Genomic DNA, 121,896 nt, shown 5'->3' with positions numbered 1-121,896 from the left:
CGGGAGGCAGAGACAGGCGGATCTTTGTGAGTTCGAAGCCAGCCTGGTCTACAAGAGCTAGTTCCAGGCCAGGCTCTGTAGCTACAGAGAAACCCTGTCTCAAAAAACCAAAAAAAAAAAAAAAACCAAAAACCAAAAACCAAAAACAAATTCAAACAGCTGGGCGGTGGTGGCGCACACCTTTAATCCCAGCACTCGGGAGGCAGAGGCAGGAGGATCTCTGTGAGTTCGAGGCCAGCCTGGTCTACAAGAGCTAGTTCCAGGACAGGCACCAAAAACTACAGAGAAATCCTGTCTTGAAAATCAAAAACAAAAAACAAACAAACAAACAAAACTTCAAACATCAAACATGGAGCTATAATATTCGGAGTTTGCCTTGCTGGTTTTCAGTCTTGCTTTGGTCCAGTATTTCCTTATTATGCTCCCTTTCCTCTATGAAATGCTAACCTATGCCATTGTATGTCGAAAGTATGTGGTTTACTTTTTTTTTTTTTTTTTTTTTTTGGTTTTTCGAGACAGGGTTTCTCTGTGGTTTTGGAGCCTGTCCTGGAACTAGCTCTTGTAGACCAGGCTGGTCTCGAATTCACAGAGATCCGCCTGCCTCTGCCACCCAAGTGCTGGGATTAAAGGCGTGCGCCACCACCGCCTGGCTTTTTATTTGACAAGGGGTTTCAATTAAGGGATTGTCTTGTATCTAAAAAATACTTTGGTCATTTTTGGTTTTGGTTTTTCCAGACAGGGTTTCTCTGTGTAACAGACCTAGTTCACCTGGAATTCACTCTGTAGACTCAGCTGGCCTTGAATTCACAGACCCGACTGTTTCTGCCTTTCAAGTGCGGGAATTAAAGGCCACCACCACCTGGCCTTTTTTTTTTTTTTAAATCTATTATGTTTATGTTTCTCCTGTATGTACACCTCCATGCCATAAGAGGGCACTAGATCTCATTACAGATGGCTGTGAGTCACCAAGTCGTTGCTGGGAATTGAACTCAGGACCTCTGGAAGAGTAACCAGTGCTCTTAACCTGAACCATCTCTCCAGCCCCGAGACTTTCGTCTTGTAACTGTGAAAGGCTATGAGTACTATTGAAGTTGGACTAAATGCAGTTTGCATTCTGAGATGGCCAGGAGCCTATGGGGGCCAGAGACTGGAAAGCTGTGTTTCAATGAGAAATTCCTCCATTGTCTTGGACATTTGGATACTTGGTCCTTTGCTAGTGGTGCTGTTTGGGGAGGTTTAGGAGGTGTGACCTGGCTGCAAGAAGGGTGACACTTGGAGTGTTACAAGATGCCTCGTGTTGGCTGGGCGGTGGTGGCGCACGCCTTTAATTCCAGCACTCGGGAGGCAGAGGCAGGCGGATCTCTGTGAGTTCGAGACCAGCCTGGTCTACAAGAGCTAGTTCTAGGACAGGCTCCAAAAAACCACAGAGAAACCCTGTCTTGAAAAAAAAAAATAAATAAAAATAAAAAAATAAAAAAAAAAACAACAAGATGCTTCGTGTTGTTTCTAGCTCACTCTCTCTGTTTTGTGAGCTTGCAGTGAAAGACAATAAGCTTTCAACACCCGTTCCTGCCACTATGCCTGCTTCATGCTGCCACCCCTCCCTGACATGACAGACCTATCCCTCTAGAAATGGAAGCCCAAGTGAGCTCTTTCTTCTATAAGTTGCCTTGCTCCTCTTTTTTGTGTGTGTTACTTATAGCAACAAAAAAGTAACAAAGGGGGGCTGGAGAGATGGCTCAGAGGTAAGAGCACTGTCTGCTCTTCCAGAGGTCCTAAGTTCAATTCCCAGCAACCACATGGTGGTGGTTCACAACCATCTACAATGGGATCTGGTGCCCTCTTCTGGCAGAACACTGTATACTTAATAAATAAATAATAAAATCTTAAAAAAAGTAACAAAGGCAGTGAGATCCTGTCTCAGACAAATAAACCAGGCACCACTGGCCATGTCTGTAATTGCAGTACTTGAGAATGGGGACAGGAGAATCAGGAGTTCGAGGACCATTGCGATGGTTTACTGGGAAGAGGTGCCTGCCACAGAGCCTGAGATCCATGCTGTGACTCCCTGCTACCAACACACACCCACAAAGAAATAAACATAAACAGGTTTTCTCATTTAAAATAGTAGGTGGAGGCTGGAGAGGTGTAACGCTGGTTAAAAGCGCTGGCTGTTCCTCCATAAAACCTGGGTTCAATTCCCAGCCCCCACATGCTGGCTCACAACCATCTGTAACTCTAAATCCAGGGGATCTGTCACCTTCTTCTGGCCTCTTTGTGTACTCCATGAACATAGTGCACATATATACATGCAGGCAAAACACCCATACCCTTAAAATAATCAACTTTTAAAAAGAGAGACATGAGCCTCAAATATAAAACAGCCAGTGACAGACAACTGTAATACAATGTAAATACTGTAATGCAGGAATTAATCTTAGTTTCAGTTGTTCACAGCGTATTATTATGAAAGTGTTCGTCCCAGCACTTGGGAAGCTGAGTCAAGAGATCATGAGTTCGAGGCCAGCTTGGGCTATGTAGTAAGAATGATTCTGTGAAAAAGTAAATAAATAAATGTAAAAATTCCATAAAAAAAATCACACATGGCAGGGGAGACAGCTCTGAGGCTAGGAACACACATTGCTTTGGAGAGGACCTGAAACATGTTAATATAACATATTAATTATAAACATGTTATTTATATAATGGTCAAAAAGTTAGCCAGGCAGTGGTGGCACTTGGGGGTCAGAAGCAGGCTGATCTCTGAGTTTGAGGACAGCTTGGTCTACAAAGCGAGTTCTAGGACAGTCAGGGCTGTTACACAGAGAAACCCTGTCTCAAAAAAGAGAAAACAATCAAACAAACAGTTCCTAGTTTTACTTGCAGGTGTTTGTGGACTGCATGTCTACATGTGTGCAGTTCATGCAGAGACCAGAAGAGGGCGTTGGGTGCCCTGGGACTGGAGTTACAGACTGCTGTGAGCTACCATGTGTGTTCTGGGAATTGAATCCCACTCTTCTGAATGAGCAGCCAGTGCCCTTACCTGCTGAGTCATCTCTCCAACCCTACCTCACACATTTTTTAAAACTTATTTTATGTGCATTGATGTAAAGATGTCAGATCCCCTGGACTTGGAGTGACAGACAGTTGTGAGCCGCAATGTGGATGCTCGGACTTGAACCTGGGCCCTCTAGAAGAGCAGTCAGTGCTCTTAACCCCAGAGCCATCTCTCTAGCCCCTCCTTACACACACCTTTTAAATACTCTTTAAGAGGAAGTTATTGACATCACGCTCCTTTGTCTCTCATCATTTCAGCAGTTTTCTCCAGGAAGGCAGTCTTGCTCTGAAAACATAAGAGGAAAATACCTGTCACCCCAATCTCTCATTCAGCCATCAGCCCAGACTACTAGTGTGATTCCATACAGTTTCCCCTCACACCCAGCAACAGTTATTTCTGCAGCAGATAATGGCTGGGTGTCCTCCTAGCACTTTAGGAATATCTGCTAGCAAGAGGGTACAAAGACTGTTATTTTATTTCACAATATCACACATAACCCACAGTACAATAAAATAAATTTAGTATCAATACTAGGATTTAGTATATAGACAAATTTTGCTAATTCTCTCAATATTGTATTTTCTCTTCTTTTTCTTTCTTTCTTTTCTTTTCTTTTTTTTTTCCTTTGGAGCCTGTCCTGGAACTAGCCCTTGTAGACCAGGCTGGTCTCGAACTCACAAAAATCCGCTTGCCTCTGCCTCCCGAGTGCTGGGATTAAAGGCATGCGCCACCGCCGCCCTGCCTATTTATTTATTTTTCAGTGCTGGGGATGAACACAAGGCCTTGTAAACACAAGGCTGAGCTGGACCCCCAGAACAGTCATCTTCCATCTCTTACTTAGTAACATTCTTCAATTTGCACAGCACACAGAATTTAGGGACAGTACAGACCAGTTATTCTGGAAGGTGATCTTGGTTTTGTTTCTCTGTTTTGGTATTTTTCCCCCATGATCTGATTAATATTATGAATTGAAGGAATGGACAGTGATGCTGCATCCTCAGTGTGCCGTACTGTGAGGCTATGACGGTGTGTTTGTTTTGTTATTGATGTTAATATGGACCAATTGTTTCTACTATAAAATAGCTATTTTTTTCCAATTTTCTTGGAATCCTTGGAGTTTCCTTTCAATTTTGTGGGAACCAAAAGAAAATAAAAGTCTTTTCTTACGTCAAGTGGATCCCTACTACAGCTGAAGACATCTCTCGCTGTGCCTTTGACATCATCGCCTTTGTCAATAAAGTTGCACGAATGAGAGCGCAAACCTCTACGGAAGGGTGCGGCGCTTTGCCGCATGGTCTGCCGGAATTTGTAGTCTTCGGGTGCTCCCGTCAAGCACCGTCCTACGTAGTTCAGCCAAGAAAGAGCCAGAAGCCGAGAGGGCGGGCGGAAAGAGGGTTGCTAACTCGGAGCGCGGTGCTTCATAGGAATTGTAGTTCCTCTCGCAAGTCCAGTCATTCCCGTGCCTGCGGACAGGACTTCCCTTCCCGGGAGGCTCCGCACGCGGGCCCGGCAAAACCCCGCCTCGGCTTGAACAAATCAAATCGAAGGAAAGAAACTGCCGGCTTTCAAAAATCCTCCTCCGCCGCCATCATCACTGGAGATCCTGGAGCAGGTGGTGTGCACAAGCGGGACGAGCAGCCACTGCAGCGAGGACAGTCGGGCGGGACTGCGCACTGGGACCGTCGTACGGGGGCGCGGTGACCGGCCCGGCCCTCACGTGGGCTCTCGAGCCGTCTCCGACGCTCCGCACCGACGCGCGTTCCGTCGCCCCACGCGGCGGCGCCGCCTGTTTGCGGTGAGTCGGGGCCCTCGTGTTGTTCTGTCACCTGCCTGGGCCACCAGGGCCTGGGTGGGGCGAAGCGATCGCCTCGTGCCTACCCTTGACTTCGCGGCGCCCACCCCGGCCCCGCGTGGTGGGGAGGGGCGCTGGGCAGCGCTGACCCTTTCACGTTTGGGGAAACTGAGGCCTCGAGAGGACCCATTCCTCAACTGCCTTCAGTAGCGCTGCCTCCCGGGGTGGCGTCTCATGTTGGCGTCCATCTCACCTGGAGGCGGTGCGAGCCGCCTGGTGTTCCGGGTGGGGCCCCGCCGCCCATCGCCGCCTACCCAAGTCAGCCCACGTCCGCGCGGGAAGCCTGGCATGAGTCACTGCTGACGCTTTGCCGGGTCGATGGATGGATGTGCACCTGAGGACGCCTCCCACGCGGCCGCCCAGGAGGAGAGGGCGTTTGTGTATTGACCGTTTGTGTGTGCTCCCTCGCAGGCTGGCTGCTGACCTTGGACAGATCAATTCCAGCCCCTCTGTGCTTTGGTTAGTCAGCCTTTGAAGCGAACGGGGGAGGGCCTGTGTGCCCCTGTGTGTCCCAGTCCCATGGACTGAGAATGCCTCCTTTCCACCTGTAGCCTTACCACCACCGCCACATTTTTAACCCTATTGCCCCATCTAAGAACTGTAACAGGTGACAGTTTCTCATCTTCGTGTTGTCATTCTTTGAGGAGCGCCTAAACAATGTCAGGCTTTCTACCGGGACGCTGTTCCTGTCAAAGCAGCTTGATGCAGTTTTATCTGGCAGAAATCCCCCAGGGACCCTCATACTGCTACACAACCTTTAAAGTAGCCTTAGCGGTTTGAGGCCCTTAATTAATTTCTCTTCTAACATTTCCATATTCGTCTCTCTGCTCTAGCCATGGCCCCACTGGCCTTGCAGGTCCCTCCTCTTTTCCCACAAGCCTGTGCATTTTCTGTTCCCTTTATAGGGATGCTCTTCCCTTGGTTTTCGCGTGGCTCGATCTGTGGTATCTTTAGTTTCTTTACAGAAAACACCTTTAATTATTCTACTATAAATTGCAACCTCCCACTTCTCCAAAAAAGAAAAAAAAATTTCAACAAACCCCAAGAGTACCTTCTTGGCTTTCCTTTCCTAGTTGGTTCTGTGGGTTTTTTCTTTGTATTTTTAGACAGGGTCTCCCCGTAATCCAGACTGGCCTCAACTCCCTCAGTAGCTGAGAATGGCCTCTAACCCCTGCCTTGTCTCCCAAGTACTAGATCATAGGTGGGCACCCACCACCTGGTGGTTCTTTATTTTTTTGGTGGTGACAGAAATTGAAACCAAGGCATAAATTCCAGGCGAGACTTCTACCCTGAACTGCCCCTCCCTCACTTCCAGGTTCCTTTTCATTAACATGCGAAAGGATTTTGTTAAGAGTGTGAGCTTCAAAGAGTGTGATGTACTGCAAATCTCCTGGTATTTGGAACAGTGTCAGTATGTAATGCTGAATACAGTGTTTTGTTGAATGTTCTGATGTTTTATCCTGAGTAGTAATTTATGCTTATTCTTTTTAATATTTATTTTTTGTTATGTGTATAGCGGTCTGCCTCCATGTTAGTCAGAAGAGGACATCAGATCCCACCATAGATGGCTGTGAGCCACCATGTGGGTGCTGGGAATTGAACTCAAGACCTCTGGAAGAGAAGTCGGTGCTCTTAACCTCTGAGCCATCTCTCCAGCCCTAGTCTATGATTATTGATAAACTAGATAAATCAGGGTGCTCAGGAGTAAGAAGGCAGACTGAGCCCAGAGGTAGCCTGGTATGCGGCAGGATATCTGAGGAGCAGGAGGTTGGTGAGGCCTAGTTCGTTGCTGAGACTCCTGCCCTGAGCTATGGGTAGCAGGATCATTGTGTGCGTGTGGCCTAGCATTCAGAAGGTACTCAGAGAATGACTTGACTATTCCCTGTGTCTTAATCAGCTTTCTATTGCTGTAAAGTGACACCATGACCCAAGACTACTCTTACAATAAATAATAATAATAATAGCATTTAATGGGGTGCTCACTTACAGTTTCATAGCTTTGATCCATTATTATCATGTTGTGGAGCGTAGTGGCACCAATGGGCTGAAGCAATAGCTGAGAAACAACCTGATCTGAAGGCAGAGAGAGGATTGTAATTTATAAGCTTATGGGGCCATTCTTATTCGGACCACCTCACCCTGGTACCTGCCACATCCTCTTGGTACCTCACTCTCCGAGGTGGTGCTGGAGCTTAAACCTACAGACTTCTGCATGGTAAACAGGTCCCCTTCTCTTAGCTATACCCCAGCCTTACCTTGCCATTCTGCCAATCTGTTAAACTCCCAGCTGTGGGCAGCTTTGTCGCTGGTGGTGAGATTATGAAATATGTATTTGGTTATAGTTCTGCTTCCTGCCATAGAAAACTCCTGAAATTCTAAAGTGACGTGCCTTTGTACTCTCATGCTGACTCCTGGCTCTCAGTGCCTTTGGAAGTGCTTGGATGGGTGGAGGTAGTAATTAGGAAAACCCAAACAGAATTACAGAGTTGGGACTCTTGCCCTGTATCCCAAGTTCAGATTTATCGACACCTAAGATTTAACCATCATGTTTATGTAACGAAGTCTATTAACCTCCAAAAAAACAGTGCTCAGAAAGCTTCCAGACACCTGAACTTGAGATTCTCAGAGGATGGCAGGCCTTACGAGTACATGAAGCTCTGGCTCCTTTTCTTTTACCTTCCCTGTGCATTCTTTGTATTTATCTGACTGCTCATTTGTACTCTTTAAAATATCCTTTGTGCCGGGCGGTGGTGGCGCACGCCTTTAATCCCAGCACTCGGGAGGCAGAGGCAGGCGGATCTCTGTGAGTTCGAGGCCAGCCTGGTCTACAAGAGCTAGTTCCAGGACAGGCTCCAAAACCACAGAGAAACCCTGTCTCGAAAAACCAAAAAAAAAAAAAAAATATATCCTTTGTTTGCTGGCATGATGGTGCACACCTTTAATCCCAGCACTGGGGAGGCAAAATCAGGTAGATCTTTGTGACTTTGAGACTATCTTGGCCTATAGATTGAGTTTGAGCCAGCCAGAGATACACATTGAGACCCTATCTCTAAGTAAATAAATAACTGAATGAATAATTAAGTCATTTGTTGGGGTTTGAAGGTATGATGGTAGAGGTCTTGGGTACCACCCTAACACACACATACACACCCTCAAACACAGACACATACACATCCTTTATAATAAATCAGTAGATATAGTATGTTTTCCCTGAGTTCTGTGAGCTGTTCTAGCAAATTAATTGACCCCAAGGGGAGGGTCATGGCAACCATAGTTCATTGCCAGTGGATCAGAAGCATGGGTAAACACCCTGGGGTTCATGTCAACCTCACATGGGGACAGCCTTGTAGACTGAGCCCTCAGCCCCTGGGATCTGCGTGTCGGGACTGGATTAGAGGATAGCACAGGGCTAGTGCCCTGCAGTGGTTGCTTGTTGGATGGGTGCAGTGTGTGCCTCTGAAACAGTGGAGAAGCTGAGTCTGTTCCCCACACACACTCTATTGTGATGGCAGCCCTTGTGATGTAGGTCCCTCTGGTCTCCTAGGCATCTCTGAGAGGCTGCTGTGGCGTGTGCAGTCTCCTGGCCAGGTTTGAAACCAGACATGCCTTAGCCTGTGTGCCACCTCGAGTCATGCCAGCATGGGCAGTGGGCCATTCCTTGGGATGGATGACCTGGATTCCATAGCCATCTATGTCCTGTTTGAGGAACGGGACCCTCAGACAGAGTGCTGCCAAGATGACCAGGCAGGTGTGTGACTCCTGGAGCCCCCATTGCTTTGGGACTGCACTGGGTGTGTCTCCTCCTGGGGCAGTTTGGAGAGGACTTTAAGAAGTTACGACTCTGCCACTTTCCATACTGTTCTTCTAATCCCATATTCATTTCTCTGGGGCTTTTGGGTCCTCCATGACAGGAAGAGGGCTAATGCACCCCTCCCACCCCACCCCCGCTCACACACACCAGAGATCTTAAGGAGACACCCCCCCACACACACACATACACTTTGGGGTTATGCTAGGGATCAAAACCAGGGCCTTAAGCTTCCCAGAATACTTACTTATTTTTTTACTTATTTTTTTTAACTTTCTTTCTTTCTTTCTTTCTTTCTTTCTTTCTTTCTTTCTTTATTTGTTTATTTTGAGACATGATTTCTCTGCAGCCCTGGCCATCCTGGAACTCACTCTGTAGACTAGGCTGACCTTGAACTCAGAGATTCACCTGCTCTGCCTCCCAAGTACTGGGATTAAAGGCATGTGCCTAGCATATGCCTTGCTTGATATGTTGTTGTTGTTGTTGTTTTTTTAAATATATATATATTTATTTATTTATTATGTATACAATATTCTGTCTGTGTGTATGACTAAAGGCCAGAAGACCCCATTACAGATGGTTGTGAGCCACCATGTGGTTGCTGGGAATTGAACTCAAGACCTCTGGAAGAGCAGGCAATGCTCTTAACCTCTGAGCCATCTCTCCAGCCCCCTGTTGTTGTTGTTTTTAAGATTTATTGATTTATTATGTATAGTGTTTTGTCTACATGTATGTCTGCAGGCCAGACCAGAAGAGGGCACCAGATCTCATTACAGATAGTTATGGGCCACAATATGGCTGCTGGGAATTGAACTCAGGATCTCTGGAAGAGCAGCCAGAGCTCTTGACCGCTAAGCCATCTCTCCAGTATGATATATATTTATTAATGGGTTGGGTATATTGCTTGCATATATGTGTGCACCATTTACCTACAGTGCCTACAGAGGCCATAGCGACTGTATGGATGCCAGGAGTCGAACTCAACTTCTCTGGGCAAGCAGCCTCTTCAGCACTGAGCCATTTCCCTAGCCCCATGGTTCTCACCTTCCTAGTGTTGCAACCCTTTAATACAGCTCTTCATGTTGTGGTGACCCCCAGCCATAAAATTATTTTCATTGCTACTTCATAACTGTAGTTTTGCTACTCTTATGAATCGTAATGTAAATATCTGTTTTCTGATGGTCTAGGTGATCCTGGCTTGATAGCTGCTGCCCTTGCCCCTTTAAAAAAATTCTTTAAAGATTTTAATTCACTGTAACTGTGTGTGTGTGTGTGTGTGTGTGTGTGTGTGTGTAGATCAAAGGACAAGTTTGTAATGTGTCTGTGTGAGCATGAGTAGATGCATGTGAATGTGGTCTCTGATCTGGAGTTGAACTAACACGTGGTTGTGAGCTGTCCAGTGTGGGTAATGAGAATCAAATGTAGGTTCTCTATAAGAGCAGCAAGTACTCTTAACTGAGGAGTCGTCTCTCAACTTCCCCTTCACTAGATTTTGTGTGTGCGCGCGCGCGCGCGCGTGTGCACGCATGCCATGAACTTTATTGGTAGAATTAAAGAGAATAGGGATCGCTAAGCCCCTCCCCATCTTCTGGGGGTCTGGGATGGAAACTGAGGGGCATGCTCAATGTTAGGGGCTAAGATGGGGCAGCCCTCCTCAGCAGCTGAGGGCCTCTCCCTTGCTCTCCTGTCTTTGCTGGGGTGGGTGGTCTGGTCTTGGAGGCCATGTAGGCTGTGAGGTCAACCACCCTGCTGCTGTAGCCATATTACGATGTTGTCATTGAGAGCAGTGCCAGCTCCAGCATCAAAGGTGGAAGAGTGGGCGTCACCCCTGGCCCTTAGTGTAGCACAGGATGCCCTTTAGTGAGCCCCTAGATACCTGCTTCACCACTTTCTTGGTGATAACTTGGCATCAAGTCATCATTCTATTTGGCAGCTTTCTCCTGGTTGCAACATGTCAGATCCACAATGGGCATATTGCAGGTAGGAACATGGAAGGCCATGCCAATGAACTTCCTATTCAGTTGATGCAGGGATGATATTCTGGGCAGCCCCATAGCCATCGCAACATAGCGTCTCAGAGGCCATCTACAGTCTTCTGGGTGGCAATGATGGTGTTGACTGTGGCCATGAGTCCTCCCACAATGCCAAAGTGGTCATGAATGACCTTGGCTGGGGGACTAAACAATTGGTGGTACAGGAAGCATTGCTGACAATCTTGAGTGAGCCATCACAAACATGGTGGCATCAGCAGAAGGGGCAGAGATGGTGACCCTTTTGGCCCCACCCTCCTAGTGGGCCCTGGCCCTCTCCATGGTGGTGGAGTCCCCAGTAGACTCCACAGCATACTGGGCACCAGCATCCACCCCATTTGATGTTGGAATTTCGTTTGTGGAAAAAGATGATGGCCTTTCTTGTTCTCAGCTGTGCCCTTGAACTTGCCATGGGTAGAGTCACACTGGAACATGTAGACCAGGTAGTTGAGGTCAGTGAAGGCAACAACATCCACTTTGTCAGACATGAAGGAAGCTCTGGTATCCAGGACCTTCACTATCATGTCTTAGGGACAAGGCTGGCGCTGCACAAGTAGATGCGGCTCTGGAACGGGTGGGAGCAGAGACCCGAGATTCTTTTTTCTTTCTGTTTTTAAATTTTTTTAAGATTCTTTTTTAAAATGCAGTTTCTGTCTTCAGTTTGCAGATCTCTAGAGCAGCCCACCTTTGTCGCCAGCATGGCCTCTGAAGATATTGCCCAACTGGCAGAGACCCTGGCCAAAACCCAGGTGGCCGGGGGACAGCTGAGTTTCAAGGGCAAGAGTCTCAAACTGAATACTGCTGAAGATGGTAAGTTCCTGGGCTAGCTCCGTGTGTGTGTGTGTGTGTGTGTCTCGGTGGGGGGGTGCCGGTCTCAGGCTTTCTGAGCCACCCTATCTTTATCATATCGTTTGTCCTGGCAGTCTTGGGAGGTGATGTCAATGTCATTATTGGTCCATTCTAACAAGTTTTCTGTTGGTCTGTGTGTGTGTGTGTGTGTCTGTGTATTCTTCTTTTTGACAAGGTCTTATCAATGTATAGACCAGACTAGTCTCAAACTTGTCCATTTAGTCTAGCCCCTGCCTTCAGGTCCAGTCCCCTGTCCCCCTTTACCCTCACCATCCCAGGTCAGCTGTCTTCCTTATGGCCGAGGCCCTGGGGGAGTTTCTTAATGCAAGAGTAGGGTTGGGCCCTCATGGGAAATTCCAGTCCTTGTAACCAGGCATTACTGGCAGAGGGAAAAGGTTGCTTTCCTATCTTCTTGTTCACGACCAAGGCTTAGGCAGCAGACAACCCTGAATCCCTTGCTGCCTAGAAATGAAGGTCTCTGCCTTTAGACCTTATGAGGCCTCTTGGAGTTCTGGCCCAACCAGGGAAACTGGTTTGGACTTGTCAGACTGTCTAAACTTAACTCCTCTGCTCCTGGGGCTTTTGTGACCTTTGGGAGGGTGAGGATCTCTAACAAAGTCATAGTAGCTTGAAATTAACAGTTTCCTCCATGGATACCCAACCCCTCAACTTCACCTGCTTTGTATGTTTTGATTCCTTATTAGTTTGTTGTGGGTATTTTGTTTGTTAAGGCAGGGTCTCACTAAGTAGCCGAGGCTAGCCTTGAACTCATAAAGATCCTGCTGCCTCTTGAGTGCTGAGATTAAAGGCACTCACCACTAGATCTGTCTGAGACTTGGTTTCTCCATGTCCGCCTTGACTGTGTTGGAACTCTGTACCCAGGCTGGCCTCCAGCTGGCAGTGTAGCAGAGAATGGCCTTGAACTCCTTGGCCCTCCTCTCCGGGGAGGGGTGGGGTGTGGAAATGCTGCTGCTGCTCCAGTGCTTCCGAACAGACACTGAGCTTCATTCATAAACCCAGACTTGAAAATGCTGTTTGCTGGGCCAGAGAGATGGCTCAGTGGTTAAAGGCACTTTTATACACTGATGGCTTGAGTTCAGTTGCTAGAACCCATGTGGTAGGAGAGACCTGACCCCTGCAGGTTGTTCTCTGACCTCTACGTTTGTATGCACTCACACAAACACAGTTAATAATGTGTGACTCTTTTTCCCCTTTAGAAGGCTTTATCCCCTCTTGCAGACTTGAAAACTGACTAAGGACATACTGTAACTCCCCCAGGGCCGTAGTCCCCAGCAGTGGAAGTAGAGTGAAAATGCAGTTGTGGGCTGAGGATGCGGTCCGGTGTACAAGGCCCTGGATTTGATGCCTAGCCATGCAGGAAGCAGACAAAGGCCCTGAGTTTGGCTTTGAAATTCAGGTGGCCAATTTTCCTACCTTATCAGTATTATATTAGGTCTCTGCAGAATGTGTGCATCTTTAGAGATTTGAACAAAAGGAGATCCTCTTGCCACTGCCTCCTGAGTGCTGGGATTAAAGGTGTGTGTCACCAGGCCTGGCCCTGCCCTTTCTGCTTTTTTTTTTAAATTTATTTATTTTATACACCTTGGTGTTTTTGCCTTCATATATGTCTGTGTGATGGTGTTGGATCCCATGGAACTGGAGTCACAGACAGTTGTGAGCTACCATGTGGGTGCTGAGAATTGAACCCTGGTCTTCTGGAAGAGCAGTCAGTGCTCTTAACCACCGAGCCATCTTTCTAGCCCCACCCTTTCTGCTTTTATGGCTTGCGTAAGTGTTTTCTTGAACAGCATCTGAGAAGGCCAATCTCCTGATATTAGAAGGGGCCACCTTTTGGAGCAAGTCTTGTAAAGCTGTTGTCCTCAGGACAGCTGTAGAGGAGGCTCTAGCCACAGGCGTGGCAGCAAGAGAAGAATTTCAAGGTCATTCTTGGCTATATAGTAAACTTCAAAACCTAACTGTGCTACATGGGACCCTATCTTTAAAAATCACAAAACCAAAAGAGAAACTATTCATAATGTCACTCGTGCCCACCTGATTGAACCACAGTGAATAGCTGTGCTCGCTGGAACGTGAAGAATAGTCTGTACAGCCCTGCTCCTACCTAGGCAGGGAGCCTGTCCCTTCTCCTGTCTCTGGGAATATGTGGTTCAAAGCGTTGAAGGAAATGAGTTCTGGTGCTTCCTGAGTTGCTCCTGTCCCAGTGGTTCTCAACTGCCGAAGCCTAAGGTGCTCTGTTCCCACAGCTAAAGATGTGATTAAGGAGATTGAAGACTTCGATGGCCTGGAGGCTCTACGACTGGAAGGTAACACAGTGGGTGTGGAAGCGGCCAAAGTCATTGCCAAGGCCTTAGAGAAGAAGTCGGAGCTGAAGGTGAGAGTACAGGCAGAAGAATCTGCTCACATTGTGGCAGCTGCTGCCTAGGTCCAGAGCCTGGTGACCCCTTGTCCTGGTGACTGGTTCCCACATCATTCTTCTCTCTTTGGTCATGCCAGAGTACAGGGTTTTGGTCTTTTTTCTGAAATGAGACAATCTTCAGGTAGCATTATGAGTTTTAGAGGTAGCACCCTTGAAAGACAAACTGGAAGAGTCTTCTAATCCCAGTTAATGTCCCGTCCCCCACAGGAAGCCAGCATGTGCTTCTGCCAGACTCAACCTGTAGCAGCCAGAGCTAGGGGTATGACTCTGGCAACAGGTTGTAAATGGCTGCTACCTTTGTGTCATTTATCTGATCGTTTTCACTATGTATTTTAGAAAAAAAACAAAACTTTTAATTTGTATGGTTATTTTGCCTGCATGTGTGTGTGTGCACCATGTATGTTCCTGGGGCCTAGCAGAAGAGGACATAGGATCTCTTGGGACTGATCCTATGGATCTGTGGTTGTGAGCCTCCACGTAGGTGCTGAGAACTGAACCAGGGTCTTTTGGAAGAGCAGCCAGTACTCTTAAATGCTAAACCATCTCTCCAGCCCCTAAACTAGCTTTTAAAGTATTTGAACGCAAGTACCGTTTCTCTAAATAGAAAGTCATCAGATGTAATACAAAAGAAAAGAAAATAGAAGAGTGTGAGTTTTAGCTTGATACTATTGCCACCTAAGGGCTTTAAGTCTGAGTCTCGTTCTCCCTTAAAAAGTAAGGTGGGTGGATGTTGTGGTGTAAGCCTGAAGTCCTGGTACTTGGGAGGTTGGGGAAGGAGGATTAGGAATTCAAGGCCAACTTCAGTTACATAATCTGAGGCTAGGTTGGGCCTCGTGAGACTCTTGTCTGGAAAACAACTAAAAAGGCAAAAAATGGGGACCACAAGCCGTGGATGGAAGTGGTCAGCCAGCAATGGGGATAGGTAGGACCCACAAGCTGCGAATGGAGGTGGTTACAAGACCTGAAAAGAGGTGCTACTTTTCCATAAGACCTGTTTACTTTCGTGTTCTTCTGTCACTCAGAATTGTCATGTGTCCCACCAAAGGGTGGGACAGACCAGAGAGACTACCCTTTGCCTCCAAGTACCTCGGGCTGCAGACAGAATTGGCCCAATTCACTGCTGAGAAAAGCAAAGCTAGGACGTCTTGTAGTCCTCTCGGGAGCCCAGGCTCTCAGGGAGGCGGTGTGAGACTTGAGGCTGCTCCTGGGTTCTCCAGCTAACACTTCCCTTTTTCCTGCACAGCGATGCCACTGGAGTGACATGTTCACCGGAAGGCTTCGGTCCGAGATCCCACCAGCTCTGGTAAGGACCAGGTGGTACTTCCCTGCAGGCACAGAAACCCTGTCAGATGCCCCTCATACCTCCGTTCTCTGGAGAGTCTGCTTAACCCCATAGGTGAAAACCAGGCACGCTCAGCACCTGCCCTGTGTCCCGACAGGTGATAGGAGGAGGTGCTGCTTCAAGTAGGCGTTCCCAATCTCCTCCTGCTGTGACCACCCTCTCCTGTGCCCCAGGAACCTGCTTCCTCTTGACCTCAGTCTGCATATAGAGTACCTGTTCCTCAGGACCCGGACTGTTGTGTGGCGCGGCGGGCTGTGTCCCGCCACCCAGCTAGCTTTACACCCAAAATAATTACACGGAAACTGTATTCTTTTAAACACTGCCTGGCCCATTAGTTCCAGCCTCTTATTGGCTAGCTCTTACATATTGATCTAACCCATTTCTAATATTCTGTGTAGCTCCATGAGCTGGCTTACCAGGAAAGATCTTAACCTGCGTCTGTCTGGAGTGGGAGAATCATGGCGACTCACTGACTCGGCTTCTTTCTCCCAGCATTCTGTTCTGTCTACTCCGCCTACCTAATTTTCTGTCCTATCAGGGCCAAGCAGTTTTCTTTATTAATTAACCAATGAAAGCAACAGATAAATACAAGACCCACTTCCATCACCAGACTGCAGCATGCAGTCTCTTAGGGCTGCTCCACCTTTCCCTGTCACTCTTGAGTGTTGTGATCCTTCATAGTGGCTCCAATTTCTAGGGCCAAGTTCTCAGCCTGAGAGAGAGAGGGGAGAGAGATTAGCAGGGGTACAGGTGGCAGTGAGCTAGGTCTAGGTCTGTGTGCCTAGCACAAGACCTCAGGATGAATGTGTTGGGGATAGAGGGTGCTAGACCGGCTGCCCTGGTCCTGCCTGCTTCTCTTCAGTACAGCACAGCAGTGGAGTTTTAGAAAAGCCTATACCCCATCCTCCCTCCTAAAGAGCCACAGTAGAGATACTGGGTCTCTCAAAGGGTTTAGAGGAGTCTACTGTGGGGGACCAGCTCCTGAGAGATGGTGGGGATTGAATGATAAGCAGGCTGGGATTCAGAGTGCAGGCTGAGTGAACTCTTCAGGTGGAACAGAGAATAGAGCAGCTTCACGTGGCCTTTAGTTTGCTTGACATTGAAGGCATGGCTTATCTCCACATTCCAAGTAAGTAAGAGAACACGGGACACGAGATGGTTCTGGTCCAGGGAGAAGTAGATGCAGTGCACAGTGTGGCCACCAGAGGGCTAGAGGTCGGCTGGGACTAGATCTTCAGCTAGCAGGGCAGCCATCATTTTGTTTGTTGAGTGAGAGGATAATAGGAAACTTTGTGCATGGTATGGGGAAAGGCACGGTGTTTCCTCTTGAATTCTGCTATTCTGGGCCACTTGCCCACCCTCTTCTCCCATCCCACCTCTGGCAGAGCCTCCTCTGGTCCCTTCTCCTGGCAGGACTGGGGGTGTCTTCTGCTCCACCCCCAGGTTTCCAGCAGCATCCTGCTGAGACAGTCCTGAAACTAGAGGTGTTTATGAGGCCTTCTTGCATGTCCAGGAGACCCCCAGCTTAGGCTGGCACCCGTCTTTATTCCTGCTGTGGTTTCTGCTGCTATCTGGAATCCTTCTGTGTTGACTGACTGGCTGTCATCTTCAGTGAACTCAGTGCCTTCTCGTACAGAGAGCCATCCTAGGTTTTCCTATCCCCAGGTACCACTCCCTCCCTCCCATTCTAGTGTAGGAACATAGTGATGGAAACGACTGTAAAAGCCAGTGTCTGGGCCAGCCTGATGGCTCCGTGGATAAAGGTACTTGCTTTGTGCACCGAGTTCAAGCTGTATTCAGGTAATAAATACCATAGTAGACGGAGAGAACCAACTCACAGAAGTTGTTCTCTTTCCAGTACACATGTGCCTAGACTCAAACACACAACAATAACAACAATAATCTATGATTTTTAAGCCACTGTCTGTGCCATATTCTCACTTTCTTGGGCCTGGCCCAGAAGTGGCATTAGGTAGGGGTCTAAGAAGCTGACTGAGTTCTCTCTCCATCCAGATCTCACTAGGGGAGGGGCTCATCACTGCAGGAGCGCAGCTGGTGGAACTTGACCTCAGTGACAACGCATTTGGGCCTGATGGAGTGCGAGGCTTCGAGGCCCTCCTCAAGAGCCCAGCCTGCTTCACCCTGCATGAGCTCAAGCTTAACAACTGTGGCATGGGCATTGGAGGTGGCAAGGTGGGTTGACAGCCCTGGATGATCTTCCTGCATCACACTGGACTGTGTGCCAGCCCTTTGCCCCACCACGGGGGACTGTTGTCCCTTACTTCAGAGGAGAAAGCAGTGCCTCAAAGACAGCAGCCTGCAGCCAGTGAGGAAAGGAGCCCAGAGGGTTGGGTTGCTAAGCAACCATTCCAAGTTCTTGGGTTGCCTTGGCAACACAGGCAGTGCTGCTGCATAACCTGCTCTGACCTGCTTGCTGTGCAGAATTCGGGCTGGGGACTATCCCTGTACCAAACCTCTTGTTACTCAGAACAGCTGGCACAGCCCTGGAGAGGAAAGAGCCCATAGGGAAAACTGTTCCTGCAGAGTCACTTTTCTTTTATTCCTGGACAGAGCTGCTCCAGGTTCACCCTGTGGCTACTATCAGCCATACAGTGAGGGAGACTGGCCCTCTTGTTTCCCTCTCTTTTTGAGGCTCTATCAGACACATCTGGGTCACAGAACACTGACGGGTGTGGGTTTATTTGTGAAGATGCTCTGTGGGCATTGCTGGTGCTACCTGCATTTTTCTATTTGAGTTCACAAACGTTTGGATGGATGGAATATGTTATTCACATGGTAGTGGTAGTTTGGGGAGGTATAGAGTTTGAGCCATTCTTTTTTATTTCCTTCCTTTATTGTGGCAGGGAGGATTAAACCTAGAGCTTAACACATGTTTAGCACACACTGTAGAGGTATGTCTCTACCCCACAGGCCCCACCCAGAAAGGAAGAAACTAGAATGAGCACTGAATTGTCCAGGTCAAGGAGACAGTGACTGCCTCTGTAGAGGCTGCCCTGTTCTATAAAGGGAGAATAGGGGGCAGGTTCCAGTCCTTTCCTAGGTGCCTTCTTCCCTGTTCTAATAACTTAGAAAGAGCTTAAAGGGAACTGTTTTTTATTTGTATTTTGTTTTTGAGACAAGGTATCTTGTAGCACAGTCTTGCTTCAGACTCAGTATCTAGTTGAGCGTGACCTTGAATTTAAGTCCTTTAGTTTCTACCTCCTAAGTGCTAGGATTGCAGGCATGCTGCATGTTGTCCTAAATGCTAGGATTACAGGCATGCTGCATGTTGTCCTAAATGCTAGGATTGCAGGCATGCTGCATGTTGCCCATTTTTTTGTGTGTTGAGGATTAAACCCATGACTTTGTACATTCTAGATAAATACTGTACCAACTCAGCTAATCCCCAACCAGAAAGTAGTTATATCTTCTGTTTAGCATATTTAAATGACTTACATCATCCATTTTATCACTTTGGGGTTCTTTTCCTGCCCCACTTGCCCTTTTTTTACCCCTCATTTTGTTTTGTTGTGTTTCTCTGTGTAGCCCTGGCTGTCCTGGAACTCACTCTGTAGACCAGGCTGACCTCGAACTCACAGAGATCTGCCTGCCTCTGCCTTCTGAGTGCTGGGATTAAAAGGTGTGCGCCACCATGGGTGGCTGTGGCTATTCTTTTTTTTTTTTTTTTTTTTTTTTGGTTTTTCGAGACAGGGTTTCTCTGTGGTTTTGGAGCCTGTCCTGGAACTAGCTCTTGTAGACCAGGCTGGTCTCGAACTCACAGAGATCCGCCTGCCTCTGCCTCCCAAGTGCTGGGATTAAAGGCGTGCTCCACCACCGCCCGGCGCTGTGGCTATTCTTAAGTAAAATAAAAGTTGCTTAAGCACAATAAGTTCTGTTGGATGGTATTGAGGACCATGGTCCGACAGGAAGCTCCCATAATGTGGGAGAGATCTTGAGGTTCCGGGTGGTGGTCAGAGTCTTCTGGTTTAGTGACCATGAGAAGCGCCTACGTAGGCTGATTGTTGCAGCACATGCTGGTAGTCTAATTACTGTGGAGGTCAAGGCAGGAGGATCACCAGCCTGGACAACATGTAAGACTGTTGATGGATCTTGGAAGGCTGAATTAGAGCAATGTGAATTCAAGAGCAGCCTCCGCTACATAATGAGACCCTGTCTCATTAAAAGATCCTGGCTTCTCATTCTGGAAGGTTGAACTCATGACAGTTTTAACCCAGGAGAACCCTGAAATATCTGGGAATCCACACTGCCCTTGGCTTAAAATCCAGCTGCTCCCTTTGTGTCTACCTGCCGGGACCCCTGCACCAAGTATACAAACACCAGAAAGTATAGAAGATCTACGTAAACTGTGAAGTGCTGGGTCCACTGTGCTTTCGCAGTGTCTGTCCTGGGATCCACCCCTGGATCCACCACGGAGGAGGTGTGTTTCACTGGAGTGAGGGCCTGGCCAAGATCGGCACACAACTCCCATGCCTTTCCCTGTAGATCCTGGCAGCAGCTCTGACTGAGTGTCACCGCAAGTCCAGTGCCCAAGGCAAGCCCCTGGCCCTGAAAGTCTTTGTGGCTGGCAGAAACCGCCTGGAGAATGATGGAGCCACTGCATTGGCAGAAGCTTTTGGGGTGAGTCATTCATACCCTGCTGTGCCAGACACAGAGGGGTCATAACAGGTTGACAAGCTTCTGTTTTGTTATGTTCAGTTGAGATGGGGTATCTCTCTGTACTCTGTAGCCCAGGCTTGTCTCCTGAGTGCTGGGGTTAATGCACCACTACCCCTGGCTTATTTTTCAAAAATGTGTTTATTGTGGGTGTGTGTGGGTGCCCGTGCCATGGTGCAGATGTCGAGGTCAGAGGGTGACTTGGCGGAATTGATTCTCTCCTTCCACTTACGTGAGTTTCAGAGGTTGAACTCGGGTCTTTCCCCACTGCACCATCTCACTGGTCCCTGCAGCACTCTTTACCAACTCTGTCTCCTGTTCCCATGTTCTGGGACACTGTGAGGACTGAATCTGCCCCAACCAGGCCTGGAAACTTGGGTCTCCATTCCCTTCTTTCCCAACGGACAGAATTTCACCAGCACTAACCAAACTGCCAAAACAGCAGCCCTGATGACCCTGCCTGGGAGCTGCCAGTAAGGCCTCCTCATCCACCCCAGTGGGAATGGCCCTGACAGGGAGTTCTGGGCTGGAAGGGGGCTACTTGCTATCCGCAGACCCTTCCAGTGGCCTGCAACCTTCAGTCTCAAATCTGCTTAGAATGGGGTTCTTGCTCCATCCATGGAATCCCACCCCAGTCTGTGTTGTCTTTCAATAGAGATGGGAAACTGGGAAGTAGGAGCACCTTGCCATGGTGATTCAAATCCACACGCACCTTTTGGTTGTTTTGGTTTCCTTTCTTTGGTGTGTGTGTGTGTGTGTGTGTGTCAGAGAACAGACTCGGGTGTCATCCTCAAGTATGCGGTTCAGCTCCCGGGGCAGGGTCTCATTTACTCACGCTCAGGAATTTGGCTAGAGGGACTGATCGCGAGCCCTGGGAATCTCCTGTCTCTGCCCTTCCACCACCAGGCTGACATCTTCATGTGGATCCTAGGGACTGAACTCGGTTCTTCACAAAATAGCAAGGCAAATACTTGACTGAGCTCACATTTGGATATTGTGGGCGCTGGGTTTTAAACCCAGACTTCATGCTCTTGAGACAGTGCTAGACCGTCTCTTTGAAGTGCTTAGTCTGCCTGAAGACAGGGCCTCTCCTTGTAAGTTTGGGACTAACGAGGTACTGTCTCAGTGACAGGACCGACTGGGGCTCTGAGGACACAGACTTCTTGTCCTGGCTGGAAGGATCCAGTCTTCCCAAGTGTGCAAGTTTTTATTATCAGCTTGATGTAACCTTAGAAGAATTACATGAGAAGAGAGTTTTATTATGTGTAAATCTATATGTGGGTTTGTGCATGAGAGTGCAGGCACCCACAGAGGCCAGAGGCATTGGCTCGCCCCGACTTTGGAGTTACAGACAGTTGTGAGCTACCCAACATGGATGCTAGAAACTGAACTCAGGTCCTCTCCAAGAGCTTTCTGTGTATAACCACTGAGCTATTTCTCCAGGGTCTTTATTTTTATTTTGTGTGAGTGTTTCAGCTGCATGTGTGTGTTTGTGCCACTAGTACCCAGTGAGGCCTAACTGTGGATGCTGAGAACCAGACCTGGTCCATTTCTCCAGCCCCAGGCAAGAGAGTCTTAGTGGATTTAGTCTAGATCAGGTTGGCCTGCGGATGTGTCTGTGTGGGTCTGAATGTGGGCAGCACCGTTTACAGGCTGTGTCCTGGACTGTGAGTGAAGAGAAACGGCTGACCAAGAACAAGCAGCGAGGGTGTTTGCTCTCTCCTAACTGTGGAGGCGATGCAGCAGGCCTGCTCGCTCTTCAACAATGACTCAGAACCGTAAACCAAAATAGAGTAAAAACCTCCCTTTCCTACACCTGAATCTTTCCCGTTCGGGCTGGTGGTGCTGGGCTGGGGACAGACAGTGCTACCCCATGGGCAAAGGCTGTCCTATCCAGACAAGGTGTCTTCCATTTGCCTTGGCGCTTCTTCCTACGACTCTGCCTTCTTTCCTAATTGAGAAAGGAGGGTGTTTGAAGATGATGGAGCTAGTACTGGGAACTAAGAACAGTAGGGATATTGAGTATTTGTTTGGACTTAACAGACCTCAGTACTTTCATTTAAAAACATGCCTTAAAAAGCCCTTTCAGCCCTGCAGTGATGACTTCTCTGTGGCTCTAATGTGATCTGATGTGACTATGTCCAAAACTTTGCTTTAAGATCTGTGCCCTGGGAACCCAGACAGCCCTTGCCTGATGCTGGTGGCATCTCCCTTATTACTCTGCTGTGTGTCACTATGGCATCGGGCCACACTGCCAACTCTCTTCTACCCTGCAGATCATCGGGACTCTGGAAGAAGTTCACATGCCACAGAATGGAATTAACCACCCTGGGGTCACAGCCCTGGCCCAGGCCTTCTCCATCAACCCCCTGCTGCGAGTCATCAACCTGAATGACAACACCTTCACTGAAAAGGGTGCAGTGGCCATGGCTGAGGTGAGGCGAGTGTGGCAGGGGCCACGTGGGCCTCAGGAGGCTCATTGGCAAGCATGGCTCTGCCCCTACCCTTCCGCCCTCCCATGTTCAAATACCTCACGGCCCCTCCCATTTGCATAGAGCAAGATTGTGTATTACAAATCCCTGCTGAGTGATCTCTGGGTCCTTGGGAGCCAGTGCTGGTTCTGTTCAAGCTGCAAAGGAAGAAGTTGTTTGGCCCTATCTGTTTCATTGTTGGTGCATTCAGTGCTTGTATGTTGAGCCCTTTGTCTGTGCCCAGTTTGCGCCAGGTGGAGCTTTGGCAAGCAGGGTCCCTACTTCAGGGAGATTCTTCTATAAGGAAAGGAGCTGCTGAGCAGTTTTGTGTAGGCTCTGAGCACAGTGGTAGCTACCTCAGAGCTATGGCCTCTGGGTTGGTGGGGCCCATGGAGTTGCATCACGAATGCAGGTGTTGGCATCAGTAAAAGGTCAAATTGGACTTTAGGCTGGCTCCTGTGGTAGCTTGCTTTTTCTGGCTAAGGATAAAGCCTGGTAAGCTGACAAGCAGTGGGGGTGAGTGGTTCCGGCACAGTGATTAACAGAATGAGCGGTCTACAGACTAACGGGAGCCTTCCTCAGCTGGTCCTAATGTGAAATAAAGGAGGCCCAAGGGATGTTGGGAATAATGAAGGGGGGAAGGGATTTGAGACCTTGTAGTGTTGCCAGCTCTGTAAGTAGGAACCATGGAGGATTTTACCTGATGGGATGCAATTCGATTTCATTCATGCTCCGGTAAGAAATCTGTCCATAACACGGGAGTAGTGTGGTGTATGGTTAGATGGTCAGACCCACGTATGACTGATAGCCCCACCTCAGTTAGACCCTTGCTTCGTCCTGTCAGACCCTGAAGACCTTGCGGCAAGTGGAGGTGATCAATTTCGGGGACTGTCTCGTGCGCTCTAAGGGGGCCGTTGCCATTGCAGATGCTGTCCGTGGGGGCCTGCCCAAGCTGAAGGTACTAACTTCTCCCCTGCCCTCTTCCTTTCAGGGTCTAGGCTGCCCCGTGCCAAGGGTTTCCCTAGGGTGGTAGGATATGAGGCATAAAGGGTCTGGTGTGAAGGACTGTGGGCCTGGGTCAGGTCCCAGTCATTTCCCTTTTGTGTAAACACCTCAGGTACTTTGCCCTGGGTTCATAATATTGTTTTTATTTTTCTTCATACCCCTATGCCCAAGCTGGGAGGCCAAGCCTGCTTCTACTGCTCGTGGGGCAGCTGGAGAGAGTAAGGCTTGTTTCCTGGACCAGGCATGGTATACCTCTCTACCCCTCTCTCTAGGAACTGAACCTGTCGTTTTGTGAAATCAAGAGAGATGCTGCCCTGGTTGTTGCTGAGGCTGTGGCTGATAAGGCTGAGCTAGAAAAGCTGGACCTCAATGGTAAGTAGGCTGCGGTGGTGGGCGGTTGGCCTCGGCTCAGCTGGCTCCAGCACTGTCCTCCCTGACTTTGCTCTCCTTCCTGGATCAGGCAATGCGCTGGGAGAGGAGGGCTGTGAGCAACTTCAGGAAGTGCTGGACAGCTTCAATATGGCCAAGGTGCTGGCATCCCTCAGGTAGGGAGCTCTGGGAAAGTGGCTCCTGGGACCAGGGGTCAGGCTTGCTCTTCACTTACTTCCGCTTAGTTTCTCTGTCTGCTAGTCTGGTAGCTGGCACCTTGGACTAGGTGTTGGAGAGGAAACGATGAAGAACTTTTGTGTCTTCAGCAAAGGACCACAGGGATTAAGGAGGACCCCCTTATAGACCTGCATCATCTCTCCCAGGAGAGGAATTACAGGCAACTGTGAGCCACTGTGTGGGTGCTGGGAATTGAACTTCAGTATTCTGCAAGAGCAACCATTGCTCTTAACCACTCGGGCATCTCTCTAGCCCCACTCGCAGTTTTTTTTTTATTTTTTTGAGACAGGGTTTCGCTCCATGACCCTACCTCTGCCTTCCAGTCGCTGGGATTAAAGATGTGTGCTATCACTCCCAGCAGATGTGTTAGCAGAAGCAGCACATGGAGATGTGGGAGGCTCAGGCACTGAAGGGGATGGGTTCAGTTCTCAGTGGCTGATAGGAGTAGAAGTGGTTGAGCCAAGAGGGAGATGCTGAGGTGGGCAGCAGTGGGGTCATTTTCGCAGCAGCATCTCCTGTGCCTCTGTCACAGGCTTCATTCACGTGTCAGACACTTAGGTGTTTTCAGGACTGGGGACTCAAGTGTAGAACAAATCTCCAGAGAGCTAGAATGTCATATCATCCTGTGGTCACATGAGATGCAGACGGCACGACCCCAGAACCTGAGGCTGCTCTGGGACAGAGACCATTTCTGATTGTTCTGTGTCTGTTACATGGGAAGCATCCCTTGGCAATGAAAAACAAATGACACTCTGGTCCTTGAGTGCCATCCAATGAACAGTGCTCCTGGGCCTGGCCAGAGTCCATAGGCTCCGAGTCCACATGGGCTGCTGGGTTCTAGCTGGCTTCTTTCTGCAGTGATGATGAGGGAGAGGATGAGGAGGAGGAAGATGAGGAGGGAGAAGAGGATGATGACGAGGAGGAGGAAGATGAGGACGAAGAGGAGGAGGAAGACGAAGAGGAAGAGCCGCAGCAGCGAGGGCAAGGAGAGGAGTCAGCTACACCCTCACGGAAGATTACGGACCCTAACAGCGGGGTGAGTTTGTTGCTGGGATCAGAGTCCTGGGCCCCTGAAAGCCTGTTGGGATATAGCTATTTAAAAGTCTAATAGCTACAAGCACCAAATGGATAGCAAGCACGGTTCTCAGAAAATCATTCCAGGGGTGAGATCTTTTTGTATATGTCTGAGTGTTTTACCAGAATGCAAGTGTACATGTGTGCTGTGTTTACAACACATAGTACTTTGCATAGATTTATTTATTGAATACAAAAAAAGCATAGCTGAACATGACTCATGCCTGTAATCCCAGCACTTTGAAGAATGATATAGGAGGATTGCTGAAAAGTTTTGGGCTACGTGGTACAAAGTCTTTCTCCTCTCCACCACTAGGTTATCTTGGTGGCTTCTGTACCAAGTCTTCTCTTTCCCTACAGCCAGTTCTCAAATAATGACATGGGGACTTAATTATAAGAGCATGCTCTTAGCTTAGGCTTGTTTTTTTTTTTTTTTTTAAAGATTTATTTATTATGTATACAACATTCTGCCTCCCTGTATGCCCACACGCCAGAGGAGGGCGCCAGATCTCATTACAGATGGTTGTGAGCCACCATGTGGTTGCTGGGAATTGAACTCAGGACCTCTGGAAGAGCAGGTGGTGCTCTTAACCTCTGAGCCATCTCTCCAGCCCCTAGGCTTGTTTTTAACTAGCTTTTATAACTTGAATTAACCCACTTCTATTAATCTGTGCTTTGTCATGTATGGCCACCCTGCTTCTCTGTGTCTACTGGCGTCTCACATGCCTAGATTCATCTCTCCCCAGAAATCCCGCCTATACCTCCTCCCTAGCTATTGGTTGTTCAGGTTTTTATTACACTAATCTCAGCAAATATACCTTCCCTTCCCACGGTGTAGAAATATCCCGCAACAGCCTCCTAGGAACAGTCTAGAGATTGTCACTGAGGCTGAGAAAGACTTGAGTTTCTTGCCTGAGCCCACTGGTGATTTGTTTATATCTCATAGGTTCCAAAATAAAACTCCCAGAGAGTCTGGGTGGAGCCATCTGACTGCCCGTACCCCTGCAGATCAGGGCTGCTTTTCTGGGCTCTGGGCGCAGTTAACTGACAAAGTGCCTCTCAGGGTTGGGTTTCCCTGGGCACCTGGTACTTGTTGGCAGCACTGACCCAGGCACTGGCCTTATTCACATAGCAAAGCTCCAGCTGGAGTGCTACGGCGACAGTATCTTGTCCCCAGGAACATCTGGATCAGCACCTGTAGAACCCATATGCCTAGGGTCCTGTGAGGGAGAGCTAATTCTAGAACTGGCTAGAGAAATGGTGTTACTGGAGTGGGAATGGGCACAACCGGGTGGAGGAGTCTACAGAGCCCGTGTCACCTGTTTCTCAGGAGCCAGCTCCCGTGCTGTCCTCCCCGCCTCCCACAGACCTCTCCACCTTCCTGTCATTCCCCTCCCCAGAGAAGCTGCTGCGCCTTGGTCCCAAGGTCTCCGTGCTGATAGTCCAGCAGGTAAGAGCTCTCCAGGCTCCAGGACCTCCGCATCCCTCTCTTAGATTTGTCAGTGAACTACATACAGTGTGTCTGTCATAAGGATCCCTGCCTGCCATGTCCCAGCAGAAACTAGAGTTAAGGAATCTGACTTTTTCCCCAGTCTCACACTTGTGTATGCCCTCATCATGTTCCATGGGCTTCTGCTTGTCTAGCTCTTTCTAGAGCACATCCCCTTTCCCAGGGCATCTGTGTAGCTCATGAGATGGTCATTCAGGGAAGAGTAGCCCCTGACATTGTATGTCCTCCTAGTTGTTAAAAGCATTACATTTTGTCAGACATAGTCGCACACACCTGTAAATTCAGCCTTGGGAGGCAGGTGGTCTTCTGTGAGTTCAAGACCAGCTGGAGATACATAGTGGGACCCTGTCAATAAATTTTTAAAAATCCATTTTATTTTGTATGTGTGTGGAGGTCAGAGGACAGCTTACAGAAGTTGGTTCTCTCCTACCAAAGAATCAGACTCAGGTGTTCAGGCATGGTGGCAAGTTCCCTTATCTGTGGAACTGTCTTGCCAGCTCCACTCTTATAGTATACTGAAGAAAACTGAGCCGGGTGGTGATGGTGCACACCTTTAATCCCACACTCGGGAGGCAGAGACAGGTGTATCTCTGTGAGTTCAAGACCAGCCTGGTCTACAGAGTGAGTTCCAGGACAGGCTCCAAAGCTACAGAGAAACCCTGTCCTGAAGAACAAAACAAAAACAAACAATAAAAAGATTGGAGCTCAATTGACAGCAGCCAGAAAACTTCTGTGATATTACCTTCATGACAAATGAGATTATTTGGTATGAACATTTTCATTCCATGCTGTTCAGCATTTTCTTGGCTCAGAGTTCTCAAGAGCTTCTAGTGAGTGGATCCCACACTTGAAACTGGGGCTACTAGTTTTGAAAATTGGCTTTTTCTACATTTCTTCATTGTTGACAGAAGAGAACCAAGCCTTCCTGTGTGAATACTGGCTTCCTCTGGCTGATTTTTGGTGTTCGATTATGATAGTGGCCTTTCCTTTCTAGTGTTAGAGTAAGATGATGGTGGCCTTTCCCTGAAGACAATGGATGGAACTCATTTACTTAATTTGCTGCTCATACCTGTTGTGCACCAGGTTTTCACCAGACTCTAGGGAATAATTTGGGACAAATCAAGTCCTTGCTCCCCAGGGTCTCAAATATTGCCAGGGCCTTTTGCAGTTACTTTCCACCAAGTTGGAGCCAAGGGGCTGTGGCCCCTAACCAGCCATTACCTCTGTCTTCAGACTGATACCTCCGACCCTGAGAAGGTTGTCTCAGCCTTCCTGAAGGTAGCATCTGTGTACAGGGACGAAGCCTCAGTGAAGACAGCAGTGCTGGATGCCGTCGGTAACGTGAGCTGGGTGGGGAGGGTAGACCCAGATGCTGTCCTGTGTTCTGTGTGTCTGTTGTATAGAACTTGGTCTAAGAGTGGCCAGGGCAGATAGTCAAAAAGCCTGATAGTCCAGTCTGCAGCCTTTGTGCCCCGTGGGAGACTTTGCACATGTGGTCACCTTCACAAGCTTTCCTGGACTCTGCTAATCTTCAGCCCTCGTCACCTTACACTTTGTCACAGCCATTAGAGCCTCCAGGTGTGTCAGGTTTGACCAGAAGTCCCAGGGAAGGGCTAGCTCCTGGCAAGAAAAAGGGAGCAGAAACACATGCCTCTTAGGCTGTGGTATTCTGGGTAGGGGGCTGTTCACTGGTGGGGAGGCTAGCGAGGAAGCAGCTCTATGCTGCTCTCCAGGAATCATGAACTTCTAAAGATGCAAGAGACCTAAATTCTTTTGCACAGTCCCATCAGTCTCCTTTTCTTGCCTGATACCCAAAACCTTCCCTGGTGGTTTCCATGGCCCCTGGCCCCACGTGCAAGGTCAACAGAATGGGTACTGTCGCCACACCCATTTTATAAGGGGCCAAGTGGAGAAGGCATTGCAGCTGGTAAACTGAGTCTCCCATTGGTGCTGGCACCCCCACCCATCTACTATACCTGTCGTCCCTCCCATGTCTACCCCTTGACAGGGCAGAACTTAGGGGCTCGGATACCCTTGACTTATATCTAACCCTCTCCTGCGTGCATCCTGCCACGCTCCATTTCTGCCCCTGTAGATGCCCTCATGAAGAAGGCCTTCAGCTCCTCGTCTTTCAATTCCAACACCTTCCTCACCAGACTGCTCATCCACATGGGTCTGCTCAAGGTGAGGCTTCGAGGAGTGACAGGCCCGGAGAAAGCAGCTTCCCCTACGACACTCTCAGTAGGGTCTCACAGGTGACTGGAGCTCACACACTTTTATTTGCAGAGTGAAGACAAAATCAAGGCCATCCCGAGTCTGTATGGCCCCCTGATGGTGCTGAACCACATGGTGCAACAGGATTACTTCCCCAAAACCCTTGTACCCCTGCTGTTGGCATTTGTGACAAAGTAAGTGTGGCCTCATTGTTCTGCCCATTCTTGCCTGAGAAAGACTCCTTGACTGGTCAGGGCACATGCGTCCTCAAGAGTCCCGTCCCAGCCGGGCGGTGGTGGCGCACGCCTTTAATCCCAGCACTTGGGAGGCAGAGGTAGGTGGATCTCTGTGAGTTCGAGACCAGCCTGGTCTACAAGAGCTAGTTCCAGGACAGGCTCCAAAGCCACAGAGAAACCCTGTCTCGAAAAACCAAAAAAAAAAAAAAAAAAAAAAAGAGTCCCGTCCCAGCCCCCGTGTACCCCTGTGTAAAGGCCAGAGTTACTCACATTGTTCTTGCAGAGTCTGACACATCGCCTCCCCCAACACCCCCTGAGCTATCCTTGCACTCACTGCGCTGTCTTCTCACAGGCCCAATGGCGCACTGGAAATCTGCTCCTTTGCTCGCCACAATCTGCTGCAGACACTGTACAAGATCTAAGCTTAAAACCAGCTTCTTCTCGGCCCTTACCCTGAACCAGTGAATAAGGGGACTTGGATGGATTGAGCTCAGCCAACGTCTCCATTGGATAGGACTTTGACCAGAGGCAGGGGAGGGTCTTTGTCTCCTGTCATGTTGGTCCCTTGAGTACGTGTGTCAGTGTGGTGTGTGGAGGTATGTACTTCCTGTCTGGACTAACGCAGGTCCACTGTGGGGCTGACACCCAGGGGAAAGGGCCGGAAGCTGCTCTTATTAAACTTCCACCCACTTAGCCATAGGCCCTGTTGGCTGTCCTGCCTACTCTGCCTTTCTGTCCCACCAAAGCCTGGGAAGTTACTGTGTCCTGCTGTCTCCACCGTATCTAAGGAACTGTCAGAGGTGGGGCTGTCATCAGAACGTAAAACTCTGGTCTCAGCCATATGGTCGAAAGGACCCAGGGGCCAACCCCAAATAGCCCAGGAGTACGAATTGCCTGGGGTGCCCTGGCTCTTATACCCAGAGGAAGCACCTTGGCTGGCCCAGATCTGTTCTTCATCCTGGGAAGGGAAGGGCAGGTCCCCTAATGCCTGAGCTACACATCAGGCTGCTCTTTGAGGGTTTTCTGAGGCAGGAGAGAACCTGTGTAGTGGGGACTGAGCTGGGTAGGAGCTGCCCTGTGACTTCCCTTGGTGGCTCTGTGGCCACCTCCTGCTTTCCTTTGTATTGTGTGTCTAGGCTGTGCCTGGGAGCTTCACAAATAAAAGTCACTGTGGTAGCTGCAGAGACTCAGAAGCGTTTTTATCAAAAGTGGGGACATCTCAGGACTGGGATGATGGTTTGGTGGTTCAGTGGTTAAGACAACTTTCTATGCAAACATGATCAGATCTCCAAGACCCTGTAAAAAGCTGGGTAGGGCTATGTAACGCACATGCAGAGGGGTGGCCTAAGTCTCTTTCTACCTGCTTGCACTTTCTACCAGCTTCCAGTCTGGCATGGAGATTTCACAGTAGTGACCAAGGGTGTGGACAGGGAGGAGGGAAACATTCAAGTACTAAGGAATCTCGAAAACAGTTTTGAGGTTCAGATGGGAAGCCAGGAGGGTGGCGCGTGATAGAGAAGACGGGCTGGGGGCCTACCTCCCTTCCAGTAGTGACGTGAGGCTGACCTTCCTAGGTAGAGTGTAAATAAACCTTTTGCTTTTCTTTTTTTTTTTTTTTTTAATATTTATTTATTATGTATACAATATTCTGTCTGTGTGTATGCCTGCTGGCCAGAAGAGGGCACCAGACCCCTTTACAGATGGTTATGAGCCACCATGTGGTTGCTGGGAATTGAACTCAGGACCTTTGGAAGAGCAGGCAATGCTCTTAACCTCTGAGCCATCTCTCCAGCCCCTGCTTTTCTTTTTTTGAGACAGGGTTTCTCTCTGTAGCCCTGGCTTTCCTAGAACTCACTTTGTAAACTAGGCTGGCCTCAAACTCAGATCTGCCTGCCTCTGCCTCCTGAGTGCTGGGATTAAAGGTGTGCGCCACCACCGCCCGGCCCCAGCTGATATTGTGGTGTTAAAGAGCAGCCTTTAAGTATATTTTTACTTTATGTGCATTGGTAGTTTGCCTGCGTGTCTGTGAGGGTGTCTGGTCCCCTAGACAGTTGTGAGCCACCATGTGGGTGCTGGGAATTGAACCTGTCTTCTGGAAGAGCAGTCAATGCTTTTAACATCTGAACCATCTCTCCAGCCCCCTAAAAATAAAAGATTGGCCAGAAAGGTGGCCACTGCCAAACCTGACATCCGAAGTTTAAAAAAAAAAGTAGAGAGCTGACCTCCCTCCACCCCCCTTATCTTCTGACCTCGACAACTGCTGTGTTACCTTTGCATCCACCCCAAAGTGTGAAAATTATACATTAGCATTTTAATACACATACATTAAAATTAAGAGGCTGGTGAGGTGGCTCAACAGATAAAGACATTTACCTCCAAACCTGACTCCTGAATTTAGGCCCATGTAGTGGGAGGAGAAAACCTATTCCTGCAATTTGTCTTCCAGTTCCCACATACATGTTCCTATGCTCATATACACAATACATTAAAAGTTTTAAAACGTGAAAGCCGGGCATTGGTGGTGCACACCTTTAATCCCAGAATTTAGGAGGCAGAGGACTCTCGGAGTTCGAGGTCAGCCTGGTCTAAAGAGCTAGTTCCAGGACAAGTTCCAAAGTTGCAGAGAAACCCTGTCTCCGGGGGTCGGCAGGGAATGCTTTTAATCCCAGAGATCAGGACACAGAAGCAGGTAGATTTCCGAGTTCAGGGTCAGCAGGTTCCCCGACAGCCAGAGCTACACAGAGAAACCCTGTTCAAACAAGAAAAAAAAAGATGATGGCACAAACTATTACATTGCCACATGCTTGTAATCCCAGCATTTTAACACCCGGGAGGAGGCAGGAGGATTAAAATAAAGGCTCCTCTGAGTTGCATATTGTTCAAGGCAAGCCTGGGCTACATAAAACCCTATCTCAAAGCTGGGAAGGTCATACAACCATAACCAATGTAAGGTTTGTCAAGTATTCTGACATTTAGGAAGCTGAGGCAGGAGGATTGAAAATATGAAGCCAAGGCTAGAGAGTTGGCTCAGTGGTTGAGAGCACTTGCCATTCTTGCAAAGGACTTGATTCACTTCTTTGCACCCACATGACCATTCACAACCATCTATAACTCCTGCTCTAGGATATCTGATGCCCTCTTCTGACCTCTCAGAGACCATGGTGCAGATAGACATGCTGGCAAAACAATCATACATATAAAGTAAATAAATCTGAAAATTTGGCGCCAAACTGCATAGTGAGATTTTTATCTCAAAAAACATGTAGAAGGCAGAGAAAAATCACTTGAATTCAAGGCCAGCCTGGCTTACATAGTGACTCCCAGGCCAGCCAGGACTACATTTGAAACTTGTCTCAAAACAAAATGAGCTGAAAGATGGTTCAGTGGCTAAGTGTGTATACTGTATACTGCTCTTACAAGAGGCCCTGAGTTCAGTTCTCTGCGCCCACACTGGGTGGCACACAACTGCCTGTAACTCCAGCTCAGAGGATCATTAGATCCTCTGGCCTCTGTGGGAATCAGCATTCATGTATGGGGTGTGTGTGTGTGTGTGTGTGTGTGTGTGTGTATATATATACCCCATACACAGATAATTTAAGATAGATGTACATTAAAAACAAAGGGGGGGACTGGGCAGCCAGCACTTAGGAAACAGAGGTGGGCGGGTCTCTTTGAGTTCAAGGCCAGCCAGGTCTACAAAACGAGTGCCAGGATAGGCTCCAAAGCTACACAGAGAAACCTTGTCTCAAAAAACAAAACAACAAAACACAAGAACTTCTGTGCCTCCTACAGCTCCCAACACTAAAAACCAATCATAAAATTGTGTTTGGGCCAGAGATGTGGCTCGTGACTGAGAATATATGCTGCTCTTGCAGAGGGTCCAAGTTCAGCACCCACTTGGCGCTCACAAGAACCTGTAACTCGAGTTCCAGGAGATTCCACACATTCTTCTGACCTCCATGGGCTCCTGAACAGCACAGGCTACATGAAGGGTTGAATGAAAAATCTGTTGGGGGGGGCAAATTATTACAAAATAAAAACGACTATTTACATTCAACTTGGTAATGCTACAAGTCCCAGCCAGAACAGTTAAATAAGAAATAAACGCAACTGAATAGAATGTCTAAAACTCTTGTTCGCATATGTGCAAGTTTAAGGCCAGCCTGGTCTGCACAGTGAGTTCAAGAAAGATTGGGTTGCACAGAGAAACCCTGTCTTGAGCCTGGTAGTGGTGGTGCACGCCTTTAATCACAGCACTCGGGAGGTAGAGGCAGGCGGATCTCTGAGTTCGAAGCCAGCCTGGTCTACAAGAGCTAGTTCCAGGACAGGCTCCAAAGCTACAGAGGAAAACCATATCTCAAAAAAACCAATAAAAGAAACCCTGTCTTGGGCACAGACAAAAACAAAAAGCCAACAGCTATGTGTAAATTAGCCAAAAACCAAAACAAACAAAAAACCAAAACAGCTATATGTAAGTTAGCTAAACTCAATGGTGGCATACACCCGCAAGGGTAGTCCTAGGTGCACAGCAAGTGTGGACCCAGCCAGGGAGGGTTACATAATACCGTCTCAAAAAGCCAAGCACACTGTAAAACGAAAGCTAAAAAGCCAACAGAAATGTGGGTCTTAAAGATATGAGTGATATGATCCAGATGCACTGTTGATGCAGATATTTTTGTTTTGTTTTTTGGCTTTTCGAGACAGGGTTTCTCTGTGTAGCCCTAGCTGTCCTGAAACTTGGCCAGGCTGACCTCAAACTCAGAGATCCGCCTGCCTCTGCCTCCCCACTGCTGGGATTAAAGGCGTGTGCCACCACTACCCAGCTTTCCTTTTATTTTCAAGGGTTTCAGTTATTTCAGGTTGGCCTCTAATTTGCTGTGTAGCTGAGGCTGGGCTTAAATTCCTACATCTATTGCTAACCACATTTTACAGAAAGGCAGGGGATGATAAAAGTAAGACAGGGCTGGACAGGTGGCTCATGGGCTGAGAGCACAGGCTGCTCTTGTAGAGGACCTGGGTTCAGTTCCTAGCACATGGAGGTTCAGGGGGTCTGGTGCCTTTTCTGCCCTCAGTGGGTGCCAGGCATGCGTACTGTGCAATGCACACACACAGGTTAAGCACAAATGTAAAAAGTAAAGAAAACCGAAAACCTTAAACTATCTCAGATGAACCAGTAAGTCTGGTCCTTTGGGGGTGGGGCAGTCTTGCTATGTAGTTTATGCTGGCCTGAAGTTATGATCCTTCTGGCTCAGCCTCCTGAGTGCTGGGATATAGGCAGACACCACTGACCGGATAGGTCTTAGGTTTGTTTATAGAATACAATACCCTATAACGGTTTAAAACTACGGTTTAAAACTATGAACAGACTCTAGACATCCATTTGGATAATCCTCAGTAACCTGCTGGGGAAGCAGAAAGGAAAGTGTGCAGCTTCAGTGTGTGTGAGTGCAGGCACGGACAGGAAGGAGTTAAGGGTTCCTGAGCACCTGCCTGGGGTCCAGGTTCCCTATCTTAACCCCTGCTGCAACCTGGTGAGCTAGTTCTTACTTCCAGCTGTTGAGCTCTTCCTGGCTCCCACAGACTCTGCAGGAGCCCAGGGATACTGAGCCACCCGCAGGCTCCTCCAGACCTCCCACCCACCCCCACCAGTCCAAGGACTCAGGCCCTGACCATGTTGTTAGGTCTGTGATGGACAGGCAGCCTGTAACTCCAGCCCAGCTCCCACCCCCTGCCCACAGCCTGGGGAAGCCCCAGCTCGGCCAGGCTGCCAACAATGCTTCCCATTCAGCTCTGTCCCTGCTGCCAAGCCTATGGGCAAGGGAGGGGGGAGTGCTGGCATCCAGTCGGGGACTGTCCTGGTCTTTCCCTTGTGCAGGGCCTCCAGACAGGGCTGGCAGTTCCAGTCGGCATGGAGGGGTGAGTTTTGGGGCCCTGAGGGTGCAAGGGAGTCATAGATGACCTAGGTGGCCATAGATGATCTCGTATTCTTTTGTGCCTCTGAGGAGCTGGGGGTAGGCCACAGGATCTTCCTTATACCTGAGGTTCTCCACAAGTGGCCCCTAAAGAAGAAAGGGGGATATAGCTGTTCTGGTGCAGTCCTGTGGGTTAGTCTTTTGGGGCCAGGTGAAGAGAGATCCATGGCAGCCGTCTATGTCCTGGACCTTTGTCTCTTCAGGAAATCAGCCTAACGGGCCCCCTTCCTACCTTATCTCAAGCCAGAATCTAGAGAAAGCCACCAGCGCCGAGAAGGGGGGTGAATTCTGGGACTAAGGAGACAACGGCAGACAGTAACAATCCTGGGAGTAGTTATGGGGAGTCCCATGGGATGAGGTTTCAGCCCAGCATCAGGGAAGGGGCTCGGCATTCACACATGGCCCAAGTATATTGAAAGGAGGAGCTGAGAGAATTAGGTGGTGCTGGACCTGTGCAGTGGTGCCAAGACCACCCGAGGCATGTGATGGAGAACGTTTACACCCTTCCTGAGGCACTGCTGAAAGTGACAGATGCTGGGAGATTTCTGTTGGGGTATCAGGAGCCTGTCTGTAGTCTGGAAAATTCCCTTTTGGCTGCTAGGTAGAGCCCAGGGCAGGACAGGAAAGCCACGGTGGCAACAACCATCCGTGAGACGGGATGGGCAGTGACTGTAGTTGTGAGGTGGAGGGGTGGAAAGGTGGGCGGACAAGGCAGATACATCTTGCCTGGTGCAGTCCAAACCCCAGGTCCTCCATTCCCCTGTATCAGGCCAGTGAACTGTGTGGTCCTCAGGTAACAAGAGGACAAAAGAGGCCTGAGCTGCCTGCTTACCATGATAGCGTGTCTCTGGGCAGAAGACAGACTCACTCAGGGACTTCAGGTCCTTTAACATCTGCACCTCCCCAGTGAAATGCAGAGTCAGGTTGATTTTCTGCATCTGAGTTCCTCCTCAGTAAAGCAAAGCTGATTTCAAGCTGCTCCTGTGGGAGGTGAGGGAAGGTGCCCAAGTCATGGCACTTTTCTGGGCCCAGAGAATGAAGGCCTGCAGGGGTCTTAGTTGTCCTGGATCGGGTTTGGTGCCCACCAGGGTCGAGGCCCCATGAACATTAGCTCTCCCTCTCCTCCCAGGCCCCAGAGCTCCACCCCTGTCTTCATGCTGCTGCTTTTGGTGTTGCTACTGGGCCCAGCTTGGCACGTAGCTGCCCAGCGATGCCCACAGACCTGTGTCTGTGACAACTCCAGGCGGCACGTGACCTGCCGCCACCAGAACCTCACCGAGGTGCCGAACACCATCCCCGAGGTCAGGCGGGTCACACTGGCATGGGTTAGCAGTGTGCTAAGACGGGTCACACTGGCATGGGTTAGCAGTGTGCTAAGACGGGTCACACTGGCATGGGTTAGCAGTGTGCTAAGAGGGGAAGAGTGGCAGGAGCCGTGGCTCACACCGGTGGTTCTGCCACTGTCTGGTTTCTCAAGTCCCGCTCCTTGAGCCTGGGAAGAAAATGGGAAGAAAAACAACCTGTAACAGCCAAGTCCAATGGCTCACACCTCTAATCCCAGCACTCAGGAAGGATGGATCTCATTGAGTTCAAGACCAGCCTGGTCAACATACCAAGTTCCAGGCCAGCCAGAATCATGTCTCAAAAAACAAAACCAAACAAACCAATAATAACGATATAATTTATTTACAATCTATGTGACTATAAATATTGCGTTCGCGACAGGTTCTGGGGTGAACTGGGGGTGTGCCGGGAGAAAATACCTTTTCTGCCCTATGGAGTTATGAGTTCACGGGCGAGAAAGCCAAGAGCAGTGACAGGAATGAAGAGAGCACAGTGAGGGCGGCTCGGTGGCAAGAGAATCAGAGAGGTGACGGGGAGAGGCCAAGGCTCAGGTTCCCGTGCAGCTCAGTGTCCTTTCCCGCTCCTGTCCCCAGCTGACCCAGAGGCTGGACCTCCAGGGCAATCTGCTGAAGGTCATCCCTCCAGCCGCCTTCCAGGACCTGCCTTACCTCACACATCTGGACCTGCGGCACTGCCAGGTGGAGCTGGTGGCCGAGGGTGCTTTCCGAGGCCTGGGCCGCCTGCTCCTCCTCAACCTGGCTTCCAACCGCTTGAGCATGCTGCCCCAGGAGGCTCTGGACGGGCTAGGCTCACTGAGGCGGCTGGAGCTGGAGGAGAACATGCTGGAGGAGCTGCGGCCGGGGACCTTCGGTGCCCTTGGCTCGCTGGTCACACTTAACTTGGCCAACAACGCCTTGGTCTACCTGCCCGCCATGGCCTTCCAGGGGCTGCTGCGCACTCGCTGGCTGCAGCTGTCCCACAATGCGCTCAGCGTGCTGGCCCCCGAGGCCCTGGCGGGTCTGCCCGCTCTGCGTCGCCTCAGCCTGCACCACAACGAGCTGCAGGCCCTGCCCGGGGCCGCCCTGTCCATGGCCCGCAGCCTGGCGCGTCTGGAGCTGGGCCACAACCCGCTCACCTACACGGGTGAGGAGGACGGCCTGGCGCTGCCCGGCCTGCGCGAGCTGGCTCTGGACCACGGGGCCCTGCAGGCTCTGGGGCCCCGGGCCTTCGCCCACTGCCCGCGCCTGCACACCCTCGACCTCCGCGGGAACCAGCTGAGCAGCCTGCCCCCGCTGCAGGGCCCGGGCCAGCTACGCCGGCTGCGGCTGCACGGCAACCCGCTGTGGTGCGCCTGCCACGCGCGACCCCTGCTCGAGTGGCTGGTGCGCGCCCGCGTGCGCTCGGACGGCGCGTGCCGGGGGCCGCGGAGGTTGCGAGGCGAGGCCCTGGATTCGTTGCGGCCTGCAGACCTGCGCTGCCCCGGGGATGCGGCGGAGGACGAGGATGAGGTCGAGGTCGACGCCGGTCCCCGAGCCCCTCCGCGCTCCCCGCACCAGGAGGCCGCGACGGCCACGCCCTGCCCTCCGGCCTGCGTGTGCGTCGGGGAGACGCGGCACAGCGCTTGCGACGGCCGCGGCCTGCGGGCTGTGCCCCGCGGCTTCCCCAACGACACCCAGCTCCTGGACCTTAGGCGCAACCACTTCCCCTCGGTGCCCCGCGCCGCCTTCCCGGGCCTGCGCCACCTGGTGTCGCTGCACTTGCAGCACTGCGGCATCGCGGAGCTGGAGCCCGGCGCCTTGGCGGGCCTGGAGCGCCTGGTCTACCTCTACCTCTCAGACAACCAGCTCTCGGGCCTGAGCGCCGCAGCCCTCGAAGGGGCCCCCCACCTCGCCTACCTGTACCTGGAGCACAACCGCTTCCTGAGGGTCCCGGGGGCTGCTCTGCGCGCCCTACCCAGCCTTTTCTCGCTACACCTCCAGGACAACGCGGTGGACCGCCTGGCGCCTGGGGACCTGGCAGGAGCGCGGGCTTTGCGTTGCCTTTACCTGAGTGGAAACCACATCACCCAGGTTTCACCTGGGGCGCTGGGGCCAGCTCGGGAGCTGGAGAAGCTGCATCTTGACAGGAATCAGCTGCGAGAGGTGCCCACAGGCGCCCTGGAGGGGCTGCCAGCACTCACAGAGCTGCAGCTCTCGGGGAACCCATTCAGGGCTCTGCAAGATGGGGCCTTTCAGCCTGTGGGGCGGTCGCTGCGGCAGCTCTTCCTGAACAGCAGTGGCCTGGAGCAGGTGGGTGCTGGGCGAAGGGCAGGCGGAAGCACAGGCCATAGGAGTACATTCCTTCGGCAAGCATTTTAGGCAAGGCATGAAAACCCTAAGATAAATCAAACATTCCCCTAAACCCTTAGGGAGTTCAGGTGTGGGTGTCAGGCCAGGGGCAGCTAGAGGCCTGTAGAAGGACATGGAAGAACTTGAGTCTGCGCAGTTACTGCTGTGGAGAGTCCCTAAGTGGCATGGAGATAAGGGTGGGGTTCAGGCCTGACAGAAGCTAGGCATTGTGTGACTTGGAATGAGATCACGCTGGGTATTAACAGCCCTTCCCACGTGGACCACTTTGGGCCTTCCATCTCTCTGCTGGAGAGGATGGACCTCCCCTGCAGACCTGGGGCAGCCCGCCTGGCAGGGGCACACAACGGGAATTGGCATTTCTTTGCAGATTTCTCCCAGGGCCTTCTCGGGCCTGGGAACAGGGCTCCGGAATCTGTACCTGCAGAAGAACCAACTTCAGTCCTTGCCTGCGCTGCCGTGGCTCAGCGGGCTGGAGCTCATCGACCTCAGTGGCAATCCCTTCCACTGTGACTGCCAACTGCTCCCGCTCCACAGGTAGTCACCCCCCACCAGAGCCCCCCACAGAGGTATAGCAACTGCTGGCATCAAGTCCAGCTAGCTCCCTGGAGGTGCCGTGGCTGTGCGCCACCAGCCAGCTTAAGGTGGCTGTGAGGTTTCTCAGAGCCAAGCATGAAGGCACTCTTGCCAAGTCATTGCTATTCCTAAGTACCTAGGATGGTGTTAGCTCTCTGGTGCTCTGATAAACGCTGTGACCAAAAAAACAACCGGTGTGGCCTGGCATGGTGGCAACAACCTTTAGTCCCAGCGGTCAAGATGTAGAAGCAGGCAGACCTTTGTGAGATGGAGGCCAGCCTGATTGATACAGACCAGGCCAGCTAGGGCTATATAGTGAGATCCTATCGCAAAACAGTCAGGTGGCGGTGGTGCAGGCCTTAAAATCTCAGCACTTGGGAGGCAGAGGCAGGTGGATCTGAGTTGGAAGCCAGCTCAGTCTACAGAGCAAGAGGACAGCCAGGGCTAAATAGAGAAACCCTGTCTTAAAAAACCAAAAACAAGCCAGATGGTGGTGGCGCACGCCTTTAATTCCAGCACTCAGGAGGCAGAGGCAGGCTGATCTCTGTGAGTCTGAGGCCTGCCGGGGCTGCAGAGCGAATTCCAGGATAGGCTCCAAAGCAACACAGAGAAACCCTGTCTCAAAAAAGGAGAAAAAGTAAAACCAAAAACAAGCAAAAAACAGAAAAAAAAAATCAAAAAAGCAACTTGGTTTGGGCTTAGCTTACAGATTATATAGTTTATCAAGGGCAGCCAGGGCAGGAGCTCAGGGCAGGAGCTGCACTGAGGGGGAGCCAGGCGGGGAGACTGCTGGCTGGCTTGCTTACTTTGCTTTCCCATACAAGCCAGGACCACCTTCCTAGGTGGGCACTGTCTACAGTGAACTGGGCCCTCCTACCTCAATTATTAATCAGGATAATGCCTCATAGACATGTCTACAGGCCAGTCTGGAGGAGGCAATTCCCAAACCGAGGCCCCTTCTTCCTCGGTGGGTCATTTGAGTCAAGCTGAAGAGAATTCAGTGATACAGGTGGACTGAGCTTTTTTTTTTTTTAAAAGATTTATTTATTTATTATGTATACAACATTCCTTCCATGTATGCCTGCAGGTCAGAATAGGGCACCAGATCTCATTATAGATGGCTCTGAGCCACCATGTGGTTGCTGGGAATTGAACTCAGGACCTCTGGAAGAGCAGTCAGTGCTCTTAACCTCTGAGCCATCTCTCCAGCCCCCTGGACTGAGCTTTTTTGACTCCTCCATAAAGTTGGGATGTCATCCTCTCTTGGTGAGCTGGGACCAAAAAAAATACATATGTGTATTTGGCACGATGACATAAAAAAAGCAACCAAAAGCTGGGCTGGTGACCATGGCTGTAATCCCAGCACTTGGGAAGTGGAGGCAGGAGGATCAGGAGTTTGAGATCAGCCTGGATTAAATAAAAACAAAGGCTGGGGACAGAGCCCAGTTGGTAGATTGCTTACCTAGCACGAAGTCCAGGGTTCAGTCTTTATAAGTACCAGGTGTGTGCCCACATCTGTGACCCCAGCACTCAGGAGGTGGAGACCAGATCAGAAGTTGACGTCTGTCTGGGCTATATGAGACCCGGTGTCCCTGTTTTATAAGTACCAGGTGTGTGCCCACATCTGTGACCCCAGCACTCAGGAGGTGGAGACCAGATCAGAAGTTGACGTCTGTCTGGGCTATATGAGACCCGGTGTCCCTGTTTTATAAGTACCAGGTGTGTGCCCACATCTGTGACCCCAGCACTCAGGAGGTGGAGACCAGATCAGAAGTTGACGTCCGTCTGGGCTATATGAGACCCGGTGTCGCTGTTTTTGTTGTTTTAGTAGAATAACAAGTCTGGGGTCAAGCAAGCCTAAGGGCCGGTCAGCCCAGGCTCTGATGTAATACGTTCCATAACCTCCCTTTGCTCATCTCTGAAAAGGACGAGCAGTCTAATCCACAGGACCATGGCTGCTGGAGAATTCAGTACCGTTAGCAGGTGTCAGTCTAATGTCTGGCTCAAGGTAAGCACTGCTACTGTTTCTCTTTTTATGCAGAAGGGATCAGAGGCTTAAAGTGACTTGGAGGCGAGCCACCCAGCCAGAACTCTCCGTGGAGACTGTCTTTTGTGCCCTGCCTCAGAGCTCCTGGCCCCTCCTCATACTCCTCGGGAAATCTCTCACCTGTGCATGCCGCCCACAGTGAGCTCCCCATCTCTCTTTCTTCCTCAGGTGGCTCATTGGGCTGAACCTGCGGGTAGGGGCCACCTGTGCCACCCCTCCCAGTGTCCGTGGCCAGAAGGTGAAAGCTGCAGCTACTGTCTTTGAAGTTTGCCCAGGCTGGACTGCCAGGAAGGCCAAGAGGACGCCAACCTCCAGGTTCAGTGCCAGGAGAAGCCCTAGCAACAGAAGACATCAATGAACAGACAAGGTGGGCCCTTAGGTGGGAGGGAGGTCTGGGCCCCAAGCTGCTGGGAAGCCAGAGCCCTGATTTTTCTTGGTCCCGAATTGTAATTCCTGAACTGGGCAGTGACCCATGGTCCTGCTGCATGATGCAGTAATGCCGTTTTCCTCACTGGACACCTATTTATCCCAGTCCTGTTCACTGACCTCTGCTGACTCCACCCTTTGCTATCCTGACCTCAGACCTGGCTCTGCCTCCCACCACCTGTCAGTCACAGGTTGAGATGTCCTTGAATGTTGGGGACCATGTGAGGGGAGCAACAGGCAATGTTGGAACTCATGGAACACAGCTAGGCATTTGGCAAAGCCACACCTGAGTGAGCCGTGGAAAGGCAAAGCCCTGAGTGAGGACCTACCTCATGCTGTTACAGAGCACAGCTGAGTGTCACCTTCTGTCCACCACATCCCTGTCTATGGGCTGTAGAAAAACTCTCGGGGGTCTCTAGCCCCCCACTAGGCAGTGGTACTGGTACTTACAATAATAGTGACTGACTTTCCCTAAGCATTGCTGGTGGGCCAGATTAGTGATTCAACCACCTTTAGAAAGAATTTAGACATATAGAATTGTTAATAAGATTTGGTTAAGATGTTTTTGTTTATGTTACATGTGTAATTTTCCATATATTTGTTATGCCTCAATAAAGCATTAAATGTTAAAAGAAAGATGTTTTTGCTAATAGCTTTGAGGTGAAAAACTTGAGTTAACTGAAGTTTAGAAAGGCAGAGTTGAGTGAGGGACTCGTCACTGTCAGGGAAGAACAAAGCAGTCCAGCTATTGGCTGGCGCGCCTTTCTTGTTAGGATGGGTTGGTGATCGAAGGTGACCATTCCTTGTGCCCCTTTGTCCTCAGCTTCCTGATACAAAAAACTGTTGATGAGGGGGTACTGTTTTTCATATATAAAACTTTAGATTTGTGATTCAAGACTTATATAGTCTTAAATAGACAATGATTGGTTCTTTCTTTGTAACCATGAAATACAGCCTGCCAGTCAAAGAACTGGCTGAGAAAAATACCTTGCTTGCTCACACTCTGTTAATCTATAACAAGCTGCTGGACATGAATGTATGCGGGTTCTTGGGGCAACTAATTTTTCACTTCTAATATGTAAAATGTTTAATCATGTAGGGATATGGAAAACATGGTTTTTACTTGTAGTCATTGTAATCACTTAAAAAAATCCTTATACTTCTTGATTTTGCTGGGGTATATAAACTGTAAGGAGAAAAAATAAGAAGGGAGAAGCAAACACCAGGAAAGATGTAGAAGGAAGTCCTCAGGAAAGAGGAAGGAAAGCATCAGAGTAGTCGAACAGAACACAGAAGACTGGAGCAGAACAAGGACAAGAAGAACAAAGCTGCTCTCAGCCCTCAGAAGTCTGTTTTCCTTGCCAACTCTGCATCTGGTTTCCGGTCTCTCTGACCTGCACAAGGCTTGCCCTCTGCACTTACTGCTCTTGTAGAAAGAGTTTGATTCCATTACCCATGTGGAATGGCTCACAGATGTTTGTAATCCCAGCTCCAGGGGACCTAACACCTCTGGCTTCCACCAGCATTCAAATGAGATGGGGGTGCGTGAGACAGAGGTGAGGTGGTGGTGGATGCAAGTGTACGCACACACAAAGGAAAGCAAGACCTCAAGCTGCAGGATACAAGTCCTCCTTAGGAAACAGACTTGGAGCTAGTTCTAGGGGCAGCAGCAAAAGTACACAGTTGCCACTCACTGGCATTGCCTTCTCCAGCCTTCTGTTGGTCATCAGTACATCGGAGTTGCCTAGAACCCAGATGCCAACACTAGAAATGGACGGTGACAAGTGATTGTATGTAATCCTGGTCCTTGGAGAGGGCAGGGGAAAATGGTGGAAGGTCACATTGGGCTATATGAGATATCTCCGTAAAATCAAAATGGATCAAATAGCCCAAGAGGCCCCATACTCCCCTCAAAGCCACCATACCCTTTATTTACACGAACTTCTTACACTTATTTGTACGTGTATCTTGGTGTGCACAAGGTCTGAGGACAACTCGAGGGAGTCATTTTCACCTATGTGGGTTCCAGGGATCAGACTCAGGTTCTTGGCTTTGTGGCAAGTGCACTTACTCACTCCACTGCCCTGGTCTACACTGCATACCCACTCCACTGTCCTGCTGGTCTACACCGCACGCCCACTCCACTGCCCTGCTGGACAGATCTAACCCGTTGGCAACCGCAACGTAAGTTATGTGCATTGCACCTCACTAACACTAATGCTCCAACTTTGTGCCGGGTTTGGAACTAGGGACAGGTGAGCTCCCAGAACCACCAATGACAACACAGCTGAGGTTGCTGTGGAGACAGAGGGCAGTCTCTTGTGTGTCAACTGTCTCAATACTCGATGCTAGAGTGGCATTAAGACGAGGCCATGTAGGTTGAACTTCAGCAAGGGACCTGTCTCATACAGGTGTGGTGCACACATCTGCAGGCCCAGCACTCAGGTGAAAGGTTAGAAGTTAAGGTCAGCCTGGGCTACATAAGACCCTGTTTTTGTTGTTTTAATAGAATAACAAGAGATGGCTCAGCAGTTAACAACACTAGCTGCTCTTCCAGAGGACCCAGGTTCAATTCCCAGCACCCACATGGCGGCTCACAACTGTCCAGTTTCAATTGATCTGGCATAGTCAGACTAATGCACATAAAATAAAGCTAAATAAATAAAGGAAAAAAAAAAGGCCTGGAGTCAAGCAAGCCTAAGGTCTAGTCAGCCCAGGCTCTCAAGTTCCAGCAATGATCACCACAGCTCCCTCTGCTCATCCGTGAAAAGGCCAGGCCAGAGCTGGAATGAAGGCCAAGCATCCACCCTTTTGTCGGGGTCTCATGCTGACACATACAGGCACTCAAGTCATCTTCCTCCCAGCATCCTCTCCTGCACCTGATGCCCACTCATATTTCTTTTTGAAAGATTTTATTTTTAATTACACGTTTATATGTACATCTACATAAATTATACATTGTACCCATGGAAACGACAGGTGCAGGTCCCCCTGGAGCTCAAGTTACAGGTGCTTATGAGTGGGTACTGGGAACTGAACCTGCCTTTTGCTGTGGTCTTCCATCTACTTCCAGACCTATTTACCCTTTGAGGAAATCAGGCTGTGGCAAACGCCTCTCTCACCTAGGTTCTGCACAGGGTAGGCTCTGTCAGGACTGAGTTCTCTCCTGACCTTCCCAGTCTGTACAGACTGGTCACTCACATGCCACCTCAGGGATGAACCCAGCCTAGGTCTTGAGCAAAGCCCGGGAGCACATGTCAGGATGACGGTGCAGACTGACCAGCACAAAAGGCGGCTGTGCAACACAGCACAGCCACGACAGGACACGGAGCCATGGCCACACTGCTTCTCCAAAACACAGAGAAACAGAAACGGCCGACTGCAGGAGCCCCACTGGTTTCCCGGATGTTACCGGAGGGCTAGATGACCAGTTTCAAGAGTGCTTAACTGGGGCAGGGTGCACTCCTTTAACCCTAGCACTCAGGAGACAGAGGCAGGGAGATCTCTGAGTCAGAGGCCAACCTGGTCTACATAGAAAGATTCTGTCTCCAAAAACAACAAAGCCAAAACAAGAAAACCCACAACAAAAAGTGTGACTGGGAAAAACAAAAGCTCAAACTTGAGGTAAAGATGCGAGCTGAGCAGTGACGTGGCTGACCAAGGCAGGGAAATGGAAATGCTAGGTCCAACCCCAGCCAGGCTCTCGAGAAGCAGGATCCCTAGGGGCAAGTCACTGTAGGATCCTGTACTTAGCAGCAAGTAGCCTGGCCCAAGGTCCCTAAGTAATTGCTTAAGAAAGGAAGTCAGTGTTCCTGTCAACCCTGAGGTCAAGGCCATTCACACGTTCACTCCTCCATTTCCTGCCACAGCAGGGCCTCAGGGTGCTAGGCAGGGCAGGGCACCCCAGGAAGCAGGAGGTCCTCAAGCTGTCTTAGGCAGAGGTGGCCTCATTCCCACCCAGAGCCCACCAGGGCTGCCGGCTCACGGCTGCTCTGTAACATTACTTCCTCCACTTCCCTGGGTGAACACGTGGGGGCAGTCCAGTTTTCCAGTGTGCTGAGGATGCAGTGAACAGACCAGCTTAGACCTCGAGCTGCCCAGCCCACAAGCCTGGCCAGTGGGCAGAGGTGGGCCTAGAAGACCAGGCTGTCCATTCAGTGTGCAGCAGTGAAGCCAGGCCTCCAGACTGGCACTAGGGATGGCTCAGTTGTCCCTCTCCTGCTTGATGCTCTCAATGGGGAGAGGCAGCTGTGGACTGGGTGACCGGTCAGGCGAGGAGATGTCCTGGTGCTCCTCCTTCACACACACAGCAATGACTGGGGACAGGGAGGGTAGTGGGGAGCAGACAATGAGTGTGTGAAGGTCTGACAGCCTGGGGTGGGATGACAGGCTAGTAAGGGAGCTGTTTTCCTGGGGTGTGGGGGGAGGTGGTGCTTTGGGGCTAGCAGGGAGCCTAAGTGACCACCCCACTCTCCTCCTCACCCTCCCAGAAGCAGCAACAAGAGAAGGCCCACGACTGCAGGCATAGCCAGTGAGGTAACTCAACAGATAACAGAACTTGCAGCCAAGCCGACAACCTGAGGTTGATCCCTGAGACCCATACGATGTGGCAGAACCGACTCCTGCACACCGCCCTCTGATGGCCACATGTGTGCTGTAGTCTACTTGAGCAATCCCAATGTACACGAATAAGAGTTCAGGAGAGAAAAAAAAAAAGGCCCCAGGCATAACCTAGCCAGGGAGACTGCCAGAAATCTGCTCCTGCCAACCTGCCACCCGAGTGAGCATGTGGGCAGTTAGAGGTGGGGAGGAGGCAGGAGCCAGAACACTGGTTGGAGAGGTTCTGTCCAGTTACATTGGTTGGGTGTTTAGGAGGCCTTCTAGTTCCAGAAGTTTGGTGCCTGGAAAATCCCCTTCAAACTCAACTCTATTCTTTTGTGCCCAGGTGGAAGAACAAAGAGGCCACATCTCAGAATGGAACAGCCTGGCCCTGCCTCAGCTCAGCCCAGCCGCTCTTACTGTCATCAGAAACAGGCTCCGATGAGACCCCCAAGGACTGCAGGTCATCCTCCAGTAAGGGCTTCTTGGAGCCCTGTCTGACGGGTCGAGTCTTGGCTGATGGGACCCTTTTCCCTGTGAATGAAAACAAAACAAACCCAGCATTGGTGCTAGCAGGCAGTGGGGCACAAGGTAAATATCCCTTTTATTGGTCAGGTGCCTGAGGTCAAAGATGTTGTGGCTGCTAGTTTTCTTTCTTTTTTGAGAACGGGTTTCTCTGTGTAGCCCTGACTGTCTTAAACTCACTCTGTAGACCAGGTTGGCCTTGAACTAAGGAGATACACCTGCCTCAGCCTCTGAGTGCTGGGAATAAAAGTGTGCACCACCACTGCCTGGCTAGGTTTCTGACGTTTGATTTGATTGTAACAACGGCACAATCAGGTCCCACTTTGAACAGCACAGTCTCTATCCAGAGGTCACTCCTGCCCAGTGACCTAGGCCCTGCTTTGGCTTTGTCTTCCTCTGCCTGGTGGCCATGTGTGGAACCAGCTTTTACAGTCCACAGTAGAGGATGGCTTTGTCACCTGCCCTTCTGTCCCCTCCTCTTGCAGCCCCATGATCTACTGAGGGTGGCTCCCTCTGGACAGCTAGATGGAGTCTGCCCCACTTAGCTGCTCCAGGAGGGCGTGAGGGAAGAGAGCCTTGGACACAGGGCTCCTTTTTCTAGCTGTCTTTCTTCACAACCCAGTGACAGGTACTTGGGACAAGCAGCAGCAGGGATAGGAACTGCCCCCTCCTCCCAGCTTTACCCCCTCCAATCTCCTTTTTCCTCAGTACACACCCCATTCCTGAATGTGTTCTAATCCCCTAAGGCACAAGGTACCCTGGGGCAAGTTCCAGAAAGAGGAACGGTGGAACCACCATATAGACCTATGCACGGCAGCACCCAGAAGCCAGCACTGGCCTTTTGGGGCTTCACTTACTTTTCTTCCCAAATTGCTTCTTTTTCTTCTTTGTGGTCTCTTTGCCCTTCAGAGGTGTGTTTGGTTCTAATGTTTGAAAGAACAAAAGAGATAAGTTCTGGAAGGGTACAGGAAACCTCCTAAAAGACCCTTGGTCCTCATGTATGGGGAACTCCAAATAGAGAAGCCAGAGTTGGCCACTAAGAGTGGGAGGGGTTGGAGAACAATTACCCCATCCCCCTCTTGTCACCAGAGCTGCTCAAGGACCCAGACCTAGGGCAGAGTAAGCTGAAGAAAGGTGTTCTACAGGACAGAGGAGAGGGAGACGAAGGTGGGGGGGCACGAAAGGGGAGCACACACTTTGCTTAGAGCAGTGGTTCTGAGCCTGAGGCTGTGGCCCTATGGTGTTGAATGGCTCTTTCATAAGGGCCACCTAAGATCATGGAAAATAATGTTTACATTACAGTTTATAATGGTAGCAAAATCAGAGTTATGATGTAACAAAAATAATTTTATGCTTGGGGATCATCACTACATGAGGAACTGAATTAAAGGGTTGCAGCATTAGGAAGGTTGAGAAGCAGTGGCCTAAAGAAACCTGGGGACTTCTCAGTCTCATGCCAGAGAACTATGCTGGGCATGGGGAGGAGCAGCTGGCAGCAAAGAAAAGACAGGTGAAGAAAATCCAGGAGTTCTCACGCTGCCCCCCCCGCACCTGACCTGCAGACACCGGAGGCTGGAGCTGGTAGCCGGTGAGCTCACACCAGCCCACAGGGTAGATGTCCGGGGATTCGCAGTCTACCCACTGGTCGTACTCGTTGTCCCAGCCATCAAAGTGAATGCTAAGGAGCCGATGCACCACCCGCTTCACAGTGGCCACACAGATGAGCCGGGGCTCCATCAAGTCCACAGCCTCTAGCTTCATGCCCACCTTGAAGCCATGGTTGGGGCAGTCCTGGTTAGGGGAAGAAGGCAGTTGCCCAGCTGGCCAGTGCTAGGCCTGAGTGGGGTCACCCAGGTAGGCAAGGAGCTGCTGACAGAACTAGGAGTGGGGAGAGGGGCCACTGCAGCAGGTTCCTTCAGACAGCAACCTCACTGAACTCTTTCTCAAGTGCCAGCCCCTCTGACGAGAAGGGCCTGGTCCACACTGGCCAGAGCGTTCATGTCACAGACTTTTCTAGAAGTGGCTGATCCCAGCAGTAAAGACTTGAAAAGATGGGGTTGAAATTGATGTCAGTGAGCAGAGCCAGTCCCCAGGTTGTCACAGACTCCCAACCCAGCGCTGTGTCTCCTCACCATGTTGAAGAGTCTTGCAGGGGCTGCCTTCGACTTGGTCTTCTCCAAGTAGGTGTCCCAGTCAAAAGGCCGGGTCTCATACCCTGGAGGGCAGGACATTTAGAGGAAGAGAGGAAAGCAGAAAGTAGGAAGTGGGTCAAGGGGCAGAGCAGTACACAGTGCGAGTCACTGCAGCTGCCCTCCTCCCCAGGACGACACCTGCTCCGTGAAGTCATATGCTGCACAGGTCATGGGCTGCCTTAGGACACGCATGAGCTCTGTTCACCAGCCACACATCAGCTATGGGGCTGTCAGCCAGGCAGAGGAAAGGAAGGCAGCAGTGCCTGGAGATGCCCACATCTCTCTCACACCACGGAGCCACACATCAGCTATGGGGCTGGACTTGTGGCTTCACCCTGCAAGGCCTTACCTTTTGGGGGTGTGAGCTCAATGTCATTCTTTTGGCAGAAGGTGGCTGGGAAGATGGCATGGGAGGAGGCATGGTAGCAGAACCAGTCTGAGCCATCTGTGGAGGGCCCCCCATCCACACAGATCATCAGGTAACCATCCAAGAGGACCTAGAGGAGGAGCCAGCAAGATGACTCAAAAGGTCAAAAACACTTGCTATCTGGCATGACTCAAGAAGCCACACAGTGGAAGGACAAACCAACAAATTGTCTTTTGACTTCCATGCATGTGTACATAAAATAAATGTAATTAAAAACAAGCCCTTGGGGCGGGTGTAGAGAAATAAACAGCAGACCGCAGGACACTCCTCACCCCAGTAAGGTAGCTATGACTCAACATGGAGGTGGATCCAACTGGATGGATGGAATTTGTCCCCTACTAAAATGCCCCAAGGTGTGTGGTGGAGCACCCAGCACTCAGGAATGTGCGATAAGGCATCCTCTCCACTGGATGGCCAACCCATGCAGCCACGACTGCACCTGCCTTGCTGCCACTGGGCTCACAGCACGTTTAGGGAGCACAGGGCTAGGCACAGAACAGGCTGGTGTCCTCAGGCTGCAGCAATGAGGCAGGCAGGAGCAAGGAGTTGGGCCGAGGCTTTGGGTATGCAGAGGAGATCCAAGTGGCAGGGGACAGCCTGTACCCGACACTGGACAAGGCTCAGATGTTGAGTGTCTCAAGCCCTAACATGCAGGTAGGTTCTGAGTAAAGAGCAGGAATGGTCTCCCTCTACACACTCAAGTTCAACATGAGCAGTCAGTGTCAGAGTCCCCAGAGCCTAACTGCAGGGTACAGACAGCCATGCTGGAGGTCAAAGAGTGGCCTCGGCTCACCTTGCAGATGGTTGCTACACAGATGTTGCCCAGATTCAGAGGGTCAATGGCTTCTAGTTTCATTCCTTCCTCAAACCAGACACCTTCTGTGTAGACAGCTCGGACCTTAAGGGAATAGGACAATTGAGGATTCAGGGGAAGAAAGAGGAAACAGGCTTTAGATGCTGCAGGCCTGGGATGAAACAGAGGGCAAGGGACAGTGTGGTGGTGCCCACCTATAATCCCAGAATTTAGGAGACTGTGACAAACCAGCTTGGGTTACAGCGAGACCCTGCCTTAGTCTACTCCCTAACAAGTTTGTTAAGGACCATGGAACATCTTTTACAAAAAAGGCAAGGGATAGTCAAGCGCTTGCAGCCCGGAAAGGAAGTGCCCACAGGCTGCACCTTACCTTCTTGAAGAGGTAAGGAACAGCGTCACAGTAGATTTTCCGGAAGGTGGGGTGATGGGACATGTCACATCGTTTCTCTTGGGGAGATGACAGAGAAGAGAGGAAAAGGGAGTTGAAGGCAGCCAATGGTTGTCACATACTTCCCCAGAATTATGGGGCCAGGCAGACTAATTTGTTCTCAGCTGTGCCCCAGCTCCCCACCCTACATAGAGAAGGAGACAAGTCTAGCCGAGAGGAGCCCGGAGCAGTCTTGTGGCCTATTCAGCACAAGGGAGCTAGGCTTTTCTATGCTGGCACTGTGACACTATTCAGATTGGGCTGAGTGACCTGAGTCAAGTCACTGGGTCTTTCTGACCCTCAGCACTGTCCCTCAAGGGCAGTGATGGCAGTCCACCTCACTACACTACTGTGAGGTACAGCAAAGGCCCTACTGATCTTTAGAGGCTGTGCCCAGAGTCACACCAGCCAGGGGCTCTACTAACCTGACATCTTGATGCCATGGCCAACACGCCGGGACCAACCCACTGGGTGAATCAGGGGACTCCACATATGGCACCAGAAGTCGTCATCACTGTCACCATCCTCATAGAGAAGCCTAAGGCGGCCCCCAATTACTGTGTCTACCACAGCCATGCGGGTCCGTGACACCTGGGTCTTGTCCACCACCTCTAGGCGCATGCCCTGCCGAAAGGGGTACTTCATGCTCTCCACCATCTGCAAGGACAGGAAGGCCACCCGCTTCAGCCACCCAGCCCTACACTCCCGCTCTGCTAGCAAAAGGTAAGCGTGGCGGCACACATCCTCAATCCCAGAACTCAAGAGGCAGAGGCAGGTAGATCTCTGAGTTCAAGACCAGCCTGGTCTACAGAGTAAGTTTCAGGACAATGAGGGCTACACAGAGAAACCTTGTCTCAAAAAACTAAAGTGAACCAAACAAAAGGCTATCAAAGAAGGGACTGGAGAGATGACTCAGACATTAAGAACACTTGCCCTTTCTGAGGACCCACATTTGGTTCCCAGAACTGATATGACAGCTCACAACCTATTATAACTCTCGTTCCTAGAGATCCATTGCCCTCTTCTGGCCTTCAAGGGTTCTGCACGCACCCAACACACATATACATGCAGGTATAACATCCATACACATAAAAATAATTGAATCTGTTTTTTAGAGGACAGGGAAGGGCAGTGGGATCTAAGACACTGCGCCCTCTGTCTTGCCTGGGTCCCAGTCCCTCAGAACAGCAGAGGGCAGACCTTCAGTTCTCAGTGGGTGCCCATTTCTCACCAGATTTCAGTTAGTCAGGATGGTGGGAATCCCAGAGTCTACTTCAGACCAAGGAAACTCAAATGACCTAGAAAAGTATAGGCAGACTCAGATCTGGTGTCCACTGGGCCTTTCACGGTTCTGCACTGATCCCTGGGCACCTCACACTCCCTGCTGCCTCCTGGTCCTCTGTGAATGGCACATGCAAGATTTATGTCTGACAGGTATAATAGCTGTAATTCTAGCACACACGAGGATCATAGTGAGATCATACTCCACATAGTTTAGGTTGGTCTAAAAAAATGCTGGGCTGTAATGTACACCTTTAATTCCAACACTCAGGAGGCTGAGACAGGAGGGTTTCTGAGTTCAAAGCCAGCCTGGTTTACAGAGTGAGTTCCAGGACAATCAGGGCTACTCAGAGAAACCCTGTCATGGAAACAAACAAACAAAAGACCAGTTGCCTTTTATGTCTGTAGAAAACAGCAGAAACAAACATTTAGAAGGACCCAGGCACAGCTTTCTACCTACACTCAGAGCCTCGTCTGTGATGGCCCCAATTTCCACTCTACCTTTATGTTTCGGAGTTGGCTTCCACATCATCTCTGCCCATGCAGGTACAATTCAAAAGCCATAGCCTCTAGGAAGCCTGTTTGATACCTGCTCCTCTGAGAACACAAGGCCAGGTCAAGTGAGAGTCCTGGCAGCAAATGTTGCACATTTCCTGTATCCTGCTGGGATGCCTTCCCAACCTCATGAGGACGCCCTGAAAGCCTGGCTTCGCTCAGGAGCCTGTGGGAGGCCCCAGTGAGAGGTCTACTGAGGTGGGAGAGACAGTGTTCTGTAGAGTCTGGGATCCTTCTGAACGATTACTATGTACACAGACCTTTGTAAGGTAAAGGCTTAAGTAGTTTTCTAAGGTTTTGTTTTGTTTTTGTTTTTCGAGACAGGGTTTCTCTGTAGCTTTTGGTTCCTGTCCTGGAACTAGCTCTTGTAGACCAGGCTGGTCTCGAACTTACAGAGATCGCCTAACCCTGCCTCTGCCTCCCGAGTGCTGGGATTAAAGGTGTGCGCCACCACCGCCCGGCCGGTTTTGTTGTTTTTTTGAAACAGGATTTCACTGTATAGTCCTGGCTTGCTTAGAACCTACTATGTAGATCATGCTGGCCTCAAATTGACAGAGATTCATCTGCCTCTACCTTTCAAGTGCTGGGGTTAAAGGTATGTTCCACCATGTTCAGCCAAAGTAGCCTTCTAAACTGAAATGATACTCCACGCGGACGGGCGCACAGCCCCAGCTCAGATGGTGCCTATTGCATCGTTATCAGTGTGCATGACTCTTCTCCCCTAGGTGGAGAGTTTAGACACTACACACACTCTGTATTCCCACAGTGCTTTGCTTCTTATAGTTTATTTTTATTTTATGGACATTGGTGTATTGCCTGCATGTATGACTGTATGAGGGTGCCAGATCCCTTGGAACTAGAGTTGGTCAGCCACCAGAGACAGTTCTGGGGTGAAGACTGCCAAACCTATAGTCACAGAAGAGTACCGCAACACATAATGCTTGTACATGGAAAGCCCTAGGTCCCGCCCCCAGAACCGCAAAATTAAAACAAAACCTCTGAAATGAATCATATGAAGGATGGAGAAAAGTGGGAGAGGGAGGGAGGAGGGGGATAGCTGGGAACACAGCCAGACCTTGATGTGAAAATCTGCAGGAAGCGTCCTGGAGCCCACCAACCGCTTCATGAGGTAGCTCTTCCAGTCAGTGAACTTGACATGGATGGCTGTGGAGACACCAGCACAGGCCGGTAACATAGACCGACAGCACCTTCATAACCCAGAGAGCAGTTGGAGGGAGGGACTACTTAGTTCTGCCGCTTCATCTCATAAAACCAGCCTCAAGGGGCTGGAGAGATGGTTCACGGTTAACACCACCGCCTGCTCTTTCAGAGGACACATGGTAATTCACAACCATTTCTAACCCCTAGTTCCAAAAGATCCAGCACTCCTTCCAACTTTCTCAGGCTCTTATACACACCTGGTGAACAACAGACATTCACTCCGGCATAAACACAAGTTAATGTGTGTGTGTGCATATTTTAAAAATGTATACACATACATGCATATATATATATATGTTCTATAAATCCAAACGGCCCAGGCTGTAGGGAGGGAACACGGGGGACGTTTTGTTCTTGAGTTTCCCTTCCACCCGGAGCCCTACGGAACTGGCATGGGGAAGAACTGGCATGGGGAGCTTCCTCATTCACTCACTCCGTGGAGGCACCAGGATCTTGCTGTTGATGGCACACCACCCGATGGGGTGGACATCCACAGTCCCCAGGTTGCACCAGAAGTCATGACTGGCATCATTTTCAAAGCCTTCATACCGAAGCAGCACTCGGTACCCTAAAAGGAAGGACAAGGGGACCTGTGAGGAGGAAGGAGATGGGGAAAGCATGTTCTCAGGCTTTCGTCCTTCTGTAGCCCCAGTCAGATTTCCTACTTCTTATGCTGGGAAATGTTCCAGATATGTGGGGTCTCTGATCTACAGAACAAAACAAAATCCATGCCATATATTAAGGAAGCATTCTGGTCTGGTCCCCAGAATAAACCTTTAAAAAAATCAAATAAGGGGCTGGAGAGATGGCTCAGTGGTTAAGAGCACTGCTGCTCTTCCAGAGGCCCTGGGTTCAAGTCCCAGCACCCACATGGCAGCTCACAACTGTCTGTAACTCCAATTCCAGGGGATCTGTTGCCCTCAAACATACCTACAGGTAAAACACCAACGTGCAAAAAATAATTAAAAAAATCAAAATGAAACGAAATTCTAGTTTTTGAGTTTGCCCAGTTCTGTGCTTTCACCTAAGGGCGAATCTCTAAGAAGGAGAAAGCAGCCAGTGGGTAAGGTTTTGATTTATGAAACCCATTTCACCCCATGACACCACCCACCCACGAGATATGTCGCTCTGAAGACAAACTCCAGACCCTGCTCTGACCAGAGGAATACCCACCCGCTGCCTGGATGACAGAGGCGATCCAGTACACCCGGCTGGGGAGCACAGCATCACTGTTGAGGACTTCCACCTTCATCCCCTTCATGACATCTTCCCACTGGTCATAGAGGGGCACCTGTGTGGTGGCGAGAGCATTGGAGGCTGAGAGGAGCGGCCTCAGGCCCGAGCCGTCCTGTCCTCTGCACCTACCTTCACACATCATGCACGCTGCAGAAAACCAGGAATCAAGAGCGAAACAAGGCCTGCCCACTGGCCAGGAGCGTGGGATGGCAGTGTGCCGTCAGGTGTACACAGCCATGGGTGGAGGATCAGAGGCACAGACCTGAATTCTCAGCATTCCAGGGTCAGCTCCAACTCTCAGTGTGGACCCCTGTCAGCTGTACGGCAGTGTCATAGCACAGAGACTACCTCAGTTTGCACAGAGTGGGCAGAGCACATGCACTCACCCCAGCCCTTCCCCACTGGGCACGGTCTGGTACCTCCCCCACAGCCTAACCTCGATCTGCTGCCAACTGCAAGTTGGTCCTCCTTTGGATCGTCTTTCACTATCAGACCCGGCCTAAGCTGCTCAGGTAACAATCCCTCTCCCAAGGCAGACAGGCTCACAGAGGCCTGGGCAGCACACAGTGACCAGGCATACAGCAAAGCTCCTTATAGAGCATCCTTTATCTTATGTTAAATATGACCTAATTGCCAGGCAGTGGTGGCGCAGAGGTCAAGGCCAGCCTGGTCTACAAAGTGAGTTCTAGGACAGGCTCCAAAAGCTAAAAACCAAATCAAAACAAAACTCCTAATTTCCCTACAATACAAATGGGGAGGAGGCCTGTTGGAGAGATGGCTCAGATGGCACTGGCGGCTCTTCAAGAGGTCCTGAATTCAATTCCCAGCAACTACATGGTGGCTCACAACTATCTGTATAGAGATCTGGCGCCCTCTTCTGGCATGCTGGCATACATGCAGCCAGAACACTAACAATAAATTGGAAAAAAAAAAATGTGGGGACTAGGAGAATTCGGGGCCAAAGAGATTGTTTTCTTACCCTGCAGGAAAGATACATACTCACTAGCAACTCAGAGAAAGACATAGCAGGACGTAAGACTGCTCTCAGGCCAGCCTTGAGACCATTTGAGACACTGTCTTAAAACAAGACAAGCCAGGTGCACGCCTTTAATTCCAGCACTTGGTAGGCAGAGGCAGGTAGACCTCTGTGAGTCCAAGGCCAGCCTGGTCTACAAAGTGAGTTCTGGGACAGCCAGAGCTGTTAAACAGAGAAACCCCATCTTGAAAAGCCACCTCCCCTCAAAAGACAAAAGACCTGGTGTAGGCGTTACTCCAGGCCAGCACAAGAACAGCTGCTGAGTGCTATTAAGTTCTTGGCCTCAAGTTCATTCAAATCACTCAAATCCTTTGTTCTCCAGGAAGAACTGGAAGGGAGTCCCCCACTGGAGTATGTTTGGTATTAGAAAGGTCCTTAGACAAGCCTGAGGTGTAGCTTGGTGACATAAAGAGCATGCAATTCCTAATGGCAGGGGAAAGAAAGAAAGAAAGGAAGGAGGGAGGGAGGGAGGGAGGGAGGGAGGGAGGAAGGAAGGAAGGAAGGAAGGAAGGAAGGAAGGAAGGAAGGAAGGCAGGCCCAGAGTCAACTGGCAGAAGGCTGGGCACGGTGGCACACGCTTGTGATTCTAGCACTTGGGAGGTTGAGGTAGGAGGATCCAAGTTCAAGACTATACTCAGCTACATAGGAAGTTAGAGACCAGCTTGGGATATATAAAACCCTGCCAGGAAAAAAAAAAAAAAAACTAAAACAAACAAACAAACAAATGAGGGCTGGAGAATGACTTAGTGATTAACAGCACTTGTTGCTCTTGCAGAGGACCAGGGTTTGTTTCCCAGTACTCACATGGCAGCTCACGGTCATCCAGACAACTCCACTTCTGGAAGATCTGATACCACCCCCCCTTTTTGTTTTTGTTGTTTTTTGTTTGTTTCTCAAGATAGGGTTTCTCTATGTAACCCTGGCTGTCTTGGGACTCACTCTGTAGTCCATACTGGCCTCGAACTCATAGAGATCCACCTGCTTCTGCCTCCCGAGTGCTGGGATTAAAGACGTGCGCCACCACACCCAGTATATATTATATAATCATACTGCTGCTTTATTTGCACCCCAGAAGAGGGCACAGGATCCCATGGGAATACAATTACAGATGGTTGTGACTGGCCATGTGGGTGCTAGGGATTGAACTCAGGACTCTTGGAAGAACAGCTACTGTTCTTAACCACTGAGCTAACTCTCCAGCCCTGCAAGACAAAGGAGGATTTCTGGGGTATGGCCACTGTTCTCAGAGATGCTGTCCAGCCTGGAGCAGCTCAACTGAAATGTGTGGGAAGCAATGAGGCAGACAGCCTGAGATGTCCCCTGGCTATCCCTGATTGTTCCTCCTTCATTGCCAGGGCACTTACGTGTTTAAAGCAGCTGACAGGAGCGGCCTTGTAACTGTGGTCCTTCAGGAACTTTCCCCAGTCGAACCCTAAGACCAGAGCTGCAGAGCACAAGGAAGAGTTGAAGTAGGTTATGTACAGGAGCTGAGTTAGAACATGAATCTGGAGGCCCCACTGGGCTCTAGGAACAAGTCCTTTTATCACCACCAATGGCCACCAGGACTGGGGAGCAGAGGGGCATCCAAAGAGAAACTTCTCTCCCTTCATGCCCCACAGAAAGGGGGAGTTAAATCAGATCTTATAGGATTAAATTCCTCCTCCTACACCCAGTCATTGGCACACCTAATTGGCAAGAGTAGGAAGAGTGGCACACGGCTCACCTGGCTGCGCAGTGCTGTTGTGAGAATTAAAATTAAACTAAACTAAGATCACCCACCTCATGCAGTCTCCATGGTCCTAAGTTCCCGGAATGGGTTGATCTCCCACCCTGGGTATGACTAACGACCGCTACTTAACACATCCCTCGACCACGCCTGATGTATTTTTAACATCATTAGTTACCTCTCAATGCTGTACTGTGCCGCTCACCACAACCAATCAGGTTAAATATCAACCGCCCTATGACCTTCCGAGTAATGCCAAGGCTTGTGACACTTGCTTGTGGTTTTCCCTTTATAAATCCTACTCTGTGAATGATCAGGGCCGATCTCAGTCACCTGAGTGCTGAGTAGCTGCCCAGGTTCAAACCTGCATCAATAAAGACCCTGTTGTGTTTATACTGGATTCTGGCTCCTGGTGGTTGACGGGGGAGTGTGTGTCTCCTGACATGGGGATAACACTCCAGCCTCTTTGAGGTTTTCTTTGTGTAATTTGCTCACTAATCACTATGCTTGGAAAACTGACAGGCCCCTTCCACCTGCTCCACACACCCTGGACCTCTCCTGTACCAGGAAGACAGAAGCCATGGAGACAGAAGCAAAGAGAAACGAGACTGCTAAGTCTGGTTTCAGGGTCATCACAGACCCAGGTGACTGAGGGCCACCGAGAGAACTGCCTAGGGTCATTTCCACAACATCCAGCCAGTGGAGACAGTTTGTGGTGGACATGGACTCCCAACTTTCCAGCAGGTCACCTTTTCCAGTCCATCTTCCTAGGCAAGGCCACCCTGACCCTGGTACCCATCACAGGATTCTGTCTTACCATCTTGTCCTGTGGGTGTCCCATCTGCTAGTTGTCCTGTCCCCTGGGCGTGGAGGAAGGCTCCAATTTTGGCAGACCAGGCTGCCTTGTGTAGCACTTTGGCTTTCTTGGTGGGCGGCTTTCCCTGGAGGGCAAGAAGAGAAACAGACAGGCTGACAGATATGAGTTGGGATCTGTTTCTATTTTGCTTTGTGTTTTTTTTTTTTTTTTTGAGATATGGTGGTCTGGAATTTGCAACTCTTGTGCCTCTGCCTCCTGATTGCTGGGATTCCAGGCATGCACCACCACACCAAGTAAGAAAGAAGAGCTTGCTTGGGACTGCTCAGGCCGAGCTCATGGTCTTGGTCCAGCTAATTAACTTTCTCTGGGTTGAGTTTTTTTTGTAAAACTGATGATGAGCTGGGAGGTGGTGGTAGGCGGATCTCTGTGAGTTTGAGGCCAGCCTGGTGTACACAGAGAGTTCCAGGACAGCCAGGGATACATACACAGAAAATACCAAAACAAAACAAAACTGATGATGAGCGAGAACACCCAGGGGAGGGCTACAGAAGGCTGGGGTCATCCTTTGACTTCTCCAGCCTCTTCCTAACATTTCCCCTGCAGTCTTTTCATGCTCCCAGCTCCTTGGAGAGCTATAACTGAGTGACTGCGGAGGGGCCAGAAACTCTCCAAACCCACAGGCAACCTCTGTTCATACGTGAATGGCCTGGAGAGTCTACTCCAGAGCATGCTGGGGAGCTTTCATTAGGGCTCAGGGAAAGCTCACTTACACAGGATAACTAAGCAACATGACAAAGGCCGGGAGTCCATTCAACACACAGCTAAGCAGGGGCACACATGCACTGAGTGGTTCTCAACCCTTCTGTGGGAAGGGAGCGCCAAACAACTCTGTCACACGGGTCACATATCAGATATCCTGCATATCAGACATTTACATTATGATTCATAACAGTAGCAAAATTAGTTATGAAGTGGCAATAAAAATAATTTTATGGTTGGGGGGTCACCACAACATGAACTGTCTGGGCCGTGGTGGCACACACCTTTAATACCAGCACTTGGGAGACAAAGGCAGGCAGATCTCTGTGAGTTCTAAGCCAGTCTGGTCTACAGAGCTAGTTACAGGACAGTCAGGGATACACAGAGAAACCCTGTCTCAACACACCAACCCTCCCAAAAAAATGCTGGGTGGTGGTGGCGCATGCCTTTAATCCTAGCACTCTCTGTGAATTTGAGGCCAGCCTGGTCTGCAAGAACGTTCCAAGACATTCCCCAAAGCTAGAGAAACCCCGTCTTGAAAAGCTAAAAACAAAAACAGAACAAAGCCAAAACCAAAAAACCCAGGAAGAACTGTATTAAACTGCAGCATTAGGAGGATTGAGAACCATTACCTTAAAGTTTTTGAGCCTTTTAAAATAGGAATTACTGGGCATGGTAGGGCATGCCTTTAATCCCAGCCATAGGGAGGAGTTTTTTTTTCTCAAAAAAGGTAGGCAGATCTTTGTGAGTTTGAGATCAGCCTGGTCTACATAGTGAGTTTTAGTTCAGCCTGTCTCAAAAATAAAGGAGCCAAATGTGGTGGTGTACGCCTTTAATTCCAGCACTCTGGAGGCAAAGTCAGACAGATCTCTGTGAGTTCAAGATCAGCCTGGTCTACAAAACTAGTTCCAAAGCAGCTAGGGCCATTATACAGAGAAGCCCTGTCTCAAAAACAAAAAAACCCAAACAAACAAAATTAAATTAAATAGGGTCTGGTAAGATGGCTCACTGGTTAAGAGGACCCAGGTTTAGTCCTTAGCATCTACATGGCTCACAATTGCCTCCACTGCCTCAAAGTCTTGAGGTCCCAGGGTACCTGACACCCTCTTTTGATCTTCAAAAAAAAGAAAGAATAAAGAAAAGAAAAGAGTGGGTGGCACTTTCTGAGGCAAAGTCTCACGTACCTCGAGTGACCACTAGAGATGCGTTCCCCAAACTGACTAATGTGTCTGCCTCCAATCACGTGATGGCTCAGCTCAGCATCTAGGACCCCAAGAAGGGCATGAGTGGCTGCTCTCACCTGCAGTCTGGCCAAGATACTGGCTTTCTTGGAGTTGGAGGAGTAGCTCCTGGAACATGAGACACTGCAGAACCTCTTGGTCTTTGAGAAGAAAGCGTCTCTCGTGCCCACGATACCACACATCTCACAGACCGCTAGAAAGAGAAGCCGGCACGTGACTCCAGACATAATTACTTTAAGTCAGACCAACCCACGGGCTCCTCAGAGTACAGAGCACTGTGTCAGCCATGTGAGTGAGAGGAGGAGGAAGAGGACAGTGCCTGTCGTTCTGTCAGGAGCGAATGTCACGACATGCTGCCTCTGCCGTCAGCCCCTGCAGCAGCTGCCACTCCATCTATCCACCTAAGACGACATGCGGTTCCTCCTGGGCCTGCAGCAAGAGCCAGTGCTAAGGGGCTGAAAACCCACACGAACACCTGCAGAACCTGGTGACAAGTTTTAGAGAGAGGACAGGGACAAGAGAGAGGTGCTAAGTCACTTAGTATTTGTAGCTCTGCGTTCTCAGGGACAAGTGGACAAACTGTGTTTCCCTTGACTTCACCGTAGGTCAAACAGTGCTGTGGCCTGGGCCCCAGTGACATGGGCATCTGAAGTGCTTAACCAGCTTCCCAGAGAACCCATCTGCAGCCAGGGTCATGAACCAGCCCCTGGCCCAGTGGCTCTCCCTAGTGATTTCTGCTAGTATTGAAATGCTCAGATTTTGAGAAGGGCAAAAGATGAAAAAATGTGGGGAGACGTCAAAATGGTTGGAAGGAAACCGGACCCCACTGCCCAGGAGTGCAAGCATGAAGGAATAGGAGGGGCCGTCTGCAGATGGGAGCCTGCCTCTTTCTCAGGACACACCGCTCACACTCTGGGAGTCCTGACACAGGGACTGGCAACCATCAAGATCCACCTCTTCCAAGTCAACTGGCTTTCAGATCATCTTTGACCACTCCCTTCTGCCCACCTCCACATCTGTCCATCTGTCCATCCTGACCTGAAGGTCACTACAATGTGTTAGCTTGTAGTCCATAAACTGTTTGCAGGGCTAGAGAGATGGCTCAGAGGCTCAGAGCACCGGCTGCTCTTCCTGAGGTCTTGAGTTCAATTCCCAGCCACCACATGGTGACTCACAACCATCTGTAATGAGATCTGGTGCCCACTTTTGGCCTGCAGGCATACATGGAGGCAGAACCCTGCATACATACTGTATTTAAAAAAAGCTATGTGTTTGCCACTCTACAGGACTCACCGCCTTCACACCCAGGCGACTCACACTAGGGCAATGCACCTACCAAGTGCTGAATAGACACAACAGACACAAGGTGTCAGAGAATTATACTAACTAGACTGCAGGACAGGGACTGACCCTCGAGGACAGTCCCTTAGATATCTGCATGGCTCTGCCCACATCGCCTGTGTTCGCCCACAAGCTCCCGACTCCCCTCCATCTTTAAGGGCACCGTGAAGAAGTCACCTGGCTCTGAACCACTTCCATCCAGGGAGCGGGTGTTCCCAGGGCTGAGCAAATGCAGAGGCGAGGTGGGAAGCTCCCCGGCTTCCCGGTCTTCATTCTCTGCCTCACTCGACTCCTCCAGATAGGAGCTGCTCTCACTGCCTGCGCTGCTGTTGTAACTTCGGAAGCTGTCGTAGCCCCCAAAGAGTTCCAAGTCATCCTCCTCCTCTTCTTCCATTGGCTCTGAAGACGGCGTCTCCTAGAGGAAGAGTGACATGTGCTTGGCCTGGGAAGAGAATCTGCAGACCTGCTAATCCACCTCGTGTGGGCTGGGAATTTGAACTTTGGTTTTCTGAAAGAGCAGTAAGAGCTTTTAACTGCTGAGCCATTTCTTCAGCTCCCTACAGGGTATTTTAATATACAGAATACGGATGGGGGTGCTGGAGAGATGGCTCAGCGGTTAAGAGCACTGGCTGTTCTTCCAGGTGTCCTGAGTTCAATTCCCAGCAACCACCGGTAGCTCACAGCCATCTGTAATAAGATTTGGTGCCTTCTTCTGACCTGTAGGCAGACATACAGACAGAACACTGTACATTGTAAAATTTATTTACTTAATAAATTTTAAAGAAGTCAGGTGTGGCGGCATGGGCCTCTAATCTCAGTACTCAGGAGGCAGAGGCAGGTGGATCTCATAGACTTCGAGGCCAGCCTGGTCTACAGACCGAGTTCCAGGATAGGCTCCAAAGATACACAGACAAACCCTGTCTCGAAAAGAAAAGAAAGAAAGAAGGGAAAAGATGACACCTAGCCTACCTTAGCATAGCTAACTGCAAGCTGTGGTTTGTGTATGCCTCTGCCCACCAAGACCTCTCACATGGGGAGCTTGGGCACAGAGCAAACTTCAACGTACAATGTCCACTGAATCAATATTGTTCTCACACCACTATAAAGTCAAAAAATTATGCCAGGGATCAGAGCTCTATATAATAATACCGTGGGGAGAGGACTGGAGAGATGGCTCGGTGGTTAAGAGCACTGGCGGCTCTTCCAGGAGACCCAGTTCAATTCCAGCAACCATATGACAATATGACAGCTCACAACTGTCTGTAACTCCAGTTCCAGGGAACCCGACACCCTCACACAGACATGCATGTAGGCAAAACACCAATGCACATAAAATAAATGATAAATCTTAAAAACCACAACAATAATACATTATTTAAAAAAAAAAAGTGGAATTATACTAAACACCTCAAAAGAACTTCCCGGGTAGATGGCATTGAAATCCATTCTTCCCTGTTCAGTATATGCACACCCAAATGGAACTCTGGCTGTGCAGGAACTCACAAGGTAGACCAGACTGGCCTTGAACTCACAGAGATTTACCTGCCTCTTCCTCCACAGTGCTGGGATTAAAGGTGTGTGCTACCACCACCTGGCTCAAAGACACATTTAAGGTCAGCAGCTGTGGTAATCCTGTTACTGCCTAGCACACTGTCCCTTGCAAGTCTAGTCAGTAAACCTATTTTCTTCCTAACAGAGAGGGAGGCAAAGGCAGATAAAAATTGAGACCCAGACTGTCTCAAGGAGGATCGGAGCAGGATGCCACAGGCAGTAATTGCATGATGGTATGGACCACAGCCTACTCTTAAGCTCGGATCTTAATCAACTACTGATCCTCGGGTCATTTACCTTCTGAGAACCTCAGTCTTCTCACCTGTGGCAGAACGTGTTGGCTCACAGAACGTGGGGTACAGATGTGATACTACTTAAAAACCAAGGGTTTGGGGCTGGAGAGATGGCTTAGCGGTTAAGAGCACTGACTGCTCTTCCAGAGGACCCAGGTTCAATTCCCAGCACCCACATGGCAGCTTACAATGCTCTATAACTCCTGTTCCAGGGGATCTGACAAACTTCACACCAATGCACATAAAATAAAGTTAAATAAATAATAATAAATTATAAAAAAAAACCCCAGGGTTCAAATACCACCTCTACTGCTTCCTAGCTGTACAATCCACAGCAAGTCAACTCCCATTGTCTCAGCTTCCACTAAACAAGGACAATATCACTTTACAATAATACTTTGGGAAGAAGGGATGACAAAAGTAAACCACGAGAAGAGCGCTCCATAAACGTTGGCCATTATTACTGCGTGGAAAAGGGAAGAGACTTCAAATGGAAGAGGTGGGCAACCGGCTGCCGTGTCACGGAACACATGACAAAGTTTTGGAAACTGACACACTTGGTGGCAACCTTTTGCCCTTTGCAGCTGTGTCAACTTCCGGGGGAACCAACAGGCTCTTTTAAGCCCTCCCTAATGAAGATGGTTGTGCCTAACCTGGCAGACAGGCAAGTGAACGCCCCAGCGTGGAGTAAAAGTCAACTTATATTTCCCTTTACTTCCCGCGTGGAAGCGACAGGCCGCACAATCCCTAAAGCACAGGACCACGAAACCAAGAAGTCAAAGAGGTGGTGTCGCAGTTTGGAGCCCGGTTTCCTTGCCCCTGGATGGGAGGCGTTTCCTTCCTACCTTCTTCCACGGACCGAGCCCACAGCTTAACAGAAGCAAAAACGAATCCGGGTGGTCTCTGGTCGGGACTAAGTTCCTTACCTCAGTTTACCAACCCTGCACCTCTCCATCCCCAACGGGTCGCTAAAACGACGCACTGCCGAGTGAGGCCTTCGGGGTTCCCTTTCCCGGAGGGGCTGAACCCTCTCCCTCTTACCTCAGTGCCCCGCGATTTCTCCATGATGCCAAATTCACCAGGTGCAGGAAGCCATATTGCCCTCGCTGCTGACCAAGAGTGTGCTCACTGGCTGCTGCGCCTGAGCTGTGGACCAATCACACCATATGAAATAGGAAAAGCCGGTTCCGCGCTCGCTCGTACCCCGCCTTCAACATGGAGGGGTTGGGTAGCCCGGGCGGTGATGGGAGTTGTAGTTTTATTCGGCGTGCACTAGAAGGGGCGCTGCCTTAGCAACTCATAAAACTCCTGGAGGCTGCTTCTCTTGTCTTTCTGGGTCTGCAAACTTTAAACCTTTCCCAGCACCTAGGATGGACGCGTCCAGGCGCCAGGCAAAACTTCGCATCGTCCCTAGGGAGGAGGTAAAGGCGCTTTTCTACTTGGATGCCTAGAAGAAATGCCTAGTCTCTCTCAGCTCAGTCAGAAACTGGACTATTCTTAATCACTATGTATGCTATAAATGCTCTAGTCACTCAGAATTCTCGGACTGGGTCTGGTGAGATGGTTTAGCATGAAAAGGAGCTTGACACACGAACTACCTGAGTTCAAATCTCCAACCCCACTCGCAAACATGGAAGGAGAGAACCGACTCCATGAAGTTGTCCTGACCTCCGCATGCACACCGCCCCCCATATCAAGCAAACACACACGCACTAAATAAATAAATGAAATAAAAAAGGCAAGGACTGGAGAAATGGTTCAGTGGTTAATAGTACCCACAGATCCATATTCATACTGACTTTTCTTTTTCAGTTTTGATTATTTGTTTGCCTTTTTTTTTTTTTTTTGGTTTTTCGAGACAGGGTTTCTCTGTGGCTTTGGAGCTTGTCCTGGAACTAGCTCTGTAGACCGGGCTGGTCTCGAACTCACAGAGATCCGCCTGCCTCTGCCTCCCGAGTGCTGGGATTAAAGGCGTGCGCCACCATCGCCCGGCTTTATTTGTTTGCTTTTTTGAGACAGGGTTTCTCCGTGAAACACTTCTTGCTGTCCTGGAACTCATTCTGTAGACCAGGCTGACCTCAAACTTACTGAGATCCGCCTGCCTCTGCCTCCCAAATGCTGAAACACTAGCCAGGCGTATATAGGTGTGTGTGTGTGTGTGTGTGTGTGTGTGTATCCTGCCACTCTGCACCATAGTAATGTCTGACATCCTCAGAAGAGAGAGTAGGAACCACTACAACTGCAGTTACTGAAATGTGTGAGTTGCCCTGTGGCAAACCAAAACCAAAACCGAAAAAAAGTACTGGGAGGAATTCAAGGCCAGCCTGGTCTTCAGAGGGAATTCCAGGAGAAACTTCTCACAGAGTACACTAGACATAGTAGAGACACCTTGTAGCATTTTGGGAACAAAAAGGTTATTTTCTCTTAACAAGACTTTTTGTACTGAAAACAATTTTTAAAAAAATCTTTCTCAGCCTAAAAGACAATTTTCCTTGGAACATGTAAAAACTGTGCAGTAGCCATGTGTGGTTTAAGCAAACATGCCAGGTGAGCCTGAGGGATAATAGATTACAAAGAATATATTTTTGATATGGCTGGTCGGTTACTCCAGCCTTTTTCCCACTTGTGTGTGTGGTTCATGTGCACTGGGAGATGACTGAAGCCTGAAGCCAACATATGCCTTGCACCTCCAATAGATTTTATTATTTTTAAAAATTAATGAAAATATGTATTACTAATAGTTATTGTAAGAAAACTTCAGTGGAGCCGGGAGATGGAGATGGTGGCGCACGCCTTTAATCCCAGCACTCGGGAGGCAGAGGCAGGCGGATCTCTGTGAGTTCGAGACCAGCCTGGTCTACAGAGCTAGTTCCAGGACAGGCTCCAAAGCTACAGAGAAACCCTGTCTCAAAAAACAAAAACAAAAACAAAAAAAAAAAAAAAAAAAAGAAAACTCCAGCAGGCTGATTTTAACCTGCAAATGTCTGAGGTTTCTTGCTTGCTCTCTTCCTTACTCTGCCCCCTAAACACACTTTCTGTCAAACTTGAAAATAGAAAGGGAAAACCCTCAACTGTTGTAAATCATGCAATTAATGTTGATTACTTACCAATAGGAACTTTGGATCACAGTATAAAATGTTAAATCTGTTTTCTTTTTTTTTTTCGTTTTTTTTTTTTTTTTTTTTTTTTTTTGGTTTTTCGAGACAGGGTTTCTCTGTGGTTTTGGAGCCTGTCCTGGAACTAGCTCTTGTAGACCAGGCTGGTCTCGAACTCACAGAGATTCACCTGCCTCTGCCTCCCGAGTGCTGGGATTAAAGGCGTGCGCCACCACCGCCCGGCTAAATCTGTTTTCTTATTATCACTTGTTAAATAAACTGCGTGAGACAGACACTTGGCTTGTTTCACTTCTTCAAGGCTCATCTTAGTCTTAGCGAACACCAGGTCAGGACTGGAAATGAAGCTGGTAGACTGCTTGCCTGACACATGCTCAGTTCCCCCGCCCCAACAAAAAAGATGAGTGTGCGTGCAGCATTCATCAAGGACAACTTTGGGTCAGATCAACTCAGCCAACAGACACAGCACCTGTTTCTGCCTTAGGTCACACGAAGTATACAAACAAGCTTCCAGGTCCTTGAATAAGCTGGCTGTGCACTCAGGTTGACTTCCTCTGGGGCAGGAAGGGTGAGCTATTCACTGGTTGGAGGGCTGTGAGTTTGTGCAGTGTTTCTTTGAAGTCTAGAACCCTGGGTTTGTTCCCCTCCCCCAGGCACTCTCCCTCTCCTCTTCTTTTTGAGCCCCTATGGAAGGAAAGACTGCAGACCATGCTGGTGCTTGTCCTTAGTTAGCACTTGAGTTTCCAGCCGCTCTTCGTCCACCCTGGCAGGGGCAGCCACTCTCCTGGATTCTCCCCTCCCAGTAAATCTCTTGAACGAGGTTTGGGTGAAGACCTTCTTTCTCCAGAGGAGAAGAGCCGGAGACAGAGGAGTGGAGCAAAAAAACCTTCCCTTAGCAGAGCAGAGCTGTTAAACTCAGGAGCACTGGACCCAAAGTGTAAGACCTTCGCTGGGGAAGCCTCTCCTGCTAGAGCAGAGGTGTTACATCTGGGAAACATTTCCCTAGAGCAGGGCTGTAAGCTGCTAAGTTTACTGTGATCTGTGCTACTCCCTGCGCCCGACTACCTGAATACTATTCCACCTGAGCTGTAGCCCTCGGTATTTCCTGGCCCTCGAATGCCAGAATACTTTTCCATCCCAGCTGGAGCACTCCATATGCCTTGGCTCCAGACTGCCAGGATCCCTTTCAACTTGGGCTGTGATACTTTGCAGCACCTGGTGATGACTGAGGCTATTGAATCTGGCATCATGGAGAAATTGCAGGCGACTGAGGTAAGAGGAAAAGGACCTCGCTCAGAAGTGCACTGCAACACCCTTTTAGGGATGACTTGCAGGGGGAGAGTTGCAGGATTGGTAAACTGAGGTAAGGAGATTAGTCACGACCAGAGACCACCCAGGTTCATTTTTATTCTGTGGGCTTGGGTTCGTGGAAAGAGGTGTTAGGAAAAACCTTCCCATCCAGGGGGATGGAAAAGGGCTCTAAACTGTGACACCTTTGTCTTCTTGGTTTCTTGGTCCTGCTCCTTAGGGATTGTGCAACTTGTTGTATATGAATTACTCAACTTCATACTGAAAAACAAAAAACCCAGGATAGCCAAAACAATTCTGTATAGTAAAGGAACTTCTGAAGACATCACAATCCCTGACTTCAAACTCTACTACAGAGCTACAGTACTGAAAACAGCCTGGTATGGCATAAAAATAGACAGGAGGACCAATGGAACTGAATAGAAGACCCAGATATCAATCCACACACCTACGAACATCTGATTTTTGACAAAGAAGCAAAAATTATAAAATGGAATAAAGAAAGCATATTTAACAAATGGTGCTGGCATAACTGGATGTCAACATGTAGAAGAATGAAAATATATCCATATCTATCACCATGCACAAAACTCAAGTCCAAATGGATTAAAGACCTCAATATAAATCCAACCACACTGAACCTGATAAAAGAGAAAGTAGGAAGTAACCTTCAAAGCATGGGCACAGGAGACCATTTTCTAAATTTAACCCAGTAGCACAGACACTGAGAGATTCAATTAATAAGCTGGATCTCCTCTCCTAACACTGAAAAGCTTCTGTAAAGGAAGGACACGGTCAACAAGATAAAACAGCAGCCTACAGAATGGAAAAAGCTCTTCACTAACCCCACAACAGACAGAGGTCTGATCTCCAAAATATAAAAAGAACTCAAGAAATTGGTCATCAAAAGAACAAATAATTTAGTAAATAAAATGGGGTATAGACCTAAACAGAGAACTCTCAACAGAGGACTCAAAATGGCTGAAAGACACTTAAGGAAATACTCAGTATCCTTAGTCATCAGAGAAATGCAAATCAAAACAACTCTGAGATTCCATTGTACACTTGTAAGAATGGCCAAGATCAAAAACACTGATGACAACTTATGCTGGAGAGGTTGTGTGGTAAAGGGAACACTCCTACATTGCTGGTAGGGGTGCAAGCTGGTACAGCCCCTTTGGATATCAGTATGGTGATTTCTCAGAAAATTAGGAAACCGCTTTCCTCAAGCCCCAGCAATACCACTTTTGGGTAGATATCCAAAGGATGCTCAACTGTGCTACAAGGACATGTGCTCAACTATGTTCATAGCAGCATTGTTTGTCATAGCCAGAACCTGGAAACAACATGCCCCTAGACTGAAGAATTGATAAAGAAAATGTGGTACATTTACACAATGGAGTACTACACAGCAGAAAAAAATAACGACAGCTTGAATATAGCAGGCAAATGGATGGAGCTAGAAAATATCATATTGAGTGAGGTGACCCAGACCCAGAAAGACAATTATCACATGTACTCATTCAGCAGTGGTTTTAAATTAAAACAGCAAAAGCCAGCCTACAAATCACGATCCCAGAGAACTAGACAACAATGAGGACCCTAAGAGAAACATATATGTATCTACTCTACATAGGAAGCAGAAAAAGAGAAGATCTCCTGAGTAAATTGGGAGCCTGGGGACCATGGGAGAGGGTTAAAAGGGAGGGGAGAGAAAGGAAGGGCAGCAGAAAAAATTGTATAGCTCAATAAGATCAATAAAAAACGATTATCTGCAAAGTTGAAACATCAGAGAACTCCGAGCAAACTTCTCCAGATTTAGAACAGTAGTGTCTATTGCGGAAGCAGAGCACTAGAGTGCAGTGTGACTTCTCGGGCCGGGGCTTCTCGGATTGCTATTTTCATTAGATTTCTGCAGTATTTGTTTAAAAGAGGATGTTAATTTTTAGTTTTGTTTTTTCATCAAGTGCTGTCTATAATATATTATTATGTTAATTTTATATATAAGTACTTATTTCTTCTTTCAGAAAATGATGGATTTTCATGTAATTTTATATTCTGAAAATTGGTTACTGTATCATTTTACTTTTTTTTTTTTTTTTTTTTTTGGTTTTTAGAGACAGAGTTTCTCTGTAGCTTTTGGAGCCTGTCCTGGAACTACTCTTGTAGACCAGGCTGGTCTCAAACTCACAGAGATTCACCTGCTTCTGCCTCCTGAGTGCTGGGATTAAAGGCGTGCGCCACCACCGCCCGGCCTATTTTACTTTCTAGAAATTTATTCTAGAAATTTACACTCGAAGACGCTCTTAACCTCTCTCATGCGCTCTCTCTCTCTCTCTCTCTCTCTCTCTCTCTCTCTCTCTCTCTCTCTCTTTTTCTCTCTCCCTCTGTCTCCCTCTCTCTCACACACAATTCATGTGCGCGCCCCGCTCTAGCCAATCCCTTATACACACATAAAACCATGTGTCTGCTACTTCTAGACTTTTCCTCCCCAAAAGCAACCACACATACACACACAGGCCTAGGTCTCAACTCCTGCTAGGTATGATCTCTCTAGGAGGATCTTGGGAGGATCTCCAGGGGATAAGATAACTAGCCATGGAAGAGGAATACACACACAGCCAAAGCTTTCCACAAAAAGCTAGGTGTCAGGTACTGTTGGTATCTCCTCCCCTCTCTGTTCCTCACTACAGAAGTCTGAAACCAGAAATGACTGATGGAGAGGACCTCTGACATTTGACTTTCTGGACCTGGGTGTTCTCACTCAATAGAATCTTTTACATCCATCCATTTACACTGAAAGATGGCTCAAAACCAAAGAAGGGGGGCTGGAGAGATGGCTCAGCGGTTAAGAGCAGTGGCTGTTCTTCCAGAGGTCCTGAGTTCAGTTCCCAGTAATCATATGGTGGCTCACTACCACCCATGATGAGATCTGGTGCCCTCTTCTGGCCTGCAGGCAGACATACAGGCAGAATACTGTATACATAATAAATTAAAAAAAATAAACAAAGAAGGTGATTGATGTGTCTGAAATTAGGTCTGTGATTGCAGATGCATTCATCTTAAAAGACCCATTTCTTTACTAATGCCTAATGAGGGCCATCCAGGCCTACAGTGGGTGGCTCTCCTGCAAATTAGCCACTCTATACATCAACATCAAAGCCTTGACCCTGGAAGTAGTTATGGTGAGCTCAGTCTAGAAAAGAGAAACTACTTGAAAAATTGTTGGCTGAAGTGAAATTCCACGAAAAACCCACACCTGTTCAGCTGGAAGCAGATAATATACCTGTGTCCATTCCCATGGGAAGCACAAAGTTTCCCCAGTCTATCACTGTGAGGAAGGTTGTCTGTTACATTTATGAACACTATTGAAGTGCCAAGGGTCCGTGAATGGGAACTGATGTGGAATGTCACCACTGTCACATAGGTTTGTATACTTGGTCCCCCCAGGCTGTGCTGTTGGGGACACTGTGCCATCTCTGCTCTAGGACCTACCAGATCATCTTAGATGATTGGAAGAATGGGGGATGAAAATGCCATGCAGCCAACTGCATCACATCCTGATGTCCATCCCACAATTTCCCCATTCTGTGTCTTATGCCCTTGTGAATCTGAGGTTAAAGAAGGTCTCGTTTCATAAGCCAATCGTTTAAAGCTATTTGATCACAGCCGTGAGAAGGATTAGTATGGTTGTTCAGAACAGAAAGAGAGAGGGGGAAACAGCAGCAACTAAACACTGTGGGTTTTGCTGAAGTGTGATTGGCCCAAGGCAAGTGACATCACAAGGATTTATTATGACGTAAGCTAGATACCAGTGCATATAAGGTGCTACCTGGGGCTGGGTTTTGTCCTTGTAAGGCAGAGGAGGAGTTGTTTACTGGCTGAGCATTTAGATTCAGTCATTTCTCCTAGGCTTGAACATTCCAAACTGGTTGGATATTGAAGAAGTGAGTTTCCCTGGTTTTCTGTTTAACTTTGGTGTTTGGCATTTATTGATTGATTTTTTTTTTTACCATATTGGTTATTATTTCAAATGTGGCTGTTCTTTCTATTTCTACACTGACTGAGAATTTTCATTTTTTTCAAACCACATTTCTTTGTCATTGTTAGATGTGCTCTGGTTTGTTTTAAACTTTGTTGGTTTGTACGTACAGTGAGGAATTTAGGGAACTGTGCTGAATATTCAACAGCTATGTGTCACCTCCCTGTCCAAGTCAAGTGACCAATACTTTTATCATACAAATTCATATTCTCAATATGAACAAAAGGTACACAAAATGATGATTTTTGTGTTTATAGAGTTGGATTAGTAATATTAAAAATTTCTCTAATTCCATGTTTGTCCTTGGCTGTGGCTTTTCATTCCCTTTCATGGGTGACTGGATGTTGTGACTATGCTCAGCTCTTTGTAAGTTTTTGTATGTGGATTGATTCTTGTGTTCCCAGTGAAGGCATCTTGATCATTAAGAATGTTTTTTTCAATATCATTGACAGTAAAGGATCGCGTACTCTCCTTAAGTCTATTCCCATGTTTTTAGTAAATGACTCTGTCAGATACTTTTCTCTTTTCAGTGTGTATTTACTTGATTAGAGAGCAAGGGCTTTATGAAAAGAGTTTGTTTTATGGAAAGATTGGAGAGTAACTATTCCCATGTTTTATAGACTACTGGAATATTTGTGAATCATTAGAGTTATGTCCTTAGATTGTTGGATTCATCAGTGCATTTTCATGGTAACAATACAAGACATTGTCAACCAATTGGTTATTTCAGATGGTGTTGCCTAGGTTATTATTTAGACTTTGAAGTTTTCCACAGTCTTGTGTCTCTCCTTGTTATATATGAGTTCGTTTCTTTAGAGGGACAGGGAGAGATGGGAGGCTGCAGCGGGACCGCAGTGCTAGGAGGGCCCCTCCATCCAGGCACGAGGACTCTAGTAATGGTGGCCACTCAGTGGCAGTCGGAGCAGTTTCATTCCCATCAGACAAAGTCTCCATGGACTTCAAGGTTTCTGAGTGAAGGTGAGGTCCTGCACCATCAGGAAGCCTATGCTACGTGGCAGGGGAAGGAATTTGGAATTGAGGCTACTTGCAGGGGTCATTGTTACTCTGGTGGAGGTGGGTGGGGGAGACTCGGGCAGTGTGACTTATGATAGCAATGAATCTGCCTTGACTTCTGGGGAACACGGGTGGCTGTGAATGGGTGGGAATACTTTTTGCAAAGCTCGTGTTTATTGGTTACTATTCTGTTTTCATAAAAGTTCATAAACAGCCTGCAGAAAGGCTGCTCCATTACCCCCATCCTAACCCCTGCAATCACAATGGAGCTCTAAAACACAGCCTGCTACTACACAGAGAGGACCAAGAGCTGAGTGAAACGCCACCTGGCAGGACACCCCCACTCTCTAGGCCCTCCATACTGCAGCAGAACCCCAGGCCCCTTCCCCACATGCATCAGCTTCTATAGCCAGCCAGCAGGTGAGTTCCCTGCAGGTAGGCTGCTCCAAAACTCCTGAGACACAGACAGAGATAGTACCAAGCAGACCAGGAACAGTTTCCAAATATGCAAACAGACCCTGCAAGGAATGGACCAATAAGCAAAGACACTGGCGGCATCAATTGAAGGAAGAGATGGGTAGGCTCCAATGTAAGAATTCATCCAACAATGTAAAAAGCAACTTGGTAACACCATAACCCAGTGGTCATACAGCAGGAAGACTTGATCATCCTAATTCAGTAGAAGCAGAACAAAATGATTTTAAATGTAACTTTATGAAGACAATGGAGACCTTAAAAGAGGAAATGAAAAACTCCCTTAAAGAAATGGAGGAACAAACAAACAAAAATTGGAAGAAATTAATAAATATCTCAAAGAAACTCAAGAAAATCAAGAAAAAGAAAATCATAACAGATACAAAATTTGGAGTAATCCCCTGTATCTTATTGGATCGCCATGATTTAAAGTAAGAATTTAACACCTACAACACTTGCAGAAAGCCAACAAACTCATGGATATTAAAATGCTCTATGAACCACTCCTGTGTTAAGGAAGAAATAAAGAATTTAAAGACTTCCTAGAATTCAATGAAAATAAAGGCACAATCCACCCAAACCTATGGGACACTATGAAAGCAGTCCTAAGAGAAAAGTTCATAGCACTAAGTGCCCACATAAAGAAAGTGGAGAAAGCTCACACTAGTGACTTAACAGCATACCTGAAAGCTCTAGAATAAAAAGAAGAAGACTCACCCAGGAGGAGTAAAAGACAAGAAATAATCAAATTGAGAGCAGAAATCAATAAAATAGAAACAAAGAAAATAATATGAAGAACTGATAAAACAAACAGCTGGTTCTTTGGAAAATCAACAAGATAGACAACGCTTATCCAAACTAATCAAAGGGCAGAGAGAGAACATCCAAATTAATGGAATCAGAAATGTAAAGGGGACATAACAACAGACACTGAAGAAATCCAGAGAATCATTAGGTTATACTACAATAATTTCTACAAAATTGGAAAATATAAAGGAAATGAACAACTTTCTTGATAGGTAGCACATACCAAAATTAAATCAAGAAAAGGTGGACATGCCGGGCGATGGTGGCGCACGCCTTTAATCCCAGCACTTGGGAGGCAGAGGCAGGCGGATCTCTGTGAGTTCGAGACCATCCTGGTCTACAGAGCTAGTTCCAGGACAGGCTCCAAAGCCACAGAGAAACCCTGTCTCGAAAAAACCAAAAAAAAAAAAAAAAGAAAAAAAAAGAAAAGGTGGACAATTTAAATAAACCTATAACCTGCAAAGAAATAGAAGCTATCATCAAAAGCTGCCCAAACAAACAAACAAACAAACAAACAAAATCTCAGGGCCATATGATCCCAGTGCAGAATTCTACCAGAATTTTCAAGAAGAGCTAATACCTATACTCCTCAAAGTGTTCCACATAATAGAAACAGAAAGAACATTGCCGAACTCTTTTTTATGAGGCTACAGTTACCCTGATACTCGAACAACACAAAGACTCAACCAAGAAAGAGAATTACAAACCAATGTCACTCATGAACATAGATGCAAAAATATCCAATAAAATACTGGCAAACTGAATCCAAGAACACGTTGAAAAAGTCATCCACCATGATCAAGGATGCTTCATCCCAGAGATTCAGGGATGGTTCAACATATGAAAATCTATCAATGTAATCCACCATATAAAAAAACTGAAAAAAGATCATCTAATTAGATGCTGAAAAAGCATTTGACAATATCCAACACCTCTTCATGATAAAGGTCTTGGAGAAATCAGGGATACGAGGAAGATATTTAAACATAATAGGGGGCTGGAGAGATGGCTCAGAGGTTAAGAGCACTGGCTGCTTTTCCAGAGGTTCTAAGTTCAATTCCTAGCAACCACATGGTGGCTCACAACCATCTGTAATGAGATCTAGTGCCCTCTTCTGGCCTGCAAGTATACATGCAAGCAGAACACTGTATATGTAATAAATAAAGATTTATTTAAAAAAATAAACATAATAAAAGCAATATATATAAAATCAACAGCCAACATCAAATTAAATAAAGAGAAACATAAAGCAATCCCACTAAAATCAGGAACAAGAGAGAGCTGCATACTCTCTCCATATCTATTCAAAATAGTTCTTCAAGTTCTGGCTTGAGCAATAAGACAACAAAAGGAGATCAAAAGGATTCAAATTGGAAAGGAAGAAGTCAAACTTTCATTATTTGTAGATGGTATGACAGTATATATAAGTGATCAAAGCTCTACTAGAGAACTTCTACAACCGATAAATACATTCAGCAATTTAGCAGGATACAAGATTAACTCAAAAAGAATCTGTAGCCCTGATAAAAAAACTGAAAAAGAAATCAGAGAAGCATCACTCTACACAATAGCCACAAATAACATAAAATATCTTGGGGTTATACTAACCAAAGAAGTGAAAGACCTGTTTTACAAGAACTTTAAGTCTTTGAAGAAAGAAATTGAAGAAGACAGGAAAAAAAAAAAAAAGGAAAGATCTCCCATGCTCTTGGATAGGTAGGATCAATATAATAAAAATGACAATTCTACCAAAAGCAATATATAGATTCAGTGCAATCCCTATCAAAATCTAAACACAATTCTTCACAGACCCTGAAAGAACAATAATCAACTTCATATGAAAACACAAGAAACTGAGGATAGCCAACACAATGCTGTACAATAAAGTAACTTCTGGAGGCCTCACGATTCTTAACATCAAGCTCTGTTATAGAGTTACAGTAATGAAAACAGCTTGGTATTGGCATAAACAGAGGGTTGATGAATGGAGTCGAATTGAAGACCAGGATATTAATCCACACACCTATGAACACCTGATTTTTGACAAAGAAGCTAAAATTATACAATGGAAAAAAGAAGTATTGTTAAGAAATGGTGTTTCATAACTGGATGTCAACATGTAGAAGAATGAACATAGATCCATATCTGTCACCATGCACAAAACTCAAGTCCAAATGGATTAAAATCTAAATATAGATCCAACCACACTGAACCTGACAGAAGAGAAAGTGGGAAGTAGCCTTCAATGCATGGGCACAGGAGACCACTTCCTAAATATAACCCCAGTAGCACAGACACCAAAAGCAACAATAAATAAATGGGACCTCCTGAAACTGAGAAGCTTTTGTAAAGCAAAGGACACTGTCATTAAGACAAAAAGGCAGCCTACTGAATGGGAAAAGATCTTCATCAACTCCACATCAAAGGACTGATCTCCAAGATATATAAAGAACTCAAGAAATTAGACATCAAAATTCCAAATAACCCAATTAAAATTGGGGTACAGAACTAAACAGAGAACTCTCAACAGAAGAATCTCAAATAGCTGAAAGACACTTAAGAAAATGTTCAACATCCTTAGTCATCAGGGAAATGCAAATCAGAATAACTCTGAGATACCATCTTACACCTGTAAGAATGGTTAAGATCGAAAACACCAATGACAGCTTATGTTGGAGAGGATGTGGGGTGAAGGGAACAGTCCTCCATTGCTGGTGGGAATACAAACTTGTACAACCACTTTGAAAATCGGTATGTTGGTTTCTCAGAAAATTGGGAATCAACCTACCTCAGGACCCAGCAATACCACTTTTGGGCATACTCAAAAGATGCTCAAAAATATTAAAAAAACATTTGTTCATCTATGTTCATGGCAGCATTATTTGTAATAGCCAGAACCTGGAAACAACCTAGATGCCCCTCAAACAAAGAATCAATAAAGAAGATGAGGCACACTTAGATATTATGGTAATAAGCAGTAAAAACCAATGGCATCTTGAAATTTGCATGCAGATGGATGGAACTAGATGACACCATCCTGAGTAAGGTAACTCAGACCCAGAAAGAAGAATATGGTATATTCTCACTATAAGTGGATGTCAGCTGCAAAGTAAAGGATATTGAGCCCAGAGTTCATGATCCTAGAGAAGCCAAGTAACAAGGTGAACCCTAAGGTAAGCATACATAGATCCACTTAAAAAGGGGAAATAGAGAGCCGGGCGGTGGTGGCGCACGCCTTTAATCCCAGCACTTGGGAGGCAGAGGCAGGCGGATCTCTGTGAGTTCGAGACCAGCCTGGTCTACAAGAGCTAGTTCCAGGACAGGCTCCAAAACCACAGAGAAACCCTGTCTCGAAAAACCAAAAAAAAAAAAAAAAAAAAAAAAAAAAGGGGAAATAGACAAGATCACCTAACAAAATTGGGAGCATGGCAGCGGGCAAGTAGGGAGGGTGGAAGGGGAAGATGAGGGGAGAAGGGAAGGGGAGAGGAGAACTTGAGGATACAGGGTAGTTGAGATGGAGGAAGGACAGAGATGAGAGCAAGGAAAGAGATATTTTGATTGAGGGAGCCATTGTGGGCGTAGCAAGAAACCTGACTCTAGAGAAACTTCCAGGAATCCACAAGGATGACTCCAGTTAAGACCCTAAGCAGTAGAGGAGAGGGTGCCAAAACTGGCCTTGCCCTGTAGTCAGACTGATGAATGTCTTCAAATCACCATAGAAACTTCATTCCACAACTGATGGAAACAGAGGCATAGACCTGCAACGGAGCACTGGACTGAGCTCTCAGAGTCCAGTTGAGGAGTGGGAGGAGTGATCAGCAAAGAGGTTAAGACCATGATGGGTACATCCACTGAAACAGTCTACCTGAGCCAATGGAGGCTCACCAACTCCAGCCTGGTAGGGAAGCAACTAGCATAGGACCAAACTGACCCTCTAAATGTGAGTTACAGTTGCATGGCTGGGACAGACTGGGAGGCCACTGGCAGTGGTGCCAGTATTTACCTTACTGCTTGTATTGGCCTCCAGGGAACCCATTCTCTTTGGATGGATACCTTGCTCAGCCTAGATATAGCAGGGAGGGCCTTGGACTTTACCCTCTCTGAGGAGTGGATGGGCGGTGGGATGGGGAGGTAGCTGAAGGGAATGGGAGGAAGGAAGGGAGTCGGAACTGGGATTGGTATGTAAAATGAAAAAAGATAGTTGTTTTCTTTTTAAGAAATAATAAAAAAGTAAAAACCCAAATGCTAAAAAAGTTCATAAACAGGGAATCTCAAGAAAGAACGCGCATATCTGCCTTATTTTTGGAGGGAAGGAGCCCATGGTGGTGCGACACAGGCCTGGCAGCTTGAGGGACAAACAAGAGACTGAGTGTCACAGCCTCAAACTTAAGCAGGAGGCAGAAGCAGCGAATAAAGACTAGGATTGCTCATCTCAAGGACAGTCCCAGGAATGGACTCTGACACCAAGGCTGCCACCATTTAAAGTCCCCCAAATTGTACCATCAGCTCTTCTGTGTGTCCATGTGTTCAAATGCCCCATGTGTACGAGGTGTTTTTAATTCAAAATAACACAGGGGTATTTAAAAATGTATTTATGTCAATATGGGTTTCTAGTTTGGGAATTTTTGTAACATGGTTGTGGAGCCAGCTAGAGGAACTGTCCACTTGGGGATAGAGAACTTGTAAGGCAGGGTCACTAGTCACCGAACACCCAGCTCTGTAGGGAACAAGATGCTCCCACCCCCGTGGCTTCAGTGTCTGTTGAAAGCCTGTGCACAAATAAACCTTTTCTAGAGTTGATTCTTGGATTTGGTCCCAGAAATGAGAATAATATTCAAGGCAGTGGTTGTGCTACAAACCTGATCAAAACCACTGTCAGGTCTGATAAGCCATGATTGGTGGGTTGCTGTGGTGACATCACAAGGACGCATTATGAAGAATCCTAGCAACTAGTCCACATTAGGCACTGCCTGCATTGGGTTTCTGTCCTTGAGTCTTGGAGTAGCCGTTGGCCACCTACAGAGAAGTTGGACTTAAAATTGGCTCTGACAGACTAGGAATCTCCAGTATACTGGACCTTGTAAGAGTGAGTTCAGTTCCAGTATGTGGTATCACTTCCAGGGGTTAAGGTTTGCTGTCAAATATCTATGTTTATGTCATTGGTTTACATTATAGGTTTGATTTATGAAATCTTCTCTAGTTCTTCATTATTACCCGTTTTCCTATTTAAAAACTCATTTAGTCTTTTTGTAAATTGGCTTAATTTTCTTTTGTGTGATTTTACATGTCTACTACCCTTAGCAATTTCATTATAACATTCCCACACCTATACACATTTTGGTGATAGTGTCTGACTCTATTTCACTTCTTCCACCCAATTCTGTGACATTATGGACTTGATGGTAAATCTGAATCTATGAAGTATTGCTCTGTTGTGAAGGAGTAGATTCTGAAGCCTGACCTTACTGTAGCGCCATCCCAAGTGTAGAAAATAACTCATCACTTGGCTTGTACCAGTTTTCCTGCCACAGAGGGAAAGATATCATTGCCTTGCCTTGCTGAAGAATAGTGGGAAAGTGAGTTTCTGCAAACCTGTGCATAGAGAGGATCTAGTCTGTTGGAGTTGAGAGCCATCCATTCTGACCATCTGATGTCATGTCATCATAGAGCAATATGTCCTGTGACTCCCGAGACCTGTGGGGCCCAGGGAGTCCTCTTGTGCCTACAGCCCTGCTGAAGACTTCTCACTGCTTGCTCATCAGACTGAGCCCCATGGCCTGCAGCTGGTGCATCCATATCTTTTTTTGAATATTAAAAACATGCTTTGAATTTCATAAAAATAAACTTCTTTATAAAAATCTTGAAAATAAATAAAGACAACACACAGCAAAATTAGCCAGACCTGAAATCTATACAACGTAAAGAGCGTATTTATTGTTAGATGACTCTTCCGTTTCTCCTGAAGTCATGTTCATCTTCTCACCTCTCACCTGAGTAGCATGTACCAATTTTGGTGAACTGTCATCTATTTCCAGCTTCACAGCCTTTCCTAGATGTCCCCCGAGCACCAAGTGCGTCAGGCACCAACGGCTGACATTTCCCTGAAGCTGATGACTGAACTTCCTCCATGATTCTGCACTTGACACAATTCTGTTGTAGCGCTGTGTGAGCAGAGATTCTTTAGGTGGGAAGCAACAAAAGTGAACTCTGGCTGACATGGACAGAAAGAGCACCAGTGACGGGAACTAGGACATTCAGACAATGGAAAAGAACGAAACCCACTCTGTACCTGACAAGATGAAGCATGAATAAAAACTCAGAGAGAGAAATTGGGTTCAACCTAAAGATTTAAAAAGTAAAACAGTCAGCCACTGGCTTTTACCTCAACCTCAGACCAAAATGGCGATCCTGCCTCTCAGAATCTCAGAATGAGACTGTCTCTGAGAGCTGTCTCCTCTGTATTATATTCCTCTCTAGGGCTGGAATAAAAGGTGTGCACCACTGGGATTAAAGGCACACACCACCCAATTTCTAAGGCAACTAGGGTGGCCTTACCAAGGATGGGATTAAAGGTGTGTGCCATTGTGGCTACTGGGATTAAAGCTGTGTTACCATAATTAATCTGGTCTGTAAGGCTTACCAGTGAGGCTGTTTTACTCTCAGATCATTAGGCAGTCTTTATTTATTAAAATACATTTGTAATGCCACTACATCGTCGAAAAAATAAAAAGGCTATAACTAATATAAGAAAACTATATACAAGCCTGGCGGCGGTGGCGCACGCCTTTAAGCCCAGCACTCGGGAGGCAGAGGCAGGTGGATCTCTGTGAGTTTGAGGCCAACCTGGTCTACAAGAGCTAGTTCCAGGACAGGAACCAAAAAAGTTACGGAGAAACCCTGTCTCGAAAAATCCAAAAAAAAAAAAAAAAAAGAAAACTATATATAATAAGTACAATAACTATGTACAATATATACAGGCAATACATACATAAACAATGTCTAGGACATTTGCATGACAAATTCAGAGAAAACATTTCATATCTATCCTATCTTGGTGAGTCCAAAGTCTTATACCCAATTTACTTTCTATCATAACTTGCTTTCTGTGTCTGGTAAGCTGTTAACTATAGCTATCTAATCTTCAACCCCTCAGAGAATCCAGAAAGAAATAATATTAACTGAGTAAGCAGAAAGTGCAAGCAAGTGACTTCCAAAAAATGTAAATAATGACAGAAACAGCTCAATGCCTGGACAGTTACCCAAAGGTCCTCTGCAACATTGGGCCATCCATCTTCAGCCTACAGGCCTAGCATATTTGACAGACTTTTCTGTGAAGCAGGGTATTTTGTGTCCTGCTTGTCTGATTAGGACAGCATAATGTCGGCAGTTGAGGCATGGGCATTTTCTTGCCCAGTGGTTTATTTTTACCACAAAGAAAGTAAATTCCACGTAGAGTGTCTTTGATGCCCACTGTCTTCTCTGAAGTAGATTGGTGCTTCGGGGAGCAGACACGTTTCATTGTCATAAAAAATACCTAGGTTATTAAAACATCTTAAATGCATTTTCTGATGGAGGAAGGTCATTGGTTAATTAATAAAGAAACTGCTTGGCCCTGATAGGTTAGAACATAGGTGGGTGGAGTAAACAGAACAGAATGCTGGGAGGAAGAGGAAGTGAGGTAAGACACTTGAGACAGAGGCCATGTCGCTGCTCTCCAGGGCAGACGCAATGAAGCAAGCTGCCAGGTCAGACATGCTGAATCTTTCCCGGTAAGACTGGTGCTACACAGATTATTAGAGATGGGTTGATCGGGATATGAGAATTAGCCTATAAGGGCTATAGCTAATGGGCCAAGCAGTATTTAAAAGAATACAGTTTGTGTGTTGTTATTTCGGGGCATAAACTAGCTGGCGGCCAGGATCCGGGTGGCAGGAATGCAGCCCGCAGCTCCTTTCAACATTCTGTAGTGGGAGCTGCGGGCAGCATTCCTGCCTGGCTCCTGGCCGCCTGGCTAGCTTATGCCCCGGAATAACAACACACAAATTATATTCTTTTAAACACTGCTTGGCCCATTATATCTAGCCTCTTCTTGGCTAATTCTCACGTATTAATTTAGCCCATTTCTAATAATCTGTGTAGCACCCCATGGTGCGCTTACCGGGAAGATTCTAGCCTATGTCCATCCTGGGTTGGAGCTTCATCGCGTCTGCCCTGGCGATGAGCTGCATTGCGTCTGGCTCTGAGAGGAACTGCCCTGCATCTAAGCTCACTTCCTCTTCCTCCCAGCATTCTGTTCTGTTTATTCCACCCACCTATGTTCTAACCTATGAGGGATAAGCAGTTTCTTTATTATTTAACCAATGACCTTCCTCCATCACATTTTCTGTAGATCTCTGGAATGTTTGAAGATGACCTATCTAAATTATATCTTTGTTTGACCTTGAAAACATACCTAATGTGACTACAAGTTTGTTTATACTAGGTGATTAACTACTAACCTTTATTTCTTTTTTTATCCTAAACAGTTGGTAAAAATAATTTTCAAGGACTAGAAATTTGAATTAAATTGTCAAATGAGCACAATACCTTGAAAAAAAGATTAGAAATGTATGTACAATATGCTTTAACAAAATTAATCTCAAATTTGTATCAATATTCAAAATTTGTATATAATATACAAAAGTAAAACCAATCTAAAACATTTAAAACTAATAGTTCCTTTTAAAAATCGATTCAGTAATCTACTTTTATAATTTATTATATTTATATCCCCTTTTATCTTTTTCTTTTTTCAAAAGTAGATCCCCGAGTCTATAAAATTTATACCCCAAACCCAACCCTATAACAGTGTTGATAAACCCCTAATTAATGTCCCTAGCCCTGAGGACAAACTTTGTTAGGAGAGGGGATGTTGTCTTCTAGAATTACTTCCAGCTGTCATGGGGGCAATGTAATTTCTATGGGATCCTGTAAAACTAAAATGATGGTTAAGTTTCAAGAGTACTGTCTGGTGTAACTCTAAATAGTCTCTGAGTTGTCGATAGGGGTTTTCTAAAGTTCTTATTTGTAGTTCTGGCCAGAATGTTGTAAGAAGTTGCCCCACTTCAGCTAACCATGTTTGAATCATTTTGAGCAGCTGGTACCCCAAAATGATCTTAAACATTATTCATAAAGACATATATTCAGCAAAACGTACAATAGAGACAAAAACATTTATGGGGGAAAAGTAAAAATTTTCCTCAATTCTTTCTTCTTTCTGCCGCATACCAGGTTGTTCCTGATATGAGACAGAAAGTCTGAATTTTTCTTTTAATAACGTGCTTGGATTTACAGAAGAGTAGCTATTGTACAACTCCAAAGCCATCTTAATAAATATCAGAAATACATATACACATTATATCAAACTTGACCTTAAATTTATATCAATAATCCAAGATCCACACCAATATAGCATATCCCCCTTTAAATGTAAGCAAACATTTATGAACAATATTTGGGAATGTGGGCGTAGTTCTCTCCAAACTGCTTTCTGTTTTTTGTTGGGCAAAGTAATGTTTGGGGGTGTTCATGGAGACATTTTGGGGGTCTTTCTCCACCAAACCACATCAGTCTGATATTAATCCACAGGTTCTCATATTCTGTGGAAAAAAAGAAAAATCTCTTTTCCAAAGCAACATAGCCTTAGACCCATATTTTGAAATCAAGATATCTTTAGAGTATATATTCTGGTTTAGTTTAACAGTCTGTACAATAAAATGTCTCTCTGTACTTAGCTCATTCACAGTCAACAAATTCAACAAAAATACAACAGTATACATAATCGACTTTCTGTGTATATTCCATCTTTACGTGGCTTATTCTTTCTTTACTCTTATTAATAAACCATTTACTTCTTTTCATAACTGTCTATTTTTTTCTTCTCTCTCTCTCAAGCCTATGTACATTTATCCAACACTGTGACCCATTTAGAGGTCTTTTCCATTTGAATTTGTCTTTATTGTGTATTTATAATTATTTTCTGATCATGACTGCTTCTTAAAATGCTAAACACTTCATAAAAACCTAAGCTGCAGTATTGCTAAGGGGAATACATCAGTGCCTGCTTGCCCCATCCAGTTCAGCAGGTGGAACTGTTCGTTGCCTCTGAGAGCCATGTACATTGCCCATTTTCAGGCACACGACTGGCCTATGTTCCATTAAGAAGTTGTCACATCTGCTCACAAACACCATTTAAATGCTCTGTAGCCAGACCTCATCAGAGTTCATACTGGCAGCACAACCCAGGAAGCTGTGGCTATTTCAAAACAGCATGGTTTTTGTTCTGCTACTACTGAATTAGGAAAACCTCTCTCAAAGGAGCCATGCCTCTGCTTGCTTCTAGCAAACAGAGCCCACCCAAGAAAATGCCGCTACTAAACCATGCTTAACTCTATTCTTTTGTGTCTAGGATTCCTTTTTAATCTTTCTCAGGTTTTATGTGGATTTAGTCAACCACGTTGGCATGCCAATTTGTTGTAAGATGGCTGCCTGGTCGTTCCAGCCACTTGGCAGCTCAGTCCCAAAATAACCACACAGAAACTGTATTAATTAATCACTGCTTGACCTATTAGCTCTAGCTTCTTATTGGTTAGCTCTTACATATTAATTTAACCCATTTTTATTAAACTGTGTATTGCCATGTGGCTGTGGCTTACCAGGTATAGTTCAGGTATCTGTCTCTGGTTGGGCCACATGGTTGCTATCTGACTCCACCTCCGTCCTCCCAGCATTGCTTAGTCCTCCCCACCTACCTAAGTTCTGCCCTATCAACAGGCCAAGGCAGTTTCTTTATTCAACAATGATTTTCACAGCAAACAGAGGGAAATCCCACATCAATCCACATGTGTCTCCTGTAATTTCTCTTCAACCAGAGTTCTTTCTCAGCTACAGCTGCTAATTCCCTGGGACTATTTAAGTCTCTGTTACCATCTAAGGTTTTGTTTAAATGAATTATTAGATCAGGTGTTATCCCAACAGCCAGTCATAGATTGGAAATGTCTCCTAACAATCTTTGAAAGTCATTAAGAGGCTGAAATTGGTCTCTCCTAATTTGTTCCTTTTTTGTTCTAGTTTTCTGTTAACCTATTTTGTAACCTAGGTAATTGACAAAATCTCCTCTTTGTATTTCTTCAGGAGCAATTTGTAATCCCCAATTAGGCAAAACTTTCTTTACTTCTTTTTTTAAAATATTTATTTATTTATTTATTTATTTATTTATTTATTTACTTATTTATTATGTGCAATATTCTGTCTGTGTGTATGTCCGCAGGCCAGAAGAGGGCACCACACCCATTACAGATGGTTGTGAGCCACCATGTGGTTGCTGGGAATTGAACTCAGGACCTTTGGAAGAGCAGCCAGTGCTCTTAAGCTCTGAGCCATCTCTCCAGCTCCAACTTTCTTTACTTCTTAGACCTTCTTTCTACATTATCTTTGTTTGAATCAGATAGCAAAATATCATCCATGTGATGGTAAGTTATATATTTAGGAAATTGTTTATGTATTATTTCCAATGTATGAATTACAAAGAATTGGCACAGGGTGAGGCTGATGAGCATTTCCTTTGGGAGGACAGTCCATTGAATGTCCTAGTAGACTGAGAATTATTGTAAGTAGGCACTGTGAAGGCAAATTTTTCTCTGTCCTTTTCTTTTGAAGGTATAGTGAAAAACAATCTTTTAAATCAATAACTAGAAGAGGCCATCCTTTAGGTAATAGGGAAGGCAGAGGAATTCCAGATTGTAGAGGATACATGGTTGAATTACTTTGTTGACAGCTCTTAGATCTGTCACCATTATCCACTTTCCAGATTTCTTTTTAACAACAAATACAGGAGAATTCCAAGGACTGGTTGATTCTTCAATATGGCGATCACCTAGTTGCTCCTGTAACAGCTGTTCTAAAGCCTGCAGTTTCTCTTCTGTTAAATGCCATTGTGAAACCCATATTGGTTTCTCAGTTAACCATTTTAAAGCAGGGCCTTTGGTACCTCTGAAGGTTTGCTACTTTTTTTGTGTTCTTATATAGCCTGAATGGCTGGTGAACTTTTTTTTTTTTATATAGTACCTTATAGAATCTTTCCTAGAAACTCTAAGATTGCAGGAATGTTAATCTAGGTATTCCATTGCCACAGCAGGTCACAACCCCATAAATTCAATGTGATACTAGCCAAATATGGCCTCAACCTTCCTCACAGTCCTTTTGACCTTATGCATTCAACCAATCTTGTGCTTGTTTCACTTGAGATAGGGTTCCAATTCCTAGGAATTGAACATCTGCTTTTTGAAGAGGCCAATTTGGATGCCAAGATCCTGGAATAATGATAGTCACATTTACATCCATGTCCAGTAATCCCTTATTACAGTGTTTTTTTTTTTATGCACTTTAGCTTTGGTCTTTGATCATTTATAGAAATATGTTAAAATACATTTCCTATTTTCTGTTTTAATTTTTGATTTATCCTCCATTTTTAATCTATCATCCAGAATGGTATGTTTTTTCACAACAGGCAGTGACTATTTTAATTTTCCTATTAAGACGTATCCTTCACAGTAACTGGAAATGGCTGGATTACGTTTGACCTGGGGGCCTGTGAGAGGATCACAATGGAGTTTCACGATGATATCGGGTTGCCTTGTTTGTCTTTTTCTGATCTAAATTCATTCATCATTGGTCCTATTTTTGCCTTTGCCACATGTTCTACATAATCCAGAAGATTGAGACCTTCTATTTTCGTCATTCCAAGATGTGACATTATTCCTGGGAGTGCCCTTTCTACCATCCCTTGTCAGATGTCCTATTCTACCACAATTACAATATTTGGTATTTTGATGTCTTCTCATAGCTTTGGAAATTACTTCTCCTACCCTTCAATTCCTCCATTCCCTCAAAATCAGGAAAGGCGGGTCTTCTATGAGTATCAATAAAACATTGCATATCAAGCTGCAATAAAACTAAGTCCTCGGACTGGAGAGATGGCTCAGAGGTTAAGAGCATTGCTTGCTCTTCCAAAGGTCCTGAGTTCAATTCCCAGCAACCACATGGTGGCTCACAACCATCTATAATGGGATCTGGTGCCCTCTTCTGGCCTGCAGGCATATACACAGACAGAATATTGCATACATAATAAATAAAATATTAAAAAAAATACTACCTCGGGGCTGGAGAGATGGCTCAGCGGTTAAGAGCACTGCCTGCTCTTCTAAAGGTCCTGAGTTCAATTCCCAGTAACCACATGGTGGCTCACAACCATCTGTGATGAGGTTTGGTGCCCTCTTTTGGCCTGCAGGCATACATACAGACAGAATACTGTATAAATAATAAATATTTTTTAAAAAAAGACTAAGTACTTCCACAGGTATTAAGGCTGAGCAAGATAACCCAGTATAACAAATAGGGTCCCCAAATTCAGTAAAGGTGTTGGAGACAGCCCCTATTCCAGCTGTTGAGAGTCACGCCAGAGGTCCAAGCTTCACATCTATAACATAAATGAAAAAAGAAGTATAATTGCTATATGATAATAGCACACTGGTGCCATGGCCTCTGAATTCAGGCAGTAAAGAGAAACATAATGAAAAAACTAAGCACTAGAGCCCAGAAGGGGACAAGAAACTGATGCAGTAATTCATAGAGCAACGTGACTACTAGGCAGTGGGGTATGGATGGAGATGGGTGGCTGTTGGAGAATAATATTTTCAGGTGTGTGTCTTTTATTTATGCTGCACTTGTTTAATGCTGTGAAGCTGTGTTACTATGCCTATCCCAAACACCTGATCATCCTAATAAAGAGATGAATGACCAATAGTGAGGCAGGAGCAAAGGTAGGCAGGGTTAGCATGCAGAAAAAATAGAAGGATAACAAAGAGAGATGAAGGAGGAAGAGAGAACAAGGAGAGGAGAACACCAGGGCCCAATCACCCAGCCACCCTGCTAGCCATGGAGTAAGAAAGATAGTAAGGTATACAGAAATAGAGAAAGATAAAAGCCCAGAAGCAAAAGGTAGATAGGATAATTTAACTTAGAAGAGTGGGCAATTTCAACGGAAGAATGGCTAAAAAATGTGACACATTTATACATTTACCACTCAGTGGTAAAAAACAATGACATCTTGAAATTTGTAAGCAAATGAATAGAACTAGAAAACAGCATCCTGAGTGAGGGCACCCAGATCATAAAAGATGAATATGGTATGTTTTCACTAATAAGTGGATAGTAGCTATAAACAAATGGTATTGAGCCTATAGTTCATGATCCTAGAGAAGCTAAGTAACAAGGTGGACCCTAAGAAAAACATACATAGATTCAACTTGAAAGTTGAAACAGACAGGATTGCCTGACATAATGGGAACATAAGGGTGTGGAGAGAACGGACGGGAGAAGTGGGAGAAGAGGGAGAAAGAGGAGGGAAAAGGAGAACTGGAGGGAACGGGATAGTCAAGATGAGGAAGGACAGAGATGAGAGCAAGGAAAGAGATTTTTATATATGTGATAGCCATTATGGGGCTAGCAAGAAACCTGGCTCTAGAAAAATTCTGAGGAATACACAAGCATGAACCCAGCTAAGATCCTAACAATAGATGAGAGGGTGCCCAAATTGGCCTTGTCCTGTAGTCAGACTGATGAATATCTTAAATATCACCATAGAACCTTCAAACAACAACTGATGGAAACAGAGGCAGAGACCTGCATCGGAGCACTGGGCTGAGCTCCCAAAGTTCAGTCGAAGAGTGGGAGGAGTGAGAATATGAGCAAAGAGGTCAAGACCATGACGGGTTCACCCACTGAAACAGTCTACCTGAGTTAATGGAAGCTCACCAACACCAGCTGGACTGGACCAAACTAATCCCTCTGAATGTTGTTGACAGTTCCATGGCTGGGACAGACTGAGGGGCAACTGGCAGTGGCACCAGGATTTATCCCTACTGCTTGTACTGGTTTTTTGGGAGCTATTCTCTTTGAATGGATACCTTGCTCAGCCTTGATATGGTAGGGAGTGACTTGGACCTTCCCCAAAGCAATGTGACTTCTGATGAGTGGATGGGGGATGAGGTCAGAGAGTAAGAGAAGGGAATGGGAGAAAGGGAGGGAGTGGAAACTTGGATTGGTATGTATAATGAAAAAAGATTGTTTTTTGTTTTAAAGAAAAGTTGGCAAGAATCAAGTCAAGCTAAGTTCGGGCAGTCATAAGTAAGAATAAGCCTCAGTGTATGGTTTATTTGGGGACTGGGTGGTAGACCCCTCAAAAAGCCAAAACTGTAAAACATTGTACAACACATAGGCAGTTTACGTCTATGAAAAATAAAGTGATTGCCGGGCGGTGGTGGCGCACGCCTTTAATCCCAGCACTCGGGAGGCAGAGACAGGCGGATCTCTGTGAGTTCGAGACCAGCCTGGTCTACAAGAGCTAGTTCCAGGACAGACTCCAAAACCACAGAGAAACCCTGTCTCAAAAAACCAAAAAAAAAAAAAAAAAAAGTGATTAATAATAATAATAATCACAAGCTCCTCAGATGCAATTGTCTCTGAACCAAAGGTCTTTTCAACATCCCAGTCCCTGATGTGGCACCCTTCCTGGGCGACATTTCTTGCCATGTCACTGGTCAGCTCAGTCATTCTTTAGTTGATCTTCAGGTTGGGCTCTTCTTATATAGCTGGGGGTTGAAATTCTTATTTGTCTCTTTCAGCTGAAACTGCAGCCGGGTTCTAAGGCTCCACCCAGACTCTGTTCAGTTGTGTATTAATGCTCCAGTTCTCCCTGGGCCCTGATCAGTGGGTCTCCGTCATAGCAGCCCCACAGCTTTTATGGAAAATTTCGTGGTTCTGCATCTCACTGTGGTGTCCTCTGGCTGTTGAGTAAAGTCATGCAGATGAAAGAGGGAAGAATGAGAAAGGAAAGGCTACAGAAAAAAATAACTTTAAAAAGGAAAGTGTGCTCCCAAGTGTCACCTCTCTGAATGTGAACTTCGTCTTAACTCGTTCCTGACTGTAGTATGAAAGCCTTTACCTCTCAACACACCTGTTCCCACCAGGTGAAATATCACAGCTGCCCCCATTGCCATTTGATAAGACACTGAGATGTTTAGATTTTCAGAAATGATTCTAAAACTTCAGAAGTATAGGGATTTTCGAGTTTCCAGCAGTAGTATGAAGATCTAGTATCACCTGGTATCCTTCTCTGGGAAGCTGGATTGGGATGTATGGGGTGCCTACAAGTCCAGCTCCTGGGATCACTCTCAGGGTTCAATAAAGGTACCACAATAAGCTAAAAGGTGTCTAGAATTATAAAGGGTAAGAAATTTACTGACAATAGGATGTCTGTCCATGTTTTTTTTATTCTTTTCTTTTTTCATCCCTCTTCATCCTTGCTCTAATCGTTACAAACATTCCCAGTCATATGTACCCTTTTAACAAACAATTTCCAGGCCTATCAGGTTCCAGGACTGGAATTCTGTTGCCCATTAAAAATCAGAGAAGAATTTTCTCTCTCATAGACACACACACAACACACGCACACAAATGCACACACACACACTGACACACACACACATATACACAGAGAGACAGAGAGAGACAGAGGGAGAGTGATAGATCTGTGGTTGGAGCTCAAAGGTGGGAGTGGCTAGTACATGTCCAGTGAACTCCTTAATGGAGAATGTTAGTTAAGAAAGGAATTAAATCATCAGGGAATCCTAGAGGGGAAGGATATTTTTAAGTAGTTAGTAAAGAGCTAAACGTTTTATTTTCAGTAAAATTATGAATAGGGCTTAAGAGCAAAACACTTAAAGCAGTAAATTTCATGAATTAAAATCACCAGTAAACTGAGGTGAAAGTGAGCATCAGGAGTTAGGAATCTTTTAAGTGACGAAAAAGAAGAGCAGCAGCTTGGACAGGCAGTGATTCTGTTTTGTTGGAGATGTGTGAGTATCTTCAATGGAATGCTCTCCTGAACCCTAAGCACTGACCAAGTGCCTGCTGATGAAGATAACTGTAGGAAGGCAGATCCACGTTTACCTAGGAGAGAGGAATGAAGGCCTGGCAGTGGGAAACTGTTTTCATGAAACAATTCTGAACCATGGGAATTAATTCCCAAATATGTAACAGAAAAGGAGTCAGGTACAGAGAAAATCTACAGAAGAAGACAGACACTTTATTTAAGCAGCAATAGTGATAAAAAGCCTAGCCTTTTGGTTTAACCTTTATCAGAGCCCTTGGTTCCACAAAGTCACTCGAGAATGATGGCAGAGCAGTTAGCTACTATATAATGTTGTGGCATGTAACAGGGATGGCCATCAAGTCCCAAAGACATACATGTGGGATGGTGCCAATCTGGATGTTATGGTTAGTTGGTCCCTGGAGTCCAGCCTTGCTTGCTGTTCTTTCTGTTAGGAGAAAAGGAGAACCATTCAACAGTCATTGGGCTTAGAGACAAGAGATTTGTCATTGGACTTTGACCCCAAGTACTGTGGGAGCCAAAAGAAAACAGGGGAGTCTGCTGTGGAGAATGCTGGTGCTTCTGAGAGGAAGCAATGCATGATGGTTCCAGGTTGCATCACAGGGGCTGGAGGCGTGAGAAACCCATGCAGGTAGATACCCAGGTGCCAGACTTGGTGAACGCAACAGCACGGCTATCTGCATAAACAGACTCCGGGATGAGGGCTGTGCAGACACAGAGGAAGAAGTGTTGTGCTGGAGAGAGTAAGTGAGCAGGGCAGGGTCATTTAGGGGGTGATCTATGTAATCTGTCATGTCAGGTCTTTCATGCTGAAATCCACAGAGAACTCACAACATGTCATGGATTGAGATGGGCTTGGGTTGTGGAACTACTTTTTAATTCTATCTATCATGTCACCTAAAATGTAAGTGGACACTGGCTGACTATAGAAACACACTTAAGATTGCACTGATGCTCCTTGGAGAGGCAGGGACATGTCAGGAGGACATTGAGATTACAAAGCCACAGAACTAACTGTACTACCCTGCTCATGTCCATGCCATTAGTTGCTCCCATTATGTTGACTTAATTTTCTATAAATCTGAGGTTACATAATCTCTACCTCCTTTTTTTTTTTTTTTATTTTTCAAGACAGGGTTTCGCTGTAGTTTTAGAACCTGTCCTGGAACTCCCTCTTGTAGACCAGTCTGGCCTCAAACTCACAATATAGTGGCTGGAGACAAGAATATACGAGAAAAAAATATTTAAAAGTCACTGTGGACTTTTGCCAAGCCTTGATTGGACTGTTGCATGTGACATCATATAGATTCTAAGTGAGGTAAGCTAGTCATCTGCCAATAGCAGGGCACTACCTAAGATTGGGATTTATCCTTGTTCTTCAGAGAAGCAGTTGGGTGCTGCGGAGTGAGCAGTTGGATTCAGTTGTTTCTCCTAGATTTGGACTTTTCAAAACCCGGAGGATCTCGACATAGTGAGAATATTCCCCAGGATTCAGTCTGGGCTTTTGTCATTTGGTATCTATTTATTCATTTATTTACCTCATTGGTTTTGGCTTTGATTTTGCCTTTAAGTTCTTTTTTTCTCATTTCACCCAATTTTCTTTTTATTAACGTCTTTTCTTTATCATTTTCCTCATGTTTTGTGTGATTTACATATTTAGTGGTACATATTAACTGGTTTTGATGAGGAGGAATTTGACCATGACTTCCCGTATCTGCCTGTATTGCATTTTGATCATATTTACCTGCTCTATTTCACTTACCCACCTTTGAGTGTGACAAGAACTTCCAAATGGAGAAAGGTTGTTCCCCCTGCTTCTTCATGACCCCTAGGAAACAAAATGTGACACTTGTGTTTGTGGAACTGGAATATTTGAGGTAACACTTTCTCTAGTCCCAAGTTTTTCCTGAAAAGGCATTTCATTCATTTGATGTCTGATTATAGGAATTACCTATAATGTTGTATGTATTCTATACCGTGTGCCAGTTGTGTGTGTGAAGACATCTTGAACATAAAGTATGGTCTCCTTAGTGTGGTATTAAACTTGGTGTGAGCTATCTCTCATTAAGAATTATCTCTCATTAAGTATTTTCTAATCTGTGTTATTCAATTACATTATGATACTGTGCTCTTTTTAAGTTTTATTTATTTGGTTTGAGAATAAGTGTAATGCATATTTTATGAAAAAATTTGAAAATATTCCTCCCCTCATGTTGATAGGCTACTGAAAGATTTGGAGAACATTGCTATTTAAGTTAAGATTATAGAATCCATCAGTGAATTGTCTTGGTCACTGAAAAGTCTTTTATGATGCTCAACAATTTCATACTGTTTTTTGTTTTGTTTTATTATTTCACTCCTTTCTGGATGTATTTTTTTTAAGCAGGTCAGAGAGGAAATGGTCAGAGGTTATAGAAAGACAGTGTATCTAGGGCATATCTTCCCTTGAGACAAAACGTTGTAATGATTGACACTCAGTGGGTTTCTGAAGCTTTTTTCCAACCCGACAAACTATGTCTCCATGAATTTCAAGGTTTCTATGACAAAGGGAGTTGCTGCAACACCAGGAGCAGGCTTGGTTAATATCAGACCTAAGCTACAAGTCAGAGGATGGGATCTGGAATTTAGGCTACTTGAAAAGCTCATTGATTTTATTCAGGGGTGGGTGAGAGCAATATGGTCAATGTGTGACTGTGACAGCAATGACTCTATCTTGACTCCTGGGAGAGTAACGGGTGGGTTTGGGGATGGGTAGCAGCCCTCTCTGCTAAGGGCATTTGTCCTTCGGGGCAAGAATGTAAACTGAAATATTTTTTCAAAAAACAACTGTGTTTTTTAAACTGAGCTTTGATTGGTCCATTGCATGTGACATCACAAGGAGTTCTTGATATTAGCCAATAAAAGGCACTTCCTGTACTGGTTGTGTCTGTACTTTAGAGAATCGGTTGGTTGGTGGGAGAGCAGTTGGACTCCATTGTTTCTCATATACTTGGTCTTTTCCCCAACCTGTTTTAACTGGACATAGTGAGTTTGTCTCCCAATTTTCAGTTTGGGCTTTTGGTATTTGGCATTTATTTATATATTTACATTATTGGTTTGGATTTTAATTTTTCCTATAAGTCCTTTTTCTTCAACTTATTTTCCTTTTATCGACTTCTTTTCTAGGTCATTTTTGTCTGCGTTCTTCTGTTTTTTTTTTTTTAAATAAATTTAGTGATATACATTAACTGTATAGGATGAGGAATTTGATAATGATTTTGATATCTGTCTGTGCTCTATTTTAATCATGTTTATCTGCTGTATTTCACTTTCCCGCCCATTGAATTTGACAAGTACTTCCCATTATACAAAGGCTCTCCCCCTGCCTGTTCATGTTCTGTGGGAAACAATATCTATGGGAAACTTTTGTTTGTGGAATTGACTTGTTTGTGGAATTGATATATTTGTAATAACTTTCTCTAGTTCCAAGCTTTTTCCTCAACTAGGCATTTCATTCCATTGATGTCTGATTACAGGACTTAGTTTGCTATGCTCTTTGACAATTTATACCTGTGGACTAATCCTTAGTGTTCCTGGTAAGAGACATCTTGATCATGAAGTATGGACTTATTAATATGGTGTTGAACTGATGTGAGCTATCTATTACTCTCATTCAGGATCTTTCAGTCTGTGAGTCAAGCACATTGCCTGATACTAGAATCTTTTTCAAATGTCTTATATGGGTTGAGAATTAGAACAATCCTTCCTTTGTGAAAAGAGTTTGAAAATGTCCCTTCCTTGGTTTTCTGGACTGCGGAACTTCATGTGGCGCTCTGCTGTTGTTGAGATTGAGAAGATGATTTCCAGTTTGTTGATTTATATCCTGGGGTTAGGTTTGTTGCTTTATATTTATTTATGCTTTTCCCTTTTGCATTTTATTTATTCTTCCTTCCTACAGTACATTCTGACTGTATCATCTTCTCTCTTCACTCCTCCCAGTTGTCCCCAACTCCCTTTCTCTGCCTGATTCACTGTTCTTCAGTTTCCCTTAAGAAAAGAACAGGCCTAAGGCGAGCTCAGGGAGGACAGAAACCTCCCGTGGAGCAGAAGGGCAAAAGCTCGCTTGATCTTGATTTTCAGTACGAATACAGACCGTGAAAGCAGTGCCTCACGATCCTTCTGACCTTTTGGGTTTTCAGTTTTTTTTTATTTTTTTATTATTTCTAAGAATATTTCTTGTTTTTTTAAAAAAAAGAAAAAAATATTAACAAGAAAAAGAAAAAAAAAAAAAGAAAAGAACAGGCTCCCTAGGGATAGCAACGAACATGGCACAATAAGAAACATTAAGATTGTATTATTTTTTTTGCTTTTTTCCAGGGGTATTTTATTCTTATATTATCTCTTTCATCATTGACTATTACCAAATTTGATTTTTGAAAAGTCAGTCTTTTATTTCCCTCTGGTTTATTTTTTCTTGTGTAAAACACATTTTCCTATTTATTAGAGATAATAATTATATACTACATATTGCATACTTTATGCTATATACATAAATTATATGGCATGCTACATGTTATATAATATTTAATATATAATTATGGTACTGTAATTATATGATATATAGTATACAATATATTAGTTGTAATATATGTGCTATATATTATAATACTTATAAACACTGTATATAATAATATATGTTAATTATATTATAATATATAAGTGTACTAGTTTAAAGAATTTATTATACCTCATTATAATCACAATTATATAATAAGTATAATATACATTTCACTAATACATATATATTATGTATATATATCATGCAAATGAGCAATTGCATGATACAGATTCCACACATGCCTACCTGTCGCGCCCACCTCGACCAGCAAGGAAGACGCAACACCGGAGCTCTTCTTGCAAGCAGTTTATTCAGAACCTTTTGACAATGGAAGATCTCTCTCTCTCTCTCTCTCTCTCTCTCTCTCTCTCTCTCTCTCTCTCTCTCTCTCTCTCTCTCTCTCTCTCTCCCTCCCCGGGCAAACCTCTCCCAGCCCTTAAAAAGGCACGGGCTGCCAACCCCGGATTGCCAAGTGTGCACTGCCCATAGGTCCACGCATATGCAAGCAGCTGACTATCATTGCGTGATAATAGCATGAGTCAGGCCTTAGCCATGTTAGGAGTTGATTATCACAGAGAGCACTCACTTTCGGGATCGCGGAGGGCAGAAGCCAGCACCATCAAGTGCGGCTCCATGCAGCTCTCTACACATCGCCATCAGGTGCGGCTCCACGCAGCTCTCTACACCTACCTGTACTTTGATCATATTTCCCTGTACTATTTTGGTGCCCCCACCACATCTTTGTTACACATACTATGACTTTACAAAAGCTCAGCCCCTACCTTCCTCATGACCCAGAAGAGATCGAAGAGACAAAGTAGATCCTACTTCTGTTTGTGAATCAGCTTTGTTTCAGGGAAAACTATACCTAGTGTTAGCTCTTTCCTTATAACACAACCGTTCACTATTCCCTGTGCTGAGTATGGACCCCACAGTCTCTGTCTATGCTGTGCTGTTGATCAATTACTTTGTTACCAATGTTACTCCAGCTCCTGGATGAGGCCATTCTGACCCTTTAGTGTGTTGCTGAGATGGATGTGCAGTATCAAGGACTCTCATTACAGAGTCCACATCTATGTTTATCAAGGAAAGGAGCCTGCACTTGCTCTATTCATTGAGTTTATTTGATTGTAGAATCAGGGTAACACTGGCACAGGAATGAGTCTGAATGCCTTCCTTTGCTTTCTCTTTCTGGAAGTATGTTCTATAACCCTGGTCTTCATTCTTCTGGAAAGTTCTGAATAATTCAGGGATTCCATGAGATTGGTCTCTGCTTTGTTTGGAGCTATTTTGCTGACACTCCAAACCTGTTGATTACGCCTGATGTGTTCACGTGTTTTCACTTTATCTTAATTCAATATTCACACATGTCTAAACTTTCCTTACATATTTTCTAAAATCCAGGTGTATAAAACAGTAACATCACTGAAAGGCCCTCTAGACTATAGTTCTATCAGTTACAACATCAAGTTTTTGTAATGTAATTTGTATCTGCTCTCTCCTGATCAGTTGTTGTGAGGGGTTTGCATTGTGGCACAGTTTTGAAAACAACCAGCTCATTCCTTCAGCAACCTCAGGATTTTCCTTTGATGCCAACTTCACTGATTCCAACTCTGAACTTTCCGTTGATTCTTCATCTACTGCTTTGGGTTTGAGCTCCTCGTATGCTTATATCATTGAATAGCATCGTTAGGTGGCTTAGAATATCTAGATTTCACAACAGAGAACTGAAAGTTATAAACATCCTTCCTAAAACTGAATGGATTATTTTGTTTGTTTGTTTTTGTTAGCATTGTGTGACTCTGAAATTTCCCACAAGCTAAAGTGGTTGAAATTGATCACAACACCATGGCCAGCAACATGGAAGAGGACACTCTTGAAGAGGATTTTAAGATCTTACTATCCCTAGGTTGTGGCGCGTTCGGGGAGGTGAAGCTGGCCTGCCACCTGCCCACTCAAACACGAGTGGCTGTCAAGGTCCTTGAGAAAACCACCAACAGTGTGGCTGACATCAGCACTGAAGTGAACATCCTTCAGTCTGTAGAACACAGGAACATTGTTCGGTTTTTCCACATGATCGACACACTGACAACCACTTACGTGATCATGGAGTATGTGGCAGGAGAAGATCTGGAGAGCTGCCTCAGGGCACTGGGCTGTCTGAAGGAGGAGGAGGCTCGAGCGATTTTCCGGCAGGTTGTGTCAGCAGTGCACTTCCTCCACCAGAGACGCATCGCACACCGAGACATTAAATTAGAAAACATCCTGGTCGATGCAGCAGGAAATGCAAAGCTTTGTGACTTTGGTATGGCAATTGAAGTCCCAGAGGGGCAGATGTTGGAGGAGATCTGTGGCTCCTTGCTCTACTGGGCCCCAGAGATCTTAGCAAGGAAACCGTATGATGGACTGGCAGGAGACATGTGGAGCCTGGGCATCGTCCTGTACACCCTGGTCACGGGGCATTTTCCATACGTAGAAACCACCCTGGAAGCTATGCACAGGCTCATCACCACCACGATGTGTCCCATTCCTTACCATTTATCAAAACCCTGCCATATTATAATTGCGAGATTACTCATGGTCCCCACCTGGTACAGAATGACAATATGCCAGCTTGTGGAACGACCATGGCTGGGCCCCATTCAAGAGCATGTGCCACCTGCCACTAAGGAACTCCTTCCCAGGGTCGTGGAGACTATGTGTACTATCGGCTATACCTGTGAAGAGATTGTTTCTTCCCTAAAGCACAGGGAGCCAAGTAACTTAACAGCCACCATGAATATCATCAAATACAAACTGAGCTGTGGAGACAGCCATATGCAAAATAAGACCTGGTTAAATGTGACCCATGCAGCTCCCCTTAGCCTCCCGGTCGCCTTGAAGAGGAGAGCTAGCGAACCAGCTCTTCCTGCTGGGAAGAGTCAGTTACTCAAAGAGGGTTTGGATGAAAGTGCCAAGAGGTGCAGGAGCTGTCCCATGCTCAGGAGACCCTGCAGCCTGGAGGTGATGCCGTGCTCAGGTAATGCAGTTTCCGAAAAAGATGCCTTTGTGGCTGATGTCATCAGCTGTGCTCCAGAGAACACTGCAGTCAACAGGAATTCCGTTGACAGTCTGCCTGGCAATCTCTGCTACCAGGAATCAACTCTTGATGGAACATTCACAGGGTTTGTGAACATGGGCTTCACAGAGGAACCATCCACGGGGCAAAACATCCCTAGTGACCAGGCCCAGGTGGCACCCACAACATCTGGATCGAGGCCATTCCGGGGCTGGAAACTGGTGAGGAAGAGAATTTCCCAGGCACTGAGAGCACTGTGCTGCTGCTGCTGCTGCTGCCTGTCCACACCACGGTGAGTCCTGGATCCTTGTGTCAGGGGCTTCAAGAAAAGAGAGGACAGTGGAGACCTACGTGGAGTGCGGTTGGATTGGTCACCCATAAGGATTCCTCCCTTGTATTTTCACAATGTTGTTTCAATATCATTTCTTTTCCTTTTTTTTAAAAAGATTTATTTATTTATTATGTATACAGTGTTCTGCCTCTGTGCTTACCTGCACCCCAGAAGAGGGCACCAAATCTCATTACAAATGGTTGTGAGCCACCATGTGGTTGCTGGGAATTGAACTCAGGACCTCTGGAAGAACAGTCAGTGTTCTTAACCGCTGAGCTATCTCTCCAGCCCTTCAATATCATTTCTAAATGACAAGTTGAACCAACTCAGAAGGCACAGGAATTAAGATGTCTAGTACGTTAGATGATACAGTTTCACAGCTTCCTGTTCATGTAAATACCCGCATGCTGAGCCAGAGGCAGATAGCATAGCATGTGGACCTCAGGGTCGTAAGGAAAGGAGGGAATTTTGGATAAAGGGGACAAAGTTTCAGAATGAAGGAATTGGTAGGGGAACTATGGCACCCAACATTTCTCTGTCACAATTATTAACAGGGCTGCTTTCATGTTTCTTTCTGCTTTGAAGTGTGGAAATTGAAATGGTCTAATACAGTTCCAGCCCCGGTGAAGAGTGACTGCTAATGAAGGGGGCCAAGACAGATCTCCAGAGTGCAGTCCCTCCAACCCAGGGCCACAGACACCTGCATCCATCCTCCAGCTACTGGGAATAAGCTGCGAGTTTGCATCTCCTTCAGCTTCTTCCAGCTCCAGCACTGTTGTTGTACAAAGAGCTGGTCATAGGCACAGCTTCCCAATGACCCTCTACCTCCCTAGCTTGGGCTGTGCTTGTGAGGCCACTCACACTGCATGTAAAGCAGCTGACTCTACAACCAGCATGCTTAACACCAATCTGGGCTGCTCTCACCTTGATAACTCTAACCTCTCCAACTTGTTCTGTGACTGTCTTCTGGAAAGGACAGCGAGACCTGTGTGAGTCTCTGGAGGAGGGAGATGGGTGAAAAGAGATAATGGGGATGAATTGGGAGACAGGATCGAGACAGGAAAAGGGGAAATGAGAGGTGGTGTAGGGTAAGGAATACACTCTGTCCTGAGGAACTTCCTATCAACATAACATGAAAGAGATGGGTGTGCTGACCTGTGACAGGGGCCCTGGACAAGCTAGAGCAGGGAGAAGCCTCCCCTGAAGAGCATATAGGGAGGGACTAGGAACAGCCAGCAATGAGCATGAGAGGCTCCTCTGATGGTTCCAGCATGTGTCAAGGCACACAAGTAGGTGCTGCCTTGGAAATATCATTCTGATCTTTCCTACTGAGCTAGGGTGTGGCAGGAGAAAAGGGAGGCCTATTGGTCAGTGGATTCGCATCTTCCTCAGTGCTGAGTAACTCCTGTCTGTCAAAGTCACTAGAGAGGGACTTTCCCTTGGTTTTTACTGAGGGAGAGTGCGATGACCTATTGGGATGTAACTGGAGGACCAGGTCACAATGCTGTGTCCTGTGATGATATGTCAGGGCTACAGGTTCTGGTGTCCATCTTCCCGCTATAGAGTCTCAGTTCCACCTCCCTGCTGCCCTGCACTGTTGTTGGGCATCCCTGCTGCCCTGCACTGTTGTTGGGCATCCCTGTGTACTCACATGCAGCATCAACACTGAAGGGCCCCCTCCCTTGTCTCATGGATCCTGTGGGACCAGGCTTTCCCAGCATCTACTAGCCGGCCTCTGTCGACAGGACAGGCTTCCCCAGCATCTAATAGCCAGCCTCTGTCGACAGGACAAGCTTGCACACAGGATTCAGGCTTCAGTACTCTTTGAGCTCGCCATCACCCCCAAACTGCTTTCTCACTGTCTTTAGGAAGAACTGCCGAAAGCGTAAAAACAGAGGGGGAAGAGGAGATAATGGGGGAGGACCAGGGGAAAGGGAGGTGGAGGGGATAAAGAGGAAGTAAGAGAATCTGCAGAAAGAGGGCTAGTGTCTGTCCTGTGGGGCTGACCTGGAAATGAATCAGGAGAAAGAAGGTTTTGCTGGGCAGGGGTCTTGAAGAAGTAAGTGTTGTGGGAGGTCCTTCCGCTCCTCCAGCCAATAGCAGCCGATGAGATACCAGCCCATTGGGGCATGGTCTCTTTTCCTTTAAAAAAGCAGCTACTTCCCTCCTATTTTGGGGCATAAGCTAGCCAGGCAACCAGGAGCTGGGGCAGCAGGAACACAGCCCGCAGCTCCTCACTACAAGTAAGACCAGGAACAAATGTCTCCTGCAGCACAGAGTAGGAACTCTGGTTTCTTGCCAGTCATGAGGAGGAAAGTCTCTGCTCTGAAGGTTTCTGCCATGTGTCATGGTAGAAAAGTGTGAGACGGTCTTGCAAAGGCCTTCTTGACCGGGGCTACTGATGAAGGGTTTCTCAGGACAGAAGGGTGCTCCATCATAACTGGAGTCTTCCCCTGGTCCTGTCTGACATGGCCTATGGCAGGTCTGATGACATCTGTGTCTTTGTCCTCACAGGCTCCTTCATCCAGGTTTTCCATGTTGCCTCCCATTGCCTGATCCAAGAATCTGGCATCATTTTTCCTTCTCACGGAGGGATTTATAACCTACATTAGACCTCACATTACCATTGTTCTGCTCCAATGTGGGAACGTAAGTACGTCTTGCCTGGCCTGATGTTGAGTTCTGCCTTCACAAGGCCAGCAGCCAGGGGCCTCCTCTATGACCAATGCCCACCATAGGGGCATGTGCACAAGGAGACCTTGGTCATCATGGAGCTCCTGATGACAGCCGGTGGTGCAGCGTGAAGACTGGTGAGTGTGGGGTCTGAACTGTTTTCCAGGACACCTTCCAGGTAGGGAGCAGCTTGGGAACTGAACTCAATGGGTAATCCAGGGCCCAATCTGTGCGCATCATCACCTGAAGGTAAGATTGAGTGCAGTAAGTATTGGTTTGTGGTAGAAGATGAGTTTCTGAAGCATGGTCCTGATGTCGTGAACAAAAGGAACCCATGAGGTAGCCTCTGCCAGAACCCCTAACACAGAGGGAAAGTTACCATTGACTCTCTTGACTGCAGAGCAATGGGAGGCTGAGAGACAGAGGAGGTGTGGCAAGGGAGCAACCATCTTCTCTGTTGTACTTGGCATCCGACTTCCATCCTGACCATCTGACCTTTTAGCTATCACTGGTTCATATTGAAGGCATGACCTGATCTTCATCCCAGCAGGACACCAGCCAGCTTGTGATGTCACGTACGTTCTAGAACCCTGACCATCTGGTGAGTCCCACGTACACAGAACAAGAAGCATAGGCTTAGGGGGTAAGAGCAACTTTCAGTTTGTGGGCATCACCTGGGGTCAGGTCTTGTTTCTGTTGCTATCAGTGACGCCAGGGCTGTGAAATGGTTGAAGGTTCTGTTGAATTCTGCACATGAGATAGGGCAATTTCCTGAATCCTCATTTTATATTTTATGTTTTGAGACTAAATCTCACAATATAGTCCTGGATGTCCTGAGACTCTCTATGTATAGCACGCAGATCTCAAACTCATAGAGATCGACCATGTACCCCTTCCTCCTGAGGGCTGCATTACAGAGGCACACTGCCATGCCTGGCTTCAACAGCTGTATGGCGTCCATGGTAAGTTCCTCCAAACAGCTGTATGGCATCCATGGTAAGTTCCTTCAAACAGCTGTACGGCGTCAATGGTAAGTTCCTCCAAACAGCTGTATGGCGTCAATGGTAAGTTCCTCCAAACAGCTGTATGGCGTCAATTGTAAGTACCTCCAAACAACTGTATGGCGTCAATGGTAAGTTCCTCCAAACAGCTGTATGGCATCAATGGAAGTTCCTCCAAACAGCTGATGCAGAATCGTACCAGTTCTGTGCTTTTTTCATCTTGACAGGGTCAGGACTGAACTGAAGGTTCTTTCATCCATGATGGACTAGGAACGGGGGCAAAGATCTAACATAACCTTCGGAATAGAAGTCTATGTCCAGCATGAACAGACACCTGGAGGTAAGAAGTGACCTCAGGAGTTCTTCTGTGGAAACAAGGCAGTAGGCTGGGGACATGTGCCATTGCTGATAGTTCCTTGGGAACAAGGCACAGAGTATTAAGTCTATGCACCAACCGTGTTTTTACAGAATCTCCAGCTGATGTCTTGGCACAAGTCATATGACTTTATACTGACCAATCAGCAGAGTCCAGATTGGTTTCCTGGTGTGATTGACTGAGTTCTCTCCATTTGGGCCCTGAGAACAAGTCTCAAGGTTTGTCACTGTGACACTGGGCTCCTGTCTTGGGATTTTGAAGTCGGAGATTTAACTGTATGGACACTAGTGCTAGAGGCAGTGCATGAAGCCACAAATCCTAGATAGAAGCTTCCAGTCCTACTCATCCAACACACAGAGTCCACTTGCCTGCTGGCTTTCACGGCTGGACTTGCTCATGGATGCCCCATGATTTCTTTACTGTGTTTGGGTTGGTTTTTCGGCCATTGATCCTTCTTCATCCTTGCTGTCTAGTGGGGATCTCAGAGCTGCCGGAGCCCTGATACTGACCAACTCGGACTCTGCAGCACACGCTGGACTCTGTACGGGTAGAGGTGATCATTCCCTTCCCCAGGACATTGTGGACCATCCCTGGGGGACCACTGTCCTCAGTGTTCTGTCATTCATGTTCAGTGTCCTACAGACGTCCAGATTTTCCGTATGACAGAAGAGAGATCTCTTTGGCTTTTGGGACTTGCTTGTCTCACATAATGCAGCCATATTAAGAAACATGCATTCTCAAAATGTCAAAATTTGACTCTTGCTGCTGAGCATGTGCTCTTTCCACATATCTTCAGATAGTTATATCATCAATTTTTCATCAGTTTTTCATACTTGAAACTGTCATCTGTCTTTTGCAATTGTCCCAATAACTTGTTCCCTTGTACGGGTGTAAATTTACAAATCTGACACCAGAATCTCCAGTCCCACAGCTCTCTCTGCTTCTAAGTAAAGTGACATAGTTTAGCTGGAGATGGAACCAGAGGGTGAGAGACAGAGGCTGCAGAGGCAGCAGGAAAGACTTTGCAGAGGAGGAATGTGGATGGGATGGAAGAGACAGAGGGGAGGAGCCATGGGGAGAGGGAAGCTCAGTGGGTAAGGAGAGTGGAGACTGAGCGCTGCGTGTTTCCGATTCCCTTAGAGCCCCTCTCACGGGTCCTTCCTGTTTAACGTGATGAGCTCTGGACATCAGGAGACACGGGTGGAGATTGCAAGTGTGGCCCGAGACTCAGAAGTAGGAGCATTGGAGGAATTCCAGATGGCAGGGTGCCCACGTCCCCAGCATACAGGGTCTCTGTCCAGCAGAGGAGGAGGTAAGCCATCTACCACAGGTTTCTTCCCAGGACACCATAGTTTTCAAGGGAAAATGTCCAAAGCTGGCCCATCACAGCATCCTTGTGAGAGGGAACCTTGAGCCAATACCATGTCCAAGCTGCCCAGGTATGTGCATACCCTGTAGACCAGTCTGCAGGGGAATATCTCAGCAGAACTCATTGATTTATGTGCTTCTTCAGGTTTCTGGTTCTAGTGAAATGTTTCCCCACATGAAGACAAGGGAGCTCCTTCTCCTCCTTCATCTCCCTCTGCTCCCTGCGGTTTGTTGGCTGGATTTTTATCCCTGTGTCCTGGCCTTTAGAAAAGACACAATAACACTGTGCAGCTCTGGCTCTGTGTTTCTGAAGAAGACTCACTGCAGGGAGTTTTATCAGAACTGTATTTTTCCCCTGACAGGCAAGTGACAGCCAGCTGGAGGAAAATGGGCATCACTTTGGAATGCTGGGACTTTGCTCTACTTTGGAAGTGAGTAGGGCTTACCTAGACTAGGACACAGAGGCCAGAGGTGGGGTCAGCACTCCCACAACTACTTTATACCCAGGTCCTACTGGTCGCAGGGGTCAGGCCTAGGCAGTCTTGTTGACCATAGAGCTAGGGCTTTCAACTCAGCTGTCAGCTAGGTTGTCCCGCTGCGCTGATTGTCTAAAGTGCTGTCAGGTGCACATGACAGGCTGGTCGCTGCTCCGTGCACTGAAGGATGGCCACTCTGATGGGGTTGAAGGCCAAGGCTCATCTGTGGGCAGCACATGGCTGAAGGCATCACTGAGACCACTACATACCAGACTGTGGTAGTTGAGATGTGTTTGTTTTCTGCTCTAAACTTGGCTCTGCTTATATTTAGGAAGCATGAGTCTGGCCAGGCAGGCTTCCCTCAATCCCAAGGGAAAGTGGTCATTGAGCTTGTGTTACAGAGGACGAGAAAGAGAATGAGAAACAACACCCAAGCCATGGCTTCAGAGGGATGTTGAGAAAACTTGCTGTAGGTAGCACATCTCTCCCCTCTGATCTTAACATCGCTGGGGAGGAACAGTTTGAAACAAACAAGGTGAACATCTTCTCACACAAGGGGATTATAATAACCACAGCACACGATACAGATGGCGTTCACTCTGTCACTCCTCAGTGACTTAGTCTGTGTTGACTGCCACAGCCAGGAGCAGGATGGTTCACACATCGAGAAGGAAAACCAGCACAGAGAAGTTGAGCTGCTTCCTTCTCGGTAGTGGCTGATCTGTTGATCAGTGAGTGACCACTAAGGCAAGTCAGTCCTGATGTACTTTACTGTCACCAGTGCCTGGGCAAGGGAGATGTGGGGACTGTGACCACGTCATGGAACCTCAGAAGAGACAGCCCAAGTGGACCAGAGGCCCCAAGCCCATGTGATGGTCTCTAAAACGTGAATCTCAGAATGCAGACGTGATGCCCAAGAGGCCTGATGAGTGCAATGTGTATTTTTATATCGCTGGCCACTAGAGGGAGCCTGTTGTGGCCTTTAGACTGTTACCTGAGCTCAGTCAGCTTAAGATCAGGCTCACACATTTAACATCCCCCTTCCTCACTGTCTCCCTGATGGAGGCAACAGGAAGAGGTGCAGTCAACACCAGCTATTTGCACCCAGATCTCTGCACACACTGTCCCAATGTTGCTCAGTACTGTTTCCCTCGCAGTGGGGAAAACTGAGTCCCAGAGATGCTCATTGGCTCTGTGGACAGAGCATGACTGGCTGAATCCCTGTTTAAATTCCTTGTCCCCAGCTACGATGATCATTGTGGTGCAGCCTGGGTCCCTTGTGGTCTCAGAGGTCACCCCAGACCTCTCATTGACCGCCCTTCTCTCCTCACATCTCCAGGTCCTGTTGGACATGCTCTGGGACAAAGCTCATTGTCACCGTATGTGCATCCTGTGTCGTTTAGGCAAGTGTTGAATGAGATGGGGTGCAGGAAGCACAGTGCCCAGATACAGACATGTTGGTGGGAATCTGCTTCTCCTCCCTGACCCTAGAGCCTTTTCACAGGACAGGAGCAGGGGAGCCAGGACAAATCAATCCCTGCAATCAGAGCTTCCTGAGGAGACCTTACTGAGTTCTCCCTCAGAAAGGTAACACAAGAAAGTGGACACTGACCTGTCCTCATTAGGTCCCGGATCCCACCAGAAAGAACCCTGCTATTTTGTGTAAGGCCACAGCAGAAGGACTGGTGAGTGAATCTCTCTGCCAGCCTCGTTATTAGTCTAAAATAAGGCTTCTCTTTTAGGTGCCGGGCCACAAACTGAATCACGGACCCCAAAATTCCTCACCTGAGGACGTGCACACTGAGCATTAGTGACCTGGAATGTGGAGTCTGCCTCACCTCAAATTCTCCTGGAAGACGAACATGGCATACCTGAGCTCTTGAGGATCTCAGAGGCTCTACTGGACGTTATAAGGACACTCTGTGGAGAAGAAAGAAAAGGTTGCTCTTCCAACTTCCAACTACAGACAACCACCCAAATTACTGACAAGATCTGGGAAATCTACCAGAAGGGCCCCTTGGGAAAGACTCCCAGTGGGTAGATACTGTTGTATCCCTGTTCAACTTAGACCCCTCTGCATTTTGACACTGCAGAACATGACCTGTGCCTCTTTGTCCTCTCAGATAACCCAGAAACCCTGTGTGAGCAGGCTAAGAAAGGATCTCAGAAGGGCCTTGAGTAATGAATGTGTTTCTCTTTCTGACTGGATCTCCCAAGAAGGGAGCTCTGCCAGCAGTCAGACCCTGATGAACAAGCCCCCCAACACACAACCTCAAATACATTCCTAAATATTGGTCCATGAAGAAGCTCCCACTCAACCACATACTAGCTGCTAGGTATCAGGCCCTGCTGAGCAATCCTATGTCTACCAGGGCATGGACCTTGAATGACACTCACTTCACCCCACTAAGTGCTAGTTACAGGACCATGGCTGATGATTTGCCAGTCTACCCTAAACACACTGCTATTAATTGGTACCCACAGGAAACCATCCCACCACACAAGAGACGTTCTCCAGTGTTAATTACCAGACCCTGTGATACCTCATGACATCAACTCATATAAACTTTAGGATATCAAACCTTGGTATCCAAACACTCAGGCCATGATAACTCCTATAATGGTAGCTGAAGGCCCTTGAAACACACACATCACCCTGCAGCAGCCTCACATATATTTCTAGGTATATATCCATGGTGGTACCCCTGGATATCAGACCAACCCCTGCCAATCCAGTATATTAACAGGTCTGGATGGATACTAATTCACCCCATAAGAAACATATTTATCAGATATGGGGTGCTGCAGGACACCCCCTTCTACTGCTTTTCACTGATACACATTCTTATTCTTCATGTCTCTTGGAAACCCTACCACCACAATGCCAAAGACACAGGGCAAGGGTTCAGATCCTGCTAGGTAAACCCTACCTTACAGCCACATTCTTCTTATACAGCTGGATATCAGGTCTCCCTACGAACCCCCCACCTACAGTTAACTCCCTCCCATGGGGATTACGTGTTAGGTCCTGCCAGGGACTCCCTTGAGTATAGTCAAATACCCTACATATAAACAGATACACACAGGACTAGGCGTCATGTTATTTGATTCCCTCCGTCAACATCAAAGTCCCCTGATGTACAGTTAGTGTCAGTGTCTGCTAGGTATACCTCCTCATAGAGTCTCATGCACATGACTATGTGTCAGGTCCTCCTCAGAAACACCTCCGCTAGAGGAAAACTTCAAATACACATGCATGGCAAGGTGTCCTGTCATACTAAGAGTCTCCTCCCCTATAGCCAGTTACACCCATATACATAAGGATGGTGTAAGCTCGCAGGCACCTACCTTATATGTAAACCCTACTCTCTCTCTCTGGGAAACACACACACAAAGAGAAATATTTAGAGAGAGAAGGAGAGAAGAGAGGCAAGAGAAAGGTAAGAGAGGAGGAGAGAGACAGAGATAGAAGCAAAACTAGGGCTCAAGTCCTACATGGTATCCCCAAACTTACCTCAAAAGTCCCGCCCACATACATGCGTAGGTTTCTGGTCCTGATAGTAATGCTGACGTCCACAGTCAATGACAGAGCACAGGGCAGGTGTCATGTCACGCCAGCTGTTCCTTCTGTCACAGCCTTTGCTCTACCTGCACATTGGTCTTAGATCATGCTAGATGTGCACTAACTTACAACCAAAATTTAGAGACACAGATACACAAACATACATACATGCACACATGTGTGCTTGGCTATGTAGCATGTTGTCACTCCTGTTCCCTCAGGAACAGATGAAGCCTCACCAATCCACTCATGGCTATACCTCAAGCCCTTCTAGTCCCTCCAGTCCAATCTACACACTCAGCTTTTCATGTAGGCTTTCTACATATCCACTCCTCCATAGCCAAATCCCCCCCACACACCCATGCACACACACCCATGCACACACCATTATGTCTAAGTGTCATTGCTAGAAAACTCTCCCCTGGCGTGCCACACCTAGGTTGCCCCCCTACAGTTAATGGCTTCCATACATGCCTAGGTCTCATGTCCACCTCATTTATTCCTCTTGTAAAGCAAATCTCCAAACATGCATGCAACGCTAGGAGTCACATCATGCTAGGTGTCTCTGCCCCTACATCCACCGTCACAGATACACACAGGTTGTGATAGCTGATCCTGACCTTGTATTCAAAACCAACTCTCTCTACCTTCTTTCATTCTCTTCTTCTCCTCCCCCACTCTCTCTCTCACATTAGGACCCTGGTCCCTTTGTTAATTCTGTACCATATACCCAAAGGAAAAAAAACCCCTTACACACAAAGCCCTGCTAGGTAACACACACCCTCTAGGCAAACCATCTCATACATAAACAACTAAATGTCCGGTTCTTCTAGACATTGCCTCCCCACGCCAAAGGCCCTAATGCACACACAGGGCTATGTTTCAACTCCTGCTGATTATGATCTTCCTACAGCCAAAGCTACACATGGAAGGATAGACGTCACTTCCTGTTGGCCTCCCTTCCTTCCCCGCTGCTCCTTGTTCCTCCTTGTTTTATTCTTACCTTAGAAGTTTGGGAACCAGAAACACCAGATGGCGAAAGTTCCTGCCCTAAGTCTCTCGGGATCTAGCACCTGTCACTTGATATCTTTCCCACAAACATCCATTTACACGGAAAGATGGCTTTAAAACACAGAGGGTAAATTGCTGAGCATCTGAAACTGGGCTTGGGGTTTTGCAGCTGCTGGCAGGTTACAGGACCCATTTCTTAGTGCTGACTAATATGGGAGATCTAGGCCCACTGTGGGTGTCTCCACCCCTGTAAGCTGTCTTGAATTGTGTAAGAAAGCAGACAGACAGCCATGAAGAGTGAACCACTAAACATCTGTCTCCTGCTCTTGAGTGAGTTCCTGCCCTAACTTCCCTAATGATGGACTTTGAGCAGGACATGAGCGCCAAATAAAATCTTCTCCATCAGTGGGTTGTGCCATGATTTCTCTCAGCAATAGATAGTACTATAATGCTATATTATTTGTGTTTTAATAAACAAAGCTTGCCTGAAGATTAGAGGGCAAAGCAGCACAGTAGTCAGTCATATAAGCCAGGCAGTGGTGGCCCACACCTTTAGTCCCAGGAGATGGGAGACAGAGGCACAAGGACCTGTGTGATGTCAAGACCACCCTGGGCTACACAAGATTGAATTTGTCTAAAAGAGAAAGAGATCACACACCCCTAATCCCAACGCAAGGGATGTGGAGACAGAAGCGCTATGGATGGGCAGAGAAAGGAATATAAAGGGGAAGAGACAGGAACTCAGTGGAGTGTGGAGTCTGAGGTTGGTGGAGAGCATTGCAGGATCCCCCTTTGTTCGCCTGACCCTTGGTAGAGGTAAGATCTCTAGTGGCTTAGCCACTTTGTTTCCCTGATCTTTAGTTTGAACCCCAATATCTGTCTCTGGATTTTTATGTATCATGCTACATAGTACACTAGTACTGTATCCCAGGGCTTGTTCTCAAACCTGAGGTTGTCCTGCCTCTACCTCCTTAGTGCTGAGATACACATATGCACTGTAACACTATAGGAACAAACAGCAGTTTTAAGAGTGGACAGATGCATGGAGAAAACAAATCAAGGCCCAGGAAAATACACTTCCATGGGATGAGGCCGGTTTTAATGACGTTAACCGGAGAAAGTATCTTAAGCAGATGGATTTTGGAAATCATACTGAATAAGAGTAGGAAAAAAACAACAACAATGAAATAAATGAGCCCAAAGTTGTATACAAGCACTTGGGGAGGAATCTGAATTTATTTTTTTTAACTTGGTGAGGTCTCATCAGAGGACACAAACGGAAGAGCGCATTCATCTGGCTTGAGATAGTTAAACAGGGGATATGTAAGCAGTGATTGCAGAACATCAGTTTAGGAGGCTGGCGGAACTGTGCCAACATCAAGGATAGTTCACTCCCTAGATCAAAGTCTTAGTGAATATACACACATCACTGTGTTCAAAGTGAGTCACGAGTTCAGAATATACATGAACACATAGGGACCAGCAGACAGCCTTTGTAATACACATAGCCTGGCTCATGAGATCAGAGTGTATGGGCCATTCTGAACCCTGCCCCAGCACACATCCTGTCACAATTCCAGAAGGCTGGTTTGTGCGGTCAGAAGGGACACCACTGCTAGCTCGTCCAGCACCAGTCACCTATCCCATCTACAGTCCAGTCAGCACCATGTGTCTCCACACCTGAGCTCAGGAAAAACACAGAGGAGCCAAGCACAACCCAACTAGAAACAGCAAACACCAAGCACTCCCTGAACACAAAGGTATCAGAAACACTTCACCAACAAACTCAGTCCAGGAAAGCAAACCCTGTTACAAAAAGAAATTACATGCGGGGCTGGAGAAATGGCTCAGTGGTTGGGAGACAGGCTGTTCTCCTAGAGGACTTGAGTTCAATTCCCAGCACCCACACGGCAGCTCACAACTGTTTGTAACGCCAAGATGTGACATCCTCACATAGACATACATCTACACCAATACACATAAAACAAAAATAAATAAATAATTAAAAAAGAAATTAGATGAAAAACCCAGGAGAACATAGCTCCCTCCAAAATGGCCAATCCCAGAGTAGCGGCAAACAGGAAGCGTGACATAAATAAAATTCAAGACACAGTATTCCAAAGAATGATTTTGAATATGTTCAGATAAGTTCACCAATGGATTTATCAGGGTACAAATAATTTCCTGAATTAATTCAGAAAACAAAAAAATTAAATCAGGAAGAAAGTCAAGTTAGAAAATAGAACTTAATAGAGAGACATATAAAAACTATCTTAGAAGGTAAAGAATTAAACAATACTAGAAATCAAAAATACATAAGTCTAACCAAAAGCACATTAGATAGCCGTAAAATTAGAAGATGTATGAAAAACTGGGCTACAAGACAAGGGAAATTTAATCATCAAATACAAGGTCTATGATAATTTAATTAATTCTTTTATTATGAAAGAAACATGTGAATTCTTTGGGAAACCAGGAAAAATATGCAACTATGAATTATGAAAATAGAAGAATGAGAAGAATCCTTCCTGTGAAAATATGCAAAATACATTAAGTAAAAATCATAGAAGAAAATTTCCACACACATGGGTGTAGTAAGGAGGCCACTTGTTTGTCCCAGCAGCCCAGAACGGAAATAATCACACAGAAACTGTATTAATTAAATAACTGTTTGGCCTATTAGCTCTAGCTTCTTATTGGCTAACTCTTACGTATTAATTTAACCCATTTCTATTAATTGGTGTATCTCCACGTGTCTGTGGCTTACTGGTTAAAGTTTTGGCATCTGTCTCTGGTGGGGCTACGTGGCTTTTCTCAGACTCTGCCTTTTTTCCCCCCAGAATTCAGTTTAGTTTTTCCTGCCTGTGTTCTGCCCTGCTATAGGTTCAATCCAACCTTATTAACCAATGGTATTCACAGCACACAGAGGGAAATCCCATATCACCTCCCCTTTTCTGTTTAAATAAAAAGGGAGGTTTAAACTTTAACATAGTAAAATTAAATATAACAAAACAGGTATCAAGCAATAATTACAGTTACAATATTTATATCTACTTTTTATCATAACTAAAGAATATTATAACTACAGCTATTAATTCTTCAACTCCATCAAAGAGTCCAGAAGGATACAATATTACTTAAGTAAATAGGAAGTGCATTGTAAGCAACTTCCAAAACTGAGGAATCGACAGAGACATCTCGCTTCCTGGACAGTCGCCCAAAGTTGTTCTGGGCCTTTGGGGCATCCATCTTTAGCCTACAGGCCCAAAGTATCTAGCAGACTTCTCCACGAGTGCACAGCCAGCTTACTCAAGGGATGGGAAGCATGTTTGTATACTTGCTCTGACCTAGCCCAGAAACAGGTGCTGTGTCTGCTGGCTGAGTTGATCTGATCCAAGGCTGTCCTCCATGAATGCTAGCATGTTCATCTTTTTTGTCGGGGCCGGGGAATTGAGCATGTGTCAGGCAAGCAGTCTACCAGCTTCATCTCCCGTCCTGACCTGGTGTTCGCTAAGACTAAGATGAGCCTTGAAGAAGTGAAACAACCCAAGGGTCTGTCTCACGCAGTTTATTTAGCAAGTGATAATAAGAAAACAGATTTAACATTCTATACAGTGAACCAAAGTTCATATTTGTAATCAACATTAATTGCATGATTTACAACAGTGGAGGGTTTTCCCTTTCTATTTTCAAGTTTTACAGAAAGTGGGGAAAGGAGCAGAGTAAGGAAGAGTGCGCAAGCAAAGAAACCTGGACATTTGCAGCTTAAAATCACAGGAGTTTTCTTACAATAACTATTAATAATACATATTTTCATTAATTGAAAAATAATAAAACCTATTGGAGGTGCAAGGCCTCAGTCGCCTCCCAGTGCACATGAACCACACACAGAAGCGGGAAAACAACTGTGGTGACCCATCGGCCATTACAAGAATATATTCTTTTTTTTTTTTTTTTTTTTTTTTGGTTTTTCGAGACAGGGTTTCTCTGTGGTTTTGGAGCCTGTCCTGGAACTAGCTCTGTAGACCAGGCTGGCCTCGGACTCACAGAGATCCGCCTGCCTCTGCCTCCCGAGTGCTGGGATTAAAGGCGTGCCCCACCACCGTCTGGCCAAAAATATATTCTTTGTAATCTATTATCCCTCAGGCTCACCTGCCATATTTGCTTAAACCACACACGGCTACTGCACAGTTTTTAAATGTTCCAAGAAAAATTGTCTTTTAGGCTAAGAAAGATTAAAAAACTGTTTTCAGTACAAAGAGTCTTATTAAGAGAAAATATTTTTCTCTTACTTGTATTACCAAAATACTACAAGGTGTCTCTAGTGTCTGTCTAGTGTACTCTGTGAGAGGTTTGAATTCAAGTCTGCACTATCGGTGCTCAGTCTCAGGTCCGTGGTGCTTGCACCGTGGAGGTTTGCCATGCCTGGATTGGTAGCGAGCTGTGAAATTGAATTCTGGTCTGGGCTGGCAAAATGCCCTTGTCCCATGGGGTTGGCAGCCTGGGCAGCTACCAGCCCAGGATGTGGGGAACTGGTCTGTGGAGAAACATGGTGTGGAGAGGGCTGAGGCTGCATCCTCGGAGATGGGCTGGAATGGGGGGGCTGAGACTGTGGTCGCGGAGAAGGGACAGGCTGGGGAGAACGCACTTGATTGGAGAGAGAATTAGGGATCTGCTGACCTTGCAGGTGTGGGGACTGTGCCTGATTTGGGAGCATATGCTGCTGTGGACTCATTGGGTTGGGCTGAGCAGGAGATCCCATCTGTTGCTGAAGAAGTCTCTGCTGATACGCCTGCAGACTGGCTCCTGCCTCTGCCCCCAAAGCCTGGGGGAGCTGGCCCATCTGTCCCATATTCCCTTGCTGCATCTGTTGCATGTGATGCTGCTGCTGTTGCTGCTGGGGTGGGTAGCCAACTCCTTGGGACTGCTGGAACTGGTTGTGGTTGGCCATTCCAGGGCCAATTCCGGGCCCTGCTCCCTGCTGTTGCATCATCTGACGTCTTAAGATGTCTCGGAACTGTGAAGGCATGGTGTTGTGATTCATGTTCATTTGCTGAGCTTGAGGACTCATTCCTCCCATGGGTGGCTGGAGCGGCTGCTGGGGCTGCTGCTGGGGAAGGCCAGCTCTCTGGACACCTACCTGCATAGGATTCATACTCTGCAAGGCTGGGTTGGAGTGAACACCTTGCTGACCAGGCATGGTAGGTGGCTGCAGCCCTGGCTGTCCCTGAGGAATGCCAGACTGTCCAGGGAGAGGTTGTGGGTTAGAGTTGGCATACTTGGCAGTCCGCTGCTTGATAAATGCAGCCAACGGTTGGGGGTTGGCGTGAAGGATACTAAGCACCTGTTGCTGCTATAAGGGAGAACTGGGAGACCTGAGAGTCTGCAAAAGGTTTGTAAGGGTTGTTGAGACAATGCCTGGCTTGAGAGGGCTCACACCTACTTTGCCCAATCCTGGCTGTAGAGCCATGTTCAAGGGCTGACCATGCTGGGCCACTGACATCATAGCAGGCCTCGGCAGGCCTGACTACAACTGCTATAGCTGAGAAATTCCTCCTTGGGCCCAAGGTGGCTGCTGTTGGATTCTTGTGGGACCCATTCCTGGCTGCAAATGCCCACCAGGACCTCTGGCCATAGGAGGCGGGTTCATACCCATATGGGTCATGCGCATCATCCGGGGCATCTGGTGCTGGACTGGTGTTTGGAAAATGTGCACATGAGCCATCTGGTCCTGAGTCTCTGCTGCCCTCTGAGTCTGCATTTCCATTTCTACTGGCGGGTAGAGGTTCTGAAAGGGAGGAAGGAGCAGTCTGAGGTGGGGTTGGTTTGGCCACGTGACCTGCAGCCTTACCCTGAGACACATTTGGAGTCCAGGGCAAGTAGGGTGGTATAGGGGCCTTGAGTACCAGCCTCAGGACCCCCTCAGTCTCAGAATAGGATTTTTATGGCAAGCGAAGATCTGAGGGCAAAAAAAATTAACTCAGGCAAGTTATTGCTGCATGTTCTTTATTCCTTTGCACGAATAAGCAGTGAGAATCACAACAAGAATAAGGGGTGATCTCCATGAGGTTTCTAGTTTTTAAAGACATAGTTGGATATTTCCATGGGCAAGGAAAACCATAATATGCAAATCAAAATCACAAAAAGTGCAGGTAGAACCTGACAAAGCTGCACTCCAGAACAGGTGACACCACCCGGGAAAGAGCCTGCACCAAGGGGAAATATCTAAAGTTCCAAACCATTAGGTAAAGTCACTAAATGTCCCTGAACCCGGACTTCACCCAGACCCTTCTGTCTGGTAAGGGCGGGGATTGCTGCCTTGCTGCTCAGTGCCTGTCTTCCTATAGAAATTTCTATGTGGTTTGTTAGCAGGTAATTGTGTGGGATTGACTCTATGTAAATTTGACCATTAGAACAAAGAGTTAATGTTAATGCTCTAAGGCTTCCTGGTGTGGGGGAACCAAAGATCAGTCCTTTGCCTCTGTAGAAGTCACACTGCTGAGGTGTTTGGGAATGAATTCCATTTTGAAGAGGGAATCATAGCCTCACGGGGCTTCCGCAGATATGACAGCAATTTTCCAAAAGACAAATGTACCTGCAGATCTGCAAACGGGGTGCCCATAAGGTGTACACTGTGGGTATGCTTTATGAATCTGTCAGCTGTGTATTTCCTGTGGAGTCTTGTGGGCCCAAACAGGGTGGCATGATGTTGGGAGGAGTGGGCTGAAGATGAGAGGTGGGTTAGGTCTAGGGTGTCTGTGCGGTGGCTGGCTGTTGGTCAGGAGGGCTGGTTGGAGTCTCAGGAGTTGGGGACAGCAGACCCAGCTGGTGTCCTGCCACACCAATCAGTTGCATGCTGGTAATCCTCCTGCGGAGCATCTGAGCCTGCTGGAGCTGGTGCTGCAGCTCTTGCTGCCGGATTGTTTGCTTGATTTTGAAGCAGAATGGCACCGGACATTTGTTCTCCTGGCAGTGCTTGGCATGGTAGCAGAGGAGGGCATAGAGCTGTTTGCAGATGGGGCATTCACCATTGGTTTTCCGTTTACAGCCTTTGGTGTGCAGCACGACCCTCTTCATCTTCTGGCAGGAAGGCAGAGAACAGGAGGCATTGCGGCACTGGCACGCATGCACCAGACTCTGTATGCAGCATTGTATGCTCAGGCGGCGAGAGGCTTCCCACCACTGTATGGACATTTCTGCTTCCTGGTTGTTGCTCTCCTCACCCAAGCCAACGCCTAGTTCCTCCATTTTATGGTCACAGGCGTCAGAAGCCTGGAGGGGAAAACCAAGATGAAGGGCAACTCCGCAAGACTGAAATAATTCAAAACCATATTATATATTTTACCTGGGCTAGAAACCGGCTGTCGTGCCATGGAAAAGACAAAGCAAGGTTTTGGAAACTGACACACTTGGTGGCAACCTCTTGCCCTTTGCAGCTGTGTCCACTTCCGGGGGGAACCAACAGGCTCTTTTAAGCCCTCCCTAATGAAGATGGTTGTGCCTAACCTGGCAGACAGGCACGTGAACGCCCCAGCGTGGAGTAAAAGTCAATTTATATTTCCTTTCCTTCCCGCGTGGAAGCGACAGGCCGCACAATCCCTAAAGCACAGGACCACGAAACCAGGAAGACAAAATAAGAGATGTCGCAGTTTCGAGCCCCGTTTCCTTGCCCCTGGATGGGAGGCGTTTCCTTCCTACCTTCTTCCACGGACCGAGCACACAGCTTAACAGGAGCAAAAACGAACCCGGGTGGTCTCTGGTCGGGACTAAGTTCCTTACCTCAGTTTACCAACCCTGCAACTCTCTGCCCCCAAGGGGTCGCTAAAATAACGCGTCCGCCCAGTGAGGCCTTCGGGGTTCCGTTTTCCGGCGGGGCTGAGATCTTTCCCACTTACCTCAGTGCCCTGCGATTTCCCCAGGATGTCAAAATCAATTTCCTCACTGTCACAGGTTGCAGGAAGTTATATAGCCCTAGCCTCTCACTGAGAGTGTGCTCATTGGCTACCGCGCCTGAACTCGGACCAATCAAACCGTAGGAAATAGAATAAACTGCTTCCTTGTTTCCCCCACGCCCCACCTCCAATATGGAGGGGTTGGGTATCCCGGGTCCTTATGGGAGTTGTAGTTACTCTGCCGCGCACGAGAAGGGGCATGGCATTAGCGAAGTTTAGAACTCCTGGAGGTGTTGCTCTCATCGTCCTCTGTATGCCAACTTTACTTTTTTATTACATTTTTTGTTTGTTTTTGGCTGGCCTTAGACTCGCAGAGATTCGCCTGTCTCTGCCTCCCAAGTGCTCGTGCAAATAAAAGTTTATTGTTATTTATATTTAATGTACATTTGGTTTTTAGTATTATTATCGTTATTGTTTTATTATTATTATTATTATTATTATTATTATTATTATTATTATTATTATTATTATTATTATTATTATTATTATTATTATATACAGTGTTCTGTCTGCATGGATGCCTGTACTCCAGGAGAGGCCAGTAGATCTCATTATAGATGGTTGGGAGCCACATTGTGGTTGCTGGGAATTGAACTCACGACCTTTGGAAAAGGAAACAATGCTCTTAACTACTCAGTCATCTCCAGCCATGGATGCCAACGTCAAACCCTTCCTAGCACCTAGCATGGACACGTCTATGTGCCACACAAAATTGTCCCAGCACCCTCCGTGGTAGGTAGCAGAGGTGTTCTACTGGGGTGCCGAGAAGAAATGCCCAGCCCTTCTTTAAAACCAAACAGAAATTGGAAAACTCTTGATACCAACGAATGCTATAAACGCTCTGCTCCCTCACAATTCGCAAAGCCAGGCCTGGTGAGAAGGTTTAGCATGTAAAGGAGCGTGACACACGAACCCATCTACCTGTGAGCCCGCTACACAAAGATGGAAGGAGAGAACCAGCTCCACGAAGTTGTGCTGACCTCCACATGCAACCCGCATACACATCAAACAAACACACACATGCTAAATAAATAAATGTAAGAAAAAAAAGCTAAGGACTGAAGAAATGGTTCAGTGCTTAGTGGGTGTTTTTCAGGGTTCAATTACCGGCATGCACGTGGCAACTCACACGTCAGTAACTCCAAGTGTAGTGGCTCCTATTCCCTCTTCTGGCCTTGGAGGATGACAGACACTAACAGGGTGCACTCAATCGCACGCGCCCGTACACACACACACACACACACACATACTCACACACACACACATACTCACACACAGCAAAACACATATGCATAAAGAACAAATTCTACTGATATATGTTCTAGGCCTCTCAGGCTACGGGAGATGACTCTGGGATGCCACCTAAAGCATGGGACCCGAGTTCCATTCCTGCACATGATGGAGTACGCCTGTAACCCCAGCACCGGGTAAGCAGGGACAGGAGGATCCCCATGTCTTGCTGGCCAGACAGCATAGCTACAGGGAGAGGCAAGGGATTGAAGAAGACACCTGCAGTCAAGTTCTATCCATTCCGAGTACACACATGGAATCCCCACAACTTCCTTCTACATCCTGGGTTTTCTGGGATTATTGCACAGCCTCACAAACATCTGAAATGCAGTCTGCATCTTACTTCTCCCAGATACAACTCCCATCTCCTACCCCTTGTTGTTGCCCTTTATCTTTAAATTTCTATCTACTTATTTATATGTATTAGAGTTTTGCCTTCATGCATGTCTGCGTACCATGTAAGTGTCCACTGTCAGCAGAGGCCATAAGAGGGTATGGGATATTACAGAATTAGAGTTACAGACAGTTGTGAGGTGCCATGTAGGTGCTGGGAAGAGAACCTGGTCCTCTGGAAGAGCAGCTAGTGACATCAACTACTGAGCCACATCTCTGGTTCATTGCTTTTTGTTTTGTTGTTCTTGCTATTGTTTTGAGTTTTTCTTTTCTGTGAAAGGGTCTCACTGTGTAGCCTTTGCGGTACTGGAATTCACAATGTGGCCAGGCTGGCATTGATCTCAGAGAGATCTACCTGCCTCTACCTCCAAATGAGAGCTGAGATTAAAGTTAGGCATCACCAGTCCTGGCTTTGTTACGGTTTTTAAAAAGTCTTTGAGTTCAATTAGTGCTGCCGTCAAATTCCTCAGTGTAGAGCCATTCATTTGAGTGTGCTTGGCCTACCTTAACAGAACTGACTCCCCTAAAATCTGTTTGTTGTCTGTAGTGCCTCAGGTAGAGGTAGGAGTTCACGAACTCCTTACCTAGGATGTGGATTGTCTTGATCTAGTACAGATTTTACCGAGGCAGCCATTGAGCCTTCTTCATTCTTGCTGTCTAGTGAGGAGCCCTGATACTGAACACCTAGGACTCTGCAGCACACGCTGGACTCTGTAAGGGCAGAGGTGATCATTCCTCTCCCCAGGGCATTGTGGGCCATCCTTGGGGGACCACTGTCTTACTCCATATCCTCAGTGTTCTGTCATTCATGTTCTGGCTCCTACAGACCTCCAGATTTTCCATATGAGAGAAGAGAGATCTCTTTGACTTTTGGGCCTTACTTGTCACACATAATGCAGCCATATTAAGACACACATGCATTCTGGAAATTGTCAAAATTTCAATCTTGCTGCTGAGGATGTGCTCTTCCACATATCTTCAGATAGTTATGTCATCAATTTTTCATACTTGGTACTGTCGTCTCTCTTTTGCAATTGGCCCAATAACTTGTTCCCCTGTGTGGGTGTAAATTTACAAATCTGACACCAGAATCTCCAGTCCCACAGCTCTCCCTGCTTCTAAGTAAAGTGACATAGTTGAGCTGGAGATGGAACCAGAGGATGAGAGACAGAGGCTGCAGAGGCAGCAGGAAAGAGTTTGCAGAGGAGGAATGTGGATGGGATGGAAGAGACAGAGGGGAGGAGCCATGGGGAGAGGGAAGCTCAGTGGGTAAGGAGAGTGGAGACTGAGTGCAGCGTGTTTCCGATTCCCTTAGAGCCCCTCTCACGGGTCCTTCCTGTTTAACGTGATGAGCTCTGGACATCAGGAGACACGGGTGGAGATTGCAAGTGTGGCCCGAGACTCAGAAGTAGGAGCATTGGAGGAATTCCAGATGGCAGGGTGCCCACGTCCCCAGCATACAGGGTCTCTGTCCAGCAGAGGAGGAGGTAAGGTATCTACCACAGGTTTCTCCCCTGGACACCACAGTTTTCAAGGGAAAATGTCCAAAGCTGGCCTTTCACAGCATCCTTGTCTGAGGTGGTCTTGAGCCAATACCATGTACAAGATGCCCATGAATGTGCAGACCCTGTGGACCAATCTGCAGGGAAATGCCTGCGCAGAACTCATTAATCTCTCCATTCCTTCAGGTTTCTGGTCCTAGTGAAATGTTTCCCCACGTGAAGACAAGGGAGCTCCTTGCCCTCCCTCATCTCCCTCTGCTCCCTGTGGATGTGTCTGCCACCTTCATTTATCCTGGATTCTGCCCATCAGAAAAGACACAGTCAAACGTTGTGGCTCTGGTTACTGTGTTTGTGAGGAGCCTCACTGTAGGGAGTTTTATCAGAACTCTACTTCTCTCCTGACAGGAAAGTGACTGTCGGCTGGAGGAAAATGGGCATCACTTTGGCGTGTTGGAACTTTGTTCTGCTCTGGAAGTGAGTTGGGCTTACCTAGACTATGACACAGGGGCCAGAGGTAGGGCATGCGTTCTTACACCTACTTTATATGTCCCACTGGTAATAGTGATTTGGCCTAGACAGCCTTGATATCCCTAGAGCTAAAACTTTCAGCTCAGCTGTCCGCTTGGTTGTCTCGCTGCGCT

At 47.0% G+C, this 121,896-nt stretch overlaps 5 protein-coding genes and 1 non-coding gene across 9 annotated transcripts; 3 read left to right on the top strand and 3 right to left on the bottom strand.

Moving 5' to 3' along the window:
• The first annotated feature begins 4,602 nt into the window (after positions 1-4,602).
• Rangap1 (Ran GTPase activating protein 1) lies at positions 4,603-30,350 on the top strand. Of its 2 annotated transcripts, none has more exons than XM_057792122.1 (16): positions 4,603-4,853; positions 11,409-11,558; positions 13,862-13,989; positions 15,278-15,337; positions 17,390-17,569; positions 19,880-20,014; positions 22,327-22,485; positions 23,366-23,479; positions 23,799-23,898; positions 23,987-24,071; positions 24,991-25,168; positions 26,537-26,656; positions 27,950-28,052; positions 28,812-28,900; positions 29,003-29,124; positions 29,519-30,350. In XM_057792122.1, the coding sequence occupies exons 2-16, from the start codon at positions 11,447-11,449 to the stop codon at positions 29,586-29,588; spliced, it is 1,755 nt and encodes a 584-aa protein (XP_057648105.1). In that variant the 5' UTR covers positions 4,603-4,853; positions 11,409-11,446; the 3' UTR covers positions 29,589-30,350. The 2 variants fall into 2 exon arrangements, with proteins under 2 accessions (XP_057648105.1, XP_057648106.1); XM_057792123.1 differs by lacking the exon at positions 4,603-4,853 and adding an exon at positions 5,214-5,369.
• Positions 21,863-22,000, top strand: LOC130889267 (small nucleolar RNA SNORA55). Its single transcript, XR_009058534.1, has one exon. It is a non-coding gene; the product is annotated as a small nucleolar RNA SNORA55 (small nucleolar RNA).
• A 4,674-nt stretch (positions 30,351-35,024) lies between the features above and the next one.
• Positions 35,025-47,780, top strand: Chadl (chondroadherin like). Of its 2 annotated transcripts, XM_057791563.1 has the most exons (6): positions 35,025-35,082; positions 36,268-36,439; positions 37,076-38,770; positions 39,198-39,364; positions 41,619-41,817; positions 46,822-47,780. In XM_057791563.1, exons 1-5 carry the CDS (start codon positions 35,075-35,077, stop codon positions 41,806-41,808), a joined length of 2,232 nt encoding a protein of 743 aa, XP_057647546.1. In that variant the 5' UTR covers positions 35,025-35,074; the 3' UTR covers positions 41,809-41,817; positions 46,822-47,780. The 2 variants fall into 2 exon arrangements, with proteins under 2 accessions (XP_057647546.1, XP_057647545.1); XM_057791562.1 differs by lacking the exon at positions 46,822-47,780 and having other exon boundaries at positions 41,619-42,739.
• Positions 44,725-65,076, bottom strand: L3mbtl2 (L3MBTL histone methyl-lysine binding protein 2). 2 transcript variants are annotated; one of them, XM_057791566.1, is made up of 17 exons: positions 64,959-65,076; positions 62,251-62,488; positions 60,792-60,925; positions 58,733-58,856; positions 57,554-57,633; positions 55,091-55,208; positions 54,351-54,485; positions 53,772-53,860; positions 51,286-51,517; positions 50,804-50,880; positions 50,413-50,517; positions 49,542-49,689; positions 49,133-49,215; positions 48,557-48,791; positions 47,858-47,923; positions 46,887-47,009; positions 44,725-46,131 (listed from the first exon to the last, which is right to left on the bottom strand). In XM_057791566.1, the coding sequence occupies exons 1-17, from the start codon at positions 64,980-64,982 to the stop codon at positions 46,031-46,033; spliced, it is 2,112 nt and encodes a 703-aa protein (XP_057647549.1). In that variant the 5' UTR covers positions 64,983-65,076; the 3' UTR covers positions 44,725-46,030. The 2 variants fall into 2 exon arrangements, with proteins under 2 accessions (XP_057647549.1, XP_057647548.1); XM_057791565.1 differs by having other exon boundaries at positions 44,725-46,192; positions 46,896-47,009.
• A 49,363-nt stretch (positions 65,077-114,439) lies between these two features.
• LOC130888895 (histone acetyltransferase p300-like) lies at positions 114,440-115,588 on the bottom strand. Its single transcript, XM_057792264.1, has 2 exons — positions 115,562-115,588; positions 114,440-115,471 (listed from the first exon to the last, which is right to left on the bottom strand). The coding sequence occupies exons 1-2, from the start codon at positions 115,586-115,588 to the stop codon at positions 114,440-114,442; spliced, it is 1,059 nt and encodes a 352-aa protein (XP_057648247.1).
• Positions 115,589-116,113: 525 nt separating this feature from the next.
• On the bottom strand, positions 116,114-118,071 carry LOC130888761 (histone acetyltransferase p300-like). The gene is made up of 2 exons (XM_057792079.1): positions 118,014-118,071; positions 116,114-117,390 (listed from the first exon to the last, which is right to left on the bottom strand). Exon 2 carries the CDS (start codon positions 117,364-117,366, stop codon positions 116,866-116,868), a length of 501 nt encoding a protein of 166 aa, XP_057648062.1. The 5' UTR covers positions 117,367-117,390; positions 118,014-118,071; the 3' UTR covers positions 116,114-116,865.
• Positions 118,072-121,896: the final 3,825 nt, after the last annotated feature.

Source organism: Chionomys nivalis, chromosome 17, assembly GCF_950005125.1.
Source record: "Chionomys nivalis chromosome 17, mChiNiv1.1, whole genome shotgun sequence".
Taxonomy (NCBI): Eukaryota; Metazoa; Chordata; class Mammalia; order Rodentia; family Cricetidae; genus Chionomys; species Chionomys nivalis.
The sequence above is the reverse complement of the archived record's forward strand: the minus strand, read 5'-3'. Positions and strand labels throughout refer to the sequence as shown.

Excerpts from the sequence above, each read along its gene's own strand:
- LOC130888895 (XM_057792264.1), bottom strand. The coding sequence starts at position 115,588 with ATGGCTCTACAGCCAGGATTGGGCAAA. Across the intron at positions 115,472-115,561 it reads TACAGCCAGGATTGGGCAAA|CAGCAACAGGTGCTTAGTAT; the intron begins GTAGGTGTGAGC and ends TCTCCCTTATAG.
- LOC130888761 (XM_057792079.1), bottom strand. The coding sequence starts at position 117,366 with ATGGAGGAACTAGGCGTTGGCTTGGGTGAGGAGAGCAACAACCAGGAA.
- Chadl (XM_057791563.1), top strand. Across the intron at positions 38,771-39,197 it reads ACAGCAGTGGCCTGGAGCAG|ATTTCTCCCAGGGCCTTCTC; the intron begins GTGGGTGCTGGG and ends ATTTCTTTGCAG. Across the intron at positions 39,365-41,618 it reads CAACTGCTCCCGCTCCACAG|GTGGCTCATTGGGCTGAACC; the intron begins GTAGTCACCCCC and ends TTTCTTCCTCAG.
- L3mbtl2 (XM_057791565.1), bottom strand. The coding sequence starts at position 64,982 with ATGGAGAAATCGCGGGGCACTGAG. Across the intron at positions 54,486-55,090 it reads CTCTGTCATCCAGGCAGCGG|GGTACCGAGTGCTGCTTCGG; the intron begins GTGGGTATTCCT and ends CCTTCCTTTTAG. Across the intron at positions 50,518-50,803 it reads TTCCTTACCTCTTCAAGAAG|GTCCGAGCTGTCTACACAGA; the intron begins GTAAGGTGCAGC and ends TATTCCCTTAAG.
- Rangap1 (XM_057792122.1), top strand. The coding sequence starts at position 11,447 with ATGGCCTCTGAAGATATTGCCCAACTGGCAGAGACCCTGGCCAAAACC. Across the intron at positions 23,480-23,798 it reads GGGGCCTGCCCAAGCTGAAG|GAACTGAACCTGTCGTTTTG; the intron begins GTACTAACTTCT and ends CCCTCTCTCTAG. Across the intron at positions 29,125-29,518 it reads CTGTTGGCATTTGTGACAAA|GCCCAATGGCGCACTGGAAA; the intron begins GTAAGTGTGGCC and ends GTCTTCTCACAG.